At 52.8% G+C, this 135887-nt stretch overlaps 8 protein-coding genes and 2 long non-coding RNA genes across 49 annotated transcripts; 5 read left to right on the forward strand and 5 right to left on the reverse strand.

Annotated features, from left to right (window-relative positions):
- Nucleotides 1-6662: 6662 nt before the first annotated feature.
- Nucleotides 6663-14414, reverse strand: LOC110261531 (uncharacterized). Of its 3 annotated transcripts, none has more exons than XR_014810220.1 (5): nucleotides 14123-14414; nucleotides 13364-13520; nucleotides 12578-12809; nucleotides 11921-12117; nucleotides 6663-8895 (listed from the first exon to the last, which is right to left on the reverse strand). It is a non-coding gene; the product is annotated as an uncharacterized LOC110261531 (long non-coding RNA). The 3 variants fall into 3 exon arrangements; XR_002345744.2 differs by having other exon boundaries at nucleotides 14069-14414; XR_002345745.2 differs by lacking the exon at nucleotides 6663-8895 and having other exon boundaries at nucleotides 9703-12117.
- MYMX (myomixer, myoblast fusion factor) lies at nucleotides 12043-13341 on the forward strand. 2 transcript variants are annotated; one of them, XM_021098792.2, is made up of 2 exons: nucleotides 12043-12083; nucleotides 12519-13341. In XM_021098792.2, exon 2 carries the CDS (start codon nucleotides 12579-12581, stop codon nucleotides 12843-12845), a length of 267 nt encoding a protein of 88 aa, XP_020954451.1. In that variant the 5' UTR covers nucleotides 12043-12083; nucleotides 12519-12578; the 3' UTR covers nucleotides 12846-13341. The 2 variants fall into 2 exon arrangements, with proteins under 2 accessions (XP_020954451.1, XP_020954452.1); XM_021098793.2 differs by lacking the exon at nucleotides 12043-12083 and adding an exon at nucleotides 12162-12257 and having other exon boundaries at nucleotides 12519-13006.
- A 3086-nt stretch (nucleotides 14415-17500) lies between the features above and the next one.
- SLC29A1 (solute carrier family 29 member 1) lies at nucleotides 17501-30768 on the forward strand. Of its 28 annotated transcripts, none has more exons than XM_084968253.1 (14): nucleotides 17501-17716; nucleotides 20141-20250; nucleotides 21442-21524; nucleotides 23762-23843; nucleotides 23964-24187; nucleotides 24292-24431; nucleotides 24941-25075; nucleotides 25166-25263; nucleotides 25410-25488; nucleotides 26085-26209; nucleotides 26733-26844; nucleotides 27092-27177; nucleotides 28056-28255; nucleotides 28485-30768. In XM_084968253.1, exons 3-14 carry the CDS (start codon nucleotides 21496-21498, stop codon nucleotides 28594-28596), a joined length of 1422 nt encoding a protein of 473 aa, XP_084824379.1. In that variant the 5' UTR covers nucleotides 17501-17716; nucleotides 20141-20250; nucleotides 21442-21495; the 3' UTR covers nucleotides 28597-30768. The 28 variants fall into 28 exon arrangements, 20 of the variants coding, with proteins under 20 accessions (XP_084824379.1, XP_084824381.1, XP_084824391.1 ...); XM_084968255.1 differs by having other exon boundaries at nucleotides 26112-26209; XM_005666065.4 differs by lacking the exon at nucleotides 17501-17716 and adding an exon at nucleotides 17916-17969.
- A 2622-nt stretch (nucleotides 30769-33390) lies between these two features.
- Nucleotides 33391-46559, forward strand: HSP90AB1 (heat shock protein 90 alpha family class B member 1). 3 transcript variants are annotated; one of them, XM_005666063.3, is made up of 13 exons: nucleotides 33391-33705; nucleotides 37738-37812; nucleotides 41477-41623; nucleotides 41915-42121; nucleotides 42223-42382; nucleotides 42527-42660; nucleotides 42754-43062; nucleotides 43737-43902; nucleotides 44353-44543; nucleotides 44651-44798; nucleotides 44926-45194; nucleotides 45733-46066; nucleotides 46182-46557. In XM_005666063.3, exons 3-13 carry the CDS (start codon nucleotides 41477-41479, stop codon nucleotides 46289-46291), a joined length of 2175 nt encoding a protein of 724 aa, XP_005666120.1. In that variant the 5' UTR covers nucleotides 33391-33705; nucleotides 37738-37812; the 3' UTR covers nucleotides 46292-46557. The 3 variants fall into 3 exon arrangements, with proteins under 3 accessions (XP_005666120.1, XP_084822843.1, NP_001231362.1); XM_084966717.1 differs by lacking the exon at nucleotides 33391-33705 and having other exon boundaries at nucleotides 37737-37812; NM_001244433.1 differs by lacking the exons at nucleotides 33391-33705; nucleotides 37738-37812 and adding an exon at nucleotides 39852-40093 and having other exon boundaries at nucleotides 46182-46559.
- SLC35B2 (solute carrier family 35 member B2) lies at nucleotides 46479-50556 on the reverse strand. Its single transcript, XM_003128416.4, has 4 exons — nucleotides 50418-50556; nucleotides 49714-49907; nucleotides 49370-49524; nucleotides 46479-48694 (listed from the first exon to the last, which is right to left on the reverse strand). Exons 1-4 carry the CDS (start codon nucleotides 50426-50428, stop codon nucleotides 47756-47758), a joined length of 1299 nt encoding a protein of 432 aa, XP_003128464.1. The 5' UTR covers nucleotides 50429-50556; the 3' UTR covers nucleotides 46479-47755.
- A 779-nt stretch (nucleotides 50557-51335) lies between these two features.
- NFKBIE (NFKB inhibitor epsilon) lies at nucleotides 51336-59419 on the reverse strand. The gene is made up of 6 exons (XM_021100039.2): nucleotides 58832-59419; nucleotides 56332-56434; nucleotides 55389-55611; nucleotides 53754-53842; nucleotides 53349-53588; nucleotides 51336-52329 (listed from the first exon to the last, which is right to left on the reverse strand). Exons 1-6 carry the CDS (start codon nucleotides 59197-59199, stop codon nucleotides 52264-52266), a joined length of 1089 nt encoding a protein of 362 aa, XP_020955698.2. The 5' UTR covers nucleotides 59200-59419; the 3' UTR covers nucleotides 51336-52263.
- Nucleotides 59420-64125: 4706 nt separating this feature from the next.
- Nucleotides 64126-72398, forward strand: TMEM151B (transmembrane protein 151B). 2 transcript variants are annotated; one of them, XM_001929577.5, is made up of 3 exons: nucleotides 64126-64475; nucleotides 66570-67010; nucleotides 68358-72398. In XM_001929577.5, the coding sequence occupies exons 1-3, from the start codon at nucleotides 64347-64349 to the stop codon at nucleotides 69489-69491; spliced, it is 1704 nt and encodes a 567-aa protein (XP_001929612.1). In that variant the 5' UTR covers nucleotides 64126-64346; the 3' UTR covers nucleotides 69492-72398. The 2 variants fall into 2 exon arrangements, with proteins under 2 accessions (XP_001929612.1, XP_084824373.1); XM_084968247.1 differs by lacking the exon at nucleotides 64126-64475 and adding an exon at nucleotides 65000-65219.
- On the reverse strand, nucleotides 71702-95690 carry TCTE1 (t-complex-associated-testis-expressed 1). 5 transcript variants are annotated; one of them, XM_084968249.1, is made up of 7 exons: nucleotides 95591-95643; nucleotides 85750-86011; nucleotides 83763-84135; nucleotides 81881-82449; nucleotides 78303-78752; nucleotides 73111-73267; nucleotides 71702-73009 (listed from the first exon to the last, which is right to left on the reverse strand). In XM_084968249.1, the coding sequence occupies exons 3-7, from the start codon at nucleotides 84037-84039 to the stop codon at nucleotides 72906-72908; spliced, it is 1557 nt and encodes a 518-aa protein (XP_084824375.1). In that variant the 5' UTR covers nucleotides 84040-84135; nucleotides 85750-86011; nucleotides 95591-95643; the 3' UTR covers nucleotides 71702-72905. The 5 variants fall into 5 exon arrangements, with proteins under 5 accessions (XP_084824375.1, XP_084824376.1, XP_084824374.1 ...); XM_084968250.1 differs by having other exon boundaries at nucleotides 95315-95622; XM_084968248.1 differs by lacking the exon at nucleotides 85750-86011 and having other exon boundaries at nucleotides 95591-95690.
- A 1498-nt stretch (nucleotides 95691-97188) lies between these two features.
- Nucleotides 97189-109865, reverse strand: AARS2 (alanyl-tRNA synthetase 2, mitochondrial). Of its 3 annotated transcripts, none has more exons than XM_084968246.1 (22): nucleotides 109601-109865; nucleotides 108780-108971; nucleotides 108104-108249; nucleotides 107722-107889; nucleotides 106225-106369; nucleotides 104158-104303; nucleotides 103841-103949; nucleotides 103429-103467; nucleotides 103213-103320; nucleotides 102604-102737; nucleotides 102050-102194; nucleotides 101619-101791; nucleotides 101408-101521; nucleotides 101175-101315; nucleotides 100338-100475; nucleotides 100140-100249; nucleotides 99902-100010; nucleotides 99508-99630; nucleotides 99169-99279; nucleotides 98508-98591; nucleotides 98315-98425; nucleotides 97189-97891 (listed from the first exon to the last, which is right to left on the reverse strand). In XM_084968246.1, exons 10-22 carry the CDS (start codon nucleotides 102670-102672, stop codon nucleotides 97727-97729), a joined length of 1593 nt encoding a protein of 530 aa, XP_084824372.1. In that variant the 5' UTR covers nucleotides 102673-102737; nucleotides 103213-103320; nucleotides 103429-103467; nucleotides 103841-103949; nucleotides 104158-104303; nucleotides 106225-106369; nucleotides 107722-107889; nucleotides 108104-108249; nucleotides 108780-108971; nucleotides 109601-109865; the 3' UTR covers nucleotides 97189-97726. The 3 variants fall into 3 exon arrangements, with proteins under 3 accessions (XP_084824372.1, XP_001929628.3, XP_084824371.1); XM_001929593.6 differs by having other exon boundaries at nucleotides 103213-103324; XM_084968245.1 differs by having other exon boundaries at nucleotides 103213-103324; nucleotides 106225-107041; nucleotides 107580-107889.
- LOC146401561 (uncharacterized) lies at nucleotides 109599-116928 on the forward strand. Its single transcript, XR_014810221.1, has 3 exons — nucleotides 109599-110430; nucleotides 113823-115380; nucleotides 116022-116928. It is a non-coding gene; the product is annotated as an uncharacterized LOC146401561 (long non-coding RNA).
- The last annotated feature ends 18959 nt before the right edge of the window (nucleotides 116929-135887 follow it).

Consider the following 135887-nt stretch of genomic DNA (forward strand, 5'->3'; position numbering starts at 1 on the left):
TCTGAGCCACACCTGTGACCTATACCATGCTCATGGCAACGCGGGATCCTTAACCTAGTGATGGGGGCCAGAGATGGAACTCACATCCTCATGGATACTAGTTGGGTTTTGTTACCACTGAGCCACAACCAATGGGAACCCCATTTTCTTCACTTTTTCAAGAAAGATGATATATTACATACCTGGCTATAATTCCCTCCCATTTCCTGGACCATCATTCCCAGTCCCTCCTCCCTTAGAGGGAGCCAGTCTCCTGGAGTCCTATCTGTCTTTTCCATCTGTGTTTCTACTTTTACAAAATGGGCATATGTGGGTATAGCCGCAAAAATATATACTGCTCATGCGTTCCGCATTTTTACACAGTTGGTATAATTTGGCTTATATTCATTTGCCACTTGGTTTTATCATACTCAACATCATGTTTTCAAAACTTATTCGTACTGATACATGAGTGCATTTCTTTCTTTCTTTTTTTCTTTCTTTTTTTCTTTCTTTTTCTCCTTCTTTCTTTCTTCCTTCCTTCCTTCCTTCCTTCCTTCCTTCCTTCCTTCCTTCCTTTCTTTCTTTCTTTCTTTCTTTCTTTCTTTCTTTCTTTCTTTCTTTCTTTCTTTCTTTCTTTCTTTCTCTTTCTTTCTTTCTTTTGGCTGTGCCTAGGGCATGCAGTTCTAGAGCCAGGGATCGAACCTGTCCTACAGCAGCAACCCAAGCCACAGCAATGATGCCAGATCCTTAACCCACTGAGCCATCAGAGAACATCTTTTTTTTTTTTTTTTTTGTCTTTTTAGAGCCATACCAGTGGCATATGGAGGTTCCCAGGCTATGGGTCAAATTGGTACTACAGCCACCGGCATTCAGCACAGCTCACAGCAACGCTGGATCCTTAACCCCCTGAGTGAGGCCAGGGATTGACCTGCATCCTCATGGATACTAGTCAGGTTCATTAACCACTGAGCCATGATGGGTATTCCCTTTTTTCTTTTTTTAGTGCATTCATTTTTTCTGCTGAATAGTATTCTATATTGATTAAGTTCATGTTCTCCTGTTGGTACACAGTGAAGTTGTTTCTACTTGTTATTATAAAGACCACAAAGGGATGTTGTCACACACACACACACACACACACACACACACACACACACACACACCTCCCCCCACCCCACTCCCTGAGCACATCGGTGAGAACGCCCATGGAGTCACACCTAGAAGTAGAATTGTTAGGTTCCAAGGAAATGTGTGTTTCCAGCTTTACCAGATAATGGCCAAATTGCCCTCCAAAACAATGGTACCGAATTAACTCTCTGTCCAGTACTCCATGAATTTCTGCTTCCCAGGGTGTGAAAGGAGAGCTCTTTCTAGATAGTTTGCATTTCCACAAAGCTAGTGTGCGTAAGTCGCTTTTCACAGTCATGAGCCATTCATGTTTCCTCTTCAGGAAATGACCTGCCCACATCCATTGTTCAACTTTTCTGGTGTGTGTGTGACTTTTTCATACATATTTTAAAAGCACTTTATGGAGTTCCCATCGTGGCGCAGTGGTTAATGAATCCGACTAGGAACCATGAGGTTGCGGGTTCGATCCCTGCCCTTGCTCAGTGGGTAAACGATCTGGCGTTGCCGTGAGCTGTGGTTTAGGTTGCAGACGCGGCTCGGATCCTGCGTTGCTGTGGCTCTGGCATAGGCTGGCAGCTACAGCTCCGATTAGACCCCTAGCCTGGGAAACTCCATATGCCGCGGGAGCGGCCCAAGAAATAGCAAAAAGACAAAAAATAAAATAAAATAAAATAAATAAATAAATAAAAGCACTTTATGACTGATACTAAATCTTTTCCTGTTACGTGAACTGCAAATCTCTTCTCGGGAGTCTGTGGGGTCTGTATTTTCAATTTGCATTGTCTTATTTTTTTCTTTTTTGGGCCGTCCTCGTGACACATGGATATTCCCAGTCCAGGGATCAAATCCCAGCTAGAGCTGTGACCTACACCACAGCTATAGCAGTGCTGGATCCTTAATCCTTTGTGCCACAGCGGGAACTCCTATAGTTTTTTGTTAATGGAAAGTTTTTGAATTATTATTATAATTTTTTTTTTGTCTTTTTGTCTTTTTGCCTTTTCTAGGGCCACACCCGCGGCTTATGGAGGTTCCCAGGCTAGGGGTCTAATCAAAGCTGTTGCTGCCGGCCTATGCCACAGCCACAGCATTGCCAGATCCGAGGTGCAACTGCTGATGGCAACGCCGGATCCTTAACCCACTGAGCAAGGCCAGGGATCTAACCTGCAACTTCATGGTTCCTAGTCGGATTCGATAACCACTGCGCCACAATGGGACTTCCTTGAATTGTTATTGAAGCTGGGTGATTGATATTTGGGGGTTCATTATTCTTATTATTTATTTATTTACTAGTTTTTGGCTGCACCCAAGGCATGCGGAAATTCCAAGGCCAGGGATCGAACCTACACCACAGCAGCGACAATGCTAGATCTTTAATGAGGCACCAGGGAACACCCTTTAAACATTGAAGTGTAGTTGATTTACGATATTTCAGGTATAGAGCAAAAAGATTCATATATATATATTCTTTTTCAGATTCTTTTCCATTATAGATTATTACAAAATATTGAATATAGTTCCCTGTGCTATACAGTAGATCCTTATGGTTTGTTTTATATATAGTGGTGTGTATCTATTAATCCCAAATTCCTAATATATCCCTCCCTCCCCTCATCCCCTATGGTAACCATAAGTTTTTTTTTTTTTTTTTATGTATGTTAAGTCTATTTCTGTTTTGTAAATGAGTTCATTTGTATCATTTTTTTCAGACTCCACTGTAGGTGATATCATATAATATTTGTCTTTCTCTACCCAACTTACTTTACTTAGTGTGATAATCTCTAGGTCTATCAATGTTGCTGCAAATGGCATTATTTCATTCTTTTACAAGGCTGAGTAATATTCCATTTCATATATGTATATATATGAATGTGTATATATATACACTAATATTATATATAAGGATATATATATATGTATATATATACACATGCCACATCTTTATCCATTCATCTGTCAATGGACATAGGTTGCTTCCAAGTCTTAGTTATTGTAAATAGTGCTGCTATGAACACTGGAGTACATACATCTTTTCAAATAAGAATTTTCATCTCTTTCAGGAGTTCCCATCGTGGCGCAGTGGTTAACGAATCCGACTAGGAACCATGAGGTTGCGGGTTCGGTCCCTGCCCTTGCTCAGTGGGTTAACGATCCGGCGTTGCCGTGAGCTGTGGTGTAGGTTGCAGACGCAGCTCGGATCCCGCGTTGCTGTGGCTCTGGCGTAGGCCGGTGGCTACAGCTCCGATTCGACCCCTAGCCTGGGAACCTCCATATGCCGTGGGAGCGGCCCAAGAAATAGCAACAACAACAACAACAAAAAAGATAAAAAGACAAAAAGACAAAAAAAAAAAAAAAAGAATTTTCATCTTTTTCAGATATATGCCCGGGAGTTGGATTGCTGGCCATGCCCACATGGGAAAGTTCCTGGGCCAGGGATCAAACCCATCCCACACCAGTGAAAATGCTGGATCCTTAACCTGATGAGGCCCCAGAAAACTCCTATTTTTAGTTTTTTCTTTTTTCTTTGCTTTTTTTTTTTTTTTTTTTTTTTTTTGCTTTTTAGGGCCACACCCGCAACATATGGAAATTCTCAGGCTAGGAGTTGAATCAGAGCTGTAGCTGCCAGCCTACACCACAGTCACAGCAACGCAGGATCCAAGCCGTCTCTGTGGCCTGCACCCCAGCTCACGGCAACACGGGATCCCCGACCCACTGAGTGAGGCCAGGGATCCAACCCCCATCCTCGTGTATACTAGTCGGGTTTGTTAACCACTGAGCCACGAGAGGAACCCATATTTTTTAAGGAACCTCCACACTCTTTTCCATAGTGGCTGTACCAATTTACATTCTTACCAGCAGTGAAGGAGGGTTCCCTTTTCTCCACACCTTCTCCAGCGTTTGTTATTTGTAGACTTTTTCATCATGGCCATTCTGACCGATGTGAGATGATACCTCATTGTGCCTTTGATTTGTACTTCTCTCATAATTAGCAATGTCCAGCATATTTTCATGTACCTATGACCCACCTGCTATTTTCTCTACTTTGGTGTCATTTTGAAAATTACCCCAACAAAAAGTTTTGTAAAAATCTATAAAACAGGAATTCCTGTCATGGCACAGCAGAAACAAATCTGACTAAGAACCATGAGGTTGTGGGTTCAATCCCTGGCTTCACTTAGTGGGTTAAAGATCCGGAGTTGCCACGAGCTGTGGTGTAGATTGCAGCCGTGGTTCAGATCCTGTGTTGCTGTGGCTGTGGTATAGGCCGGCAGCTGTAGCTCTGATTAGACCCCTAGCCTGGGAATCTCCATATGTTGCAGGTGCAGCCCTAAAAAGAAAAAAAAAAAAAAATTATTAAACAGGTAATTCTCTACCTTTCCAAATTCCTAAAAATCAGCTCCTATATTTCATAGTTTTACTTTCCACTTTTGGGTCTCTAATGCCTCTGGAATTTTTTTTTTTGTGGTTGGTGTGCCAGAGGATCAAATATTATCTTTCTTCCATAGGTGGCCAATTGTCCCAGCTCTATTTCTGACCCTTCTCGTCTGACCAGAAATTTCTCCTCTGCCTCATATATCCGTGGGTATTGTTTCCAAGCTCTCTGTTCTGAGCTTTAGTCACTGTGTCTATTCTTGCCTTTTGCCAGTTTTAATCCCCATATGACCAGTATCTCTCAGGCCAGATTGGTCTCCTTGCTTCTTTTTTCTTTAGAATGACATGGCTATTCTTGACACTTCTTCCTTCCATATGCATTTTTATGATCAGCTTACCCAGTTCCAGAAAGGGAAAATACCCCACACTTTGGGGTTAATTGGAATGGCGTTGGATTTCCAGATTCATCTGGGGGAGAACTAATATCCTTATAACATGCCACTTCCACTTTCCTGACTACCTTGGCACATCTGTCCACATCCAAGATTTTCTTTTTTGGTCCCTAGGTAGAAATTTTGCTTGTGGTCTCCACGAGGGTCCTGCTCAGTCTTTGTTAGACATGCTCCCAGGGCCTACGGGGGTTTAGGGCTCTCCCCTCCCCCACACCAACCCCGCCCAGCGCCCAGCGGCGCATCCTTCCTCGGCCCCTCCCCCAGCCCCAGGGGCCACATCCTCCCCTCCCACCGTCCAGGGAGCAGCTGTCCTACTCCAACAGCTGAATGTTCCTGGGAGCCTCGCAGGAGTGGACAGGGCTCCCACCTCCCACCTTGGGGCCCCGTCAGCTGAGTCTGGGGAGAGGGACAGTTGTTTCAGTGGGGACAATGAGCTGCATTCTATTCAGGTCCCTCTCTGGGCCTCCCCTGGGCCTGGCCAGGGCAACTGTTCTGGTGGGTAGAGAAGGGCTCCACCTGTCAGCTCTACTTACGTACTCTTTCAGGCAACATCCAACTCCCTGACCCATTTTCTTTCTCGGCTTATTTATTTATTTATTTATTTATTTTTGTCTTTTGGCCATTTCTTGGGCTGCTCCTGCAGTATATGGAGGTTCCCATGCTAGGGGTCGAATCGGAGCTATAGCCACCGGCCTATGCCAGAGCCACAGCAACTCGGGATCCGAGCCGTGTCTGCCACCTACACCACAGCTCACAGCAACGCCAGATCCTTAACCCACTGAGCAAGGGCAGGGATCGAACCCGCAACCTCATGGTTCCTAGTCGGATTCGCTAACCACTGAGCCACGACAGGAACTCCTTTTTAGGCTTTTTAGGGCCGAATCTGAAACATATGGGGGTTCCCAGGCTAGGGGACGAATCGGAGCTGTAGCTGCCGGTCCACACCACAGCCACAGCAACAACAGATCCTTAACCCACTGAGCAAGGCCAGGGATCAAATCCGCATCCTCATGGATACTAGTTGAGCTCATTTCTGCTGAGCCACAACAGGAACTCCTCCTCACCCATTTTCTTCTTGTCTTACAAGCCTGCCTGGTTTATGCCCTCTGGCCCGATAGCCTGTTCACGAGTCTGTCATTGCCTGGAGTTGGTGTAAAAGAATGGCGGCTGTAGGTAAGGTTCCATCCTTCTCTAACCTCAGAGGAGCTGACATCCCCACAGTATTTTCTTAGTTGTTACCTCCAACTAAGGAACTGTCATGTTCAGTCCCACTCCAGTAGAACAGTGTCTACTGTTTCAGGCAGAGAGGTGCAGTGAAAGGTGACAGGGCTGAACTCCCAATTCCAGGCTAGAACCCGGCCCTCCCGCCAGCATGCCCTATACCTGGCTGGCCTCTGCACCTGCTCCCCTCAGCACTCCCTGCCCTGGATGGGGCATCCCTGGCCTCTTCAGAATCCTTGTCCAGGAATTAGCCCTCCCTCAGTTGGGAAGGGCTGCAGGCCAGTGCTGATCCTCCAGGGGTGATGACAGGCCACTGGAACATGGCAGAGACCAACCCGGGCCTCCAGGGCTTCTTCAGACTTTAAATGAGCCCCAGCATCCCCCAACGCCCCCGCCCAGTGGCTGTTCCCGAGCGTCGGGATGCCTCATGGCAGGTCTTCAAGGCCCATAGGGCTGGCCTCAGACATAGGGGCATTGGAGGAAAACCCCAAATGATGGAAGAAAGGAAACTCTTATTTATTTATTTATTTATTTTTCCACTGTACAGCCTGGGGACCAAGGTACACACACATGTAGACATACTTTTTCCTCCCATTGTTGTGTTGCGATGTGAGTATCCAGACATAGTTCTCAATGCTACACAGCAGGATCTCATTGTAAATCCATTCCAAGAGCAATAGTTTGCATCCGTTCACCCCAAGCTCCCACTCCCTCCCACTCCCTCCCTGAGCAGCCCCAGCGGGTCCCAGAGCCGGCATGCGGATCCAGATCCAGGTGACCATCAGTGACCCCTGTGCGGGTCAGAGCAGAGTGAGGGGCCAAGCAGTGGAGTGTTGACCCCTGGATGGAGACAACAAAAGGAGTGGGAGGAGCAGCCGAGTGTTTCCAGATCTCAGGAGAACCCATTACAGCTCTCCCCACTGCATCCTTAGTTTGCCCATCTGATTGTTTTGTTATTGTTGTTGTTTAAGGGCTCCATCTGTGGAATATGGAAGTTCCTGGGCTAGGGGTCGAATCTCAGAGCTGCAGCTGTCGTCCACACCAATGCTGGATCCCAGTCGAGCCCTATCTGCAACCTATGCAGCCAATGCCAGATCTTTAACCCCCTGAGTGAGGCCAGGGATCGAACCCGCAACCCCATGGTTCCTAGTCACATTCATTTCTGCTGTGCCACAATGGGAACTCCACTTTTTTTTTTTTTTTAATTGACTTTTTAAATTGTGAAACAGGAGGTTTGGCCAATTTCCTCCCCAACTAGCAGAAGGTAGGGGGCAGAGGTCAGGGCTGTGCAGACAGGCTCCATTACTAAATCAGGAACTAGAAGGAACTGCTCCCAGGGAGCTTTGTGGCCAGAAGGGATGGTTATCTTTCCAGGAAGGGCTGAGGAAATCCTTAGGTTTTCTGCCTTGGGGCAGGCCAGGATGGGGAGGGGGGAGGGGGGTTAATCTCAGGAGTGGGTAGGACAGAGTTTAAAATGGGCGTTAATCCCAGGAGAGGTAGAGGGGTAGAGAATAAACTCAAACCAGTTGCAGACCCTGGACACAGCCGCTGCCCCTCCTCCACCAATCTTCCCAACCCTCTGGGGTTTCCCATTGTTACCAGAGACCGCATCCTGTTTCCTTTACCTACCTCACTGCCCCAGGCCCCTGGAGCCCCTCACTGTTTACATGGGGGCAGGGGTGTTCCAGAAGTCTGTCCCTAGGCCCTGGATCCTAGGATCTCACAGCTGGAAGATCCTGCAGCGATGGAAACTGTACTTGAGGGGGGGGGTGCGGGGCAGACTTGCACCGAGGTTGCAACTGCACATCTGGGCCAGCACTTGGTGGGGCCTCCGTGCTTCCCTGAAGGATCCCAGAGGGAACCTGACTTTCCCTCCTTCAGGCTCCGCCTGGTCAGTTCCTCTCCTCCAGGCGCTCTCTCCAGATGAGTGTACTCTCTTCAGCTGAGTGTGGCCTGCGGTGCTCTCACATGCATCCTAGGAGTGCGTTTGGCTCCACGGAGCTCTGGGACAAGCAGGCTGGGGTTTGGATCCCATCACAGAAAGGTTTTTTTTTTGTTTGTTTTTTGTTTTTGTTTTTGTCTTTTTAGGGCCACACCTGTGGCATATGGAGGGTCCCAGGCTAGGGGGTCCAATCAGAGCTGTAGCTGCTGGCTTATGCCACAGCCACAGCAACACCAGATCTGAGCCTCAATTTCAACCTATACCACAGCTCATGGCAACACCAGATCCTTAACCCACTGATCGAGGCCCTGGGATCAAACCTGCATCCTCATGGATGCTAGTCAGATTTGTTTCCACTGAGCCACGAAGGGAACTCCCACAGAACTTTTTTTATTTCTTCTTACAATAAATGTTTATTGGAGTTCCCGTCATGGCTCAGTGGTTAATGAATCTGACTAGGAACCATGAGATCGTGGGTTTGATCCCTGGCCTCGCTCAGTGAGTTAAGGATCCTGCATTGCCTACAGCTGTGGTGTAGGTCACAGATGTGGCTCAGATCTGGTGTGGCTGTGGCTGTGACTGTGGCATAGGCCAGCGGCTATAGCTCTGATTAGACCCCTAGCCTGGGAGCCTCCATATGCCACGGGTGCAGCCCTAGAAAGACAAAAGGACAAAAAAATAAAAATAGGGAGTTCTCTGATGGCCTAGCGGGTTGAGGCTCCTGCGTTCTCACCGCTGTGGCTCTGGTTGCTGCTGTGCGGTGTAGGTTCAATCCCTGGCTCAGGAATTCCCACATACTGCCTGTGTGGCAAAAAAGAAAAAAAAAAAAAAAAACAAGAGAGAACCTGAAATAAACGTTGCAACTCTCAAAAAAAATAAATAAATAAATAAATAAATAAAAATAAAAAAATAAAATAAATGCTCATTGCCAAGGATGGGGGATACAGCAGCAAACGAAATAGACAGAAGTCCCTACTCTCATGGAGTTTACATTCTACTGAGAGTGGCAGATAATCAACAAGGTAAGGAAGGAATCTATATAGCCTGCCAGAAGGATTTGCCGAGGAGATAATGCAGAGGAGGGGCTGTAGAGAAGGCAGCAGGAGATGGGAGTGGAGAGAATGTTAGATAGAATGGATGGGTAATATCTGGGCAGACTGAAAGGAAGTGAGAGGTTGGAGCCATGTGGATGCCTAGAGAAAGAGCCCTGTAGGGAGGGGCAATAGCAGGTGCAAGGGCCCTGAGATAGAAACATGTCTGGCACAGTTAAGGAGCCGCAGGAGGCCACTGTGGCTAGAGCAGAGAGAGAGAGGCAAGGACTAGAAGTTGACTCAGGAAGCAAGCCAGGGGGAGGTCAGACACCCAGGGGCTTACAAGTCACAATTAAAGCCTTTGGCTTTAACTTTGCCTGAAAAGGGAGCCATTAGACCATTTGAGCAGGAAAAGGACAGGATCTGACTCATGTTTTTTTAGAATGATCATTTGGGCCACTGTGTGGAAAAGAGAAACAAGAACGCCAATTAAGAGGCTGCTACAATTCAGATGAAAGATGACATGTCAGATAAGGCTCGTGGGGGTGGCACTGGTGAGAAGTGGCGAGATGCTGAGTATTTTGAAAGCGGAGCCACCAGGATTTATTAACATGGGTCGTGAACTAGGAGTCGAAGAGAGGCCAAGAATAACTTCCAGGATTTTAGCCAGAGTAACTAGAAAGATGCAGTAGCTACTTGTAGAGATGGGAAAGCTTGAGGGAGAGGGCAGGTCTGGGGGTGGGCGTGGTGGGTGGAGACCAGGCCATTTCTCTGCTGTGGGATTCTGGGGAAGTTGCTTAACTTTTCAATGCTGGTTTCCTCATCTGTACAAAGATTATAACAGGCACTCCCCTGCAGAGCGGTGGCAAGAATTGAATGAGATCACCAGCTCTTAGGCATGATGCATGCAGGTAAATGCGTGCTCAGTGCACGTCCCATCCACTGCCCAGGGATGACAGTGACCATCACAGCTTCTTAGGAGGACATAGGAAGGAAAGGGAGACTCTACCTATGTCTGTATTCCAGCTCCTCTCCCCAACTTCCTCCAGGTAGAAAGAGGACAGACTTTTCGGACAAAATTGGAAGTTCTCTCTCCTCTGACAGGTTCCCTGGAGGATGGAGACAGACCCTGTTCACCTTGGAGACCTGCTGTGGACACCCCCTCCCAGAATGTGGCTGCTCCAGTTGGGCATCAAGAAACAATGGCCAGGAGTTCCCGTCGTGGCGCAGTGGTTAACGAATCTGACTAGGAACCATGAGGTTTTGGGTTCGATTCCCTGGCCTTGCTCAGTGGGTTAAGGATCCAGCATTGCCGGAAGCTGTGGTGTAGGTTGCAGATGCGGCTTGGATCCTGCATTGCTGTGGCTCTGGCGTAGGCCGGCGGCTACAGCTCTGATTGGACCCCTAGCCTGGGAACCTCCTTATGCCCTGGGAGCGGCCCTAGAAATGGCAAAAGAAAAAGACAAAAAAAAAAAAAAAGAAAGAAAGAAAGAAAAAGAAAAAGAAAAGACAAGGACCTGCAGAAAACAACTGCCTGCATAGATGAACCACCTACAAGGCTTAACTGCCCTTTGTCATGGGACTCGACGCCCCTACCCCTCCCTTGACCTTCCCCTCCTCCTTCTTTGTTTTGTTCCTGCCATGATCTCCATCCAGCCACAGATTCTTTATAAGCCCAGCATTTCCTCCAAGTCAGAACTGGTGCCATCGTGAGCTCAGCCCGTGCCCCTCTGATGCCTTAGTAAATCTCTTTTGCTTCACTAACTTGGCCTGCCTCGCGCGTTCCTCCCTCAGCAAATCCAACATCCTCGAGGTCTTTGATGGTTTTGGAGAGGGTGACGGAGCTAATAGCGGATGGTGGTGGGTTGACGATAGATTCTATTCCCATGACCTTATTACCAAACACTCTCCGGACCATTATCTCATCTCAGTCCAGCAAGGCAAAAATTACACCCATTTTATGAAATAGAAGAAAGAAGCATTTAAAAACAAAATAAAACAAACTCAGACCTTTTCTACCTAGCTAACTCATGGAACCGCATTTAATCTTGAGGGGAAAATATGGGAGAAGAGGGGCTTAACATGGGTCTCCCTCTTCCTGTCCCCGAGTGGGAATGCCACCCAGCTGTGTCCAACTGGGTCCTTCAGTGAGATGGGCTGTGACCCCACGCCTCTATCCCCAGGAGAGGGCCCATGGGTGCCTGCCCTGATCCTACTCTGTCTCAGCCACTCTGAGCACGCCCCGGGGGCTGCAGCCTTACTGCATCTGAGGTTTGGGTCAGTAGAGCTCATCACAGTCCCATTCCAGTTACTCCTCCCAGTTCCTCCTAGTTACTGAGGCATCGGACAAAGGCACCAGGAACCCAGAAGAATGAACGTGCCTCAGGTCACACCGTTAGAAAGTGCAGTCTGGAATTCCCGTCATGGTTCAGTTCCTACTAATCCGAGTAGGAACCATGAGGTTGCAGGTTCGATCCCTGGCCTTCCTCAGTGGGCTAAAGATCTGGGGTTGCCGTGAGCTGCAGAGTAGGTCGCAGACGCGGCTTGGATCCCACATTGCTGTGGCTGTGGTGTAGGCCAGCGGCTACAGTTCCGATTAGAGCCCCTAGCCTGGGAACCTCCATATGCCGAGGGAGCGGCCCAAGAAACGGCAAAAAGACACAAAAAAAAAAAAAAAGAAGAAGAAGAAGAAAGAAAGAAAGTGCAGTCTGGCTTCTGACTCTGAAGTCTGCACCCAGCAGGAGGAATTCCTGCATCACTTCTCCCAGCCCAGCTGCCCTGTCCCTTCCACATACCAGGTGCCAGAAAACAGCTGTCTCTGCCTTGTTCCCCCAGCCTCGGCAAGCTGTCCCGGGTGGGGCTGAGCTGGGTGGGGCAGCCCTGTGTAGTGTCCAGTGAGGCTGTGGCTCCTGCAGGCAAATTCAGCCAGACATTGATGCTGAGTGGCTGCTCGGACTGGTGAGAGCTGCTGCCCATCCGTGGGGGTGGGGACCTGGGAGGGTAGGAAGCCTCAGGTCTGGGGGGATCGAGATCCCTGAAAAGAAAACTTAGACCTGCCCAGGGAAGAACTCCTGCTGGACTGAGGCACAGGGGTTAGGGAACGCCAGGGGACTGAGTGTGCCTGAGGAGGGGGTGAGTAGAGGAGGGGAGGTTCGAGGGACAGTAGGAGACCCCTGGAGGCTGGGAATGGCGAGCTGCAGGTCCCAGCCCCCTCTTTACTCTTGCTTGGCTCCCTGTCTCCCTCTGTACTACAGTGAGAACCCTCCTGTCCCAGCCCCCCTTCCCAGAGGAAGGGCTCCAGGAAAGCAGAAATGACCTATGAATTGAGACCTGGGGGCAGGAGGGTGTAAACATAAGCAGGGGTGAAATCTGCCCAGCCTTTGTCTTGGCCAGGTGAGGAGGGAAGCAGGAAAGACAAGCCTAGAGTCTGGATCGCCTTGGCAGTCACTGACCATGCCCGCTCCGCTGCTCCCGCTGCTGCTGCGAACGCTGCTGGCCCGCCTGCTGCTGCCCGCTGCCCGCCTGGCCCGTCGGCACCTCCTGCCTCTGCTGCGCCGGCTGGCCCGCCGCCTGGGCTCCCAGGATATGCGAGAGGCTTTACTGGGCTGTCTGGTGTTCCTCCTCAGCCAGAGACACCCGCCAGATGATGCCGCTGCTGCCGGGGAGGCCTCCAGAGTGGCCCGCCTGGAGAGGAGGGAGAGGATAGTTTCTCAAAAATGAGGCTGCGAATCCCAGCAGTAGCTGTATTCATTGAAATGCTTTCTTTTGGAGTAAGACAGCCTTGGCCCCTTCACTGACCGCAGCCTGCCCAGTGGGCAGAAGACATGGTGGGGGCACTGAGCCTGAGAGGGGTCTAGCCCAGACGTGCCTCCTCTCTCCCAGCAGAAATTGTTGGAAGGATGCTCTCCGTATCTAGCCGAAAACCATCATTCTCCCTCCCTCCCTGCATTCTTCCCAAGTCCATTTCTAATCACCTCGGGCCTCTGGGGGAAGAACGGACTCTCCTCCGCCACCCTCCACCCCCAGGCTAACAGGAACATGAGACCCAATGAGGGCCATTGCTTAACCCAAGGACAGGCGATTTAGCTAATCCAGACTGTCTGTCTGTGAGTCAGGATTCACCTTAAAGTAATAAGACCTTTGTTCCTTAGAGAGTCAGTCCTGCCCTCAAAGTCCAGCATGCAGCAGGTGCTCAATAAATATTTGTTGCCTTGAATTCTTGGCATGCCTTTTCCTACCTATTCCATTGTCCCTCCCCATCCGCTTCGCCCGGAATTTCTCTTGTCTAACTTGAGTAGATGACACTGTGACCCAGCAGTCTGTGATCTGGCTGGTCAGTTCAAGGTAAGGAGGTAAAAGTCCTCGGGCGACGGAGGAGACTCTTGTCAACTGGTGCTGTGGAAAGAGGGAGATCTGCTTGCTGTGGGACCCTGAGGGCATCCACCCAGAGGGGCCCCTGAGGGGTGCTCTGCCCAGGAAGGGACTTGGGGGGTAGGGAGCTGGGTGCGGTGTGATCTGAAGAATTCACCTCCCCATTTCCCCTCCCCAGTGAGAGGCCCTGGGGCATCAAATAGGAGTTGTCAGAGGCATTTGCATGCCAGCCTCCGGATAATTTGCTTAACTTTCCCAGGCAATATTCCTCTCTCCCCATCCCAGAGAGTCCTGGGCTCTCAGTTCAAAGGGGGACAGTGAGGAGACTACAAGGCCCCTTTCAGGACCGTCATCCCGTCAGCATAGCCCTCAAAGGTTGGCCTTGGGGAAGAACCGAGACCAGGGCCCGGCGCCCCCAAGCTGGCCCCGCGGGGCTTTCCGCCAGACCCCCGCCTCCCTACCCCCCAGCGCCATCTGTTTCCACCCGGAGTCCACAGAAGCCAGCGCACGTGCTCGCCCGGCTCCGGAAGCTGGCCTCGGGGGGAGGGGCAGGGTGAAAGGGGTTCCAACACCTGGTGCCCTCCGGGGTCACAGGCGCCTTTATTTATTTATTTATTCAGCCGTACTCTGGGCCTCGCCTCCCGCTGGCCTCCTGGGGCGCTCCCCGCTACCGAGCAACGCCGGCGCTGATCGGAACCGAGCCGGCCGCGGGGCGCTGGGCGAGCGCCAGGATCGCCCGTTGCTGCTCCTTCATTGCCGGGGAAGGGGGGCAGAGACCGGTCAGACCCGGCGCGGGCTACGGTTTCTGGACAATGGCGACGGTCCCAGTCCTGAGATGAGGAGGCCAAACTGGGACTAGGGGCCGGCAGGCCCGGGAATTTCCGTCCCCGCTCGCCGACTCCGGATGCCCCTCCGAATGTCCCAGCAGGTGCGCGGGGAGCAGAGGCGGGGCGGCGGCCAGAGGAGTTGTCTACGCAGTTCCCCCGAGGGCGGGGCGGAGAGCGGTGTGGGCGGGGCGGAGAGCGGAGAGCGGGGTCCTTGTGGGATGGGGAAGTTAATGGAGTCCGTGGCATCTGCGGTTTCTGGCGGAGGAGATCCTTTCCTTGGACTTTGGAGGCCCTGCTTAGATGACTGCCCTATTTTAACCATATGCAGATGTCCCCAAGATCAGCGACCTCCCCACAGCAGAGGGTTGGGGCAGAGGTCTGAGAAAGACAGCTGAAAAACCAAGCCCAGACTGGTGAACAAAGAGTTGAGTCTTCCTGAACCCTGACTCCTGTACACATCCATAAGGAAAGTGAGGGACTTGAGGTGTCTGACTCTGAAAGGGCCAGATCCTACCTTTAGCTTATTTATTTATTTATTTATTTTGCTATTTTAGGGCCGCACCTGCAGCATATGGAAGTTCCCAGGCTAGGGGTGAATCCCAGCTGCAGCCACCAGCCTACCCGCAGCCACAGCAACATGGGATCGGAGCCGCGCCGCGTCTGCAACCTATGCCACAGCTCAGGGCAGTGCGGGATCCTTAACCCACTGAACGAGGCCAGGGGTCCAATCCACATCTTCATGGATATTAGTTGGGTTCTTTAGGCTGAGCCTCAACAAAAACTCCCTAATTGATGTTTTGTTCATGGGTTTTTTTGCATTAACTTTTGACTTTTAAAAAAATATTGCGTTAAAACATTATCTGAGAGTTCCCATAGTGCACAGTGGTTAACGAATCTGGCTAGGAACCATGAGGTTGCAGGTTCGATCCCCGGCCTTGCTCTGTGGGTTAAGGATCCGGCGTTGCTGTGAGCTGTGGTGTAGGTCGCAGACACAGCTCGAATCCTGAGTTGCTGTGGCTCTGGCGTAGGCCGACAGCTACAGCTCCGATTCGACCCCTAGCCTGGGAACCTGCGTATGCCGTGGGAGCGGCCCAAGAAATGGCAAAAAAACAACAAAAACATTATCTGAGGAGCTACCTCTGTGGCACAGCGGGTTAAGGGTCTGATTGCAGCTGGTCTGCTGCTGCAGGGGCGCTGGTTCCACTGCCAGCCTGGCACAGCTGATAAGGATCCAGTTTGTCACAGTTGCAGCTCGGTTTTGATCCCTGGCCTGGAAACTTCCATGTGCTGTGGGTGTGGCTGAAAAAGGGGGAGAAAAAAAAAACAACCCACAATCATTATCTGGATTCTGGAATATTTGGGTGCCCCCTTAAATTCTGCCCCCCAGGCAAGTTGCTTCTCTGGCTTCTACCTAGTCCCAGCCCTGCCACAAGGCAGTGGAGATAGTGTTGCAAACATGACTGAGAACATAGTCATGAGATGTGCTGGTGACAAACTGCAGAGCCAAGCAAACATACTTCCAGCAGACACAGATGGAGGCAGGGCTGGGGAGATAGGACTGTGGGTAAGGTGATGAGGCAGGCATGGGGCCTGGAAGGGGGAGGAGGGTGTCTGGGGCAAGCCACCGTCTCAAATAGGTGGGGGATAGGGTGGGGGGGGGTCCAGCTGGATCAGCCCTACACCTTACTCCTGTGCCAGGGACCTGGGCAGCCCAGGGAGGGAGGGAACCCTAAGACTAGGCAGAGTGACAAGGACTGGCTGAGCCTGGCGGGCTCTGAGGCTGTCCAGCAGAGGGCCCTGGCACTCAGCAACCATCTCTGCATAGGGAGTTGTCTCCAGAGGGGTGTGGGTGTTGGCTGGGGGCCCAGGCAGGGAGACTGCCAGTCAGGCTTCTGTCCAGCAATAACAGCCCTGGCTGTCGCTATCCAGTGAGCAGGCCAGGCCTCTGCGGGGGTGGGGAGAGGGACCAGCCTTCCGCTGTCTGGCCTGGGACCCTTGCCACTTCCCTCCAATTTCTTCCCACTTCCAGCCCCCTTTGCATACAACTGTCACCTCTGGCTACCAGCCATGGCGGATCTTGTTTGACCACTAAAGCCTGCCACCCCCGCAGACCCAGAGACAGGGGCCAAGCCAGAGGCCAAAGAAGGGCCAGGAGAGGACGAGAGAGAGGCTGGACAAACACAGGGTAGGAACGGGGGTGGCGGGTAGACCCAGACATGAAGCTGCCCTCAAGCCATGGGGCAATGCCTAGAAAAACACCACCCATACCCCTCTTCCTGCCCAATGTTTGGGTAAGGCTGGAGGATGATGGTCTGTTATGTCTCTGTGGGGCCAGGAGCCAGAAGGCTAGAAGCAGCCCTTCTGAGTATCTTGGAGCGAGTCCATTGATCAATCCGAAGTAGAAAATCTACCCTACCCTCAGGACCTGCTCTGTTCTCTGGGCAGAGAGCGTGACTCTGTCTTATTCCTGCCATGTAAAGGATGTCAACACTGCTAATGGTTAATCAGTGTCTGCGGCTTTTCCAGGGGACAGGTGTCAGGCTGGACTGGATTTTCTGTCCTCGGCACCTCTCTAGCCCCCCAGGACTGAGGACTGCTCTAGGGACTGTGACTCCTCTGTCCCTCAATTTTACTGACCAACAAAAGCGGAGGAAATCCTTCCTCTCCCTTGGAGGTCTAAGAAGGGACCGACCCACTTCTTCCTCTGCCAGGGAGGATGTGGGGCTCAGCAAGACTTCTGCCTCTGAGCATCAGGACCACAGCTTTCACTCCAGGATGTAGGCTGTTCCGGGCTTTTTCTCGTCCCATTCCCAGCTGTGCCTCAGCTTTTCCAAAGTTTTGGATTTAGGAAAGGGTGAATCACGAGGGGGCTGCAGGGCTGGGCCTCCCCCCATTCCCACCCCGGGCACACATCCTCAAGTCAAAGTTGTGGGACAAAGTGTCTGTAAGTGTTAAAGGTGGGAAAACCCAGGTCACACATCATACTGATTCTGTCGGAGGGATCCCACAGCGTTGGGGGGGGGGGGAGGCAGAGGAGCGCATAGTCTGAAATGAAAGTGGCACTGAAAAGCGAGGGGGCCGCTGGAAAGGCAGACGGGGCGGTGTTGAAGAGAGTCGTGTGGGAGAGGGCTTGCGGAGCGATAACCTCAGAGATGTCAACCTCTTAGAACATCTGGTATACGGAGGCCGGGGAGGGGTGCGTCAGGACCTGCCCGAGCAGTTAGTCGCCGGGAGAGTCGCGAGACAGCTGTGTAGGAGTTTGTGTAACCCCCGCGAGGAGGCCAGGGGTACCCACTGTGGGGCTGTACCCTCCAGCCCCACGGGCTCCACGATGGGGCAGGGTTCGGCGTGGCAGGGCCGCCAGCGGTCCTATTTGCAGAAAGACCTTAGAATGTGAGCCAGGCGTCGCTGGGGGGGGAGGGGGCACTGGGTCGCGAGGGAGGGTCTCACGGCGGTCGCAGCTGCCGAGCAGGGGGCGGGGCGGGGGCAGGCGGGGCGGGGCCGCGGCGGGCGCTGCGAGCGGACGCGGGCGGGGGACGCGCCGGGGCGGGACGAGCGGAGGGCGGGTTTGAATGTGCTCCGGCGGGCGCGGGAAGCTGCCAGGAGAGCGCGCCGACCTCCGCGCCGGAGGAATCCTTCCCCTCAGGTGCTGCCCTGGGTCTGGGGTTCGGGGGACTGCAGGGCGGTAGGGGCCGCTTGCCGCCTGCCACGAGGGCAGGGAGGCCGGACGTGGCAGCTGCGCAGCCGGGAGAGGGGACGCCGAGTAGGGCCCCGGCGCGGAGCCGCGGCGCACGTGGCGCGCCGGGGCCAGGACGCGCGGGCATCCTGCCGGGATCCTGGACCCGAGCCGGGGTGGGCGACCTGGCTCCCGGGCTTGAAGCCGGCTGTTGCCGAGCTGACCTCCGCAAGGGGCGGGCGAGTTGATGGTTAATCTCGATCAATCTTGTGGTTGGTACTGGGGAGGGGCCGCACCCGTTAACTGAGCTGGGTGCGGGGTGCGGGGTGTGGGGATGTGAGGCCACGCGAATGGAGGTGGAGGAGATGTCTCTTTAACCGCTGCTTTTTATTGGCTGAATTCGTGTCCCTGGCCTCCCCTTCCTGGGCGCGTCCTCATTTACTCTCAGAGAGAGGACCTTGCTTCACTCAGAGAAAGGACAAGGACATACCCCAGATTTTCTTCTCGGGGCGAAGGGGAGCATGGTGGTGGATGAGGAATGATCCCACCCCTGCTCCTCACCCATCTCGGGGCTGCCCCTTTCCCCATGCCTTCCAGTCCCCTCTAGACCCTCTGGCCTGTGCTCCTGCCCGGTGTGAGCTCTCCTTGCCAGGATGTGTGCGTGGTGGGTGAGCCTTACACTCAAGTCAGCCTGGAGATGACCTCGACCCCTAACCTTATTTTTACCTTCGCCTCCCAGTGTCCTGGGCTGGCTGGGAAGCAGCCTTTAATACCTCCCTCCCCACCCGGAAGGAGACAAGAGTAAGCTGCACATTGGGCTTGAATTCCAGCTCACCCATTTATTAGCTCTAATACTTTAGGCAAAGGACTTAACCTCTCTTGAACCTCAGCTGCTCGCATCTGTTCACTGGAGACAGACAGTTTTGTACCAGCTTATGGTGCTTGGGAGGGCAGCCAAGGGCAGGAGAGGGTATCTGCAGAAAGTGGCTGGCCCCACACGGGATCCAAGGAAGTGGTAAATCTGATGCTACCACAAGGGTGTCCATAGAAGTTGGGGCACATGAGAGGTGCTGGGAGCCCCCAGGTTGGGGAGGTGCTCAGTTGGGTGGCTGCTTTTTCAGCAGGCCAAGGCATGACTGGAGGGACACCAGATGCTCTGAGCTGGTATCAAATCCCCTTTGCTGCTGGGCAAAGGCAGACAAAAACAAAACACCTGGGCTGGCCAGCTGAACACCAGGATGTGGGCAGGGGGAGCTGTTGGCCCCTGGAATTGAATTGTGCCCGCGATTGGGGTGGAGGCAGCTGAGAAGAGAGCAGAGGTGTCCCTGGGGGCGAGGTCAGAAACAAATACGTCTCTGAGTCAAGACAGGTTTTACTGAGGAAGGGGAGACACTCTCTCCTCCACCCTAGATGCCCGTCTGCCTTGAAACCACTTGCTCTTGACTGCCAGGAACCTTGCTGGTGGGGGCGGAGGGTGGAGCCCAGGATGGGCTGAGGTGGGAAGCTGGGGGTTTCCCCTAACTGCTACCTAACAGAAAAGATGAGTCCCCAGTCTCTTCTGCCCATCCCCCAGCATAGAGCCTTCTCTCCCCCTGAACCTCTAGAAAATGTAAAAACTGTCGTTCACCGCAGTCCCAAGTGCCCAGAACAGTGCCTGGCTGGCGTGCTGAGATCCTCTAAATATTTGTCAGAGGAAGAATGAAACACGCCCTCAGCCTCCACCTGGAGGTGTGGTGTGTGCTCTGCTCCTCCCCTCCTGGTCCTATATCCCAGGTTGCAGAGAGAGAGACACGGGACAGACTGAGGAAGGCCTTTGGAGAGGCTGGAGTTTACCCAGGGAGGGGGAGAAAGGCCCACTGAGGTCCTTTCGTGGGGTCTCCAGGGCTGGCTGTTCCAGGCTGGGGCCCGGAGCACTGGCTGCACCTGTGAGCTGACCCACCCCCTCAGCTCCCCTGCTGGGACGGCTGGTGGTCTTATCTCCCAAGCTGCAGGGCTGGGTTTTTGTTTTTTTTTTTTGTCTCCCTGGTTGTGTTTGTGTGCGAGGCTTCTCAGAATGGGGCTGCTCCCTCCCACCTCGAGGCCTGGGGGGGTCTCTCCGGAAACACCCCGTGCCGCCTCCTTCATTCTGGATCCTCACCCAGGAGGAGCCCATGGACAAGGCCTGCTGCCTGAGCCTGAGCTAGGACCACCTCCCCCGGACCGCCCGGACCCCCTCCGCCCCGATCCTGCTGCTGGCGAGTCTGGGCGTCCGGTGAGTGCTGGTCTGGTCCAGGCGGGTGAGGAGGCCAGTCCTCAAGGGCAGACCTGGCTCCAGGGCTGGGCCCGCACGTGGGGGATGCGCCCGCACACGCCCGCCCGGCTTTCCATGCCATCCAAGGGAAAACTGTTTCCTCGGCTGGTGCCGGGGAGCCTCCCCCTGCCGAACACAGAGCAGAGGAGGGATATAGAAGGGGGAGGCTGGGCACCCGGGGACTCCGCCGCCGCCACCGTCAGGCAGCCTGTGCTCTCATCCCTCCTCTTCTGTCCAATTTCACTCTCAGAAAGGGGAAGAGGACAGGGGCCTGGGAGTGAGTCAGAGAGGAACTGAGGGGGGATGGGGTGACCCTGGGGCCAGGCCAGGACCAGGGGGTCGGGGGAAGGAACAGGCTAGACTCCAGGAGGCGCTGTGGCCCCACACCCATCTTCAAGTCTTTTCCTGGAAAACTGGCCAGGAACCAGGAAGCCTCGGGGCCATGGCTGGGAAGGATGGTAAGACGCCACCCGCAGAGAGGCTGGAGTCTGGGGTGCCTCCAGGAGGGGACCAGCTCTCCAGAGCCCACCCTAGCCGTGAGCCCAGGGGTGCTCTTTCTGGGAGGGCAGAGAGGTCGGACTTGCAGAGGGACCTGAGGAGGGAGGCCTCTCTGGCTCGGCTTGGGTCATGACCCTTGGGGCTGCTGCGGCTCCTGTGGATCTGTTGTTCTGTGTCCTCCCCCTCCCCCCCTCCCCCCGTTTTCTGTTTCCCTCCTGTGTCCCCTTCCACTGTCGTCACATCACTGTCCCTGACCCCTCTCCTCCTCTTCCTTGCCTGTGCCTGCTTCTCCCTCCCTCTCAACCCTACTTCCCCCTCCTTCCCTCCCGCTCTCCACCCTCCGGTTTCCCCTGCTTACAAACTGCTTCGCTGCTGGATAAAAATAGCAGTGGCAGCGGCCAGGCCAGGCCGGCAGCCAGGTAGCTCCGGAGCTGGAGTGGAGCAGGCAGGGGGGCCCAACGGGATGGGCCCGAGGGGTCAGATTGATCAGTCCTGAGAAGCAGGGCTGGGAGCAGGGGGGGCCTTCTGGATTCTTCGTTGGTCTGCCTGCTCTGTCTGCCCCCATCCCATCCCTCCCCAACACCCCTGGAGAGTCTGAAGAGGCCTCTGGGGAAGCAGGGCCAAAACAAGGCCTCACACTGTTTCTGCCCCCAGCAAGCACCAGAAGGAGGAAGCTCTCAGCCAGGCATAACCGAGAACGCCGTCACCATGACAACCAGTCACCAGCCTCAGGACAGGTACTGGGGGACCTGGGCTGGGAATCCAGGGGAGCGGCAATGGGTCTCCAGGGCTTTGGGTGCGGTGTCCTTTGGAATTTGGGGTTGCCTTGGCTGATGGGCCTTCCAGCCAGGTAGCTGTGAGTCAGGTCTGCGTCCAGGGTGGGGGCCCTGCGTGCTGAGGCTGGGTGCTGGCTGGGGTGTCTCTGGGAAGGCTCAGGAGTCGGGGCTGGGGGGGGTACGGCAGCCCCTCCCAGGCCAGTCAGTGTTTCCACTGCTGCTCTCCAGCGGCTTCCGGCTCCTCCCGCCACCATCGAGGGGGGACTTTTGGCAGCAGCCCTCCTTCCAGAGCACATCTGGCAGGGCTGCCCCTGGGGCCTCTGCCTGAGATGACCTTGGCCCAGCCTGGTCCTCGCTCTGACCTTCCTCTCACTTCCCCAACCCCAGAGCCTGAAAGTTCCCTCCAGTTAGACCCCAACCGTGATCATGCATGGGGTGTTTTGGAGGAAGAGGATTCGAGTTCTCCAGGAGTCTAGGCCCCCAGAAGGCCGATGAAGCCATGCCTGGCGTCCCCAACATCCTTCCTTTCCGGCCTCCCAATCCCACCACGTCGCCGCCACTCATCCTGTCTGCCCTGTGCCAAAGGCCACAGAGCGAGGCCACTTCTGGCTGTGGGGCCTTGGGCACTTCACTTGATCTCTCTGGGACTTTTTCCCTCCTGTAAAAGAGAGGCGAGGTGTATTCATATGGGAGGGAAATTTTTTTATTTTTAGGGCTGCAGGTGCTGCATATGGAAGTTCTCAGGCTAGGGGTTGAATCAGAGCTGCAGCTGCCAGCCTATGTCGCAGCTGCCACCGCAGCAACGCCAAATCCGAGCCACCTCTGCAACCTACACCACAGCTCAAAGCAACACTGGATCCTTAACCCGCTGAGCGGGGTCCAGGGATCAAACCCGTATCCTCATGGATACGAGTTGGGTACGTTTTCCACTGAGCCACAGTGGAACTCCTGGATGGGATGGAATCTAAGTACAGGCCCCAGGTCATTGGTTGGTTCCCTCCCTGGTGTCCTCCGTTCCCAGGCTGCCTGCCGCCCCATCCCCAGCACCCCCACTCTGGTGGCAGCTCTGCACCCCTCTCCCTTCCCCATCAGCCTTGTGGCTACTCACCCAGCCCCACTCTGGCCCTCCAGCCTGTGTGATCTCGGCTGGGAGTTTCTCCCTTCATCTGGGCCTCTGAATCAAGCCCTCACCCCTCTTCTTCAAGGTGGGGAATATGTGAGGGGGGGCCGGTGGGGGGACCGCGCTTGTCAGGGATCAGACCTACCCATTTGGGGTGCTCTCCCAGACCTCACGGTCTGTGGGGCCAGGTCCTGCGCCCTGGCCAGACCGTGCCCTGACTGCCTTGGGCTTGTCCCTGCCAGCTCTGTAAGGAACATGGTTGTGGGCTCCGGGGAGAGAGTGGCAGACAGACATGTCTGGAGACCATGTTGGGAAGGTCCAGGGCTGCCTGGGGGAAGCTGGAAGCTGTCTGATCCCAGACAGGCCCTGGGGAACAGGGCTTGGGGCAGTGCTCTCACCCAGGCTGGGTGGTGACTGTTTACACCCTGGGGCCCAGATGATGATGTCCAGTGGTCTGGCCGCCCCCCGCCCCCGGCCCGCCTATCTTCCATGGTGGGCCCTACAAAGCTGGTTCTGTCTGGACCAGGAGAAAACAGCTCCCTCACTTCCCAGCACCCTGCCTGCCTGCCTGCGTGTCCCACTAGGTCCAGAATGGTCTGGGAGTTTCCTGACCTCAGATCCTATTTGGAGAGCCACCCAGCCTGCCCAGCCAGCATAATCACTTCCAGCCTGCCCGGCAGGGGTGGAGGACACTTGTGTTTGCTTTCTCACTCATCCGCCCACCCCTCAGCCTTCGGCAGGATTTCCAAAACCACCTCCGGATGTGTGGGTCGCCCTGGTTCCCAAGCCTGCAGGGTCCCCCGAGTCTTCAGGGCTGAGAACCAAGGTCCTTAGGGCCATGCCCTTCGGTCCTGTGTCCCTGGTCCCCTTCCCCCTCGGGACTCCTCTGTGCCTTTCCTCCCATCCCAGGCCTCCTCCTCCTCCCTCTCCTCCACATACACCCCTAGGAGGCTGCATGCCCTGTGCTCTGGGACAGCTGAAGAGGACAGAAGATGGGACAGGGGGTGCCCCAGGTTTGATCTGGGAAGGAGGATGGGCTGGCGGGTCACCTGGTCCCATTTTTCTTTTCCATTCCCAGGTACAGAGCCGTCTGGCTCATCTTCTTCATGCTGGGGCTGGGGACGCTGCTGCCCTGGAATTTTTTCATGACAGCCACTGCGGTGAGACGGGAGGGCAGGCAGGGGCTCAGGGGCCCTGTCCACTGGGCACACAGGGCCTGGGTCTGAGCTTGCGGCCACAGGGAGAGAGGGTCCAACACTCCTCTCTGCCACCCTCAACAGTATTTCACAAACCGCCTGGACATGTCGCACAATGTATCCTTGGGCCCTGCTGAATTGAGCAAGGACGTCGAGCTCTTGGCCACCTCCGCAGCACCCTTGGCCACCTCCACCACACCCTCGACAGAGCGGAACTATCTCAGCGCCATTTTCAACAACGTCATGACCTTGTGTGCCATGCTGCCCCTGCTGCTGTTCACCTGCCTCAACTCCTTCCTGCATCAGAGGTGAGCCCCCCATCCCTCGCTGCCTCCTGCCCTCCCCCCACTGAGCCCCTGCCCTGTCTTCACCGCCCGTCTCTGCCACCGCCACTGTCACGGCCTCTCCGCAGGATCCCCCAGTCTGTTCGGATTCTGGGCAGCCTGGTGGCCATCCTGCTGGTGTTCCTGATCACTGCCATCCTGGTGAAAGTGTCCCTGGACCCTCTGCCCTTCTTTGTCATCACCATGATCAAGATCATGCTCATTAACTGTAAGCGGGGTGGGGAGAGCTTCCCATGTGCCCGCCCCCTGCCTTCAGACCCGCAGTGGGCATTCCTCCCCCAGGGGGTCAAGGTTCAGAGGCCCAAGTGCTCACGGACCAGGGCCGGGAGTGGGATGAAGAAAAGGGAGTAAAGGAGTTCCCGTTGTGGTGCAGCGGAAACAGATCCGACTAGGAACCATGAGGTTGCGGGTTCGATCCCTGGCCCCACGCAGTGGGTTAAGGATCTGGTGTTGCCGGGAGCTGTGGTGTAGGTCACAGACGCGGCTTGGATCTGGCGTTGCTGTGGCTGTGGTGTAGGCCGGCAGCTGTAGCTCTGATTATCCCCTAGCCTGGGAACCTCCGTATGCCACAGGTGTGGCCCAAAAAAAGACAAAAAAGAAAAAAAAAAAAGACTAGAAAAGGGAGTAAAGCAGGAATCATAGGGACCTGTTTTCCCAGGGCCCCCCCCCACCCATCCGGCTCCCCCCTCCCCTGCTGATGCCCACCCTGTCCCCCAGCGTTCGGTGCCATCCTGCAGGGCAGCCTGTTTGGCCTGGCCGGCCTCCTGCCCGCCAGCTACACAGCCCCCATCATGAGTGGCCAGGGCCTGGCAGGCTTCTTCGCCTCCGTGGCCATGATCTGCGCCATCGCCAGTAAGTCTTTCTGTCTGTCTGCCTGTTGCCCAGATTGTGGGGGAAGAAGGGGTGGGACCTGTCTCTGATCACTGATACCCTCTACCCCAGGTGGCTCGGAGCTTTCGGAAAGTGCCTTCGGCTATTTTATCACAGCCTGTGCGGTTATTATTTTGACCATCATCTGTTATCTGGGCCTGCCGCGGCTGGTGAGCGCCTGGAGAACGCTGGGGTTTGCGGTCTGGGGGTGGATCCAGGGCTCCAGACCCAGGGTATTCTGAGGCCTAAACCTGGGGGAGGTGAATTCTGGAGATTCCGAATCTGAATCCACCTCCCGGTCTCCCTCACTTGATAGGAATTTTACCGCTACTACCAGCAACTCAAGCTTGAAGGGCCTGGGGAGCAGGAGACCAAGCTGGACCTCATTACTAAAGGTCTGAAGAGCCTGAGGAAGCGGGGGGTGGGGGGTGGGGGGGAGCCTGAGCAGAGGGCAAGAATGAGCGCTGCTGGAGTCCCCATCGTGGCTCAGTGGTAACAAACCCGACTAGTATCCATGAGGATGCGGGTTTGATCCCTGGCCTCGCTCAGTGGGTTAAGGATCTGGTGTTGCCGTGCGTTGCCGTGTAGGTTGCAGATGAGTCTCAGACACACAGCGTTGCTGTGGCTGTGGTGTAGGCCGGCAGCTGCAGCCTCCGATGTAACCCCTAGCCTTAAAAAAAAAAACGAGCGCTGCTGAGATGCCAGAGACCAGAAGGCAGGAGCCAGGGATGGGGTGAGGGCTGGGATCGAGAGGACAGCCTGGGTGGCCTTGAATGCCTGAGGACATTGGGAAGCAGTTTCAGATTCTTGGACAAGGCGTAACCTGCCCAGAGGCTCCTGAGAGAGGTCAGGACCGGGATTCAGAGGAGGTCTGAACTGGCCGGGTGTGGCTGTGTGCTGGTCAAGGGGGTGTCTGCTCCCAACTAAGCCCAGCCCTTTGCGGGAGGATGTTTGTGCCATCTGTTGCCCTGTCCTTCCCCCCAACTTGAAGATCCTTCTACAACCTGTCCCCCGCCAGGAGAGGAGTCAAAAGCAGGCCAAGAGGAGCTCAGAGTTTCTGCCTCCAACTCTCAGCCCAGCAACAAAAGCCACTCTGTCCGTGCCATCCTCAGAAGTGTACGTGGCCCTTGGGGCATCCTGCCTTCTGCTCCTCCACCCTTTCTCTCTCTCTCTCTCTCTTTTTTTTTTTTTCATTCCTTCTTCCCCCGCTTCCCGAGCTACCTCCTAGCACTGTCTATCCCTTCCCTTTCTTTTTTTTTTTTTTGCTTTGTTTTTTTAGGGCCTCACCCATGGCACATGCAGGTTCCCAGGCTAGGGGTCAAATCGGAGCTGCAGCTGCTGCCTCTGCCACAGCTCATGGCAACGGCAGATCCCTAACCCACTGAGCAAGACCAGGGATCGAACCCATATCCTCATGGATACTAATTGGATTCATTTCCCCTGTGCCACAATGGGAACTCCCTATCCCCTCCCTTTCTGATTAAAGACTGGCCACTTGCCTGGATTCTTGCGTGCGTGCATGTGGGCACACACCTCTGTGTGTGCGTGCATCTTTCTGTCTGTCTTGGGGTGGGGAGTCTTGGTTCTTTAATGAGGCACAACCGCCATGAAGACACGGGCCTGGGTCCCTTTCCTCCAGATCTTAGTCCCGGCTCTCTCCGTCTGCTTCGTCTTCACGGTCACCATTGGGGTGTTTCCTGCCGTGGCTGCCGAGGTCAAGTCCAGCATTGCGGACACCACCAGCCCCTGGAGTGAGGACACCATGGGTTCCCAGGATGGGGCAGGAAAGGGGCTTGAGCAGGGCCGGGAGCCCAGGAGGAGGGGAGTCTGGACTGCTGCCTCCCCAGCCAGACCTTCCTGGTTCATTTGCCCTTCCCTGGGCTGGAAACATCTCCATTTTACAGCTGGGAAAACTGAGTCCCAGTGAGGGTCAGGGTTGCTGGATCCTGCCTCTCCTGGACCTGATAACCCTCCCCCAATCTCCTCTTCCTCTTCCAGATAACTACTTCATTCCTGTGTCCTGTTTCTTGACTTTCAACATCTTTGACTGGCTGGGCCGGAGCCTCACAGCCGTCACCATGTGGGTAAGTGCAGGAAAGGGGTACCAAGTCCCTGCGAGAGGGGAGTCAGCCTGAGGCCCAGAGAGGGAACCAAGAAAGTATGGTGGGAAGGGGGCCAAGACATATGGAGTTCCTGATGTGGCTCAGTAGGTTATATACCCAACTAGTATCCGTGAGGTTGCAGGTTCGATCCCTGGCCTCGCTCAGTGGGTTTAAGATCTGGTGTTGCCATGAGTTGCAGTGTAGGTCACAGATGCGGCTCAAATCTGGCGTGGCTGTGACTGTGGCATAGGCCAGCAGCTGCAGCTCCAATTCGACCCCTAGCCTGGGAATCTCCATATACCATGGATGTGACCCTAAAAAAAAAAAAAAAAAAAGACATGATCTATGTATAGTGAGGTGCACAGTGTAATGAATATATGTATACACACCAGTAAACAAACATCCCTGATAGTCACTGCCCAGGTCAAGAATAGATCATTCCCGGAGTTCCCATCGTGGTTCAGTGGTTAGTGAATCTGACCAGGAACAATGAGGTTGCGGGTTCGATCCCTGGCCTTGCTCAGTGGGTAAAGGATCTGGCATTGCCGTGAGCTGTGGTGTAGGTCACAGACGTGGCTCGGATCCCGCATTGCTGTGGCTGTGGCGTAGGCCGTTGGCTGCAGCTCCGATTGGACCCCTAGCCTGAAAACCTCTATATGCTGCAGGAGCGGCCCAAGAAATGGGAAAAAAAAAAAAAAGAGTAGAACATTCCCCAGCCCTCTAGAAGGTGCTACCAGGCCCTCTCCCCATCAGTCCTGCCAGGGTAACTGGATCCCAGGGGACCCCAGGTGGAGCCCTGGGGGCCTGGGTGTGCCCTTGGGCCAGCCCAGCCTGACTTGGGCACTGCCTGGTCCCTGCAGCCTGGGAAGGACAGCCTCTGGCTGCCGATCCTGGTCCTGGCCCGACTGGCCTTCGTGCCTCTGCTGCTGCTGTGTAATGTCCAGCCCCGCCACTACTTGCCCATGGTCTTTGACCACGACGCCTTGTACATCTTCTTCATGGCTGCCTTCGCCTTCTCCAACGGCTACCTCGCCAGTCTCTGCATGTGCTTCGGGCCCAAGTGAGTGGGGAATGTGGTGGCCTCTGGCAGGGTCTCGAGCTCTCGTGGGGGCTACTCCAAACAGGGAGAGAGGGCAGGAGATTCTGGTCCTGGAGCTGGGGGGGTGCTCTCAGGACCAGCGGGAGAGAGGCGGGATGGGTGGGTGAGCAGAGTTCGATCCTCTGGGGGGGACTGGGGTCGGGGGCGGGGGGGGTGCCCATCCTAAGGTGGCTCACCCTCCCTCCTTTAGGAAGGTGACGCCGGCCGAGGCAGAGACCGCTGGAGCCATCATGGCCTTCTTTCTGTCTCTGGGCTTGGCGCTGGGGGCCGTCTTCTCCTTCCTGTTCCGGGCGATCGTGTGACCATGGGTGGCTGGAAGGACGGCCGGCAAGGACAGCACCGGCCACCAGCTCCCACCCGCTTCTTCTTCAGGGACAGGCAGGGGTCATCTGGAGGTTTCCCTTCCAGCTGACTCCTGCTGCTTTCACACGGCCTGTGCTGGGCCTGGCACCCAGGTCCGGAGGAGTGAACCTCTGGATGGACGGTGGGGACATGGTGGGCCTGAGGGCCAGAGTCGAGGGAGGGGACACAGCCTCTGCATCTGCTTAAGTACCCCCAACACACACACATGGCTCTGACCCCTGCCTGAGCAGAGTGGCAGAGGCTCTGAGCCTTGCTCTGAGCCTTGGGGGGGGATGTGTCTGTGTGTCTATCTGCCTGTACCGGGGTGGCCAGGGGCCAGGACTCGTTGTTCTAAAGTCCGATCTGATATTTCCATCCGGCTTCTGGCCTCTTCCCCCTTCCTCTCCGTGTTCCTACCCATCATGAACCCTGTACAGTTGCCATTTATTTTGCTGCCTTTATATATATATATATACACACACACACACACACACACATACATACTCAAAACAGGTGCCTTCAGAGGCTCTCTGATTAAATAAACTTTTTTTTTTTTTTTACTCTCCATGGCTTCCGTCCTCCAGGCACAGGCTCCCCGTCCTCCATGCCCTGGAGAAACTAGAAGGATGGCAGCCTGAGTCTGGGGGGATGAGCATGACCCAGATGGGCCTTGGCCAGCGCTGGGCCTGGCTCCAAAGTGTGTGTGGGGGTCTGTCCTCTTAGCCCCGGAGGGACTACAGTGCCTCCTACTGGGGCCACTGAGGAGGGGCAGGCCCGGAGCCAGGACACCCAGACCGTTGGCCATTCTCCTTTGCTGTTTCATTCCTTTCATAAGCCTGGGGGTGGAGACAGTGCCCCATCTTTGTTTTGTCTTCACTGTCACCCCCTCCACTGTGTCCTCACCTCAAAGCCACCGGAGTGAGCACTCTAAAACTGGCCAGTCCCTTCCGCCCCCCCCCCCCAAACTCCAGGCTGCCCCACTCCCATCAGGAAAGTTCTGCTCTGCCTGGCACTCTGCCCTCACCCTGAAGCGCAGACTGCCTGGTGAACAAGGGGCTTATGTGTCCTCATTGAAGCTGGGCCCCCTCTTCCAAGACTTGCCTAGGGAGGTGTGGGGTGGTGGGGGCCATACCACTGGGTCCCTGTCTCAAAAATGACTCCCTGGAGTTCCTGTTAACAAACCTCAGTGGTTAACAAACCTGACTAGGATCCATGAGTATGCAGGTTTGATCCCTGGCCTTGCTCAGTGGGTTAAGGATCCAGCGTTGCTGTGAGCTGTGGGTAGGTCGCAGATGTGGCTCCCATCCCATGTGGCTGTGGTGTAGGCCTGTGGCTACAGCTACGATTCAACCCCTAACCTGGGAACTTCATATGCAGCAGGTGCAGCCCTAAAAAGACAAAAGACCCTCCCCCAAAAAAAATCCCTGATAGGAAATGGGACCAGAGTTCTGGGCCCCTGAACACCCCCCATCCCCACCACCCCCACTCTGTCCCTTGGCGTTTCCATCAGGGCTTTATTTCTCACAATTTAATTGAAGGCTTCAGGCTTCAATAAAGGCTGTTGGCACATTTTTAAAGGTCTTCAGTGCGCTCTGAGGTCCTGACAGGGGAATTAACTATATCTTCACATTGGGAACCAGAGTCTGGAGTCCACATATATGTCCCAGGGGTACCTGTCAACCTGGGATAGGTAATCTGAGGGCAGAAAACATGGTGTTCCTTTCTTATCAGGTTCAAAAGCCAGGGGGCGCCATCTCTGCTCCCTCCCAGTCCACCTTGATACCTCCATCCTACCCAAAGCCAAGAGTCCTATTGGGCTCTTCCCATTATGGCCCCTCAGGGACCCTGTGCTTCTTCCCTGGGTCCCTCCCCTACCTTCTGCCTGACCTTTCAGGAGTCAGGTCTCCAGCCCGGCCCACAGGTTGTCACAGGATAATCTGAAAACACGTTTAGTCACAGGCTGGTTTCTCTGGAGCATGCCAGGCATTTCCTGATCCTCCACCAGCAGCGGGCAGTTCACACTGCCCTCCCCCCACTGCACCTCAGAACTTCTGCAACTGGTTTATGCTCTTACCCCACTTACCAGTCATGTCTTTCAGGTTCCAATAAACATTCCCTTTGTTTTCACTCAAGCTACTAGTGCAGTCCCTGGATCCTGATGATACTCAGAAATGTTTGCTTCCAGAGTTCCCGTCGTGGCACAGAGGCAATGAATCTGACTAGGAACCATAAGGTTTTGGATTCAATCCCTGGCCTTACTCTAAGTGGCTGAAGGATCCGGCGTTGTCTTGAGCAGGGGTGTAGGTCACAGACGGCGGCTCAAAGCTGATGTGGCTGTGGCTGTGGTGGTGGCGGCTGTGGTGTACGCTGGCAGCTGCAGCTCCAAATCAACCTCTAGCCTGAGAACCTCCATATGTCAGGGGCGTGGCCCTAAAAGGCACACACAAAAAAGTTTTGCTTCCTTGCATCTGCTTGTCCCTCTGCACACAGGGGACTCCAGCTTTGTGCTAGCACTTATCTTCTCATTGCCTGTGCCCATGGGATAATGGATGGACGTTGAGTAGTTTTCTTTCAACTGCAGTATTGATTTGAAAGCCGAAAAGCATTGAGATTACAGTCACTTTTTTTTTTTTTTGTCTTTTGTCTTTTTGGTTGTTGTTGTTATTGTTGCTATTTCTTGGGCCGCTCCCGCGGCATATGGAGGTTCCCAGGCTAGGGGTTGAATCGGAGCTGTAGCCACCAGCCTACGCCAGAGCCACAGCAACTCGGGATCCGAGCCACGTCTGCAACCTACACCACAGCTCACGGCAACGCCGGATCGTTAACCCACTGAGCAAGGGCAGGGACCGAACCCGCAACCTCATGGTTCCTAGTCGGATTCGTTAACCACTGCGCCACGACGGGAACTCCTTTTTTTTTTTTTCTTGTCTTTTTCTTGAGCCGCTCGCATGGCATATGGAGGTTCCCAGGTTAGGGGTCTGATCGGAGCTGTAGCCGCCAGCCTACACCACAGCCACAGCAACGCGGGATCCAAGCCACGTCTGCAACCTACACCACAGCTCACGGTAACGCTGGATCCTTAACCCACTGAGCAAGGCCAGGGATTGAACCCGCAACCTCATGGTTCCTAGTCAGATTCGCTAACCGCTGCGCCATGACAGGAACTCCAACAGTCACTAATTTCTAAACTGAAATTGAGGAGAATTACTGGAGTATTTTTTCCAAAAGTTTGTCTAATGCAAATGGCAACAATTACGACTCATGACCTCTGTCTTCACCTGATAATGGGGAGTGGTGGTGGTTAGAGCAGCTCCCAGGCCTCTTGTCAGTGTAGCTGCAGTGATGGCGCCCGGTCACAAGTGGGCGCTCTGCAGACAGCACCGCCTGTTGGAAGGCCGAGCTCTGAGGCCTGGTCACCTTTTTCCTCAGCATTTTGCTTCTGCTCATGTGGGTAAGGGCTGAGCATGAATCAGCCAGGTGGTCCTCCTCCTGCCATGACTTGTGCTGTTCATCACCTTCCTTCCGTGTGACATTTCTGCCCCAGGAAGTGGTCTGTGTTTTTGGCCACTGTACTTTCTGGGGTGGCTGCCACTGCGACACAAACATTTTCCTCTTATTTAATCTTACATGGTGAATTGAAAAGTTGAGAGCTCCAGAAAGATTAGCAGTCATTCTTAAAAGTAACATGAAGCCTCAGGTGTAATTGTATTCTTTGGGGTGAGTATGGAGAGGGCAGTAGGCTAGGGGGGTGCTTGACAGGAAACCCCCGATTGTTGGGAAAATTATTCTCTGAATCTAGTGATTCAAGATGGTTGTGAGCAGAGAAGTGCAGAGTCACTTTAAAGAGATAGCCCTCTGGCTAGCAGACCTTGCCAGAAACCAAGGTCTTGACACATAGGAAGAGTGGCGGGCTGAGGGAGGGAGAGGCCAGGCTGGCAGTGAGGTCCATCTGGTTCCTGGGGCAAGTTGGCAGAGAGTGGAGATGGGCAGAGCCCATGTTTGCCTCACCACCCTTTCAGGGCTGATGTCCCAACTGAGTTTCCTCTAGCTCATCTGTACCTGAGCTCACATTCTGCGTGGGTCCCCTTTGAGGGCCTCTGTGCTCACTAGGCCCTGCACAACCTTGGCAGTCCTGGTGCTCCCTGCCAATAAGCCAGCTGGCGGTCTAGCTTCTGACAGCAAGGCAAGTGCTAAATGACTCAGCAGGACCCCGCAAAATCCCCTGCTTCTGCTCAGCACAGCTGCCTGTTCCATGGATTGGGAGTGGTTCCGATTCAGAGCTGAGGATTCCATCTTGGGCCTGCCAAGTGTATGACCTTGGACTAGTCACCCAACCTCTATGGCCCAGATCCTTGTTCTTTAAACCAGGTGACATAGGTGTGGACTTGCTGAGGATACTTAAGGGAGTCTGCGGGAGAGCCTGGGCACAGGAGCTGCGGACCCTAGACAGAGACGTGGTGCCGGTCATTAGGACAACATCAGCCACCCCCACCCCCATCTAAGCGGCTCTCTGCACCTCCCAGCATGCCGTTCGGCCCCCGCCCCCGAAGCTTCCAGAACTAAGCCTCAGTACCTTCACCCCAGCCAAGTGCGAACCACCACTTGGGTCCCTGCCTCGCGCGGGAGAGTGAGAACCGCAGGGCCTGGCGAGAGCGAGAGGAGCTGGGAGCCCCTGCTCAGCCCCGCCCGGCGGCGTCAGGGAACGGAAAGTGACGTCGCCCGTCTCCCGCGCGCCCCCTGGCGGCAGCGCGGCCACTAATCAAGTGGCTCTTTGTATCTGACCTCCGCCAGATGGGGGACCAGACCCTACCCGCCTTAATTCCAGGTGCCCTTGAACCAAGCACTTTCCTTCGCGGAGGCACTCGTCTGTAAAGCAGGGGTAATAATATTTGCTTTGCCTCCCTCTCCTGGTTGTGAAACTCCACTCAGTTAATGAATAACGTTCGCCTGCCGCTCTGCGCCCTCCTAATAATCCTACTGAGTGCTGACTACTGTGCCCCTCTACTCCAGAAAACTGAGGCTGAAAAGGTTAAAGGATGGAAAATAGTTTGTAAACTGCAAAGCACTGGGTAAGTAGAAGTCTCTGTTCGTCTGTGTGTCTGTCTCAGTCCCCATCTCCCCATCTGTGATACACACACACACACACACACACACACACACACACACACACACGCGCGAGTTTCCAGGTGGTGAAGGCATGCAAAGGTGCAAGGCCGCGTGGGATAGGGCGTAACACAGGCTTGGTGCCCCTCCTCCCTCGCCTCCAAACAGTCCAGAGAGGCATCTTTTTTCACAAGCTCCTAAGATCCTGAAGTCCCATGTCATCCTTCCCAGGTGAAACCAGCAAGGTCCTTCCTGTCTGAAAGTTCCTCACCCCCAGTAGCACTACCACAGCCTCGCCAGTTTCTTATCTGGTGCAGGTGGGCCAGGCAGGCACTGGGCCTAGTGAATGACCTAGAAATCCAGCCAGTTGAGATCTGCACGTTGAGCAGCAACTTGTGCCTGGGGCAGGACAGGTGGCAGGCAGAACAGTTAAGCAGGTCAGGGTTGTTTGTGGTGCCACCTGCCCTTGGCCCCTTTCCCTGCCCTGAATCAGTTTGGGTTGACATTTTACCTTCTTAGTCAAAGGAGGCCTGGAACACTGAACAACACCCAGGACATGAAGGGATGCCTGGTGGGCGTGATGGCAGGAGAAGGACAGATGTTTTTGGGCTGGGCTGATAATAGCAGGTAGGCAGGGTTCTGTCACAACCTTAGGCCCAAGATACTATACTCTTAGTCAAGACACTGATGTGGGTTTTTGTTTTTTGTTCTTGGCCATGGCATGCAGTGGCTTGATGTGAGATCGCAGTTCCCAGACCAGGCATCGAACCTGAGCCACAGAAGTGCAAGCACCAAGTCTAGACCACTAGGGAACTCCCTGATATGGATATTAAAGAACAGGTTACCAGGAGTTCCCGTTGTGGCACAGTGGAAATGAATCCGACTAGGAACCATGAGGTTGTGGGTTCCATCCCTGGCCTCACTCAGTGGGTTAATGATCCAGTGTTGCCGTGAGCTGTGGTGTAGGTTGCAGACGCAGCTCAGATGTGATGTTGCTGTGGCTGTGGTGTATGCCGGCAGCTATAGCTCCCATAGACCCCTAGCCTGGGAACCTCCATATGCCACAGGTGTGGCCCTAAAAAGACCAAAAAATTTTTTTTAATTAAAAAAAAAAAGAAAAGGCATACAGTGCCTCTTCCACCCCTGTGTGAGCCCCCCCGCTTCAGCCTCACCCTTCTGCAAGCTGTATCCCTGGGAGTTTTCAAGTGTTTTGTTTGTTTTACAGTGTTTTTTTCCCTACTTCATACAGCTGTACCCATGACATATGGAGATTCCCAGGCTAGGGGTTGAATCAGAGCTGCGGTTGCTGGCCTACACTACAGCCACAGCAATGCCAGATCCAAGTCACATCTCCGACCTACACTGCAGCTTGCAGCAACGCCGGATCTTTAACCCACTGAGCAAGGCCAGGGATCAAACCCATGTCCTCGTGGACACCACATTATGTTCTTAATCCACTGAGCCACAACAGGAAGTCCTCCGAGGTTTGCTTTTTTTTTTTTTTTTTTTTTTTGCTTTTTAGGGCTGCACCGTCAGCATATGAAAGTTCCCAGGCTAGGGGTCCAGTTGTAGCTACAGCTGCCAGTCTACACCACAGCCACAGCAACGGGGGATCTGAGCCGCGCCTGCAACCTATACCATAGCTCATGGCAATGTCAGATCCTTAACCCACTAATGCCAGGGATTGAACCCGCATCCTCATGGATCCTAGTCGGGTTCGTTAACTGCTGAGCCACCAAGGGAACTTTTTTTTAAGTGTTTTATTTTGTTTGTTTGTTTGGAACAACACAATTAACTGGCTTGATTTAATAGATTTAACATATTTAGCATATCCAACAACTAGATAATATATTTTTTCTCAAACATTCATGGAGCTTTTATAAATTTTTTGTTGTTGTTGTTGTTGTTGTTGTTGTTGTTGTTGTTGGTATTTCTTGGGCCGCTCCCTCGGCATATGGAGGTTCCCAGGCTAGGGGTCCAATTGGAGCTGTAGCCACCGGCCTACGCCAGAGCCACAGCAACGCGGGATCCGAGCCGCGTCTGCAACCTACACCACAGCTCACGGCAACGCCGGATCGTTAACCCACTGAGCAAGGGCAGGGACCGAACCCGCAACCTCATGGTTCCTAGTCGGATTCGTTAACCACTGCGCCACGACGGGAACTCCAGCTTTTATAAATATTAACCAATTCTAGGTTACAAACGAAGTCTCAGATACAAGAGATAAGTATCATACACACTATTGTATACCTACAACATAATGGAAGGATAATGAAGCAATTTAATATTTTAAACACTTTAAAATTGATCAACAAAGATACCATAAAAGGAACCCAAATCCTTAAAATGGAATTATAATAAAAATACTATATACTGAAACTTGGAGGGCAGCTAAAATTTTTCTTGACAAGAAATTTATGGCCTTAAATCCTTATGCCAGAAAAGGGAAAAGCTGAAATTTAACGTGCTGAGTGTTAAAGTTAAGAAAATAGAAAAAGATGGTGTTCCCACTGTGGCACAGCGTTAACCCATTGGTGTGTTTTTGGTGCCTTGGGTTTGATCCCTGGCCAGGCACAGTAGGTTAAAGGAGCCAGTGTTGCCATGGCTGTGGCATAGGTCACAGCTTGGATTCAGTCCCTGGCAAGGGAACTTCCATATGCTGAGGGTGTAGCCATGATGTGTGTGTGTGTGTGTGTGTGTGTGTGTGTGTGTGTAATGTCACAATTCCCCATCCCAATATGAAACTAGCCAAAGATAACATGTAAACAAATGAGCTGAGCATAGCTGTGTTTCAGTAAAACTTTGCAAACACAACTCAAAGTTCATATAATTTTCACCTGCCAAAAATATCTTTTGATTATTTTCAACCATTAAAGAGAGGAAAAAGTGGAGTTTCTGTTGTGGCTCAGCAGTAATGAACCCAACTAGTATCCATGAGGATGTAGGTTCCATCCCTGGCCTTGCTCAGTGGGTTAAGGATCTTGTGCTGCCTTGAGCTGCGGCATAAGTCACAGATGTGGCTTGTGTTTGGTGTTGCTGTGGCTGTGGTGTTGGCTGGCAGCTGCAGCTCCGATTCGACCCCTAGCCTAGGAACTTCCATACGCTGCAGGTTCAGCCCTAAAAAGCAAAAAAAAAAAAAAAAAAAAAAAAAAAAAAAAGGAAAAAAGGAAAAAGCATTCTACTTTTTTTTTTTTTTTTTTTTTTTTTGTCTTTTTGCCATTTCTTGGGCCGCTCCCAGGGCATATGGAGGTTCCCAGGCTAGGGGTCGAATCGGAGCTGTAGCCACAGGCCTACGCCAGAGCCACAGCAACGCAGGATCCGAGCCGCGTCTGCAACCTACACCACAGCTCACGGCAACGCCAGATCGTTAACCCACTGAGCAAGGGCACGGATCGAACCCGCAACCTCATGGTTCTTAGTCGGATTCGTTAACCACTGCGCCACGACGGGAACTCCGGAAAAAGCATTCTTATCCATTAGCCACATGAAAACAAATGCCCCCAGCTGCAGACTACAGTTTGTGAGTGCTGCTTCTTCTGGCCACTCTCCAACAGCAGGTTGGGCTGGGTCTTTGAAGCTTGGTTGGGAAAAGGGTATCTTAGGAACATAAAGGATTGCAAGTGATGCTGGGAATAGGCCTCTGGAGATCCAGGGGGTTTAAGCCATCTTTAATAGCCCTCAGTGGCTTCCCTCATCCTAAGTTAAAGTCAGAACTGCTTAGCATGGCATTGTGGCCCTCTGTGACCTGACCTGGGAATGTGGGGCCACTTTCAGTCCCTGCCTCCCTGAGGTTCCTCTCTCAGTGCTGTGCCTTTCCATGCTTTTCCTCTGCTGGGAGTAGACCTGTGCCCCCGGGCCTGGCTAGCCCCGAGCCCGCCCTCTTCCCCAGGCCGTGCTGGGAAACTGATGCGTCTCCCAGGCTTCACACTTGGTCTGCTGCAGCTCCCCCCAGTGGGCTGAGGGTGCCTTGTCCTGTTTATGCATCTCTGCTTCCCCAGGCAAAGCTCACAGTGGGGGCTGAGTGAGTGTCAAAGAGCTGGAGAAACCATCCTGGAAGACTCCCAGAAGAGAAGGTAGGATTTCTGTGCTGGTGTAAGAGATTTGAGATTTTTCCCATTAGAACCCCCCCTGAGGAGTTCTGGTCCTGACAGGAGTGATTCTTGCTCCACCCTGGGCTTGGGTCCTGGGAGGGGAACCCGTCCCCACACCGTTTCTGGAGCAGGGAGCAAGGGCGTTAGGGGAGCATAGGCTCCGAGGTGACCCACCCTGCGGTACTCCCTGAAGCCTTCCTCTCCCGGTTCCTAGAACGCACAGACTCACTTTTACCCCTTCAGGCGGCAGGGGACAGTGAGCTGTGAATGCTCTATGTGAACCAGAGAGCAGGTGTTTGATTAGCTAGGCCCCTTCTGCCCAGAGGGAGGGAGGGTGTGTTGGGGGACGATGCTCCCCGTTTCCATCTTGGAACAGAGCATCCTGGGGCGTTCCTAGCAGCAGCACTCAGGCCCCTTCCCACATTCCTTGAGTTCTCCCAGCCACCGGCTTCTTCTAGACCAGAAGAGCAGTGGAAGAGTAAGGAGAGATGAAATCATGAAATCGGGGTAGGGGTGGCACGGGTGATGAAGTCAGGAGTGTGGGGCAAGGAAAAGGAACGCGAGGGTCCTTTGTTCTTTGGAGTTCAACAGCTGGACAAAGAAGTGCTACAAGACTGCACACCAGGGCTGCCGAGGGAGGTCTGCGAGTCGGAGGTATCCCTCTCCCAAGCATTCCAGGGGCGGACAAAGTGGGCCACGAAGGGAGTTGAGGGAGTTGCTGGGCATCCACAAGGTCACGGCGCAGGGAGCGGTCATTCTCTCCCGGAGGGGCTGTGGGGCGGGTGAGCTCCAGAGATGAGGCCTTGGAAAGGCGAGGACAGCGTACCCGCCCCGAAGGCAAGCAAAAGCGGCAGGGCCAGGCGAGGCAGCTGGGCCGGCGCTTGGCTTGGGGGCTCCGGCGCCGCAGCAGCTGAAGGGGAACAACCTGGTTCTGCCCGCCAGGAGCGAGCAGCCCTTTGGCCAGCATGAAGGCGCTGGTGTCTTCATGCCACCTCCTAGAACCCCCGCCACCCAGCGGGGGTCCCTGGAGATCCTCCCCTCCCCAGACCTAGACAGTTGCAGGAGGGGAAAGAATTTTTGTAAAAAGAAAAGGAAACCAGATTGTATGTGCATGCCCCTGCGTGCGACACGCGTGGGCGGCTGCAGAGGCTGGGGAGGGTTTCTCAGGTAGCGACGCCACCCTCAGTCTCGGCTCCGAAGGCGGTTCTCGCAGAGCCGCCCCAATAACCCGTGTGCTGTGTGACTGACGGGGGAGAAAGGGGGGATCATCCCTGTTCCACCCCACCCTGGACGCAATGCTGAGCGAGCTGGGTCTGGCGGGTGGCGAAGAGGGTGCCGGGTGTAGTTGCCCGCCAGCAACATAGGATCGAAGTTGCCCACCTCTCCCGGAGATTCAAGCATAACGTTGGAGAGGCGGAGCCGCCGCAGAGGCACAGCCCAGTCCGCAGAAAAAGGGGTGGAGCCCCAAGGGAAGAGGGCGGGGCGGGGCGGGACAGGACCGTAGAGGCGGATCTGGAAACTGCTGGAAGATCGCAGCACCGCCACTGTCGCTCCTTCCGCCGCTTGCAGACAAAGAGTGCCCTCCACACCCGAGCCGGCGACCTTCTAGCAGCGGAAGCCACGCCCCGCAGCGAGACGCTGGCACTGCCCATTGTCCCCTGGGAGTGCCAGGGTTCGCGGGCTGCCCAAAGTTCGGCTTCAAATTCCCCAGTGTCCCCGGAAAGGACCCTTTCCCCTTATTGGGCAGTAGGAATGTGTAAGGAAGATTGTAGCAGGGAGGGAGCATAGGTGGGAGTAGTTGGTCCCCTTTCAGGTGTTCCTCTGGGATTCTTTGGTGTGGAGGCACCTGCTCTACAGGTTTTTACTGAGGTCAGCGGGGATTCTGTTCCCTAGAGCCACGGCATTTGTCCTATGAGTATACCCAACATCTAGCTCTGGTGGTGTCCTGTCTTCAGGACGCGGAGATGGGACTAAGAAAAAGTCTACACATGCGCGCCCTTGCTCTTCACCGCCCCCTCCCCTATTTTGGACCATGACGTAAAGGTGGGCGGGCAGCGGCAGGTGCGGGGCTGACAGACAGCCTCCTTTAAGGCGGAGGGATCTGGGGGCGGGCAGCGAAGGTGTGCTTCGCCTTATATAAAGCGACTGGGGTCTCACAGCCGTTCTCTTGAGTCACCCCCCGCGCAGCCTTGTTCTGGCGTGAGAGCCGGAGGCAGTCCTTCCCCGCTCAGCTTTGTGGTGTTTGTGATCCTTATCCTTTAAGGTAAGGTTGCACTCTTAAGGCATTTCTGGTTAAATTTCAGGTTGCTTTCGTCCATTCTGTCCTTTCTGAGACCCAAGTTTTTGTCGTGCTGGGGCGGTTTGCTGGACAACGCTCCCAATTTTTTTAGAGGGTGGGTGGAAGGGAGCTCTCGAGTTTAGCTTTTCCTTCCATGCTTGGTGTCGGGCCTTCTAGGCGGCTGTTAGGCCTGGGCGAGTGGGGCTGGGGGACTGGGCGGCTACACGTGGTAGCCGCGCCGGCCCGGGACGCTGCCATGTTTGCCCCTCTACTTCCGGACGCGACTACGGGGCGCCAGAGGGTGGGCAAGGTTGGTGGGTGTGCGGGCCCGGTGTGACTCAGCACAGCATGGTTCTGGGTAGGTTTTGCCATCTCTTTTATAGAAGGGAGTTTTTCTAGTCCTTAGTGTGAGGGTTTGCGGCAAAGGATGCTTTGGAGCTCCAGTGGCCCATCGTGCTTCCTGCTTCGAGCTCATTCCTGCAGTCAGGGTGGAGGGGTAGCGGAGGAGGCAGGCTTGAGAATTTATGGGAGCATTTCTTCGTCGTCCTCTTTTCTCCCCGTTGGCTGGAATTGTTCTGGAAGGTTCTGGAACTCGGCGCCCCGCCCTGGTGCCCGGATGCTGAGGCGAAGGGAGGCTGCGCGGTGGCGCCCCCTCCTCGCGTGGTCCTGGCCGACGCATGTCCGGCATCGACGAGCGTCGGCCCCGCGGACTACGCCACCATCTTAGTTGTATTTGGTTTGGTCCTGTACCTCAGTCACGTGTGCTACAGGGACAGAGTGGAGCCTTTTGCTTTATCGGTTCTTTGTCTTAATGGCATCCCAAGTGGGTATCCCACGATTCTCTCGCGTTAGCCTCCCTTACCACGTGAGGTAGCAATTTCACATCTTCCTGGAGGTGAAGGGAGAGCAGTTTCAAATGATAGCCCCTTTAAGGTAAAACTGGTCTGTTTGGGGGGGGGGCTCCCTCCCCTCCACCAGAAATGGTAGAACCGTAGTTACTAATTTGTACATTTGAATATGTATGTAGGTCTTCTGCTTATTCACATTTAAGAAACCGGGGTTGGGCGAGGTACTCTGCATGCCTAAGAGATTACCAGGTGATGAGAGGCTGCTGATCCGTGGATGGATCGCCTAACATCCTAACAAAATGCTTAAGAGACCTTAAGGCATTTTGGGGGCTGTATTAGCAGCCCCCCCCCCCCCGCCCCGCCCCTCTTATTCTCAGACTGAGGGCGCAGCCTGAAGTCTTTAAAGGAAAGGTCTTGCATCTCAGTACTCGGTTCAGAACAACTTGAACTGAACCTCTTAGTGTCTTTATTGTAATTGGGGTGAACTTGAGTCCAAAGTTCTTCATCTCTCTTATTTTAGATGCCTGAGGAAGTGCACCATGGCGAGGAGGAAGTGGAGACTTTTGCCTTCCAGGCAGAAATCGCCCAGCTCATGTCTCTCATCATCAATACCTTTTATTCCAACAAGGAGATTTTTCTTCGGGAGTTGATCAGTAATGCTTCTGATGTGAGTTCCCTGAGCGTCTTCATTGGCATTTGTTTGTTTCTCGAGTACTTCAAAGAAGGAGAGGGGTGATTGGGCATTTTGTGGGTTTTATTTTTGAAGGGAATATAAACTTCAATTCTAAAAAGGTTTTGCCTTGCTTTATGTGGATAGATGGCGTACTCTAACTGGATGTACGTCTCAAGCTTCAAATGAAAGGGGTTATCAGAAATGAGGTTATCTGGGAGTAGGAAAAAACTTTTTCTATTGGATGAGGTGGAAGCAGAATTGTAAAACTGCAATTTGTATTTTCAGGCCTTGGACAAGATTCGCTATGAGAGCCTGACAGACCCTTCCAAATTGGACAGTGGTAAAGAGCTGAAAATTGACATCATCCCCAACCCCCAGGAGCGCACCCTGACTCTGGTAGACACAGGCATTGGCATGACCAAAGCTGATCTCATAAATAATTTGGGAACCATTGCCAAGTCTGGTACTAAAGCATTTATGGAGGCTCTTCAGGTATGTGGTATTTCAGCTAGGCATGCACCATTCATATTCATTGATGTTTAGTTTGCTGTTTCTTCAAAACTTGTGTTTGACTTTTTAAAACTTTTTGGTAGGCTGGTGCAGACATCTCCATGATTGGACAGTTTGGTGTTGGCTTCTATTCTGCCTACCTGGTGGCAGAGAAAGTGGTTGTGATCACAAAGCACAATGATGATGAACAGTATGCCTGGGAGTCTTCTGCTGGGGGCTCCTTCACAGTTCGTGCTGACCATGGTAGGCTGATTTTCCTGTTGGGTGTCGGGGATAGAATTCTGAGGGAACAGTGGTAAAGATCTTGAGCATTCTAATGGTGAGACATTGGTCTTTGTTGTTCAGCACTTAGTTTTCTTTTTCACTCCGTTTTGATTGACTTTCTAGGTGAGCCCATTGGCCGAGGTACCAAGGTCATTCTGCATCTTAAGGAGGACCAGACAGAATACTTAGAAGAGAGACGGGTGAAAGAGGTGGTAAAGAAGCACTCACAGTTCATAGGTTATCCCATCACACTTTATGTGAGTATGAACTGGTAACTCAATTGTCTGCTGCAGGAGACACTTGGTTTTTTATTTTCTGTAGTCTGAAATTTTCATCTTTGATACTTGCAGCTGGAGAAGGAACGTGAGAAAGAAATCAGTGATGATGAGGCAGAGGAAGAGAAAGGTGATAAAGAGGAGGAAGATAAAGATGATGAGGAGAAGCCCAAGATTGAAGATGTGGGCTCAGATGAGGAGGATGATAGTGGCAAAGATAAGAAAAAGAAGACAAAAAAGATCAAGGAGAAGTATATTGATCAGGAAGAACTGAACAAGACCAAGCCCATCTGGACCAGGAACCCTGATGACATCACCCAGGAGGAATATGGAGAGTTCTACAAAAGCCTGACCAATGACTGGGAAGATCACCTGGCAGTCAAGGTAAGAAGCCTTGTTTGTTGGCGCAATAGGAAGAGTTGGTAATGGGCAAGTGGCACTTGCCCAACTGATTGGGAACTGGGAATGCCATGAGTTCACCTACTGATGGACCCTTCCAGGGCAGGGGAATGACATCTCCAGGGACTTCACTGTGTCTCTGGCAGCTTTGCCCATCTAGCATTCTGAATTGGCTATTTCCTCGTTAACACAAGGATTATGTACAGGTTGCACTATGTTGGATTCATTTAGGGCATTATTAGGGCTTCTCAACAGCTACCATAGAGTCTAGTCTATTCCTGGTGCTTAAGGGGGAAGGTCTTTTTTTCCAAATAGTTTTTTTTTTTTTTAAATAACTTAATTTTTTTGTTTTTTAAGGGCCGCACCCACGGCATATGGAGGTTCCCAGCCTAGGAGTCTAATCAGAGCTACAGCTGCCAGCCTACACCACAGCAACCCTAGATCCAAGCCACATCTGTGACCTATACCACAGCTCATGGCAACCCTCGGTCCTCGACCCACTGAGCAAGGCCAGGGATTGAACATGCGACCTTAGGGTTTCCTCATCAAATTCATTTCCGCTGCGCCACGACGGGAACTCCCCAAATAGTTTAATTTGGTGTTGGGACAAAAGCCACTCTTAAAATACACAGTTGGCTTATCTTGGATTTCTCTCACAGCACTTCTCTGTAGAAGGTCAGTTGGAATTCAGAGCATTGCTGTTCATCCCCCGTCGGGCTCCTTTTGACCTCTTTGAGAACAAAAAGAAAAAGAACAACATCAAACTTTACGTTCGCCGTGTGTTCATCATGGACAGCTGCGATGAGCTGATACCAGAGTACCTCAGTGAGTACCTTCTCTGCCTAATGTAGTTGGTCTCAGCTTTCTCAAAGGAACTGAAGCCTTGATTTTTTTTTTTTTTTTTTTTTTTTTTTCTTCTGGGCCACACCTGCAGGATATGGAGAGGTTCCCAGGCTAGGGGTCAAATCAGAGCTATAACTGCTAGCCCACACCACAGCCATAGTAACGCAGGGTCCGAGCTGAGTCTGCGACCTACACCACAGCTTACAGTAACGCCAGATCCTTAACCAACTGAGCGAGGCCAGCGATTGAACCTGCAACCTCATGGTTCCTAGTCAGATTCATTTCCACTGCGCCATGATGGGGAACTCTGATGAAGCCTTTGTTCTGAAGCTAAGGGTCCTCTGCCGTGTAACTGGTGCAGCTGGATGGCGGTGTATACTTTTTTGTTTTTGTAGGGGGGGTGTCTAACTGAGCATCCATGTTTGATTTCAGACTTCATCCGCGGTGTGGTTGACTCTGAAGACCTTCCCCTGAACATCTCCCGAGAAATGCTCCAGCAGAGCAAGATTTTGAAGGTCATTCGTAAAAACATTGTTAAGAAGTGCCTGGAGCTCTTCTCTGAGCTGGCAGAAGACAAGGAGAACTACAAGAAATTCTACGAGGCTTTCTCAAAAAATCTAAAGGTAAGCAGACAGCAAATGCTTGCTTTTTTAATGATGAAGATGGCTGTTTTTCATTCATGTAGGGGATAATTATTTTCTAGTAAGACTTTCCCTTTCCACCCTTAAAGCTTGGAATCCATGAGGACTCCACTAATCGGCGGCGCCTTTCTGAGCTGCTGCGCTACCATACCTCCCAGTCTGGCGATGAGATGACTTCTCTCTCAGAGTACGTCTCACGCATGAAGGAGACCCAGAAGTCCATCTACTATATCACTGGTGAGTGGAACGTAGGGCCTGACCACAAAGCCTCTCAGGTGTTAGGAGAAGGGGAGGACACAGGGATACCTGGGAGCTGGCTGGCTGGGGCATTCTGATCCTTGAGTCACATTTAATAATCCTATAGGTGAGAGCAAGGAGCAGGTTGCCAACTCTGCGTTTGTGGAGCGTGTGCGGAAGCGGGGTTTCGAGGTGGTGTACATGACAGAGCCCATCGACGAGTACTGTGTGCAACAGCTCAAGGAGTTTGATGGGAAGAGCCTGGTCTCAGTTACCAAGGAGGGCCTGGAGCTGCCTGAGGATGAGGAGGAGAAGAAAAAGATGGAGGAGAGCAAGGCCAAGTTTGAGAACCTCTGCAAACTCATGAAAGAGATCTTGGATAAGAAAGTAGAGAAGGTAAGCAGTGAACGGAGTAGTAAGTGCTTTCAGGGCTTTGCCCTCAGTTTCTGGTTGCTACACGATTAGTGGTTTGGCGCAGCCTTATTTGTTTAGAGCCATCCTATTTTATTCTCTTAACTGGGCAGATTTTTTTTTTCCCTCTCTTCAGGCCCCGCCCACAGCATACAAAAGTTCCCAGGCTAGGGGTCAAATAAGAGCTACAGCTGCTGGCCTATGCCACAGCAACTTTGGATCCAAGCCATGTCTGCGACCTACACCGCAGCTCACAGCAACACCAGATCCTTTCACCCACTGAGCAAGGCCAGGGTTTGAACCCAAATCCTCATGGACACCAGTCGAGTTTGTTCCCGCTGGTCCACAATGGGAACTTTTATTTTTGTTTTTTGTGTTCTTTTACTGGGAAAGTTTGTCATTGCTCTAAGACTTGGCAAAGATGAGGCTTTATTTTCCCAAGGATAGAACTTCAAAATACCGTTTTTTGCCTTGAGGTAGTTTTGATTTAAGGTAAACCAAAGATTTTTGTGGTTGTCCACAGGTGACCATCTCCAACAGGCTTGTGTCTTCACCCTGTTGCATTGTGACCAGCACCTATGGCTGGACAGCCAACATGGAGCGCATCATGAAAGCTCAGGCACTTCGGGACAACTCGACCATGGGCTACATGATGGCCAAAAAGCACCTGGAGATCAACCCTGACCACCCCATTGTGGAGACGCTGCGACAGAAGGCAGAGGCGGACAAGAATGACAAGGCTGTCAAGGACCTAGTGGTGCTGCTGTTTGAAACGGCACTGCTGTCTTCTGGCTTCTCGCTGGAAGATCCCCAGACCCATTCCAACCGCATCTACCGCATGATCAAGCTTGGCCTGGGTAAGTACCCTTGCGCAGTAGGTGTGGCGAGGAGTTGGAGAATTAGCCTGGTGGACACAGATTTGATGCTTTTGGGGCCAGATCTCAAGTGGCATTCTTTCTTCCCTCTTTCTAGGCATTGATGAGGACGAAGTGACAGCAGAGGAGCCCAGTGCTGCTGTTCCTGATGAGATCCCCCCGCTCGAGGGTGATGAGGATGCATCTCGCATGGAAGAAGTAGATTAGGAGTTGCTACCTGCAAACTTTGTTCCCTCTGTATAGTGTCCCCATTGGCTCCCCTGGCAGCAGCCCCCAGTGGCCCTAGCCCACCTGGTCTCCTCTGCTGATGTCTAGTGGTTTTATTTGTTTTTCTGTCTAAGGCAGGCTACAGGGGCCGCAAGCCCTAATAACCCTTCCCACATTTGACACTGGGTTTGGGTGTCGTGTACTGTGCTCGTTTATTTTGTTCTGAGATTAAAGTATGCAAAATAAAGAAGATGCAGTTTTATACAGTTCTGCGCTCTCGTAAGTATATACAACACTGCTTTTGGAGTTTCCCTGGCTTCTCACTCCCTAGTCTTGAGTACAGTCACATGGTACATGGGGGACATGGTTACTGCTAACTATGTGACAAGCGGTAGTTTTGAGCTGCCATCTGTACAACACTCAGTCCCCTTCCTAAAGGATATATAGATGGCCTTCCACTCACAACAATTTTTTGACTTTACTATGGTAGCATGAAAGCACACATGCAGTAGAAATTTTTTTTTTAAGGCTGCACCCCACAGCATGTGGAGGTTCCCAGGCTAGGGGGTCTAATCAGAGCTACACACATTGGCCTTTGCCACAGCCACCCCAGATCCATTGAGCGAGGCCAGGGATTGAGTCTGCAACCTCATGGTTCTTAGTCAGATTCTTTTCCACTGCACCATGATGGGAACTCAGGAGAAACTACTTTTCAGCTTTGATCTTTTCCTGGGCTGACAGTATGGCTAGCTACGAGAGGCGCAAGGGTAAGGTAGCTTGTGAGTTTTCAGGTGGGCTAGCCTAAGCTGTGATGTTTGGTGTATTTAAACACATTTTCAATTTCTGATGGGTTTATTAGACATAACCCCACCTTAAGTGGAAGGTCAACCGAAACACAGGACTAAAGCCTGTTGCAGCAATTTAATTTAATAAAATAAAATTATAAGAGCAAAAGTTACATTTCCGAAGTACCAAAACCTGCAACAGGCTCAAGGAGAGCCTAGGGATCCAGGAGCACAGAGGGAGGAGGTGGTGCTGGGCAGGACAGCCAAGCCCCTCCCACGGCACAGCACCTTCCACTTCCTCTCCTGGGAAAATGGCATGTGGAGCCTGTGCCGCGCTTGTGCTTCTCTCACCAGAGATGAAGTGCAGGTCTCTTGAGTCTGAGAGGGTAGATATTCACGGTAGGGGCCAATGGTGGGAGGGGATCTGTTAAGTGCTGCTTCCTCACAAGCCACACCTCCCCCCTCACCTTCACCTGGGGACTGCCAGAATGCTGCCCTCTAGAGGAAGGGGTGCCTAAGGCAAAGGGGAAGGCTGCCTGCCTCGGGGCTCCCTGCCCCCAATGCTGGTTTGTAATACTGAGAAACCTGCACTTTGCCCTGGAGCCAGCCACCTCCGAGAAGTTACAGTAGGAGAGGAAACTGGTACAGTGGGTCCTATTCACTTCATCCTTCAGGTCCCTCACACCTTCTGCACAGACGACTCAACAGGCACAGCCTTCTTTCCCCGCTGCTTTAGACGGCCCCGGGCATAGACTCGGAGCAGGAGGGCAGCAAAGACCACAGCCACCCCCAGGCCCCCCACCACAGTGATAGTGTGGCCATAGAGGAGGCAGGAGAGGAGGATGGCAAAGGCCTGGCGGAGGGTCATGATGATGGTGAAGACGGCAGCCCCAAACTGCCCAATGGTATAGAAGATGAAGAGCTGGCCACATGCGGAGCAGATGGACAACAGCAGAGTGTGCGCAGCAAACTCGCTGTGCCGGCCCATGAAGCGGACCCCCTCCAGGAGGGCCCCCTGCTCTAGCAGGGAGCCCACTGTGAAGAGGCAGGAGAAGAAGTTGACCCCAAACATCATCTGCACCGATGACATCTTATACGCGAACAGGGCATCCTGCCAGTTGGAGGTGAAGCTGTCAAAGGCAATGTATCCAGCCAACAGGATGAGGCCTGAGAGTGTGGTGGCCGGGGAGCTGTGGGGCTCCGGTCCGCTGGACAGCAGAAACATGCTAACCCCGATGGAGATAAGGCCAGCTGTCAGATACTCCCAGTGCTCATAGCTGCGCCGAGACACCAACTTTCCCATCAGCATGACAGGGATCACCTTGGAGGCCTTGGCCAGCACCTGCGTGGGGAAGCTGACAAACTTGAGAGCTTCATATTGGCACCAGCTGCTGAGCACATTTGACAGGCTGGCAAAGGAGTACCGGTACATGGGTGCCCCATGCCGGGGCTGCTTGCATAAGATGCAGTAGAAGCCAGCCACAATCAGTGCCAGGACGCGGTTCATTAGCACCAGGAACTGTGAGTCTGAGAAGCGCTCACCTGGCGACGTGGCCGTGGCCCCGTAGCTGCGGGTCATCACTCTTTCCTGCAGCACTCCCCAAGTAAGATAAGACACCTGGAAGGGGAAATAAGCAAGAGAAGGGAAAGATGGGCCGAAAAGCACCCCAACGACCTCTTCCTTCCTCAGGATGATGTCGAAAATGATGAAGAGAACAGAATACACATGTGGATTCCTCTGCGGTAACTAGCAATTTCTTCTCCCCTCCAAAACCTGGATTCATCTTGCAGGGAATCAAGTGTGTGTAAAACACAAGAACCAATGCTTTAGGACTGACCAGACCTGCTTTGTCCCCACAGCAGGGTATGTTAGAGCGGACTCCATCCCAGTATTTTCCTATTTTCAACCAATTCAGGGAGGCAAGACTTCTTAAAGCCTGCACACCTGTTCCACGTGGTATACATGGTGGAACCAGGAGTGCCCACCCCAAGACGCTGTAAGGTCAGCATCTCAGCCTACTCCTCACATGGCAGCAGTGGGAGGAGTCTGAATGGTCTCCCCAAACTTTTATCACTGGGTTTACAGTGTATGAGACACATCACCGCAAGGGGAAGGGCGAAATCACAGAAAAGAGGGCCAGAAAAAAGAAGAAAGAAAAGGTGGCTTTTCCTCCAATCACCTCCAAGAAGAAGGAGTGCCTCTGGGAGGAAGTGGACACGAAAGCTTTGGCTCCACAGAGTCCCTGCCCGCCGGGGCCCAATCTAGGAAGAGCAGAAGAGTCTGCCTACCTACCTGGAGCCCCGAGGCACAGAAGAGCAGCTTCAGGGCCTGCCAAGTGGGACTGGTCTCTGCTGGCTCTGACCGGGGAGCCAGGGGAACCTCGTCCGTGGCCTTAGGCTCATTGCCAAACACACAAGTTTTCACGAGGGGAAAGCACAGACCCCTGCCTGGAGGAAGCACACAAAGTCAAACCCTAATTTTCTCCCCAGCACCTCATCTTCCCCAAAGCCGCCAGCCCGCCCTGCTGTCCAGCCTCCTGGCCACCCTGCCTCCCTTGCCAAGCCACATCCCCTTTGCACGGCTGGCCAACACTCGTAATACAAACGAACACACTTACCCACCCTTTCCCCACACACCTGTCTCTAGGTAGTTCTTCCGCCTGAAGTACTGCACCAGCAGATAGCCAGGTACCATAAAGCTCGCATAGCCAGCCGCATTCACCAAAAAGCGGAAGAACCATAGCTGGGTCCACGGCTCTGGAGGGGCTTCGGGGTTCTCCCCACCTGCCCCCGCGGAGGGGAGCGCAGCCAGCACCAGCACTGCCCACCACCTGCGAGGGCCGCCGAGAGAAGGGTCAGGGTGCAGAGCTCCTCGTCCTCTGGACCCTCCAGAGGGAGGACACTGGAGAAGGTCCCGGAGTCTCTCCTCCCCGCCCCCCTCAGCTGTAGCCCAGGGCGGACAAAGAGCCTCTCACTCTCCTGGGGGAGCCAGCGCGGGCCGGGCAAGGCTCCCTCCGTCCCCGAGAGCGGACCCGCCCCTCCCGCCACACAGGTCCCCTCTGTTCCTTCCAGCGCCCGCCGGCGGCTCGGGGCAGAGGCGGCGCCCCTCGACCCCGCCCTCCAGGTTCTTGGAGCGCCACGGTGCCCGGGCTTCCCCGCCTGACACCCCCCGGGCCCCAAGAAGCACGCCACGCCGCGCCCCGACCCATGACGGCTCCTTCCCGGCCGCGCTCGGCCAGCCTCCCACCCCGCAGCTCGGACCCCAGTCGGCCCCCCGCACAGAGGAGCGGCGGTCACGTGGCGCGGTCACGTGGGCTCGCCGCTCCCCCCCAGCCCCTCACCTGGCATCCATGGTCCGGGCCTCGTGGGGCGGAGGGGGGCCGGGGATTGCGGGTCCCCGGGCCGCGCGCTCCCTCCGCTCCAGCGGCGCCTCCAGGAGCAGCAGGCGAGCCGCCGGCTAGCGGAAGTGCAGCGCTCTTCCCGCCTCCCTCCCGGGGGCCGCCCCTCCGCCCCCGGCCGCGACCACGCAGCGCCTCGGGCCGCCGCCGGGCCACAGCGCCCCCGCGCGGCCCGGAGGGAGACCCGGCTCAGCGCGAGGGGGCCAGGCTGCCCCTGCGCGGGGCGCGCTTCACCTCGATGTCTGCTCCTGCTTGGTCATCGCTCTTAGGTCTCCCCGGTGGCCCGGAAGGCATGGTGACCACCAACATCATAGGGACGGGGATATTAAGTACATCCCAAGCACATCCCCTTAGGTCAACCATTTTCCCGTTTTCTGGCAGGAAGATGTCTCCTTTTTGCGAGGGGGACAGGCAGTTCTGTCCTCCCAGCCACATGACCTTTGAGGCTCTGCAAGACCTGGCCCCCAGTCGACCTCGCCCACTCACCCACCCGCTGCAGAGCCCCACTGGCATACTCTCAGTACCTCTGATTCACCAAAGGTCTTGTGGAAAGCTCTCCCCCGATCCCTTACTCATCCTTTGTGCCAGTTGAGATGACATGATCACCCCAGACCACCTGAAGTATGGCCCTCCAACCGCTCCATTGTTCTCCCTCCTACTACTCTTTTCCTTCCAAATGCAACTTGTAATTACGTATTTATTTGGATGTTTATGATTTGGGGGGGGGCAGCACCTGTAGTGTGTGGAACCTGCACCACAGCAGTGACAATGCCAGATCCTTAACCTGCTGCAGCCCACGGGTGCTCCCTGGATGTCTATGATTTCATTGGCTGTCCCACTCACCAGGCTATAGTCCGTAAGTGGCCAGAAACGGTGTTGGTTTATTCCCCCATAGTCTTCATCCCAGCATAGGCCTGACCTCATAGGCCCCTCAAACACATGTGGAATGAGAGAAAAAACACACAAGGCCACAGCTCTTTGCGTCACCCCCCCCCATCCACAGGCTGGCCTTTCTCTCCAGGCTCCCCCAGGGCTGTGGGGAGGTCTCCCATTGGCATCTTCTCACTCCTCTTTGTCTTCCTCCATCCCTCTGCCTTGCCACAGAAAGGACAAGGGTCTGTGTTGGATGGAGGGGCCCGAGAACCCTTGGCCTCCCTCCCCTCCCCAGCCAGGCCTGTCCTGCTCAAGTGACAATTTCCCTCTCTGCCTCCACCACAAGGTCACAGGGAAGGCCTTTCTCAAAATCCCCAATGCACACAGACAAGCACGTGCCACAGAACAACTTGGGGGCTCGGGGCGGGGCGGGGGGGACTTTTTAAAAGTTTCTGCTGTTTTAGTGTCATGGTATTGAAATTTCCCCCTCCCTCGAAGGCTCGGTTCAGGGCCTTTTGTGTGAACTCGGCAGTGAGATGGACCACCTTAGGGCCCTGCTCACTCACAGTTCAGGATCTCTCCCTAGTCAGGAGAGTTCACGTTGTCCAAATGGATGGCCACTTCAGGATGGCCCCATGTGGGTGGAGGCAAGAGCCTCCACCATCCTCGACAGAGGTGATCAGGCTTCGCTCAGGCTGCCTGGGGCTTTAGGGGTCCTTCCAATTCACCCAGAAGCTCTTCCTTCCAGACTGGCTCTTCCTTGCGATCCCTCCTCTCAGCTGGGGACTGTGCTGGCCTCAGCAGTCCCCAGGACACCGGAAGGACGCATGGTCTGGGCCCAAACTGCAGCAGCTGTGGCTCCAGCTTCCAGAGGGGAAGAGGTGGAGCGTCCGGGGCCCCAGAACCTGTCCTGGCTTCAGTCGGCACACAGCAGTGGCTTCCCGGAGATCTTCAGGTCATCAAAGGGCAAAAGGGCAAAGGGCTGAGGGAGAGGAGGGAGAAAAGCAAGATCAGGACCTGTGGACGAAGGCAGCAGTCGGGGAGGGAGCTGGGCTGCCTATCAGGCCCTTTCCTCCCCCACAAGCGACAGTTCCAAGACATCAGGGAACAAATCTTCCTACTAATGCCCAGAATACTGGCCCCTCAGGGCTACACAGAGCCATGAGGTCTCAGGCAAGCCCTTACTCTCTAAGATAATGCCAGATATCAGATCTAAGAAGCACATAGGAGGTGATCCAGCCTATGGGCCTGTTTTTTTGTGTTTTTTTTGGGGGGGGTGTTGGGAAAAGCTACAAAACATTTTGAATATTTTTTCAATCGGAACATTTAAAATAGGAAAGATGGTATCGAAAAATCTAGGTTTCATCGCTCTTTAAAAATTCCAAGACTGGGAGTTCCCATCATGGCTCAGCACAAATGAATCTGACCAGTATCCAGGAGGACTTGGGTTCGATCCCTGGCCTTGCTCAGTGGGTGAAGGATCCAGTGTTGCCATGGGCTGTGGTGTAGGTTGCAGACCCGGCTTGGATCCCACATGGCTGTGGCTGTGGCCGGCAGCTGCAGCTCCAAATTGACCCCTAGCCTGGAAGCCTCCATATGCTGCACTTGCAGCCCTAAAAAGACTCCCCCCCAAAAATATTCAAGACTTGAAACACTAGGCCCATATTGCTCCTCTGCAAATATGTGCTGAGCGAAGCTCAGACATACACGGTCCAGTCTTCCCCAGGCCCCACCACCGGGCTGTCTTTGATACCAGTGTGCTTTGCTGATCTGCTGTAGCTGCATGGCTCCTGTAGGAGTCCAAGTCTGGGCCCCTGATCCTGACCAAATGAGAACACAGGCTGAGAGAGGGACAGAGAGAGGTCCTGCAGTGGGTGAGTGGCAGAGTCGTGGATCACACCCCGGGATTCTAACTCCTTGGCCCTTTCAGCTATCACAGCGCTGGTCTCTGCTAGGGATGTGGGAGGCCCTGGACAGCAGGGCTGAGTGTCCGCCTCTTACATCCTCAGCCAGGTCCTGGGGAGTCTCATCCTCCACGTTCCGCAGCAGGGAGTCGGCACCGGCCTGGCACAGGGTGGATGAGATGCTGCTGAGGCCCCGGCCGGCTGCGAGGTGCAGGGGCGTGCACCCATTGAGCATGCGGGCGTCCACCCGGGCCCCAGCCTGGAGCAGGAACTGCACCAGACCACGCTCCTGGGTCTCCACGGCCAGGTGCAGCGCTGTCTTCCCGCTTGTGCCCTCCTGGGTGGGGGAAGAAGGATGTCAGCCTAGGCCCTCAAGAAGAAGAAGCATGCCAAGCCGGAGCCCAGGCCCTGGCTAAGGAGAGGAGCGCCACCCCTTCTGACCACTGGCCAGGGGCCTGGGGGCTGGACCTGGGCCGGGCAGTGCCCTGATTGGCCGGCTCACCTGTGCATCAATGTCAGCTCCGTTCTGAAGCAGCAGTTCCATGAGGGGCCGGTTCCTCTGCAGGGTGGCGATGTGGAGACAGGCCAGACCTGGGATGGGGAGCAAGGGCGGGGGCTGCATCCACCAGCTCTCTCTCTCTCCCTCTATTTAGGGACCTCCCTTACCCCTCAGCCCCAAGGGACGCCCTGCCCATTGAGTGCCTCTGATCACAGGACTGTTAAAACACAAACCCAAAAACCCCCTCAAAAATCTGGGGGGGAAAGGAACTCAAAGTTTCCACCTTTTCAGAGTCATGTTATTGAAACTTTCACGCTTCAGGAGTCAGGTTGCTGAGTGGCACTCCTCCCGCCAATACACACACACGCTCCCCCCACCCCAAACCCTACCTGCCTTCAAGCCTCATCAAAAGCCACCTTCTTCAGAGCTGTCTGGGTCCTCAGGCCTCCAGCCCCTCTGCGGGGGCCACTTCCTCCCGTGAGCTGCCCTAGCAGTTTTGCACCCTCTTTTCTAGCCTGGGCCCATCTCCACTTAGAGAACTAGATTCAAATTCACATCCCTCACCTCTTTCACATCTCTGCTCAAATGTCCCTGCTCCCTGAGATTTTCCCTGACCACCCTGTTCCAAAACCACATCAACGCCCACCACCGCCCCCGCCCCCCCCCCGCACTCCAGTCCCCTCACTCGGCTCTGTTGTCCCCTCAGCACTGACTGCCTGTTAACCTCCTAGAGAACTCACTTCTTTTTTTTTGGAGGGAGGTCTTTTTAGGGCCGCATCTGCAGCATATGGAAGTGCCCAGGCCAGACATCAAATCAGAGCTGTAGCTGCTTGCCTACACCACAGCCACAGCAACGCGGGATCCGAGCCACATCTTCAACTACACCACAGCTCACGGCAACGCCGGATCCATAACCCACTAAGCAAGGCCAGGGATCAAACCCACAACGTCATGGGTACTAGTCAGGTTCTTAACCCACTGAGCCATGGCAGGAACTCCAAAGAACTCACTTCTTATGTTTATTGTTTGCCTCAGGCATTCTCTGTTTTGCTCACAGATGTAAGCCATCTTCCGCAGCAGTGCCTGGTACATAGAAGACCTTTAATACACCTTTGTTGAATGGATTATTGAGTTCATCTAATCTCTATTAAACTAAATATATCTTTTTTTTTTTTTGGTCTTTTTAGGGCTGCACCTGCGGCATATGGAGGTTCCCAGGCTAGAATTCCAATTGGAACTGTGGCTGACAGCCTATGCCACAGCCACAGCAATGGGGGATCAGAGCCGCATCTGCGACCTACACCACAGCTCACAGCAATGCTGGATCCTTAACCCACTGAGCGAGGCCAGGGATTGAACCCGCAACCTCATGGTTCCCAGTCGGATTTGTTTCCACTGCACCACGACGGGAACTCCTAAACTGAATATATCTTGAGGGAAAGTTAAAGTCTCTGCTTAGCACCCGGCAGTTTCTCAATAAATTCTAAATCAAATTTGTTCATTCATTCATTCATTCAGCAAAAGTGTTCTGAGTACCCATGCACTTAGAATGGCAGGTGTGTCAGTGGACAAGCTGTGACCCTCTCTTCCCTGTCTCCTGTCCCTTCCTCCTCCCACTGGCCCCGAGGCTGCCCGTACCTTGCCAGTTTTGCAGCTGGAGGTCCAGGGAGTGTGGTGGTCCTCTGCCTGGCTCTGGCCGCCCCTCCAGCAGGCAGCGGGCACAAGCCAGGTGCTGGCGCTGGCAGGCCACATGCAGGGCCGTGTCACCGTGCCGGTCCTGTAGCACCCGGCTGGCTCCCTTCAGCACCAGGGCCTGAACGGCGCCTGGCTGGTCCAGATGTACAGCCAGATGGAGTGCTGTCTGTAGACACAAAGAGAGGGTCACAGGGCCTCTGCAGCATGCTCCCACCTCTGGGGACATGCTAGCGTGGGCACAGGAATTGCCAGCGGCCAGCACCTTCTTCGAAGACTGCTTATAAAGGCTATGGCCCTGGTGTTTCAACGAAACGCCACCAAGCCCTTCCTTCTGTTACCCCGCCCCCACCAGGTTCTTGGGACCCTAATTGTGGGGGCAGAGTGAGGAAAGTGGCCCCTTGCTCTTCTTGTGGGTCACCTTAGCCCTGGAGAAAGGAGAGGGGGCAGGGTCTAGCTTCTCAACCTCTGGGGGGACCTCTGTCATCCTAGGTGACGGGCGGCGGGGGGGGGAGGGAGACAGAAGCAGCAGGTAGTCTTCACTGGGCACACTCCTCCTCGACTGCTTGATGCTGATGTCACCTCCTGTCCTAAGCCTTCGCTAGCCGCTTCCCACAGACATCGGATCCCCCAGCAGCTGCTATGTGTCTCCATCACAACCCTTGTCGCCAGGCTGTTTAATTAGGTATGGACACGAGTCCCCTAGCCCAGGCTCGAGCATCTTCTGGGCAGGAGCTGTTTTTGACTTATCTTTGTATCTTCAGCTTTGAGCCCCAGATATGGCATATGGTTGCCCTGAGGGAGCAGCCTAAGGATGCTGTGTGGCTGCTGGGATGGCAGCCAGGGCAGACATGGGCATCTGAGCTCACAGCCCACCCTCTCCACCCACCTGGTAAAGGTTGTTCTGAATGTCCAGGACCTCCTGAGGCAGCATAGCCAGGCAACAGAGCAGCACAGCTGGGGAGTCGTGGATCACCGCCAGGTGGACCAGCCTGGAAGGCAGGGGCAAGATTTGGGGTCAGGGCCCAGGCCAGAGAGGTCCCGGGGTTGGGGTCCTGGGGTTGGGAGGAACACATCAACGTGTAAGTTGCCACCCGGAGAGTGGGTGCAGGAAGTGAGAGTTTGGACCAGGAAGTGAGGGGTTGGTGCGGGGAGCCAAGATCCTGGGGGTGGGAGCTTCAAGTTCCCAACAGTGGCCTTCGGGAGCGCCCTGGCTGAGTTGATTGCGGGCAGGGTGCTGACAAGACAAGGGCCTTCCTGTCCAGCCTGCCCACGCTCCGCTCCCCTCTGGCCCCTGGGCCCTGCCAGGCAGCTGCAGCTCAAAGCCAAACTGAAAGCCGCTGGGGTAGCACAGAGGTGGTTTCCAGGGCTGGGCTCCCCACCTCCACCCCCCCTGCGATGGGGAGGACAGAGAGGGCAGGGGTGGGATCACCCCCACCCCCGCCCGTCACCTCACAAACTCCATGTTACACATTCGGAGAGAGAAGAGACAGAAGCGCATGGAAGAGAAGCCAGGAGGCCATGAGCATCGCCCACAGGGCGGCCAGAGGGCCCCCCTCCAGACAGCAGGGGCTGGGCGGGGCCGGACCCGCCCCCCACCCCCCCTTCCAGTGTTCACCTCCGAGGTCTGTGCAGGGCAGAAAATGTGTGTGGCTAGGGGGATCAAGAGCTTTAACCTGGGGGGTGGGCAGCGGGGAGGGGAAGTTCCAGCCCTGGGGTTTCCCCACATCAGGTGGGGGAAAATGAAAGCGGGTCCAGGCAGGGACAGCTGCCTCGGGGGGGGGGGGGGGGGGGCAATTGCCAGGGGGTAGCTGGGCTGAAGGGCCCGTCCAGGCTGGGGAGGGGGCTGCTCAGGCAGGAGGGTGGGGTGGGGAGGGGCGGGGGGCGCCTTTGGTGGCCGGCGAGGCCCAGGAGAGAGTGACGGAGGGAGGGAGGAGCCGCGCTGGAAATCCCCTCGGCCAGGGCCGGCTCTCTGGTCACATTCCTGCAGCCACCTCCCTCTCTCCCTCGGTGTCCCCTCCTCCCACTTCCTCTTCCCATTTCCATACATCCCACGGCCCAGACACCTCCGGAGGGAAGAAAGGGCCCCCTCCTAGCAGGGAACCCCCTGGGGAGTCTTGACACCTACATCCCCCCCTTCCTCCTCTTCCTTCCCCCCCCAGGTCTAGACACCACACCTGTCTCTCTAACTAGAAGTGGTAAAGGCTGGGGCTGAGAGGCTAACAAAGGAGGCCAGGCTCAGAAGTCCCCACTCCTTGGGTCAAAGGTCATCCTTAGGTATTCCTCGGGGAGTGTGCACAATCTGAGTGGTACAAAAAGGCCCCGGGAGTCACCCACCAGGTTCAGAAACTATCTTTGTCAAAGGCCACCCAGGACCCTTGCATCTTCCAAAAAAAGCAGGTCGAGACAGATATCTCCTGCCTCCTCTTATCCCCCTTAGAGGATGTTGGTTCCAGCATCCCAGATCTGGGACCCCAGTCCCCCCGCCACCCTCTTTCCCATCTCCAAATCCCAGGTACCCCCCTCTCGGGTGGGTCAGCAAGGCCAGCGTTTTTTCGTCTTCCTGAAGGGCAGATCCTCAACTGGCCAGCCCCTCCCACACAGCTGCCAATTACTTCCACTGCCCCCTCAGCCCCATCTCCACCAAGCTCCACCTGGCCCCCCCCCAGGGGGGGAGGGGAGGAAGGATACAGCCAGAGGGTCACACAGGACTGTGAGGGGGACTTGCAGGGCTCAGGAGGTGGAGAGTGCCAGTAAGGCTGACTCGAGCCCTCACTTCCCCTTTCTCAGCAGAGAAGGAAGTTAACTGGGGCAGCCAGCCGCTTGTCTGTCTGCAGGCGCGAGTGCCCCAGCCTGGCTCACCTCCTCCTCAGGGCGAGCCCCAGCACTGCACCCTGGCAGTGCCCCCAACCCCAGCTTCCTGGAGCCACTGGCAACCTGTAGCTGGCCCCTCTTGTTCCCTGAGACAGGGCATTCCGAGGTCAGAGGCCGGGAGTCCCAGAGCAAACTAGGATGCCCTGTCCCCCAGAGAGGAAAAAAACAAAACAAAACAAAACAGGGCTGGCCAGGGGAATTTTCCCTTCCTAGGGGTGGGTTACTGGTAGATTTCCAAGATGCTAGCCGGGGTTCCAGGTGCCTGGTAAGGGCCCTGCCAAAAGGTGGGGCTGACAGATGATGCCAGGTCCTCTGGATTAGGCTTGGCTAGAACTCAAAAAAAATGGGTTTAGAGTTAAGTTTGGAAGAGAGTGTGGGGACTGCCCCTTCCAGAGCTGGTGCCTTGAAGGATCCTCACAGAGGGGGTGCTCGGCCTGTTGCAGGTCCTGGGGAGGCCCCCAGCCGGCATCGGGAGGGAAGAAGGGGTCCTCTCGCAGCCTGGCCCCCATACTCACGTGTCTCCGTCCTCAGAGATGTAAGTGAGTGCTTCCAACTGCTGAGGGCTCAGCGCCCTCGCGGCGGGAAGGGGCGAGTCCGGGACTGGGTCCTCGGTCTTGGGGTCTCCAAACAAGGGCAGGGGCTCAGTGAGCGACGAGGAGCCGTAGGTGGAGTCAGCCCGCTCCCCGTCTGTGTCTTCCTTCTCCTGTGACTTCTCGGCTGTTCCCGGAGGATGGGTCCAGGGCTGGGGCCCCCGGCCATCTGAGGGCCCAGAGCCTGGGGCCGGGGTGGGCTCAGGCAGGGAGCGCAGGGAGCGCAGAGACTCGATGCCCGAGTCATACTGGCTCTCATCCGTCTCGTCCGGCCCCTTCCGAGCCTCAGACATCCCCGCGGCGCCGGCCCGCCGGGGCCCAGTCCGAGCAGGATCCGACTCTGCGCTGCCTTTCCGGGCTGCAGGTCCGCGTTGTAAAGCGGGTGCTGGATCCGGACTAGATTCCTTCCTAGGTTGCGGGGGTCCGAGGGGTCGGCGGGAAGCGCAGACGAGGCTCGGGGCGCCGGCGGGGTCCTCGGCAGCAGCTACTCAGGGCAGCTGGGCAGCCCAGTCTGACTCACTCGCTCGCCCCGCCTTCAGGCCCCGCCCCAGGCCCCGCCCCCGAAGCCGCTGTGCTTCCGGACCAAGGCCCCGCCCTTCGGAATCCCCCTTACCCCGCCCTCTGCGCTGGCTCCGAATCAGGGGTTCCCCGGTCCTGACTCACTCTTGCGTTAATTCAACCACTCACTCATTCATTCATTCATCCAACATTCCAACCATCCATTCATTCACACTGTTCCCCTTCTTTCTTCATTCCATTCATTAATTCCATGATTCTTCCCCCCTCCTCTTCTTTCCATTTCTTCATTCATTTTTTTCCATTCATTCACTTATTCATTCGTTGGTTTTTAAAGGACGATTTATTAATCATCTGCACAAGCTGGGTGTCTTGTGGGGAGCGCATCTGGTGATTGGGGCGAGGAAACTTTGCAATCTATCTCCGCCCATTGCTCTCAATTTCTCTTGCTTTTCTTTTCTTTTCAATTTATATGATTTTTATTTTTTCCATTATACTTGATCTCTTGCTTTCCCAGGAGACAAAGGGGACACCCCCAACTTTTTTTTTTTTTTTTGTCTTTTTAGGGTCGCACCGGTGACATATGGAAGTTCCCGGTCGAATCAAAGCTGCAACCGCTAGCCTGCGCCCCAGCCACAGCAATGCGGCATCCTTAACCCAGGAATCAAATCTGCATCCCATGGATACTAGTTAGATTCGTTTCCGATGCGCCACGATGGGAACTCCGACACCTGCATCTTTAAAGGAGTTCTCCCTTTGGGTCCTGGATAGAGGGTCTCCTGTGTCAAATTCTGGAATCAAACAAAATTGGACAGGAGGATGAGTTTTTTTGAAGATGGATTTTCCTCGGGAAGACGGTTGTCTAAAGCAGAGTGGTCACTCCACACAGGCATGAAACACTGTCTTTGGGCAGTGACAACATCTGGTTAGGGAAGTTTAGTTCCTCATAGTGGGGCCAGAATGGGGAGGCCCCAGACATGCTGGGCTGCACTCTGCTGAGGTCCCCTTGGCAGCCCCAGCCCCAAAGCCAGCACCTCTTTCCCCCTTCCCTGTCTCTACTTCCCTGGGCCTAGGAAGTCTGTGGGCAAACCCCACCCACACAGTGAACCCCAAGTCAGTACCCCACGATTTACCCCCTACCCCAATGCCAACAATGCCCTTAGAAGGTCATCTCCAAGAAAGCATCTCCGTCTTCCATCTCTGGCATTGGGGGAAGGAAGTTGGGATATGCATAGGCAGCTACTAACCAGCTTCCCTACCACTCTCCCCATGAAATCTCATTTGATTCATCCATTTGTTAAACATACATGGAGCTTCTCCTACATGTCTGATATTGTCCTCTCTGTTGGAAGCAAAACCAAGTATCATGGTAACAGCAATAACCAACAACTCCCCTCCTGTCCCCAACAAAAAAGGTGCCATGGTTACAGCCTTCAAAAAGCCCCCCGGTGGTTACAGTGCGGAGGGATTGTGCTAAGAAAGGAGTGAGAACTGGATGCTGGAGGGGCATAGTGTGGGGCCATACCCAGTGGAGTGAGGGAAAGGGGAGGTTTCCTTTGAACGGGATGGGACGGGAAGAGGGCTGTGGAGAAGTACCTAGACTCTGTTTGGGGGAGGGGGAGAGGTGTGTGGAGAGAGAACGGAGGCGGAAGGGCAGATGGACGGAGATGACCCACTGATTTCCATGCCCACTGATGACCAGAGTGGGGAGGATGAGCATGAGGCAGCAAGGAGCCTTGAGGGGAAAGCCCAAGGAAATTAAGGCATCTCCTTCCCTTAGAGTCAATGTGATTTCAGACATTCTCAACTTCCTCTCTCATCCTCAAAGGGTGAAGCAAAAGTACAGTCCCTGACCACTCCAGACCCTGACCACTTGGGTTGGAGAGTTCCTATTGTGGCTCAGCGGGTTAAGAACCCAACATAGTGTCCCTGAGGATGCGGGTTTGATTGTCGGCCTTGCTCAGTGGGTTAAGGATCTGGCGTTGCCGTGAGCTGTAGTGTAGGTCGCAGACATGGCTCGGATCCAGATCCGAATCCAAATCCAGCATTGCTGTGGTGGTGGCGTAGGTTGGCAGCTGCAGCTCTGATTGAACCCCTAGCCTGGGAACTTCCACATGCCTCGCGTGAGGCCCTAAAATAACAACAACAACAAAAACAGTAATTATTATAATAGAGTTGGGAAGCTGAGGTGAGTTAACTTACCCAAGGTCAAACAGTCCAAAAGGGTAAAGCTGTATTTTCCTGTTCCTAATCCAAAGTTTTAAAAATGTTTTCAGTGAAACTTTCTTTCCTTTATGAAAGTCTTAGAGGTTGGAAGCACCTGAGCCCTATGCAAGGACAAAGAACTCAGGAGTGATCGCCTCTCTTATTCATACAGAAGCTGATTTTAAGGAAAAACCTACTTCAATCCAGTCCAGGGTCTGGCTCTAAACCATAGCAAGTGTGTGGAAGCCCCTTTTCTGTCCACATGAGGGCGGCATTGAGTCAGCAAGGGCTTCCAGCACCTAGCCTGGACTCAGACAGGAAGCCCTTGTGGGAACAATTTGGAATGGGGACAGGGACCCTGGAAGTGTCATCTGGAAGGATAACCTGGGGTCTTTGACTCAGGTCACAGCGTGGTCAGGGTGCTGACTTCACTCCCTCAGTCCCAGTCTTCTCAGAGACTGGGCCCCTCTGGTCCTCCTCTCTCTGCTTTCTGGTTCCCTTTGTCATGCTTCCACTCACCACCTCTGCCTACCCCTGCCAGGCCCATCTTCAGGAAACAGGCCCAGTTGCCATGGCGACCAGATGGTCAGCATTCTCCTTTCACAGGCCCCTCCCTTCACCCCTCTTTTCTCTGGGCTTTGGTGGGGGGGGGTGAGGCGGTAATGTGTATGTATGGAGAGAGGTGAGGGGGTCTTTAGCTCTTGGGAACTCTGGGGTTGGCCCAAAGGAGCTGGACCAGCTCTCTTCCAAAGCCCCCTGAAGTGGGGGCAGGAGGCAGTGGGGCTGGAGAAGAGAAGGAAGATTAGAACAACTAAATGGGGAATGTGAAGATCCTATGTGGGTTAGAAAAGGACAGGGTTAGGACCTCTGCTCTCTGCCTGCAGTGAGGACTGAACTAAGTGGAATGAACTGAAACCAGAAGAAGAGAATTTGGAGTTAGTGGTGAGGCAGGAGTTCCCAAAAATCACTGGGGGGAGAGCGACATTGGAATGAGCAACCACGTGAGGTTCTTCCAGGGGGAGAGGAAGAACCATACCTTTTGGGATCATGCCTTTCCTCTGTTTGGACATCAAGGATGGATTCACTGACCTTGGGAGGATCAGGCAGGCTGGAGAGTTCATAAGTGCCAGGCAGACCAAGAGCCTCCATCACCTTGCCTTGAAAGGGAAGAGTAGGAAAATGGAGGCAGGACCAGGAGTCGGGGGGATGTGGGGTGTGGGGATGGAAGCAGAGACTCTTCTGCCCCAGATGAGGGTCAGGACCATAAGCAGATCAGTGTGATTTTGGATAGGAAAGATCTGGATTCTAGGACCACTGTGTGAATACTAGCAGGTGACCTTGAGCAGGCCACTCACACTCCCCGTCTTGGTTCCTTGTGGGTAAATGGGGAGTCGCTACATGTCGAAGACACACATGACATGCAATAGGATTCCACAGTGACTGCACACACAGATTGATCAAGTGTAGCCTTTATCCTTTTCTATCATAAGACTGGTTTCCATGTCCTCCTTTCCCATTTGACTTTATGCTCCTTGAGGATAGGAAACTGTATTTTGCATTTTTGAACAGGGCACACAGTAGGTACCCACTACTTATTTGTTAAATGGATGCATTCAGAAGTGAATGAATGAATGGCAGGGCAGGGAAAAACCCTGTGGCCTGAAGGGACATGTGACCTGCAGTTACTCAGCCTGGTCTGTGGTCTCTGACTTTGCCTTCTATACCCACAGAAGAAAGTCAGAGCCTTAGAGATGGTCCAACTTTCTCACCGCACAGATGAGGAGACAAAGGCTCAGAGGGGGGAAGGCACTTGCCCAAGGTCACACAGCTAATGACAGAGCCAGAATTAAGAATTTGGACACAGGTGTCCTGATCTCCAGTCTAGGGCAATGTACACACTACATTGCTTCTCTGGGGCTGTTCTTCTAGGGTAGAAGATGGTTCAGTGAAGGCTGATTTAAATGCCCTCTCTTCTGCCCTCTGTTAGTCCTTTCTCCTATCTAGCTCTGATCATTTCCCTTTCACCCTATTCCTTCCCTGTTCAGCTGGGTCTGGCGTCTGAAGTCTGGCACCTGCCTTAACCCTTTACCATCCACCTGGGAATAAGGATTCTCCTTAGGGTTCCAAGGCTTAACTTCCTTTCCACATCCTCTGCCATGGGAACTTGTGGGAACGAAAGATGGAGAGCGATGTTGGCTGAACCTTTGGCGCCCCCTCCGCGGAGAATGGATGGAGAGGAGTTTCGGCTCAGATCTTCCTAGGATCGCGGGGGGTGCATGTGGATAAGGGGTGCGGGGAGCCCCTGTTGCTTTTCTCCTTCGGGGTGTCTCTGTGGTAGGCTTGGGGAAGGCGGAGTTTGGGGGGCCGGGGGCGGGGCTCCTGCGCTGGGAGGAAGGGCGGGGCGCGCTGGCTCCAGCTCTGCTCAGACAAAAGGCGGCGGCGGGAGCGGGCGGGAGGCGGAGCGGCGCCGCGAGGGCCTCAAGGTGACACCCGCCCCCGGCCCCGGCCCCCCCAGCCCGGCCCCCCAGCCCGCCTCCCCAGCCCCATTCCCTAGCCCCCTTACCCGTGGTGCCCTTTCCAGGCCCCCTCCCCCCGGCGGGGGGTGGGGAGCAGCGAGGGCCCCGCCCCCTCCCGCCCCCTCCCCAGGGCCCGCGCAGGATGCCCGCGGCCCCCGGCAGCCCCCCGGGAGGCCCTGAGCTCGACGCACCCCCTCTACGCCATGTCCCCCCCTGGCTCGGCCGCGGGAGAGAGCGGCGGCGGCGGCGGCGGCGGCGGTGGCGGCCCCGGGGTCCCGGAAGATCCCACGGCGGCGGCGGCGGCGGCGGACGAGGGCCCCGCCCGAGAGGAGGTGAGAGTCGGCGGCGCCCCTTCCCCGGGCGCGGCCGCAGCCTGGCCCCCATCCCCCGCCGCGCGCGGCCCCCGCCGGTTCCGCCGCAGCGCGGCCGGCGCCCCGCACCCCGAACCGGCCGCCGCAGCCGCAGTCCCGCGCCGCTGCCCCCACCCGGCAGCCGGAGCTGTCCGCGGTGGCGGGGAAGGGGCCGCGCCGGGGGCGGGGCTCGGGGGTCCCAGGCAGGGGGAGGGGCATAGGGGCGGAGCCTCGCGGACCCTGGCAGGTGGGGGGTGGGGATGGTGGCCGGGATCCAATCTCGCGGAGAGGGATGCTATCGTGAAGGCCGGGAAGGGTGACTTGAAGGGGCTGCGGAGACAGGAGAGCACCTGCCAGGTCCATGGGAGAAATAGTGGTGTCACCTGAGGTGGGATCCTAAGAAGGTCAAATGCATGCAGAGGCGATGCCCCCTGGGGTCACTGGGCGTGTGTGCGGGGTTATGCACCTCTCTCTCCCAATGCCCATGCAGCGCCCCCCCCCCCGGGGGGGGGGCTCTGAGCCCAGGAATCCTTCCGCGTGTAGCGACTGAGCACAATCCTAGTTGGGGGTCCTACTTCTGCACTTGGAGACAAAGAGCCGGAGGAAAGTGCCAGGGGTTCCCCATCTTCCACGCACACTCGTGCACCCTGCACTAGGGCAGAAGCACACAGACAGGGACGGGCCTGCAGGCAGGGCCCCTTCTCACCGGGACAGGCACATGCTCAGGTGAGCACACGAAGGTACACAAATCCCTTCCGCCCCCAGGACAAGGCTCTCTGAAAGGCACAGGTACCCTCGTCTTGTCTACATATACTGCGTACTGTTTCCTAGCCCACCTACCTATCTAACTTACAGATCTTTCCTGGGATTTCATACCAGATCCAGGGCCCACTGCCTGTTAAGGTGCCCTTCCCCTCCTCCCTCTTCTCCCTCCCTCCACTAGCCTCCAGGTCCCGCCTGGGGAGTTGAAGGACTAAGTCAGGATCTCAGCAGGAGGGTGTGTGGAGGGGGTTCCTAAAGCTAGAGAGTGGGGGGAGAAGAGGGAAAGCCCAGGACGCCACCAGAAATCCGACTCAGTGCTGGTCGCTGAGTGGCTGTGGGTGCCAGCACCCAGGATGCAAAGAGAATGAAGCCCGGCCTTCAGGAGCACCCAGTCTAGTGGAGGAGCCAGGCGTGTAAACAACTCAGCGGGGCAAGCGTGGGGCAGAAGTGCTAAGCGCTTTAACAGGCCCCCTACCAAAATTGCGTTCTCTTAGCAAATGCCTGGGCTGCAGCTTCCTGTCTCCCTATCCCTGTCCCTCATCCCTTCTCCCCAGCCACGGGTCCTGGATATTTCCACCTGGACCATCTTCTGCTCAAGGACACAAGCCCCTGCCTCCCATCTTAGAACAGGGGAAGGATGTTAGGGTTCAGGAGGGAGACTCGCAGGGGAATTGGGGTCCAGGGTGTGGGGAAAGAGGGCTTGGGCTTTCCTGGGAGGTGTGAAGCCACTTGTCAGAGACGGGGTGGGTGGGTCAGGGAAAGTGGCTCCTCCTGGGTTCTGGAAGAAGGGAGGGCCCTGCCTGTTAAGTGAGAAGGTGATGTCACGGGCCCCTCCCTCCATTCCTGGAATGCCTGGAAGGGGTCCGGGTCGGGGACCTGCCGTCGCTGATGCCTGTCTGTCCTCCCTGTCTTTCCTATCCACACCTCCTCCCGTTTCATTGCCCATCTTTGTGTCTGTCTTTGGACGCTGTTTCTCTGGGTGCCATCCTATCCATCTGTGTCTCTTCTGCCACCTGGGCCTCCTCCTTCCATCTCTGGCTGTGATCCCTCTGCCTCCTGGGGCGTCCCTCTCTGTACTTCCGTATACTGGCACCCCCCCTTTCCTGTCCTCATGGCTCACTCTGGGTCACTTTGGTGTTTATCTCTGGTCCTGGCCTCCCATCTCGGCCTGACCTCTTCTCTCCACATCCTCGTCTGTCTGCCCATCATCTCTGGTGCTGCATCTTTGGTGCTGCATCCATCTCTGTGCTGGGTCCTGCCACTCCGTCTCACCCCCCCAACTCATCTCGGCCCTTTCCCTGCCCATTCGAGCAGCAGCGTCCCATCCAGCCCTCTTTCACCAAGTCCCTCTGCCGTGAGTCCCACTGGAAGTGCCTGCTGCTCTCGCTGCTCATGTACGGCTGCCTGGGGGCCGTGGCCTGGTGCCACGTCACCACGGTGACCCGCCTCACCTTCAGCAGCGCCTACCAGGGCAACAGCCTCATGTACCACGACAGCCCCTGCTCCAACGGCTATGTCTACATCCCCTTGGCCTTCCTGCTCATGCTGTACGCTGTCTACCTGGTGGAGTGCTGGCACTGCCAAGCCCGCCATGAGCTGCAGCACCGAGTGGACGTGAGCAGCGTGCGGGAGCGCGTGGGCCGCATGCAGCAGGCCACGCCCTGTATCTGGTGGAAGGCCATCAGCTACCACTACGTCCGCCGCACCCGCCAGGTCACCCGGTACCGCAACGGAGACGCCTACACCACCACCCAGGTGAGGAGCTGGAGGGGAGCACAGGCCAGTCCAGGTGGCGGGGGGTGGGGAGGAGAAGAGCCGGTGTGGGGACCCTGCCTGAATGTCCTCAGGGGGGAGCACGGGCAGCAGGGCTCCCCGCTGAGGGCACTGTGACAGGAGGGCATAATGACCACCATAATAATAACAGCAAACACTAGCAGCCAGGCTCTGTTCTAAGTCCTCTATAAATATCCAATCATTTTCTTAACCCTCATGACAACCCTATGAGGTAGGTAACTATTATCCCCATTTTACAGAAGAGGAAACTGAGGCTTGGAGAGGTTTAAGTAACTTGTCCAAAGTCAAACAGCTCGTGTGTGGTGGAGCTGGGATTTGAGTCCAGGCAGTGTGGCTCCAGGGTCTGCACGGTTTAGTGCTTACCGGCTGGAGATGTTTCACACGCATGGCCTCACAGGTACGCTCTCACCTGTCTAGTGAGGTGACTGCTACCAAGGCTTCTTTCACAGGTAGAGACCTAAGCTCAGAAACTTGCCCAAGTTCTGCAGCTTCTAAATGGTAGCACTAGACTCCAACCTAGGGCCCGTGATCCCAAATCCAAGCACCTAGAGGTAGTGGTCAGTTGACAGAAAGGTGGAGATGGGCATGGAGCGCCTAGAGGGGGGACTCCGCGGACCCGCAGGATCAGGCATATTATAGCCCTGGACGACGAGGATTTTTCCAGATGAGGGCGCCTCTCAGTACTGGGCTGAGGAAACAAAGCCTGGGGCCTGTGAGGATAAAGAAGGAGCATGGGTGCTAGCCAAGGAGGGAGTGGGAAACTAGAGACAAAGGGAGCGCCTCTGGGTGGTGGTGGTGGGGGTAATGAAAAACACACTTGTGGAAGGGAAGCTGGGCAGGCTGTCTGCAGCGATGGGAGGGCAAAAGGGGACAAGGGAGGCGGTGGCAGAAGAGTCGGGCAAGCCGGAGAGCCAGTTCAGAGCCTGGGCCTAACCCCCTTAAAATAAGAAGGCTGAGGAGTTCTTTTGTGCCGCTGCTGTGGCGCGGGTTCGGTCCCTGGTCCGGGAATTTCCGGATGCCACGGGCACGGCCAAAAAGTGAGAGAGGAAGAGAGGGAGCGAGCAAGAGGGAGCCGCGAGAGCGAGCGCGTGGAGGCAGGGATGGGTCCTAGACGCGCCCTCATCCTAACTCACTGATGAAGCTGAGCGCCTCGGTGTCTCTAAAAACCCCATGATAAGCTCCTACCCAGCTCCAACCAGGGGCTAAACCAGGAGAGGCTGAGGGTCCGACCGGGCGCCAAGAGCAGCGACTGGGCGGACGAGAGTCTGCGGACAGAAGTGACTCCCGCCGCCTTCCCCGGCGCCGCAGGTCTACCATGAGCGCGTCAACACGCACGTGGCTGAGGCCGAGTTCGACTACGCGCGCTGCGGCGTCCGTGATGTGTCCAAGGCGCTGGTCGGGCTGGAGGGCGCGCCGGCCACGCGGCTGCGCTTCACCAAGTGCTTCAGCTTCGCCAGCGTGGAGGCCGAGAACGCGTACCTGTGCCAGCGCGCGCGCTTCTTCGCCGAGAACGAGGGCCTGGACGACTACATGGAGGCGCGCGAGGGCATGCACCTCAAGAACGTGGATTTCCGCGAGTTCATGGTGGCCTTCCCCGACCCGGCCAGGCCGCCCTGGTACGCCTGCTCGTCGGCCTTCTGGGCCGCGGCGCTGCTCACGCTGTCGTGGCCGCTGCGCGTGCTGGCCGAGTACCGCACGGCCTACGCGCACTACCACGTGGAGAAGCTCTTCGGCCTGGAGGGCCCGGGTTCCGCCGGCGGCAGCGCGGGCGGCGGCCTCAGCCCCAGCGATGAGCTGCTGCCCCCGCTCACGCATCGCCTGCCGCGGGTCAACACGGTGGACAGCACCGAGCTCGAGTGGCACATCCGCTCCAACCAGCAGCTGGTGCCCAGCTACTCGGAGGCGGTGCTCATGGACCTGGCCGGGATGAGCGCGCGCTGCGGCGGGGGCGCGGCGGGCGGCTACGCGCCCACGTGCCGCTACGGCGGGGTGGGCGGCCCGGGCGCCGCGGGCTTGGCCGCGTACCGGCGCAGCTGCGAGCACTGCCAGCGCGCCGTCAGCAGCTCGTCCATCTTCTCGCGCAGCGCCTTGAGCATCTGCGCCAGCCCGCGGGCCGGCCCGGGGCCGGGCGGCGGACCGGGCTGCGGGGGCAGCCGCTTCTCGCTCGGCCGCCTCTACGGCTCCCGGCGCAGCTGCCTGTGGCGCAGCCGGAGCGGGAGCGTCAACGAGGCGAGCTGCCCCACCGAGCAGACGCGGCTCTCGAGCCAGGCCAGCATGGGGGACGACGAGGACGACGACGACGAAGAGGAGGCCGGGCCGCCGCCGCCCTATCATGACGCCCTCTACTTCCCGGTGCTCATCGTGCACCGGCAGGAGGGGTGTCTGGGCCACAGCCACCGGCCGCTGCACCGCCATGGCTCCTGCGTAGAGACCTCACTGTGACCCCGGCTCCCTGGACCGGCCCGCCGGCCTCCTCCCCGCCCCTCGCCCGACGGTGCTCCCTGCGTGTAGCAGGTGGAGTCACGCTGGTGGTGGCCAGGGCTGTGCTGGGCACGGCGGGGGTGGGGTGAGGGGAGGTGAGGGGGAGCGGGACAGACCCCCGATGGGGCCGACCCTCCCCCTCCCTGTACATAAAGAGACAGCTGGGGGGAGGGGTGGGCCGCTCCGAGAGAACCCCGCCCCCCCCCCCGCCGAGCCGTCTCTAACAGCCCCGCCCCCGAGTCCCTAGGGAGACCACCTCCCCTTCCTACACGCACACTCGAGTTTTCCCGTCCCGTCTTTCAACGGATCCTCTGACTGTTAGGTGGCGACTGTGCTGAGGGCTCCGCGTTGGGCCGGGTCTCCAGGGAGAGGCCCTCGCGGTGCAGCTGGGGCGGTTTCGAGGCGGGTCGAGGGGAAGGGCAACTGGGGTTTTCCTTCCTCCGCGGCCTGGCCCCACTGGGGCCTCTCTCTACCGGGGCGGGGGGGCCGTGGTTTGGAGAACAGCAAGGCTAGCTTCCAACCAAGCTAATGAATTCAGTGGGTCTGAGGCCGCGGCCGGGTGTCGGCCGCGACGCTCCACCTCAAAGCCGGGGGAACGGCTGCTCTTCTCTTCTTGGCGCTGGCCCCGGAGATGAGATGAGATCGGGATTTCCTTTCTGCCACTCCTTCCGCTGTTGGCTGTTGTTTATCTCACTGGCCCCGGGAGGCTGGGTCCCGGGGTGGGGCTGGGGGGACTGTGCTCACCTGCAGACGTCACCTCCCTTCTCACCTGTTCCCTGGCTCTGAAGAGCTGCTGGCAAGGGCGCGGCGGGGAGGCAAACTGTGGAGGGCAGTGCACCTCAGTCCTTTAAACTGCAGTCTCCTCAAGTGGGTTCTGGGAGGGCACTCCCTTCAGAGAGGGTGGGATACCACCCAGGTGGCATTCCTTCAAGCAGGCCAAGGTGGGGGGAGTGGGACACAGGCCTGGGTGACAAGGGGAATTCTGGAAGCAGGTGGGAGTCGAAGAGGAGAGGGCAGTGAAAAGAGCCCCCTAGAGGTGAGGGTGTCAGTGGGGTGGCCCTTGCCTCCCCTGCACCTGCGGGGAGGAGTGGAGAGTGAGTCCCCATGCAGAGCCTCTGCAGGGCCAAGGATTTTGTCACCAGCCCCAGCTGGAGAAAGACTCAATTCCAGCAGCAGGGCCAGAGGCAGGAGTTGTTGAAATCTTGCTCAACTCCCCTGTCCTGCCCTAGCTTGTGAGCTGAAGCCCTGCTGTGTGTCCCAGGGTCTTCAAAGGGGCATCCTGCCATCGCCCCAGGACGCTGGCCCCACGTCCTGTTCCCTCCCCACTCCTAGCCTGATGTGCTTCCGTGTGCATGTCTGTGTACAACCCCCCTGCCCTCCCCACTCCCCTGGCTAAAGTTTTCCCAGCCGATTTATCGCCCAGGGATTGAGCTCACATTTCCAGCTGGAGAGGATAACCCTGGGGCCTCGAGGCTGCTCACCCTGCTGCTTCTCCCCGTGCCTGAGCCATCAGAGCTCTCCTTCCCCCTCCTTCAGCCTCTGCCTTCATCCTCCAGCCTGGCCAGGCCTGCAGCCCCGAGGGCGTGGCCTCCACCTATGCAACATCTCCTCTGGCTCCCCTTCCCTCTTTCCTTGGGGGACTGGGCGGGGCACAGACTGTGGGCACACCCTGGCCCCGGGCCCATCCAGGTTGAGCTTAACTCTCACATGGAGATGGCTGAGTGGGAAGGGAGAGGAGGCCGGAGGAGGGGAGGCGTGGGCAGGAGGGAAGAGCTGCCTGCTAGGTCTCCCTGGGCAGCAGTGCCCACCTACCTTGCAGCACTGGACCCAGAGTCTGTGCTCCTCGGGGGCCTGGCGGTTGGAGCGTGCCTCTTTCCTGTGAATGGACATCTGCAAGGTGCAGGTGGTAAGCTGTGGCCTGAGGCCCCAGTTCTTGGCCAGTTGGCAACCTGATGTCATGCTCTTGTGTGGGGCAGCCTGGCCACCTCATGGCTCCCAGAAAGGAGACACTCAGCTCCTCCTGAGATGGACCCCAAGCTCGGAGGAGGAGAGGGAAGGGGAGGCGCTGTTATTATTTTTGCCTGTATTGACCATTTCTGCCTAGGTCTTCTCACACAGACAGCCTCACCTCCCACACATGCACAGATGTAGAGAGAAACCAGTTCTTTGGGTTTTTTTTTTCCCTTGGTAGCTTTATTGATTGCCAGGGAAAATGAAAACCAGAAAATTAATCTCTAAAATTAAACTTTACACTGAATGTTCTTGTTTCTCGAATTAGAACCTCTGCTAGCAGCTGTGGCTATGTACACTCACACACACCCTCACACCTACACGTTTGCACTCCGGAACTGTCAGAGGGTGTCAGGCACAGACCCGAGGTTGCCCAGACAGGCACACACGTGCAGTGGCTCCCAAGCCCCCTCTGGTGCTCTGCTCAGCATCTGCCTATTGGCAGGAGTCCCTGGAAAGCAGGCATCCTGAGGCTGTGGTTGCAGCCTGTGACCCATTCTCTGGACACAAGGGGCTGGAGGTTCTGGGTCCCTCAGCCCAGGGACGATGGGGCATGGGGTTCAGCCTGAATCCATCAGTCACGTCCTCTCGTGGCCTCATGTGTAGATGTGACTCCCATGGGTGTGGCCCCAGGGTGGGCAGCCACAGAGTGATGGGGCCTCATGGAGGGTGCTTAGAAGGTTCCATGTGGCCTGGGGACAAGGGCTTGTGGGGTGGGCTGGGCCGGGCCTGGCTGGGGAGAAGACAGGTCTCTGTCAATTGGGTGCATCACACTGTGGCCTTTCTGTCGTGGATTTCCAAGCGCAAAGATTGTATAAATCAAACTGGTGGATAATAAAGTTGCGGATGACTCACTGACTTCCCTTCCCAGTGTGGCGCCTCTCTTGCCATCTCCCCCTCCTGTGAGCAGCTCTCTGGGGAGATGGCTAGGTCTAATTCCCTCCTGACACCTCTGTTTCCTCCGCCCAAGTTGGGCAGGTGGATTAGGGGTCGGCAAGGCCTGTAAAACTAGATGATTTTAGCAGAGTCAAATAATAGGGAGGTGGCATCTGCAGGGGTGAGGGTGGAAGAGCCAGGCAAAACTCTGCTGGAGCCAGAGGCGGGGGGCGGAGAGGGAGAGAGAGAGAGTGTGTTTGCAGATCAAGAGGTCAAAGATCCATTTGGTACAGAGAAAGATGGTGGGGACAGGGGTCAGGGAGGTGGGTGGGTCCCTATCCCTTAGGGTCTGCTTTGCCTCCCTGTTCCCGAAAGAAGTCAGTCATTTCAGTGGGTCCATCATACCCTCTCCCTGGGTACCAGGGCTAAGTCCCACTTCCTACCCCTATCCCAGGCCCCTTCTCACATCCTTATCTGCACAACTCTTGATCACTCCTCCTGAGGACAGTCTTGGTGTCCCCTCCCCCTCCCCGTGGACCAGTATGACACTCTGCTGCAAGGTGTGGGGGCGGGGCATGAAATGAGGGAAGGGGCTGGGGCAGTGACCCAGGTCTGGTCGCTGCCCCATCCCTGTCCCCATCTTATCCTGCAGGGTTCTCAGGGCCCTTGGCAGTGATTGGTGACATGAAGTGGCTGGGATTCAGGGCCTGCTGGCGGGCTGCTTCTCTGTTGGCACAGAGGGCCTGGCTGATGAGATACTCGCTCTCCTGGGCAATATCTGACAGGCGCAAATCAAACTCCAGGAGGGTCTTGTTGTCTGACATGCCTTCCAGGAGCTGCTTCCCACCATCCTGGGTCAGGAATACAAGGGAAAGGGTCACTTTCCATCACTTATACACATATACATATTTGTATATAGATGTGACTGAAACAACAGTTTCACAAAACAATACCTGACCTGGTTGTACAGCACTGACATTTTTGTTCTTTTTTAAAATTTTTTGCTTTTTAGGGCTGCACCCATAGCATACAGAGGTTCGCAGGCTAGGGGTCAAATCAGTGTAGCTGTTGGCCTATGCCATAGCCACGGCAACGCAAGCTCTGAGCCACGTCTGTGACCTACACCACAGCTCACAGCAACACCGCATCCTTAACCCACTGAGCAAGGCCAGGGATCGGACCTGTGACCTCATCAATGCTAGTCAGATTCATTTCCACTGAGCCATGATAGGAACTCTGAGACTTGGTCAAGAAAATTTGAGAGACTGTCTATTGGAAAAGACCCAGGCTTTCAATCTATCCTGGGTTTGAATGATAGCTCTGCCACTTTCTACTGATTGGATGCTCTCAGTCAACTCACTAACTTCTCTGAGACTCAATTTTCCATCCATAAAGTAGGGTTAAGAACATACATTTTGGAGTTCCCATTGTGGTGCAGTGGAAACGAATTTGACTAGGACCCATGAGGTGCGGGTTCGATCCCTGGCCTCACTCAGTGGGTTAAGGATCTGTCATTGCTGTGAGCTGTGGTGTAGGTTGCAGACATGGCACAGATCCGGCATTACTGTGGCTCTGGCATAGGTCGGTGGCTATAGCTCCGACTGGACCCCTAGCCTGGGAACCTCCATATGCCATGGGTGTGGCCCTACAAAAAAAGACAAAATACAAAAAAAAAAGAAAAAAGAATATACATTTTAAGAGATCCTAAATGATACAGTAGAACATTTAGACTTGATATTTTCAGGACATTACATCAGAAAAAAAAAAAAAAGCACAATATATATTCTTTTCAAGTACACATGGAACATTCTCCAGAATTAACCACATACTAGGGCATAAAACAAGCCTCAACAAATTTAAGAGTACAGAAATTATTTCCAGCATCTTTTCTAAACACGATGGCATGAAACTAGAAATCAACCACAGAAGAAGAAGTGAGAGGAAAAAAAAAGACTACATGGAGACTAAACGACATGCTACTAAAAAAACCCAACGGATCAATGATGAAATCAAAGAGGAAATTAAAGAAATACCTTAGGTGAATAACAATGAAAACACAACCAGGAGTTCCCATCGTGGCGCAGTGGAAATGAATCTGACTAGGAACTTCCATATTCCATAGACGCAGCCCTAAAAAAAAAAAAAAAAAAAAAAAAAAAAGCCATACTATCCAAAGGATTCTACAGGTTTAAGTGACCCCTATCAAATTACTCATGGCATTTTTCACAGAATTAGAACAAATAATTCTAAAATTTACATGGAACCATAAAAGATCTAAAATTTCCAAAGGAATCCTGAAGGAAAAGAACAAAGCAGGAGTAATTCTCCCAGATTTCAGACAATAATAGAGGGAGCCCAGAAATGAACCCATACAACTACAGTCAATTAGTCTTTGACAAAGGAGGCAAAATGTACAATAGGGAAAAAAGCCAGCCTCTTCAGCAAGTGGTATTGGGAAAGCTGGACAGCTGCATGGAAATCAGTGAAGCTAGAATACAACTTCATGCCATACACAAAAATAAACTCAAAACAGTTTAAAGACTTAAAGATAAGACATGATTCCATAAAACTCCTAGAAGAGAACACAGGCAAAACATTTGCTGACATAAATCCTACCAGTGTTTTCTCAGGTCAGTCTCCCAAGGCAATAGAAATAAAAGCAAAAATAAACAAACAGGGAGTTCTTGCTTGGTGCAGCAGGAAAACATCCAATTAGTAACTATGAGGTTTCAGGTTTGATCCCTGGCCTTGGTCAGTGGGTTAAGGATTTGGCGTTGCCGTGAGCTGTGGTGTAGGATGACAGCTGTAGCTCCAATTAGACCCCTAGCCTGGGAACCTCCATATGCTGCAGGTGCGGCCCTAAAAGACAAAATAAATAAATAAATAAACAAACAGGACTAATCACAGTTATAAGCTTTTTTGTTGTTGTTGTTGTTGTTGTTGTTGTTGTTGTTGTTGTTGCTATTTCTTGGGCCGCTCCCGCGGCATATGGAGGTTCCCAGGCTAGGGGTTGAATCGGAGCTGTAGCCACCGGCCTACGCCAGAGCCACAGCAACGCGGGATCCAAGCCACGTCTGCAACCTACACCACAGCTCACGGCAACGCCGGATCGTTAACCCACTGAGCAAGGGCAGGGACCGAACCCGCAACCTCATGGTTCCTAGTCGGATTCGTTAACCACTGCGCCACGACGGGAACTCCAGTTATAAGCTTTTGCACAGCCAAGGAAACCATAAACAAAATGAAAAAAACCAACCTATGGGACTTCCCGTTGTGGCTCTGCAGTTGACAAGCCTGACTAGTATCCATGAGGATGTGGGTTCGATCCCTGGCCTTGCTCAGTGGGTTAACGATCTGGCATTGCCGTGAGCTGTGGTATAGGTCGCAGACTCGGCTTGGATCCCAAGTTGCTGTTGCAGTGGCTGTGGTATAGGCCGGCAGCTGCAGCTCCGATTTGACCCCTAGCCTGGGAACTTCCATAAGCTGCAGGTGCAGCCCTAATAAGACAAACAAACAAACAAACAAAACCAAAAAACACAAAAAATCCAACAAAACAACCTATAGACTGGGAGAAAATATTTGCAAACCATAGGACTAATAAGGGCTTAATTTCCAAAATATACAAATAGCTCATGAAACGCAATAAAGAAATATAAACAACCCCATCAAAAAAATGGGTAGAAGACTTAGACATTTCTCTAACGAAGACATCCAGATGGCCAATGGGCACATGAAAAGATGCTCAACATTGCTAATTATTACACAAATGCAAATCAAAACTACAATGAGGTATCACCTCACACAGGCTAGAATGGTCATCATTGAAAAGTCTACAAGTAGGAGCTCCTGTTGTGGCTCAGTAGTTAATAAACCCGAGTAGCATCCATGAGGACGTGGGTTCAATCCCAGGCCTTGCTCAGTGGGTTAAGGATCTGACGCTGCCGTGAGCTGTGGTGTAGGCTACAGGCAGGGCTTGGATCCTGTGTTGCTGTGGCTGTGGTGTAGGCTACAGGCAGGGCTTGGATCCTGTGTTGCTGTGGCTGTAGTGTAGGCTACAGGCAGGGCTTGGATCCTGTGTTGCTGTGGCTGTGGTGTAGGCCGGTGGATGCAGTTCTGATGTGACCCCCTAGCCTGGGAACCTCCTGTGGGTGAGGCCCTAAAAAGACAAAATCCAAAAAAAAAAAAAAAAAAAAAAAAGGTCTACAAGTAACAAATGCTGGCGAGGGTATGGAAAAATGGGGGAACCCTAATACACTGTTGGTGGGGAACAGAAGTAAATTGCTACAGCCACTGTGGAAAGTGGTATGGAGCTTCCTCAAAAAACTGAAAATAGGGTCACCATATGATCCAGCAGTCCCACTCTTGGGCGTATATCTAGAGAAAACTCTAATTCAAAAAGATACATGCACCCCTACCTTCAGAGCAGAACTATTTACAATAGCCAATTCATGGAGGCAACCCTAATGTCCATGGACGGATGAAGAGATAAAGATGATGGAATATTACTCGGCCATAAAAAGAATGAAATAATGCTATTCGCAGCAACATGGATGGACCTAGAGTGAAGTAAGTGAAATAAGTCAGATAGAGAAAGACAAATACCGTATGACATCACTTATATGTAGCATCTGAAATTCGACACAAATGCATTGAGCACATACAGGTGAACAAAGCTGCCAAGATGCAGCACAGGACAGACTGAGCTCATGGTCATGGTTGGATCAATCCTGACATGAGCTCTCCCTGCCACATTGAGATGATTCTTACTGAAAAAGAGCAGACTGTTGTTCCTAAGCCAAAAGAGGAGGTTGTACAGAAGAAAAAAGGTACCCCAGAAGAAACTGAAGAAACAAAAACTTATGGCCTGGGAATACATTTTGAAAAAATAAATGCAAATAAGACACAAATGAACATATCTATGAGACAGAAACAGATTCACAGACATAGAGAACAGATTTGTGGTTGCCAAGGGGGAGAGAATGGGGGATGGAAAGATTGAGAGTTTGGCATTAGCAGGTGCAAAGTATTATATATAGGATGCAGCAAGTTCCTATGCTATAGCACAGGGAACTATATCTGATATCCTGTGATTGAAAAGAGCATGAGATTATGAAAAATAATATATATATATGCAAATATATACATATATCTGAATCACTTTGCTGTACAGCAGAATTTAACACAACATTGTAAATCAACTATACTTAAATAAAATTTTTTAAAAATACACATTTTACTAGATAACCGTGAGGGTTAAAGAAAACAAGTGGGAGTTCCCCTTCGTGGCTCAGCAGTTAACCAAACCGAATAGGATCCATGAGGATTCGGTTTCCATCCCTGGCCTCGTTCAGTGGATTAAGGATCGGGCATTGCCGTGAGCTGTGGTGTAGGCTGGCAGCTACAGCTCCGATTTGACCCCTAGCCTGGGAACCTCCATATGCCGCATGTGCGGCCCTAAAAAGCAAACAAACAAACAAACAAACAAAAAGCAAAAAAAAAAAAAAAAAAAAAGAAGAAAAACGAATGGATATTGGGTGCCTAGCATAGCTGAGAACCCTGAGTAACAGTAACAAGCAGCAATTACTGAGGACCTAGCCAGTGCCTGCCTGAATAACTGCTTTACAAGTAGAATTCCTTTAATCCTCCCAGTAACAACACTTAGAAGTAGATGCTGTTATTACTCCCATTTCACAGATGAGGAAATGGAGGCCCCCAAGGGTCCACTAAGTTAACCAAGCGCTAAAGGGCAGAGCTGGGGTGAGAACCAGGTAAAGGCTGTGATCCAACAATTACCCCGCAGGTGCCGGGCGGCGGTTGGATTCCACACCCGCCTCCCAAGGCCGCAGGGCCTCCCCGCCGCCCTGCCTGCCCCAACGCCCGGCTCACCAGTCCAATGTGGTTGCCGGTCAGGTTGATGCTGGTGAGCGTGGTGTTGATGGAAAGCACCTGGGAGAGGAGCGAGGCGGTGGGCTCGGACAGCTCGTTGCCCCCGAGGTGCAGTGTGGTGAGGCACTTGTTGGTCTGCAAGGCGTGGGCGAGCGCCTGGCCGCCCTCGTCTTCGATGCAGTTGAGGCGCAGGTTGAGGGAGAGGAGGTTGGTGTTGTGCGCCAGCGCGTGAGCCAGAGACTGGGCGCCGGGCGCGCGCACCTGGTTATTGGCAAGGCTGAGCACGCGCAGGCGGCTGTGGCTCAACAGCTTGGCGGCGGCGCGCGCACCCCGGTCTCCAATGAGGTTGTGCGACAGGTCCAGCTCCTCAAGGGCCGGGTGGTCCAGGAGGCTTCGAATCAGGATGCGTGCCTTGTCGTCGTCCACCTTGCTTCGGGTCAGCCTGAAGACCTGGAGAGGGTGGACAGGACCCGGCAGCCAGGTAGAGGAGGGAGCCCCAGGGAGGCCTGAGGTTCTGCTCACCTGCTCTTGGCCACCTGGCTGGCTCTTGGGCGGCAGGCCTACCCAGCATGACAGAGTGGTGCAGAATGGGTGGCAGGTAATAGGGGGAAAGACTACCTCTGATTTAGAAATGACTGTGTGCTGGGTATGCCAGAACATCACCCAGCCGCTATCTACAACCTTCAGCATCCCAGGGAGGCAGAACAAGCGGTCTCCACTTTACAGTAGAAAAGGGAGGCTTTGAGGAGTTCCCATTGTGGCACAGTGGTTAACGAATCCGACTAGGAACCATGAGGTTTCGGGTTCGGTCTCTGGCCTTGCTCAGCAGATTAAGGATCCAGCGTTGCTGTGAACTGTGGTGTAGGCTGCAGACATGGCTCGGATCCTGCGTTGCTGTGGCCCTGGCGTAGGCCGGTGGCTACAGCTCCGATTCAACCCCTAGCCTGGGAACCTCCATATGCCGTGGGAGCGGCCCTAGAAAAGGCAAAAAGACAAAAAAAAAAAAAAAAAAAAAAAAAAAGACAAAGAAAAGGGAGGCTTTGAGCAGATACATCATTTGCCCATAGTCACACAATGATTAAGCTGCAGAAGCAGGGGTTTGTTTGTTTGTTTTTCTTTTTTGCTGCTTTAGGGCTGCACCCACAGCGTATGGAGGATCTCAGGCTATGGGTCAAACTGGAGCCAGAGCCAATGGCCTACAGCACAGCCACAGCGATGCCACATCTGAGCTGCATCTGAGACCTGCACCGCAGCTTGCAGCAACACCAGATCCTTAACCCATGGGGCAAGACCAGGGATGGAACCCGCATCCTCATGGACACTATGTCGGGTTCTTAACCTGCTGAGCCACAACAGGAACTCCAGAGGCAGGTTTTGAATTCAGGTCTATTTGATGCCCAGCCCCTGGCTGCACCCTCCTTAGCCGGCTAAGCTCCACCATGGCAGGAAGAGGAACGCTTTGAAGGAGAGTGCCAGGGTAAAAACCAGGGAGAAAGTGGGAAGGTCCAGAAACAGGAAATGGATGGGATGAAGAAAAAAGATAAAAGAAAGGGGGTGGGACTAGCATTACGATTATTGGAGGTGGGACCCCTGTACCTTTCCTCATCACTGGCTTGTCCTGCTGCTCCCTCTGCCTTGAGAACCTGAGTGGTTGGCCCCTCCACTCTCTCCCCATCCTTCAATTCTCTTCTCTCTCTACCTCTCTCTTAGCTTAGAATCTTTTTGTCCTTCCTGTCACTTCATGGCATCGATCTGGCAAAGCTCCAACCCTAGATCAACCCCTCTCTTATTTTCTGCATGTCTGGGCTCAGGCACCTGACATGTGACAATATCACATGACAGGACTGGCTAGAATCGCCAGAAGCACCAATAGGCCTGTGATGCCAACTCAACCCTGTTTATCTGGACGACATATTCTCTTAAAATCTATGAGGACAATGATGATTTCAACTTCCAGCCCCTCACGGCAGGGGGCCACCCTACAGCTTCCTTTCCGTAGGTGAGTCTCCTCCTGTCTCCCCAGCCATTGAATAGGACCCTTCCTTTTCCTAATCCCAAGTATAAGTCCATTGCTACCCCCAACATCCACTCTTCCCTCTGCCCGGAGCCAACCATCCTCCTTAGTCCTAGATCCCATCCCTTCTGCCTTCTCGGGAATCTTCCTTGGTCAACAAACCTATGCCTCTCTCCTGTTCTCAACCCCTTTCATGCATTTACGTGGAGCTTTTGTTTATTTTAAACACATGCAAGTTTCTTTTTTCTTTCCTTTTTTTGCTTTTTTAGGGCCGCTCCTGAGGCAACATGGAGGTTCCCAAGCTATGGGTCGAGTTGGAGCTACAGCTGCTGGCCTACGCCACAGTCACAGCAACACGGGATCTGGCCCACATCTGCAACCTACACCACAGCTCATGGCAACACTGCCCATTGAGCAAGGCCACGGATTGAACCCGAAACCTCATGGCTACTAGTCAGATTTGTTACCACTGAGCCACAATGGGAACTCCTAAACACATGCAAATTTCCTCTTAAGAAAATCCAAACCCCTCATCTTTCTCCCCCTTCAGCTTTTGAACAGCTTTTGATGATGGTCATCCCTCGATTCCTTCTCTCTCCATAAACCACTACCATCTGGCCTCTGCTGCTGACCCTCCACTGACATAACTCCCCCTCAGTGACCACCATGTTTGGAAATCTGGTCCTCACCTCCATCCCACCCATTGCTGCTCACCCCTCTTCTTCTTCTTTTTTTTTTTTTTGTCATTTTAGGGCTGCACCCTCAGCATATGGAGGTTCCTAGCCTGGGAACCTCAGGGTCGAATCAGAGCTGCAGCTACTGGCCTACACCACAGCCACAACAACATGGGATCTGAGCTGCACCTGCAACCTACACCACAACTCATGGCAACGCCAGAGGCTTAACCCACTGAGCGAGGCCAGGGATTGAACCCATGTCCTCATGGATATTAGTTGGGTTCGTTAACCACTGAGCCATGACAGGAACTCCATCACCCCACTTCTTAAAACATATTCCTCCCTTGGCTCTGTGACAAAACGCCATGTCCTCCTTTTCTTCCTCCTCTGATTTCTTGGCAGGCACTCCCTCTTCCAAGCAGAATATCTGGGACATACTAATACTAAAAAAAAATTTGTTGTGTATCTAAAATTCAAATTTAACTGGATGTCTTGTGTTTTTATTTGGTAAATCTGGCAACCCTATTCCAGTTGCAATCTTACATTTATATGATCGCTGATTAGTGCCTTTTATCTGTACCAGACTGTTAGCTGGCGAACACAAATGGTATAATTGTGCTGACTGTTGAATCTTCAGCACCTAGGACAGGGCCTGGAGTGCAGATGTGCGATGGATGAATAAATAGTTGGTGAACCAGCAAGGCAATGCTTTGCGCATCTCTGCATCCCCAGGACCTGGCTTGGTGCAGGGTGCACAAAAGGAGGCTTGGTCAATGAGTGAGAAGGAAATAGAAGGAAGATGGGGATGGAAGAGGAGGAAGGAAGGGGAGAAGGAGTCAGAGAGATGCTGGAATGGGAGGTGGAGGGACACTGGGGACAGGTGGTACCTTGAGGGTGTGGCACGCCTTGATGGTAGCCGCCAAGGAGTGACAGTCACGGTAGGTGAAGAGGAACAGGTTCCACTCGAAGTTCATGCCACAGTCCTTGACACCGTACACTAGGTCCAGCTCCTCCAGATGGTCCAGGCCAGCCACCAGGTCCCTCAGCTGGTAGTGGTCCATGGCGGGCTCCTCCATCTCTCCCTCACTGCCAGAGTCTGACTGATCCCCGCCATGGGGCGGGGACGGGAGCTGCACGGGTGGAAGGAACTGGTCCACCCGGATGGTGCGGACATAGTTCCTGCAGAGCGGCAGCAGGCTGAGGATCACCTCGGGGTCCGTGGTGCTGGGGATGAAGTGCTTCAGCAGGTTCTCCAGGTGCAGCTCAAAGAACATGCGCTTCCAGCTGCCGCCGTGCTCGTCCACGTGGCACACGGGCCAGCGCTGCATGCAGCAGCGGCGCCAGTAGTTCTCGTCGTCAATAAGGTTGGCAGTCACAGCCAGTGGCAGGTCAGGGGGCAGGTGGCTCAGGACCTTCTTCTGATGCTCTGGGAGCAGCTGCTTCAGGATAGGGTTGTCTTTGGGAACAGAAGCAGGGAAAGTAGGACTCACAGTGTGGGGGATGCTGCACATGGTGCCCTGGCCTGGGCCTGTCTGGATACCTGGACCTGTCTTCAGGGAGCCTTAGCCTAAGAGGGGAGGCAGCCTTTACTCTCATGGGAGCTCCGTCTGAGGGAGATACTGCCCCTAACTCTGGGGTGTTCCTGTTTGAAGGGGGACATCTTAGCATCTGGTCTCAGGGAACTCCCAGTCTGAGGCAGAATCACAGGTCCACCCCTCAGTTATTCCTTAATCTGGTAGAGGAGACAATCCTTGACTCAGAAGCTCCCAATTTGATTTGACTCATTCATTATAAAACAAACAAGGTTTTCTTTGTCTTTTTAGGGCTGCATCCACGGCATACAGGAAGACTCCCAAACAAGTTTTTTTGAGCACCCACTATGTACCACAAGCTTCTCTAGGTGCTGAGGATACACAAGTGAGCAAAACAGGAGTTCCTGTCGTGGTGCAGCGGAAACGAATCCAACTAGGAACCATGAGGTTGTATGTTTGATCCCTGGCCTCCCTCAGTGGGTTAAGGATCCGATCCAATGTTACCCTGAGCTGTGGTGTAGGTTGCAGATGCGGCTCAGATCTGATGTTGCTGTGGCTCTGGTGTAGACCGGCGGCAACAGCTCTGATTAGAACCCTAGCCTGGGAACCTCCATATGCCATGGGTGCAGCCCTAGAAGGATAAAAGACAAAAAAAAAAAAAAAAGAGTGAACCAAACAGAGGAAGCCACTCCATCTTATGGACAGAGGCAGACAGTAAACGAGTCACATGAATGTACTATAGGTCTGGTGGTGAGAGATGCTGTAAGCAAAATGATGGCTCTGTCCTCAGAGAGCTTTCTACCCAGTAGGAGAGGCTGGCAACTGATCTTTGAGAGCGATGAACAGAGGCTAGAGTACAGAACAAACCCAGAACCTAAGGATGCTGTGGAAGACTCCAAGAAAGTGGAGGATGGTCAACCAGGGAGGGCTTTCTGGAGGAGGAGGTAGATATGGTTCGGGCTGGGCTTTGTCAGGGAGAGTGGGAAAGGTGAGGAGGGGCCAGAGACATGGAGGGCATGGTGTGTGTGTGTTGGGGGCTGCTGGAAGGGGACAGGAGGAGAAGCTGTCCTGGTCTCCAGGGCGGGGGGAAGGGAAGTGTTGAGTGGGAATGAGGACGCTGCGTGGGAGAGCAAGGGCTGCCTGAGGACCCAGCTGTGAGGCCTCGCCGGCGGCAGTCCAGCCTACCCTACCCCACTCCTGGCCTTCTCTCTTTCACCCCAGGCAGGACCAGACTCACTCTGAAAGTTCTTGACAATGTGCTGAATGCAGAGCTCTGTGAGAAGGGGCACGATGGCCAGTGACCATTCGGTATCCTCAGCGATAATCCTGCGCATCCGATGTACACCAGCCCCAGAACTCGGGCCCTTGGGCTTCACCGGGGGTGCGATGGTTGGGGGCTTTGAGGGCTGTGGGCCTGTGCTTGAAGCTTGGCCGGTGGTGGAGGATCGGTCCTGGGTGGAGGTTGAGGACCGGCTGGGGATGGACAATGAGGGTGTTGTCTGGGTTTCCTGCATGCTGGGGACTGGCAACACAGGGACAGGTGGTCCCTTGGTGATGGCCTTGTGACCGGGAGTTTCTCAGACAGGCTGGTCCTTGATGCTGGTGGGAACCTGGAGCAGGAGGAGTTGGGTTGTTACTTTGGAGGCATTTACCAAGAGATGTAGTACAAGGTGGTTCTTAAGGATCAGTCTCCGGATTAGAGTAGATCCAAGTATAAATCCCACTAGCTGGGTGGCCTTGGGCCAGTTGCTGAAACTTGTTGAGTTTCAGATGCCTCCTCTGTGAAGTAAGGACAACAGTTACTGATAAGATGATTGGGAGGAATGAATAAAATAATGCATCCATAGAGGCATAATATATACTGTGACACATGAGATTATAGCAAGCAGCAGCCCCAGAGTTTAGACAATAATAGTGACACGGCAATTACAAGAAACTGCTGGAGTTCCTGTCATGGCTCAGTGGTTAACGAATCTGACTAGGAACCTTGAGGTTGCAGGTTCGATCCCTGGCCTTGCTCAGTGGGTTAGGCATCCGGCGTTGCTGTGAGCTGTGGTGTAGGTTGAAGATGCACCTCAGATCCTGTGTTGCTGTGGCTGTGGTGTAGGCCAGCGGCTACAGCTCCGATTTGACCCCTAGCCTGGGAACCTCCATATGCCACAGGAGCGGCCCAAGAAATATCAAAAAGACAAAAAAAAAACCAACAAAAAACAGAAACTGCTGTATGCTGGACACTCTTTTTAGTTTTTTTTTTTATGCATATCAGCTCATTTGATGCTCATAAAAGCCTTTTTGAGATAGGCACTCATATTAGTCCCATTTTTCTGATGTGAAAGTGAAGTACAGAGAGGTTAATTACTTGTCCAATGTCACACAGCTTGTAAATAACAAGGATGGATTTAAACTCAGTCTATCAAGTTTGGCCAAGTGACCCAAGTATGAAAAAGAACTATTTAGTTCAAAACCCTCCCTACACCAAGTATTTTATAGAACTGCGACTGCCTGACCAGGAGGAAGGGATTGAGAACAGCACTGGACAATAGATGTATAACAGATGCCAAAACTCAAGCCACATATACTATTTAAAAATGCCTTTGAAAAAAAAAGGCGGGAGTTCCCATTGTGGCTCAGCAGAGCCGAATCCGACCAGGGTCCATGAGGTTGTGGGTTTGATCCCTGGCCTTGATTATTGGGTTAAGGATCCGGTGTTGCCATGAGCTGTGGTGTAGGTTGCAGTCTTGGCTTGGATCTGACATTGCTGTGGCCGTGGTATAGGCCGGTGGCTACAGCTCTTAATTCAACCCCTAGCCTGGGAACTTCCACATGCTGTGGGTGCGGCCCTAAAAAAAGCAAAAAAAAAAAGGTCTTTGGAATTTCCACTGTGGTTCAACGTTAACAAACCCAACTAGTATCCTTGAGGAAGCAGGTTTGATCCTTGTCCTCTCTCAGGAGCTGTGAGCTGTGGTGTAGGTCACAGATGATGCTTGAATCTGGCATTGCTGTGGCTGTGGCATAGAGCAGCAGCTGCAGCTCTGATTTGATTCCTAGCCTGGGAACTTCCATATGCCGTCGGTGCGGCCTTAAAAAAAAGGAAAAAAAAATGTCTTGTACATACATTTAAAAAGTAGAGAAAACAAGTGAATTTTATATTTAATCCAATATGTCCAAAATATCATTTACATATGTAATCAACATAAAAATTATTAATGAAATATTATACATACATATATTTTAATACTAAGGCTTCAGAATCTGATGGCTAGTGGCTACTGCTTCGGGCAGTGCAGGCGAGAGGGGAAGGAGAGTGGGAACTGGATGCATGCCTTGTCCGGGGTGCCAGCACCTTCTCTTCCCTCTGAGGGCTCCAGCTCAGCCCCTCCCTTCAGTTTCCCCATCCTGGGCTTCCTTCTTCTCCCAGCCTACGGGCATTCCAGTCAGCAGCAGGAAGACAAGGCGTGGGAGGCAGAGAGGCAGCTAAATATGGGGCTGAAGACAGAAGACAGAGGATGTATCGGGGCTGCCCTCACACCTCCATCTGGTCGTTCCTGCTCCCTTGCTGCAAGTGTCCCTGCCCTGTCCCTGACTGCAGGCGGAGCAGGGCCTGCTTGGCCCGGCACGCAGCTCCTACTCTGGGTTTGCTCCCTGACACATGAACCGTAGTGGCCGGTGGGAAGGAACACTCTGAACCAGCAAAGGTGTCCTTGGCAGATGGAGGGGACCAGATGGTGCTCCCCAGTCCTCCAAGCACCTCAAGGAGGAAGAGCCTGGCTCTGTGTGTGTGTGTGTGTGTGTGTCTGTGCATGTGTCTGTGTGGGGAGGGGGAAGGGAGAAAGGAAGAGAGACAGGCTTGAGGGAGCAGTGTAAGGAAGATATTTATGTATTTGTGACACACTTATGCAAATCAAATGCAAATTGACAAACAGACTGTGTCCAGAATTGTGGGATAACCAGCTGGTGCTTTTTGACTAATGGTCCCTCAGAGGGTGTGGCTGGGACGGGGTGCTGCTTAGAGGCACCCAATGACTTTGCATTTCTGGCTTTGCCAGTGACTTGCTCTGTGACCTTGGCCAAGTTACTTAGCCTATCTGAGCATCAGTTTCCTTAACTGTAAAAGGGGATAACGGTATCTTTCTAGGTAGACTGTTGTGAAGATTCCCCTGATATAATACCTGAATCACATAGACAATATTTGACGAGAGGTATGAGGATGATGACCACACTCTGAGGGACAGGGGTCTCAGGCTGGGGAGGGAAAGCCCTGGAGACCTGCTTCATCTTTCTTTCTTTTTTTTTTTTAGGGCTGCATCCACAGTGTATGGAAGTTTCCAGGCTAGGGGTTTAATCAGAGCTATAGCTGCTGGCCTACACCAGAGACATAGTAACGCCAGATCCAAGCTGCATCTGCGACCTACACCACAGCTCAGGACCACACTGGATCCTTAACCCACTAAGCAGAACCAGGGATCGAACCTGCATCCTCATGAATCCTAGTCAGGCTCATTACTGCTGAGCCACAATGGGAACTCCCTGGAGACCTGCTTCTTGACTGCTGACTTGAGATGGTGCCTTTGAGAGAGGCTCTGCTCTGCCTCCAGGAAACACATGAAGGGCAAGGTGGCCAGGGTGGAGTTTGGGTTTGGGTAGAAGGACGAGGGGCCTGGCAGTCTGGGCAAGAGGAGACAGAAAGAGATAACAGGCCAGCCCTGCTCCTTCCTGCTCTGCATCTGGATGCCTGGGGCTCCCTCCCTAATATATTCCACAGTTCCCCTTGATCCCAGATGCATCCTGGACACCCTGTGGGCTACAACGGAGAAGCAGGACCCAGCCTGGCTGAGGGAGCCCTGGGGTACTGCTGGGTGTGGCCCTGGGACCGGCTCTCCAGGCATTTCTCACCAGGCTGCTGGGCCTCCCTGTACCGGTTGGCGGCCCCTTCTCTTTCCAGGAGGCCACGTGTTGGGAAAGCCCACCTGAGGTCTGGAATGGGTGGCCCTGCTGTCATTGCCTAATGCCTCAACTGCCTTAGGACCAGCACCTCTTCCCGAGGTCTGGTCCTAACCACTCCTGCTGCTGTCTGGCGCCTGGGGCCACCTCCAGGCAGGACACTGCAGGACCAGCCCCAGGGCTTGTCCAGGGCCCTGAGCCACCCCCTCAGAGGAAAGGGCCAGAACGTCCCTCCAGGTGCTCCTGGGCCTGGCTGATATGAAAATGAGCCCCTACTGTCCTGCCACGTTTACAGAGATCTCCATACCACGAGGTCTGAGGTCATTATGACATGTGGAAGTTCCTGGGCCAGGGGTCAAACCTGCACAGTTACCGCAGTGACAATGCCAGACCCTTAAACCATTGTGCCACAGGAGAACTCCCCTGATGTCATTTTTTAAGGCAAATACTGAAAACATTGACCTCATAATAAGGTCAGAGTTGATAGTTTTCACTAATCACTTCTTGATTTTTTAAAAAATCGGCATTACAAAAATTGTAAGCAAACTGTTACCAAACAGAGGATTCTTCCAAGGATTTTAGTTCCAAATGTTTTTTAAAAAAAAAATATTTAAGGAGTTCCCGTTGTGGCTCAGTGGTTAACGTATCCAACTAGGAACCATGGGGTTGCGGGTTCGATCCCTGGCCTCGCCCAGTGGGTTAAGGATCCGGCTTTGCTGTGAGTTGTGGTGTAGATCGCAGACATGGCTCAGATCTGGCATTGCTGTGGCTCTGGCAAAGTCTGGCAACTACAGCTCTGATTAGACCCCTAGCCTGGGAACCTTCATTATGCTGTGGGTGAGGCCCTAGAAAATACCAAAAAAAAAAAAAAAAAAAAAATTAAAAGGACCAATCAAGTATAAAACAAAGCCTGTTTCATAGGCTAATAACCAAGGTGAACTCCTTGTCTCCTAGTTATTAATGTTACAAAGATGGGATCAAGTTGTGGGCCTGACCCCTGCCCTTCTCAACTACTGCATGGCCACTATTCCACTCTCCTCCTGCCTCTGGACCACTGTCCAAGTCTCCAGGCTGCTCTGACTCGGCCCTCCTCTCAGGGTTTAGCCCTGGCCACCTTGCCTTCCTCCTTCCTGCTGATGGGCTGCAGCTTTCTCATCTCTGAACTCCGGACTCAGCCACTGACCTACCTCCTGCTCCAGAAGACTCAGTCTGCCCTTGACGTGAATTCAGTACACCCCCCCACGCCCGCCCCACCAAGCCACTCCTCCTGGCTCCCCCTCGGCCAGGGGTGTCAGGAGCCATCCAGGTGCCTGTACCCAGATGCTGGGGAGTCATCTCTCTCCTTCAGGGCCCCACATCTGGTTACTGTTGTTTCCCCTCTGTTCTGCCTCCCACCCCAGTGGCCACTCCTCTCCCTTCCTGTGGTGGCCTTAGCCCAGGGCCTCATCGTCCACTTGGATTGTGGCTGCAGCTGCCCAGCCTGCCCACAGCCTCTGCATAAGCCCACAGCTCACCGGGTGCAGCCCAGCTTCCTCCACTCGGTGACGCAATGCTCTGTTTGAACAGGCCCCCCCTCTGCATCTGGAACATGGCAGGCTAGTTCACGCTCCCCAGCCTTTGCTCAAGCTAGTCCTTCAACCTGGAATGCCTTTCCCATGGTCTCAGCCAGGGAGGTGGACCACCATCGGTCTTTTGAGCCTGAGCTCAAGCACCATTTTCCCTCTGGAGCCTTTTAGCTTCTGTTCCCCACCCTCCCTTTGTCAGAGCCCCCAGTGCCTGTGTCACCTCAGTGATCTGACACCGCCCTCTCCCCACACCCACATGAGACTCTGGGGTCCTCCAGGTGCGGGGACTGTTTCTCACTCATTTTTATCTCTAGTCGCTCACCCAGTGTCAGGTCTGCTGGGGAGGCAGCTGGTGTGTGGGGGCTGCCCCACCTCCCTCTGATCACAGATTCTGGCCAATAGGAGTGCCCTGTATTGGTCAGAGTGATTGGTCCAGGAGTGCACGTGATGGGAGCCAATCATCGTCCTTCTTGGGATTTGTCCAAGTGGAGGTAGAAACAAGGACACATGTCCTTGAAGGATACGGATCCCCTGCTGCTGGAAGCTGTTCCCTTCTGTCTGCAGTAGGAGGAAATGCCTCCTTGTGGAGACCAGAAATGGGGGTTGGACAGAAAGCACCAGGCACCTTTGATCCCCAGTTCTCATCCTGGAGGTCCTCTGAGGGCCTATTTTTCTTCCTTCCTTTCTTTCAGCTGCGCCTGTGGCATGTGAAACATCCCAGGCCAGAGACTGATGATCCCACGCCTCGGCAGCAACCTGAGCCACAGCAGTGACAACGCTGGATCCCTAGCCTGCTGCACCAAGAAAACTCCCTTTCTCCAGTTCTGAGACCTAACTGGACAGCCTTCAGACAAACCCCTTTTGCTGAAGCTAAGAGTTGTGTTTCTGCCCCTTTGGGACCAAAGGGTCCTGACCATTTGAGTAGGTGCATCATTTGATGAATGAAATGACAGGGAAAATCCTAAATCAGTAGATGAACCAGTTTAATGAGAAGGGCGGGAGGCTGCCAGGCTATCTGTCACATACCCAGCCTGACGTCTAATTCTGGTGGCCCATTCCTCTCCCACCTTCCAGAGCCTCCCACCTGTCCAGCCACAGGACGGTATCAGCAATACCATCTGCTCCGCACTTAACAAATATAAGCTTCTCTCGGAATGCTCTTCTCACTGGGAGTCTTACCACCATTCTACACAGAAGGCAGGGCAGGCTTCTCAGGGCCCTCCTATGGCTGAAGAAACCAAAGACCTGACCGGAAAACAACTGGCCCCTGAATATGTGGGAAGGCGGGGGCTGGGGGCTTGGCTGCCTCTAACCACAGTGCCCTGCTCTTCCACGGTCACTTTCCCACCCTCCGTAGGAGAGAAGAGAGCATCTTCTTGCTCCCTGGGAAACAGAGGTTCTATTTTCATGCAGAGTGGACTTGGCAGGCTGGGTGAGCAGCCAGGTCCTTGGCACTCTACTGTGGGCATTCCAGGCCCCTGACATAAGGCCTTCATCCCTGTTACCTTAAATTAAAATGCATTTCCAGAAAATAGTTTCAAATGATGCAACAGACAAGGGCTTAATCGCTAGGATACACAAGCAACTTATACAATTCAACAGCAAAAAAGCCAGTCACCCAATGGGAAAATGGGCAAAAGACCTGAATAGACTGTTCTCCAAGGAAGATATACAGATGGCCAACAAGCACATGAAAAAATGCTCAACATCTCTGATTATAAGAGAAATGCAAATCGAAACTACCATGAGATACCACCTCACACCAGTCAGAATGGCCATCATTAATAAGTCCACAAATAACAAGTGCTGGAGGTGGTGTGGAGAAAAAGGAACCCTCCTACACTGCTGGTGGGAATGTAAGCTGGTACAACCACTACAGAGAATAGTTTGGAGATACCTTAGAAATCTATACACAGAACTACCATATAACCCAGCAATCCCCCTCTTGGGCATACATCTGGACAAAATTTCCTTGAAAAAGACACATGCACCCACATGTTCATTGCAGCACTATTCACAATAGCCAAGAGCTGGAAACAACCCAAATGTCCATCGACAGATGATTGGATTAGGAAGATGTGGTGTATATACATAATGGAATACTACTCAGCCGTAAAAAAGAACGACATAATGCCATTTACAGCAACATGGATGGAACTAGAGACTCTCATACTGAGTGAAATAAGTTAGAAAGACAAAGACAAATACCATATGATATCACTTATAACTGGAATCTAATATACAGCACAAATGAACATTTCCACAGAAAAGAAAATCATGAACTTGGAGAATAGACTTGTGGCTGCCCCGGGGGGAGAGGGAGGGAGTGGGAGGGATCTGGAGCATGGGGTTATCGGATGCAAACTATTGCTCTTGGAATGGATTTACAATGAGACCCTGCTGTGTAGCATTGAGAACTATGTCTAGATACTTATATTGCAACAGAACAAAGGGAGGAAAAAAAAATGTACACATGTAAGTATAACTTGGTCCCCATGCTGTACAGCAGGGAAAACAAAATGCATTTCCTCCCTAACAAAATGAAATACATATATATATATGTGTGTGTATACACACACACACACACACACATTTTGCTTTTTAGGGCACCTGCAGCATATGGAAGTTTCCAGGCTAGGGGGTCAAATTGGAGCTGTAGCTGCCAGGCTACACCACAGCCACAGCAATGTCAGATCTGAGCTGCAACTGTGACCTATGTCACAGCTTTCAGCAAGACTGGATCCTTCCTTAATCCACTGAGTGGGGCCAAGGATCAAACCCGCATCCTCATGGATACTAGTCGGGTTCATAACCTGCTGAGCCACAACAGGAACTCCCAAATAAAATGAAATCTTAATAGTCCATACATCCGTGTGGATGCACCAGTATGTTAAACTTGAACTGCTTTTAAAAAATGCATTTCATCATTTTTGGTCAAACAAAACTATAGTAAACAGGTCCTGCTGTACAGTATAGGGAACTATATCCAGTCTCCTGGGATAGACCATGATGGAAAATAATGTAAAAAAAAAAAAGAGTACACACACACACACAGAAGGGGCAGGGGGAGAATGAAGAACTGGGAGTTCCCTTGTGGAAATGGAGATATATATATACATCTCCAAGCCACTTTGCTGTACAGCAGCAATTGGCACATTGTAAATCAACTATAATAAAAAAATTATGAACTATACACTGATGTTAATGTAGCAAACTTTAAAAAAGTATAGAAGTCACACAATATATTATTCTGACAGTTTAAGTTAGAGAGTGAGGTGTGGGTATCAGTCATCCACACCTCAGTCTGAATGAGTTTTAGGTCCAAAAGCAAAGTTGGGAAGGGGGCAAGGAGAAGGCTCTGCTGAGTGGGGGGAGATGGGGAGAAGGCAGGACTGGGGGAACTCCATGCACTTCACGGAGCAGCCTTGGTCTGGCCTGGCCACTGCCAGTCTGCAGTTGGGGGTGGTTCCAGGGGGCACTATCTTCCCTGGAAGATCGTGGATGGATAGACACCCATTAACTAGGCCCCCAGACAGTTCCTGAAGTGGCAGAGTGATTACCTTCCTTTCTGGAGCCTTCTGTCCCTGGGGAGCCTATAGTGCTGTCGGAGAATCCCCAAGTTTACAGGCTGGAAACACGTTCAAGACTCTGTCACTCTCTGGGGCAGGAATCCTCTTTGATGTTCCAGATGTTGGTGCTACTGAGAGTGAGTGGCTCTTGTGCCACCACCTGTGTCCCCATCTAAAGGCACACCCTGCCCTTGGATGGGGAAAGTGGGGACAACCCAGCAACCTTGCATTTCCTGATGCCTAGGGCCTCATATGCTATGTCTACCTAACCAGCCCAGGACCACAATCCCTGAGGAAAGGGCAATCCTCCGGTCTCCAGGTCCCCACCCTGTGTCCTCAGGACCAGGGTCCAGGGTCCTGAAGTCACATTGAGTCCACAACTCAAAAGGGTTAGGGGTTAGGGTCTGCTCTCTACATGTCCAAGCACAGGCAACAGAAAGTGATGAGACGCCCCAGTTTGACCAGAGTTGTCCTCATTTTTAATGTGTTGGGTGGACAAGTGTTCTGGGAACAAGCTCCCTGCCTATATATAGCTCCGATTTGTTGTGTACTAGGCCCCCGATAGTGCATGCATAGCAGCTAGCTTGGAACTTACACTGCTTGAGGTCAAATCTCCACTCTGCCCCCAGCATCTGGGAGCCCTTGAGCAAGTTAGTCAACCCCTCTAACCTCCACCACTTTATCTGTAACATGGGGATGGTAATTAACAGTACCCACTTCATGAGATTATTCAGAGGATTAAAGGAATGAATGTACGTGGGACATTCCATGTAGTGCTGGGCCGAGGGCACTGTGTGTTAGAGACATGTTAGATGCGTTAGATATTATGATGAAGATGTTAGATGCATAAACCCATGTTAAGTTTATGAAATCTTCACATTACAGAAATTTTTTTTTTTTCCTTTTAGGGTTGCACCTGTGGCATATGGAAGTTCTCAGGCTAGGGGTCGAATTGGAGCTGCAGCCATTGACCTAGACCATAGCCACAGCAATGCTAGATCTGAGCTGCATCTGTGACCTACACTGCAGCTTGTGGCAATGCTGGATCCTTAACCCACCGAGCGAGGCCGGGTAGTGAACTAGAATCCCCATGGATACTAGTCAGGTTTGTAGCCTGCTGAGCCATGACGGGAACTCCCCTTTACTGAGGATTATATATATTTTTTCCCCCACACTGGTGGCGCGCAGAAGTTCCCAAGCCAGGGGTTGAAGTGACATGCAATGACAATGACAGATCCTTAACCACTAGGCCACCAGGGAACTCCTATTATTGTTATTATAACACTAATGATTCCCAATTCACATGCAGAAAATAAAAGTCTTAGAGAATTTAAATAGTTTGCTAAGCATCATACAGCTAGTAAGTGAAGAAGCTGAGCTTTGAGCTGATATCTAATCAAAGCTCTCCCTTACTTCCCTGCACAAAAGCATAGACAAATCATGAGGTGTAGGGATTGCTTCCTAAACTGCCCCAGACTCAAGTCGACCACAGCGCTTTCCCAATGGGCCTTCCACTCTCTCCAGCACGGAGCCTGGGGTTATCCCCATTGGTGCTGCCCTAGATAACCCAGGCTCCCTTGTTCCCTAGACCACTTCCAGGCATAGGGTCCTTCTGCAGATTATCACCTGTATCCTTCAGCTTTTGAGGCCCCATGAGATACCGCAGAGCTGTGCTCTCCTGCCTCATGCTGGTCCTTCCACGCTCCTCCCAGACCCAGGATTCAGTACTGGACTCTCCAGCATATTCCTTCCTCTCCACAAGGTCTCAGACCCTCTCCATCCTTCTCAAATTCCCAGTTAAACCCCATCGCTTTGGGCGGTGGCTCTCCCACCTGCCCAAATGGGAAAGTTGAAGATGCTTGGGGAGGGGGCACCCTCTCTTCCTACTCATCATATCCCTGGTCCTTACCTTCCTTCCTCTGAACTGAGAGGCAGAAGTGCCTGGCCCTCCTTAGGCCCTTGAGCACCTCTGAAGCTCTGGACACCCCCTCTGTGCTGGCTGGGCTTTGATGGGCCCCTATGCTGACCTCACTTCGATGGCATTTCCTCTGCCTGCTCTGTGATTCTCCGAGAGTCCCTGAGTTTTTGTCTACACTGCCCCTGATGCCTTTCATGCCTACTATCAGATCCTACCTCAGGCCAAGTCACTGCCACGTTCCCACTTGGGAGTTCCCAGTTTGTGGAATCACAAAAGAGAAGCAAAAAAGTTTCTCTGATGGAGCTCTGGCCCAGCATCTTTGGCCTGTGAAACAGTCTGCACATTTATCACAACACCCCTGGGCCTGGCTCTCCTGCCAACTGCCCACTTAGGTCTGTGGTCTTCAAGAGGATTCCAGTGAAGTCGCTCCCCACCCTCAGTCCAGCCTTTGGCTCAGACACCCCAGCAGAGAAGCTGAGCCAGCCCCTCCCACAAATCACCTAGGATGAAGAGGCCCTAGCTTCTTCTGGGTAACCAAGGGAAACCAGCTTTCAGAGGTGGGGGTAGGTGCAGAAGCCTCTGGACCTGCAGGAGGAACTGCAGCCCGCAGAAGCAAGAAATGGGGGGCAGCTTTTTTGTGAAGACTGGGATCCTCGGGGCTTGGGACTGTTCCCCACTACGACCTACCCTTGCTCCACTTTTCCCTCCCTCCATCCCATGGGGTTCCCCTGAGCCTGACCCGCACACTCTGGGCTAGTTTGCAGTGGTTGTAGCGGGACAGGAGGGATGGACCTGCCTCAAAAGTTTGGGGGGGAGCGGTCATCCTGTAGGTACAGGGTACAGCTCTTCCTTGCTTTTAGAAACGTGGAGCCACGGCTGCGCCGCCTGTCGGCTGAGGACGCTGGAGGGGCTCCGGCGCCCCGAGGGCAGGAGTGGGGGCAGGGAGGACTCAGGCCCTAGCTATGCGAGGCCAGGATCGAGCATTCTTTCTCTCAGAAGCCTCTGAGCACCTCCGAAGCTCTGGACACCCCCTCTGTGCTGGCTGGCCGCCTCAATAAGCCCGGTTACTTGCCTTCCCTTCCCGCAGGTCCCTGCGCAGCTGGTGCCGGTCGTTAGGGACGCCTCGCGTCGCTAGGAGGCGGTCCGAGGACAGGTCCCCCCTCCCCCACCCCGTGGGCTGGTCTCTGCGCGGGCGGGGTTGCTGGTCCTTTTAAAAGACTATCGCCTTGAGGGCTCACTGAAAGAAAGTTTCAGTCCAAGGAGCCATCAGCCGGCAGTGGGAACTCTGGCCGTGGGGCACGCTTTATGCATCTGGGGACACATTTAGGAACAGGAGGGCTTTCCCGAGGGAAGGTGTGGAGTGGGGGATGGAGGCAGGACTCCTGCCAGCTCCCGGGGCTCTTCCTTGTGTGAACTTCTTGTGTGGAAATGGGGATTGGGGGTGATGAGTAGGAAGATGGTCCAGGAAAGGCATCAGCAGTCAGTCTCTTCTGGAAGATGAGGAGGAGGGGCACCTACAGGACTTCCTGAACTTCCCCCAGGCCCGGCGGGTCAGCGTGGCTCAATGGCACCAGAGAGTAAGGTCCCAGACCTCCACATGCTCCCAGTCACAACCCTAAGCCTGATGTGATATGTGGTGCCCCGAGGGCAGGAACCACCACACTCCAGGGAGCTGGCTAGTGAGAAAAGGAAATTGTCCTTCAAGAGTGGAAAGGCCACCAGAGGGTGGGGTTTCACCTGGAGGCAGAGCTTAGCTTTCATTTCGGCTCTGCTGATGAGTACTATCTGGTCACCCTGGACCAGCTCAGAGCTTAGAAGCTTGTTAACTCATCAGTAAAAGAGGGGAACCCCAATTCCTCACCTTCATATCCACCTGGAAAGGGCCAGGCCTCTGACGAGCATCCTTGAACAGTGGCCACTGCAGCAGTTGCCAAGACCCTGAGGCAAAGCTTTGCAACTCCTCCGGTCGCAGGCAGCCAAGGGCCAGGGGTTGGGGTCCTTTTCAAGCCCTCACCAGTGATTTACCAACAAATCACTGGTGCCTCTCAGTTGGAATGAGAAATCATGCAGGACAAGATGGCAACAGGACCTGGTCTGCTCTAATGATTCTGACTAAATGGCGCTGGAATTTTGTAGCCAGGGAGCAAGATTGGAGATGGGTCCTTCAAGGTCCCTTCCTTCATCTGGCCACAGAGATGGAGCTCCAGCAGCTGGCTTGGTCCTGGATGGATTCATCTTGCTGGGGAAGGAGGGCCGCGCTCCATCCCTCAGCTTCCTCCTGCTCAGAGCTGCCAGTTTCAGCTTCAGCTTTAGCTCAGGTTTGGGGCAGGCACTGTGCAACTTGTTTTCAAAGAGTAGGCTTCAACTCCACTCCCTTCTAACCCCAAGAGCTGCCACCTGCCTGCTCACTTCCCCCCAGGGCCTCTGCCCTTGCTCTTTCCTCACATGTCCCCACGGCTCACACCCTCCTCCAGATGCTCCTGACCCCTACCCCCAGCCCCAGCCCGGCTGTCTCCACAGACCTCATCCCCGACACCCTCTCCTATCTCTTCATTGCCGTTTCCCCACTGGAACTAAGTTCCGGAGGGGCAAGAGGCTCTGTCTGGTTCTCACATTCTCAGCAACTGACCAGTACCTGCTGGCTCATTTTATCAACAAATCACCAGGGTCTTCGTTAAAACAAGAAGTCACTGTTAATAAAATAATTGACATCAGAGAAGATCTGCCCACTGTCACGACTGTCACGTAATGGTTCTGAATCCTGGTAGTTGAGGAGGCCTTGGTGGGTGTCCCGAGTGGGCTGGCACAGAGGACCTGTGTGAGCACTTGTGGAGATGGCCTTTCAGTCCAGTGTCAGGGGTCAGACTGGTGACAGGGGACCCATTCCAGGCTGCTAGGAGGGGAAGGTTCCTGCCGGAGTCTCCTATCCTCTGTGAAGTACTTTTGAATAAACAGTCACAGCCAAGGCGACCCATGTCTTCATATTCACCTAGTGGATGGGTGTGTCCCCAGGCCCACTACTCCCAGCGCACACCTTCTGTGTTTGTGCAAGGCCTGGACCAGGGCTGTCTTCTTCAGCTCAGTGGCTTGGCCTCCAGGCTCTGGCCTTCTGCTTCTGCCTCCGGGGAGGTCCTGCAGCTCCTTCAGGGCTCCAGGCACTGGCCTGTCTGCTGTCCCTGGTCTGTGGGGGCCCCTGGGCAAGCCTGGCTCAGAGCTGGTTGAGCGCATAGGCTCGGGCTGCACTGAGGGCAGCCTCCAGATCGGCAGTGCTTCCGGTGCCCTGGGCCACCACCCGAGAGCCCCAGGCCTTGCCCCCCATGTGGCTGCACACAGCCAGTGCCCAGGCCTCTGCTGTGAAGGCTGGCGTGGCGCTCTGGGGACAGAAACAGAAGGGGCAGCAATGCACAGCAGCCCTCCCTGCTCCCATCCACTCACTGTGCCCTTGAAGGGGAATTCCAGTGACTAGAACCCCTTCCCAGCAGGGCGCACGATGGGGGGAACTGGGTGAGGAGACCGGAGAGGGATGGGCTGGGAACATCTGGAGGTTGATGAACGGCTGCTACTTATTTTCAAGAAATGTGCAGCCTGGAGGTGGGGTGGTGGGAATTAGGGAATCTCATGGTGCCGCCTCTGGGGGGGGTGACCTGGGGACAAGGAGGGGGCTCTATCCCCACCTGGGGGTAACCTCAGAGATCCCTTCTACCCAGCTGTGGCCCCCTCATCTGGGAGGAATAAAAGGCGTGGAATCAGAGAGCTGGAGCAGGAGCTGAGCGAGTGGGGGCCTCCCTTTCCTCACCTGGGCCACCTGACAGGCACACAGCACCTGCCCCAGAGGCTGAGGGCTGAGTAGCAGCACAGACGTGCTGGGCGCCTGCTTACATAGCTGCCGGACCACCTTCACCAGCATCTGCGCAAGGGAGGACAGAAGGTGACCTCTGGCTTCCTCCCTGTCAGGGCTCTCCCCTCCCCATCCCAACCCCAACACTGACCGAGAGGGACTCAGCAGAAACCGTGTCCACAATCAGGGGCCCCTCCGAGTGCCGCTGTAGCAACTCCTGGGTTTTCAGTACAGCCTGCGGGGCGGGAAGGACAGCACAGGGGTGGGGCTGGGAGGCAACAGGCCCCCACGGCTCAACAAAGCCCTGGTCTAGAGACCCCCTCCCATGCCCCCTGCCCCCAGCAAAGGTCTTCAGCTAGGTGCCAGGGGTTCTGCCGAGAATGGCCTACTTCTTTGGGGTTCCCTGCGTGTCCTTCCTCTTCTCCCTTACCTCCTCCCTGTCATCATAGATCCTGGTCCCTACAAATAGGTCGTTGAAGGTGAAAGGACAAGGGCTGGAGCACAGATGGATGAGAGGGGCGGAGGGAGGAGGATTCACAGTCAAGGAGCAATTAGGGCTGAATGGCACAATCAAGTCAGCTGGCTTCCTGGAGGGGGAGCCTGAGCAGACTCAGGAGCTGGGGGAGAGACCCAGTTTGGCAGAGAGAAGTGAGGGAATGGCCCGATGATGCCCAGCTGGCAGGAGAGGGAGAAGCAGCACCCCCCACCCCATGCCAGGCCTTGAGGCTTCTTGGCATGTGTGCTGGCGTCTCTGACCCTTGCCAGGTGGGCCAGGTATCTGGTCCCCCGGGAGCAGCGCAACTTCCTCATACCTGCCCCATTTCCAGCTTCCGGATGGCGGTGTTGGCACGCCGCTGCAGCGCCTTCAGTGTGGCCTGAAGCTCCCGCCGCTGCCACTGGGGCATGACAGAGGTGTCCACGGCCTGTGGTCAGAAGCAGTACATCAACCCTTGGCCTGCCTGAGCCACGGGCTATAAGCCAGGGACCAGCAAGGCCAGAGAAGAGACCACCCTCCACATCCCACCCCACAAACATCTGGCCCAGCTGGAGTCTAATGGGAACGCTGGAGAGAGAGGGGCAGGGTCCAGAGAGGCCAAAGGAACAGGGCCAGGAGAGGGAGGGGACAGCTCCATGGCGGGGGTGTCCCTCACGTCTGTGAGTCGTCCCATGTCCTTGGACAGCCGCTGCGCCTCCACCACATCCCGGCTGCCCCGACTCAGCCGCTCCGCAGCCGCTTCTACCTCCTGGGCCAGGCTCTGGCCCACCTCTCGGGCCTGCAGGGAGGGACCAGGGTGGTCAGAGCATCTTGGTTTAGTTTCACTCCCAAAGGCAGGGGCTCTCAGCTCACTGCTGGGCCGGGCCAAATTCAAAGCATTTAACAACCAGGACCCGCCAGGGCACCAAATAATCACAGCAGATGCCAGCTGCTGGCAGCTGGTACGGCTGTATGGGTGCACAAGTATGAACAGTGGTTCTGCTGTTGGGCACCCGGCAACCTGAGCACATCAGTGGTGCCCTCTGCCCCCCACTCCCTGGAGCGCTCACCTGCCGGGCCTGCTCCCCAGTGATGGCCAGCAGGCGGGTGGTGCCCTTGGCGAGCTGGCGCTCCCCGACGATGACCAGGTCCCCTATAGCCCCTGTGCGCAGCAGGTGCCTATGGGCAGGGGGAGGGAAGATGGGAGAGAAAAGAGCAGCCTGAGCTACAAACCAGGGGCCAGTGGCTCCAAAGACCAGGGAAGGGTGAGGGTCCAGGGCCCCAGGCCAGGAGAGAGAAACGACTCACGTTCCACAGCAAAGCTCCACAGAGGTCTGCAGTGCAGCTTGGGAGGCTGGCTCCAGCGCATGGGCCACAGGCACCCCCACAGACACCACCCGCACGGGGTCAGGGTACACCTGCCGGTGAGAGGGGGTGGGTCTGTTAACTGGCCTGCAGCGGGGAGTGGGGGGGGGTGATCTCCACCAAGGCACTCCCCCAACTTACCTCATCCAGCGAGCGCAGCCCAGGGACGTGGGTGGTGCGTGCCAGGGCCACCTCCTCCATGTACACGGCCTCATCCCGCCCCACAGCCTCCTGCACAGTGTCCTCCACAGCCTGGAGCTGCTTTGGGGTCAGTGGAGCCTGGAGGGGTTGGGGGGAGATAAACAGACTGACAGGCAGTCAGCGCCATGCCTAGAAATGAAGCATTAAAAGCAGCTGATGTTCACTGAACGATAGCCAGGTTCTAGAACAGTGGCTAGGACATAACATGTATTCAGTAAATATCTGTAGAGCAGACAATTCTTTTCCTTAGAAAAGCTACCCGGGGGGCTGGGTCTACTGCGAGCTGCAGGCCTTTCACTAGGCGCTGAAAGTTGAAGAAGAAACAGAAAATGGAGGCTCTGTGTTCAGGGAACTTACAACCAGGGGAGCCAGTGGAAGGGAAACACAGGATGGGGGAGTCACAGGAGCGCGGTGTCTTCAGGGGAGCGGGATTTAGTCAGTGAGTACTTCCTGGAGGATTTGAGCCAGACATACAAAGAGACACGGCGGCGGCAGAGAAGGGAGAGGGCAGCTCAGCTTGAGCAAGAATGGCCTGGGTTAACAGCAGGGACGAGGAAGCTAGATGGTTGGAGGTGAAGGGAGGGCGCCAGACACTGTCCAGCCTGACCCTTGATGGCCCGGAGGAGCCTGATGGGAAGAACTGCCCAAGGTCCCCCAGTGACCAAGCGAGAGGGAGCCCAGGCCCTCTTGGTGGCCAAACTCCCTGCAGCCCCCGTCACCTCCACCAGACCCTCTAAGCCCAGGGCCTCACTGGCTGCCTCTCCATGCCCTGCTCACCTGCGTGGCCACGTCGAAGCGCAGCCTCTCGGGACTGAGGTGGGAGCCTCGCTGCTCTGTGCTGGGGCCCAGGGCCTTCCGCAGCGCCCAGTTTAGCAGGTGGGCGGCTGTGTGCTTCTCCATACAGCTCAAACGCCAGGCCTAAAACACTTCTATCACCATGGGCCTGGGTGCAGGTGGGGGTGGGGAGAGAGGGCTGCAGGACATTGAGAACAGGATGTGGGGGTCCTCACCTCATCCACATGCAGCTGCACCCGGTCCCCCACCTTCAGGCACTCAGGGGCCACCACCTCATGCAGGATGAAGCCTCCGCAGACCTGAGCCTGGGCCACTGGGAACAGCACATCCTGGGGAAGGGCGAGGCCCGAGGCCCTTAGCGCTTAGAGCCTCTCCCTCTGGCCCAGCTCTGCTTCCTGCAGGGGCCGGTGGTGGGGGGGTGCTCACCTGCTGTTCCACCCGCACCAGGTAGCCTCGGTCAGAAGCCTGACCCCCTTGCTCAGCGTAGAAGTTGGTTCTGTCCAAGAGGAGGCCATAGCGCTGGCCTTCCCCCGTGGTGGCCACGGCCCTTCCATCCTCTGCATACAGTTGGAGCACCCGGGCCTCACAGGTGCTGAACTCTGCAGGGACCGAGAGTAGCTATCAGTGCGAGGACAGGGTCTGGGATGTGGGAAGTGGGATGTGGGTTCGTGCCTTCCTTGAAGCAGGCAGGCATGGGACTTGGGGGTACTTCTAGCCAGGGGCCCTTGCAACCCCTGGTGGCCACCCCACGGAGTGCACCCCACAGCTGCTAGCAGGTCTCTGCGGTCTTCTGTCCCTCCCAATCTCCAATCTCGGGCAGGCCAGCCTGTGGCCACTGCCTTAGGCCAGGCTCTTACCGTAACCCCCACTGGGTCGCAGGGAGTAGCTGTACTTGGGACTGTCATCAGTTGGGGGCACCCCTCGGCGCTGCAGCTCCCCCAGTGCGTGGACATCGAGCCGCAGCCCCTGTTCCTGAACCGGCTCGGCCTGCTGTGCCCGGTGCTGCAGGACAGGTGTGTGAGGAAAGGGTGCATGGACAGGGCGACAGGACTTGAGTCTCCGTAGAGTCCTGCTACTGCCACACAGCTTAAGACCCTGTGCCCCCTACGGCATAAACTAGAGGCCCCAGGCTGGCTGCTGAACCACTCTTTGTGTGGGCCTGAGGACCAGGCCTCCCTCACCCACGGCTGCCCCCGAGGCGCCCTCCCTGGGACGCCTGCTGGCCTCTCCTGCTGCTGTCTGGCCCACCGCACTAGCGTTCCTCTCCTCGGGCTGCGGGTGGGGCCCAAGTGAGGGGAAAGACCTTCTCTCGGCCTGTTTCCTTCAGGAGCTGCAGCCACTGGGCCTCCACAGCTGGGAGGAAGTGGATGTGTCCCACCAGAATCCTGGGCGGGGGTGTCCCCACCTCTACCTGGGCCTCCTCCTGGGCCAGCCGCGCCAGCCCTGCAGAGTCCAGCTGCACCCCTTTCTCCTCCAGCATCAGCTCCACCAGGTCCAGGGGGAGCCCCAGATTCCCAGACAGTGACAAGGACCAGGCCACTTCGGCTTTGAGGAAGGAAGACAAGAAGTGTTGCGGGGCGGGGGGGCAGGGGCAGAACAGAGGGAGGGGGCAGAAGTAAGGGCCAGGGCTTTTTTAACCACACAGAAGCCGCGGGAGCCAAGCACAAGTCCAGTGCCCCCTCCCCATACCAGGCAGGCCCAGGAGAGGGGCCACCTCAGGCTTCCGGATCCACAACCAGAGTTGGGGGTAGCCCGGGGCCCCTCCTTGGCACATGGCATTTCAGAGAGGGGGAAAAGCTCATTCTTGGTATGGAGCCAGTCTTGGAAAGGAGACCAGAGGCAGGGCCAGCAGGGCAGCGGGGAAGTGAGGAAAAGCAAGGTGGCGGTCCCGCCAGAGGCCTGGGTGTTGGAAAGCGAGCATGGGGGTGGGGGAGGGCACGTAGGGGAGGAGGGGGTATCTAAGGCCTGGCCTGGCTGCCTAAGGGTGGGTCCTGGTTTTCCGGGCCAGGTGCCCGCTCACCAGGGAATACATCGGAAGGCCCCAGGCGCTTCAGGGTCCGCTCGATGATCCGCCGACCCCGCTGCAGGGAGGCCAGGAAGGCCGCTTCGTCCTCAGACACCAGGCTGACTATCTGAAGGGGGCAGGGCAGGACTGGAGCTGGGCCTCCTGGTAGGGAGAGCCTCCCTCTCCCACTCTCTCTTGCCAACCCCTCCCTCCCCCACCTGAACCCAGTACCTGGGCTGAGTTCTTGTGCAGTTCTGGATAAGCACCTCCCTAGGGGCAGAGAAGAGGGCTAAGGAGGTGTCAGCAGCAACCAGTCCCCTCTGCACCTTACCCTAAGCCTTCCTGAGGACCCCTGCCTTGGAGGCTCAGAGGGGCTGATGGATAAGGGAGGGATCTGAATGGGGAATGAGTTTCAGCGGCGGGTAACACAGGCAGAACAGGGTCCTGAGGTCAAAGGCTCAGCAGCCTGGGCAAAGAGGCCTCCTGAAGGCTCCCTGCCTGTTATAAGCCATTCCAGCCTTCTCAGCCCACTGGGAGGACACTGGGCTGGATGTTTAGGATGGGAAGCCCAGGATGGGACACTGTGCGAGCTCGACGACAGGCTCCTGAGGGCCCCAGGAGAGCAAGGAAGCTCTGTCTTTACCAGCGTCTCCACCACTACAGGCACCAGGCTGCCCAGGAAGCCAGGCGGGGCCCGCAGCACCTCTGTAGAGAACCGCACGGCTCGACGGAGGATCCGACGAACTATCAGCCTAGAGGGAGGGGTTCAGGCATAGACATGAGCCCCCAGCAGGCCCTGGTCAGCAGGGAAGGGAGCGGGGAGGATAAGGTCCAGAGAGTGCTCCCACCCCAGTGTCCCCTCCCTTCCCCTCTTCCTGCCATCTCAACCCAACCAGCTCTTGTCACCCTCCGTCCTCTCCCCCTTGATCCTCCAGCAGCCCCAGCCCCTTCCAGACTCACGGGGCTCCTGACATCCCAGGGGAGACACCATCGGCGATGCAGATGCTGAGTGTACGGATGTGATCAGCCACCACACGGTACGCCGTGTCTATGTGCCCCTCGTCTGCCGCCCCAACCCGGCCTGAGTAAGGGGGTGCCCCGCAACCCTGGGCAGGAGAGACGCAGCTGCTGACCTGGCCCAGGCGGGATGCGCTCCATCACCCCTAGAGCATCTGCCCTCACCCCCAAAGCTGACTGCACTGGGAATGGCCTGGCTGGAGAAGCTTTGAAAGTGATGGGGAGCCAGTCCCTGCCTCCTGGGGCCCACATTCAGCACTGACGTGACCACAGCTGTGATCATTTACTGAATTTCCATTATCAGGACCAGGTGGGTGCTTGAATGACACGGTGTCTAATCCCTGACATGTCCTGTTCTGGGAGGTGTTACTATCCTGGCTTTACGGAGGGAAGCGAGGCTCGGAGGAGCCAAGTTCCACAAGGGCACACAAGTCAGGGGCAGACGGGAGGTTTGAACTAGGCCGTCCCATCCAGGTGCTCTCCACTCCCCACCCACCTCCACAGCCTTTCTGTAAGGGAAACACAGGGTAAGCTGTAAATACATTAACCTGGGCTCCAAAGCAGAGGTGTGATCCAGCCAGCTCCAAACCTGTTCATTCCCCCGCAATGAACAGTCCTGCCATTCATCGCACTGCTCAAGCCCAAAACTTCTGAGCTGGCCTTGACTTTCTTTCCCCTCCCCATCCAATCCATTGGTGAGGCCTCTGGCATCTACCTCCATGAGATCTCTCAAATTAATCTACTCTTCTCCACTTCCACCGCGACCAGACCAGCCTGAGTCATGCCCTACTGTCTCTCCCAGACTATGAAAGAGCCTCCCAAATGGCTTCTCAGCTTCTACTCTTGTCTCCCTCAGCCCATCCTCCACCCAGCAACAGGAGTGGCCTTTTAAAAAGTGTCAATCAGATTGTGGCCCTCCCGCTTGGAGCCCATCACACCACACTTGGGAAAAAAGACCCACTCTGGACTCCCAAGGCCCCACAAGACATGACTTCTGCCTCCCTCCCTGTGGGAGAGTGTCTGCAGAACTGGCCACAATCCTTCCCTTCCCCATATGCAGGCTGCTTTGCCATGTGACTTTACAGGCGCTTCCCATCAAGGGATAGAATTTATTTCTCCATCCCTTGAAGCTGGGCAAGGCTCGTGACTTGCTTTGGTCAACAGGATGTGGTGAAAATGACACTATGCTGAGCCCAGGCCTCTAGAGGCTGTGTGCGCCTCTGCTTTCCTTCTTGGAAGCCTGCCAAGCCAGTCTGCTGGAAGAGAGACATAAGACCCCGTCACCCCCATTGTCCCAAACTGACAGCCAGCCAGCTTCCAAGCAGCTGACCACAGGTGTAGGACTCAGCTCACAGAGGACCAGCTGAGTCCAGCCTGCGATCCTAGCCCACAGCCTCATATGCTACATAAATGGTTGTTATTTTAAGCCACGACATGTTACGTGGTTCATTATACAGCGTAGGTGAACCTACACATGCTCCAAATGTCTCAGGGCCTTGGTACTCGCTCTCCCCTCTGCCTGGAATGAGTTTCCTATGGCTGATTCCTCTTCTTTCAGGTTTCAACTCAGAGATCGTCTCCTTGGTGAGCCTTCCCCGAACATTTCATCTAAGACGCTTCTACGCCCCCATCTCCCACCAATTACTGTCACCCAGGTTGACCGCTTATTCACAATCTGTAAACCGCTATCTTGTTTTTTAATACGTTTACTTATTATCTATTTCCTAGGCTAGAATGTAATCTCCGTAACCTCTTCTCTATTTACTGCTATATCTTCTGAACCAAGCAAAAAGATTTAACACAATGCAGGCACTCGACAGTTTTGAATATGTGAAGGCAAGAAGGAATTAGGAGCAACACCAAGTAATAAACATGAATCAGAGCCTCACGTTTGACACCCTCGTATCCTTGGCTGGTCACTGTCTCCATGCTCTTGAGTTTTCAACAAGGATGGAAAGCACCGGTTATGGCAGGTCAGAGGGGCTTCTAGAAGGGAAGAAGTGGGCTCACCTGGTGTATGGCGTTCAGCAGTGGGGAAAAGAGATCGGTGTCATAGGTGGAGTGTTTGCCTTGCAGCACAGCCACCAGCCTCTCCAGGCCCATTCCTGTGTCCACGTGCCGCTGGGGCAAGGGCTGCAGGCTTCCATCTGCTTCTCTGGCCAGGAAAGGTGTGCAAGGTGAGTCCTCCGCCCCGGACTACACACGAGGCAAGTGCTCAAGTGGAGTAAAGGGATGAGGAGGGGTCGATAGTGGGAGGAACCAGAGAGAAGTATCATCCTCTGCCCCCCACCCCCAAAGGCAGAAATGATGATGGCCTCGGGTCCTGTCCTTTCTCATAATGGGTGATCACCACCCTCACGCTTTGCTTGGGCCTTTGCCTGGACCCAGACACCCCCTTTCTGGGACAGAATTCTTTGCCTCACAAAAAGACATATCAAGGCTGGAAGAAAATCTTATAGATCATCAAGTCAACTCCATCATGATAAGAGAGCATATTCCGGACAGCAGCAGTGACTAGTTTCAACTGTCATGAGCAAAGAGGAGGATTAAATCTAGTTACTAATTGCAAAGTGTTTAGAAATGTGTCCGGCACATTGTAAGCACTATTTATTTAAATGTTGGTTTTTGGGAGTTCCTGTCGTGGCGCAGTGGTTAACGAATCCGACTAGGAACCATGAGGTTGCGGGTTCGGTCCCTGCCCTTGCTCAGTGGGTTAACGATCCGGCGTTGCCGTGAGCTGTGGTGTAGGTTGCAGACGCGGCTCGGATCCCGCTTTGCTGTGGCTCTGGCGTAGGCTGGTGGCTACAGCTCCGATTCAACCCCTAGCCTGGGAGCCTCCATATGCCGTGGGAGCGGCCGAAGAAATAGCAACAACAACAACAACAAAAAAAAAGACAAAAAAAAAAAAAAAAAAGTTGGTTTTTTATAAAGTATGGGAATTCCTATTGTGGCTCTGCAGGTTATGAACTGGACTAATATCCCTGAGGGTTCCATCCCTGGCCTCACTCAGTGGGTTAAGGATCTGGCATTGCCATGAACTGTGGGTGTAGGTCAGATCCCGAGTTGCTGTGGCTGTGACATAGGCTGGCAGCTGAAGCTCTGATTCTACCCCTAGCCTGGGAACTTCCATATGCCACAGGTGTGGCCCTAAAAAAGCAAAAAGGCGGGGGGGAGTTCCCGTGGTTGCTCAGTGGTTATCTAATCCAACTAGGAACCATGAGGTTTCGGGTTTGATCTCTGGCCTCACTTGGTCAAGGATCCAGTGTTGCCGTGAGCTGTGGTGTAGGTTGCAGATGCGGCTCGGATCCTGCATTGCTGTGGCTGTGGTGTAGGCCAGCGGCTACAGCTCTGATTAGACCCCTAGCCTGGGAATCTCCATATGCAGCAGGTATGGCCCTGGAAAAGACCAAAAAAAAAAAAAAAAAAAAAAAAAAGATAAAAGTCTCCTGACTACCGGCCTTTTCACTTCCAGCCAGGGATTTCCCTCCTGCCCTAGTACCCCTTTACCTGTTGTGCTGCATGAAAACCAGATTCCAAAGCTCCACAAGCTGGGGGGCTCCCACCCCACCAGCCAGGTCATAGTGGATCTCTGTACAGGGTCCACAAGGGCCAGTATCCCCCATCTCCCAGAAGTTTTCTTGTGGTCCGAAGGAGAGCACACGGCTGGCAGGCACCCTGGGAAGAGAGCCAGGCAGGTAGCAGGGGAGACAAAAGCAGAAGCTGGGTCCCCCTCTGTTGAGGGAGCCCTTCCATCAAGCTCAGAAGGAGGAGGAAAGGGGCTGACCCTATGGTATTGGGATATACTGAGACTCTGAGGACCAGCCCTGGTAGTCTCTATTTTTCAGTCTTCTTGTTCTCCAGGAGTGGATGGAAGTGGGGGTGGACTCACCCTAAGTTGAGCCAGATGTCCCTGCTCTCCAGGTCTGCACCCAACCCAGCCTTGGGGTCACCACCAAAGTAGGAGACCCAGAGCCTGTCCTCAGGAATCCCATAGACCTGAGTCAGCAGTTCCCAGGCCATGCTGCAAGCCTCCTCCTGTGGTAGAAATCCATATGGAAGAGAAAGATGGGTGAGAAGAAGGCGCCGCAGAAGTGTCCATCAAGCCACATGAGTTCAGGCCTTGGCTCGAGACAAAACCATTTCCATTGTCCACCTTGTTTCCAGAACAAGCCATGGCCATTTCTGAGTTTGTTCCTGCATTGAAAGCTTCATTCCTTTTCTGAATCCTACGTTCTTCCAAGTTCCACCTTCTCCATGAAATTCTCTCTCTACCCTAGCCTGGGAATATTTTTAACTCTTGCACTTTAGTGTTACTCTCTAACCACTTAGTCAAACAATAATTATCAACCAACCATTAGGCGGGAGGCATAGTTCTGGCCCTCAAGGAGTTTACAACCCAATTAGAGAAGTGAGACCCATTCCTATTATAAAAGTTCATTTAGCCTCTGTGTCTGGTATGAGGCCCTGCCAAAGCAGACCCAAGGAGTGGAGACAGGATTAACTTTGACCCCTCTCTTGGTTGACGAGTGACCTTTTCCTAACTCCAGGGCCTCCTGGAGACTCACCTTAAAATATTCACCCCCAAAGGCCCAATTGCCAAGCATCTCAAAGAAGGTGTGATGGGAAAGATCTTGGCCCACATCCTCCAGGTCGTTGTGGCGTCCTCCAGCCCTCACACATTTCTGGCTGTTGGCCACACGTCGGAAGCCTGCCATCTCGCTTCGTGGATCCACAGTGCCCAGGAAGATTGGCTTGAACTGGAAACACATGTAGAGGGAGAGAGAGATATATCCTTGGCCCTCAGTAGAAGGGAAAGATGGGGAGTGGGGACAGAGATGGCAGTTCAGACTGAAGGCTGACTGCATCGCTGAGAGTACAATGTAGTCTTGGCCAAAGGGGCAACTTGGGAGCGTGGGGGCACCCATCTCTGGTAAATAAATCACGAAACAGACACTTTCTGCTAGTAAAATAGGCAAGGTAACAGGAGACGTGTTGGTGGCGGGAAACAGGGCAAGTCTAGGGACGATAAGTGGTGTTCAAAGTCAAAAGCCTTAAAGAAGAAAGACTAACAAATAGCATGTGCTCAACGTTTATTTTAATGAACCGGTTATCTTTAAAGAACTAGTAAATAAAGCCAGACTTCCCCCGCCAGTCTGCCTCCATGGGACTCCACACCCGCTGTTCCTGAACCTAAAACTCGATCTCCAAAGCTGCCGGGTCCAGGCCACCCTAAGCCCTAATTAGCGCCCCAATCTCTTAGCCTAACCACGCACAACCGGCTTTCCCCCCAGCTCCCCCAAAGCTAAGAGCTCCGCCCTTCGCTTCCTTTGCCCAATCCCGAAGAACCCCACAAACTCCGCCCCGGTCAGTGTGGCTCAGCTCCTACCTGGTTCATGCCCGCGTTGACGAAGAGCAAAGTGGGGTCGCCGCGGGGCCGCACCGAAGCGGACGGCACCAGGCGGTGGCCATGGCGGTCTCGAAAGAAGCTCAGGAAGGCGTCTCGCACGGCCGCGGCCTGGGTTGGAGGGGCCTCGGATGAGAGCGCCCGAAAGCAGAGGCCCTGCCATGGAGGCGACCTTCGAATGGCCCGCCGAATTCGCCCAGCTGCAGCTGCCACCGACGCCGCCATCTTAACTCGGGGCAGCGACTTCACGGAGTCAAAGGGCACCGCCGGGATAGAAGGTGGCGTGAGAAGGAGGCCAGGCATTTTCTACAGCGGCCCCTGGCGACAGGAGGACTCAAGGCAGCCTCCGCCTCCCGGTGGAGGTAATATAGGGAAGGAGGCTTCTTCTGCAGGAGTTCAAGTAGCCCAAGCGGCCTGGCACATAGTAGCCCCTTAATTCATTTGGCATTCAGCAAATATTCATTAAGAGCCTACTGTGTGCTAGGTATTGTTTTAGATGCTGAAGGTACATTGTAACAAAATTGACCAGAATCCCTGCCCTTCAGAAATCTATATTGTAGCAGTAATTGTGTTTATTAATTTTGCAAGATTACAAATGGAGTTGCAGTGAACAAGCATGAATTCAGCTCTGTGTGGTGTGTGTGTGTGTGTGTGTGTGTGTGTGTGTGTGTGTGTGTATGTGTATGTGTTTCCCCGGGTGAGGTGAGAGGCAGAGATGTCCAAGGGAGGTGATATCAGCATTCATTCAAGTCATTCGGAATTTCCTTGTGTCTCGGTGGAAACGAATCAGACTAGTAACCATGATGTTTCAGGTTCGATCCCTGGCCTCGCTCAGTGGGTTAAGGATCCAGCGTTGCTGTGAGCTGTGGTGTAGGTCACAGACGAGGCTCAGATCCCGACTTGCTGTGGCTGTGGTGTAGGCCAATAGCTACAGCTCTGATTCAATTCGGACCTCCATAAGCTGCAAGTGTGGCCCTAAAAAGCAAAAAAAAAAAAAAAAAAAAAAAAAAAAGCAAAAAAAAAGAAAGAGTCATTCGACAAATATTTATTGAATACCTACTATGTGTCAGGCACTGTGTGGGCAATTTCCTTTGCCCTTGGCATTGGAAATGGCCATTTTGTTCGTAGGGACTGAAGCAGGTCCTTTGGAGCAGGAGTCGAGCTGATGAGACACAGAAGCCAAGCAGCATCTGTTCCATTATTAATTGCTTAATAACATTTGGTCTTTTAATTTGCTTGGGGATTAGAGAGAATCCTGGTTGTCAGGTCTAGAGGAAGCCGTTGGCTGATAGCTGCTGAGATTTCTCTCTCTCTAAGCCTCCCAATGCCCTTGAGTTTTGTGTGTTTTGCTTTAGCTAAGAGATACCTGTTCCACCTTCCCTTCTGTCTCTCTCCATGGTGTCTGCTGTGACCTTGAGGCCAACAAGGGCCCTTGTGGGCGGAGCTGGGGTCTTCTTGGGACTTCTCATGATATCCTCTGCTCTTCGTTTGGAAAATTAAGCAGATAGAGAAGAGAATTTGCCAACGTTAAAGCCCAAAAGGGGGCAGTTCCTGTCGTGGCTCAGCGGTAATGAACCTGACTGTATCCAGGAGGACGAAGATTCGATCCCTGGCCTTGCTTAGTGGGTTAAGGATCTGGCATTGCTGTGAGCTGTTGTGTAGGTCACAGATGCAGCAGTTGTAGCTCTGATTCGACCCCTAGCCTGGAATCTTCCTCATGCTGTGGGTGTGGCCCTAAAAAGACCAAAAAAACCCCCGGAGTTCCTGTCATGGCTCAGTGGTTAATGAATCCGACTAGGAACCATGAGGTTGCGGGTTCGATCCTTGGCCTTGCTCAGTGGGTAAAGGATCCGGCCTTGCCGTGAGCTGTGGTGTAGGTTGCAGACGCGGCTTGCATCCTGTGTTGCTGTGTCTCTGGTGTAGGCTGGTGGCTTCGGCTCGGCTCCCATTAGACCCCTAGCCTGGGAACCTCCATATGCCTCGGGAGCGGCCCTAGAAAAGACAGAAAGACAAAAATAAATAAATAAATAAAATAAAATAAAATAAAATAAGATCCAAAATACCCCCCAAACAAAAAAACAAGCCCAATAGGGGTAGCAGAGCTGAAGTCAGTGCCATCCAAGGCCTCAACCATTCAGGTGGGCTTTTTTGGCCACCATTCTTTGTGAGCTATGTTATTTAGGGATTTTGAAACACAGTTTCCCTGGTAAATGTGTAGTCTTTTTTTGGACTTGAGTTTCTATAGTGATAGTGAATTCTCAACTTTGTATTCTGACAGAGCCTATAGCTTCGATCCCATGATCCTCTGTTTCTTCCCTTGTCCCTATAGATTTTTTTTTTTTAATTTTTTGTCTTTTGTCGTTTTAGGGCCACACCTGCGGCCTATGGACGTTCCCAGGCTGGGGGTCTACTCGGAGCTGTAGCTGCCGGCCTACACCACAGCCACAGCAACATAGGGTCTGAGAGGCGTCTGCAACCTACACCAGAGCTCATGGCAACGCTGGATCCTTAACCCACTGAGCGAGGCTAGGGATCACACCCACAATCTCATGGTTACTAGTCAGGTTCGTTAACCACTGAGCCATGATGGGAACTCCTGTCCCTGTTCATTAAAGGTGTTGTTTTGAACGTGTGTTTTGCCTTTATTGGTTTTTCCAGTATTTTTGGAACAGGAACCTAAAGCCAGATGGGGATTTCTGTGAGGTTCATGATCTTGAAACAAGACTGTGAAATTCTTCCCCAAACTGAGATGGAAGTGTTTTGCTAGAGAAATCTTGCTGGTGTCTCTACCCAGTACCAATGTCAGTATTTTTTTTTCTTCCTTCAGATTTTCCCCAAAAAGTCTTTGCATTATAGTAGGGACTCCATGTTTTTAGACCATTGTGGATCTAGTGTGGAACCATAGATCTTTTTTTTTTTGTCCCCAAAGAGCTTTAGTGAAATATAGTTCATGTACTATACAATTTACCCACTTAAAGAGTACAGTTCAGGGGGAGTTCCCCTCGTGGCTCAGTGGAAACATCTGACTAGTATCCAGGAGGACGCAGATTTGATCCCTGGCCTCACTCAGTGGGTTAAGGATCTGTGGCTGTGGTATAGGCCAGTGGCTACAGCTCTGATTCAACCCCTAGCCTGGGAACCTCCATGTGCCACAAGTGTGGCCCTAAAAAGAAAAATAAATAAAGAAAAATAAAGAGTACAATTCAAATGGCTTTTAGTACTTTCACAGAGTCGTTATCTGAACAACTTTTAGAATATTTAGGTGACTTTCAGAGTTCCCATCGTGGCTCAGTGGTTAACGAATCCAACTAGGAACCATGAGGTTGTGGGTTCGATCCCTGGCCTTGTTCAGTGGGTTAAGGATCCGGCATTGCTGTGAGCTGTGGTGTAGGTCGCAGACCCAGCTTGGACCCTGCGTTGCTGTGGCTCTGGTGTAGGCCAGTGGCTACAGCTCCGATTCGACCCCTAGCCTGGGAACCTCCATGTGCCATGGGAGCAGCCCTAGAAATGGCAAAAAAAAAGAAAAAAGAAAAAAGAATATTTAGATCACTTTCATCACCTCCAAAAGAAACCCCACACCTTTTAACTATCAACCCCTAAATCCCCCAGCCGTCCCAGCCCTAGGCAATCACTAATGACTTTTGTCTCTAAAGATTTGCCTCTTCGGAACATTTCATACAAATGGAATCACACAATATATGATCCTTTGTGACTGGCTTCTTTCACTTTGCATAATGTTTTCACAGCTCATCCATGTTTTAGTATGTATCATGGATTCTTAGAAATGTGTCTTTTGAGTTGTTTTCTGTTTGAAGAATGGTCCCCCCCATCTTGTTATTTTGTAAAAGTTTTTTGACTGTTCAGAGAGTGTGAAAAAGTTCTTGGGTCAGGAATTGAGTCTGTGCCACAGCAGCAACCTGAGCCACAACAGTGACAATGCTGGATCCTTAACCCACTGAGCCACCACTCTAGTCTCTTTTTAGTATTTCCCAGTGAAGCCAAGTGGTTCTTCTAAGTATTGGGATGTGTTTATTCTTTTTTTTTTTTTTTTTTAAAGGACTGCACCTGCGGTATATGGAAGTTCCCAGGCTAAGGGTCCAAGGAGCTATAGCTGCTGGCCTACACCACAGCTACAGCAATGCCAGATCTACCTATGCCACAGCTCATGGCAACACCGGATTCTTAACCCACTGAGTGAGGTCAGGGATCAAACCTGCATCCTCATGGATACTAGTCGTGTTCATTACCGCTGAACCACAACAGGAACTCGGGGACGTATTTATTCTGATTTGCCACTCTCATCTGATGAGGAAGTTAAATTTAAGGTCTGCAGTTTCCCATAATAGATAAATATGGAGAGAACTAACCACTTTGGGAAGTTACTGACCTGGGAACTTCTCTCAGGAGTTCTCATCCACTGTCTTATTATTCATAGGAATTTCTTTCTTTCTTTTTTCTTTGCTTTTTTGGCCGTACCCACAGCATGTGGAAGTTCCCAGGCCAGGGATCAAACCTGTGACCTGAGCTGCTGCAGTGACAACCCCTGATCCTTAACCCGATGAGCCACGAAAGAATTTCATTTGGGGGTTTAGAATGCAAATGAGGCCTGTTTCCTGGGAGCCATTTAGCTAGGTTTGGGTGCTGCCTTCCCTGCGGCTGGGATTGCCCTTATATTGCCGTCTTATTTATCTGGGTAAGCCCAAAGTGCCCTTTTTCTGAGCCCTCTCTTTCCACCTTGTTCATATGAAGCAATGCCCTTACTCTGGGAATGGAAATTGTCCTTCCTGATGACCCCATTGACTCTGAGAGCAGGAACTCGAGGTTAGTGATGCATTTTGTCCTCGACCACCGGTCAGAGGAGACACGAGGGGATTTTCACCCTTACTAAGCATAAGGAACTCAGCTTTGGGAACTTCCGCTTGTAAATCAAAAAGGCTGTTTTTTAGTGGTTAGGTTAAAAGTTCAACCTATAAGAGGTGAACATATATATATATATATGTATTTACTTATGGCTTTGCCTTATCTGGATTGTAAAAGCAACGCCTGTCAAACATTAATATGCATTGGGACCTCCTGGGAGCTTGTTAAAAATGCACTCTGATTTGGTAGTTCTGGGGTGAGGTTGAAATTCTGTATTTCTAGATTTCTAGCAGGCGCCTGGTGCTGTTGCTGTCCCTTGTGACAAAGGTGTGGTAGAGGACGTGTGGGAGAATCGCGAGACAGATTTTGCTTGGGACCTGGCCCCACGGCTAAAGTGCTGGGAGGACCTCCACTTTCTCCCGGAGAGGGTGGGTGGAGCTGGGAGCTCCTTGTGCGCATGCGTGCTCGCTCCCCCTCTCCCCACCTGGAGTCTTAGCCAGAGAGGAGATTGCGTCTGCCTGTTGCTAAGAGACGCGGAGGTGGAGGAGTCCAGCGGCGGGGGAGGAGAACAGCTCCTGGCGCTCTCCAGGACCCATCCCGGGCTGGGGGCGCAGATGGTGGGCCTGGAAGGTTGTGATCCTCCTGGGATCGGGAATTCAAGGACTAGTGGACCCTCCAGGGTTGCAATGCTCAGTTTTATCCTTATGCATTTTTTTTTTTTTTTGTCTTTTTGTCTTTTGTTGTTGTTGTTGCTATTTCTTGGGCCGCCCCCGAGGCCTATGGAGGTTCCCAGGCTAGGGGTTGAATCGGAGCTGTAGCCACCGGCCTACGCCAGAGCCACAGCAAAGCGGGATCCGAGCCGCGTCTGCAACCTACACCACAGCTCACGGCAACGCCGGACCGTTAACCCACTGAGCAAGGGCAGGGACCGAACCCGCAACCTCATGGTTCCTAGTTGGATTCGTTAACCACTGCGCCACGACGGGAACTCCCCTTATGCATTTTTAAATGGTTACATTTCAAGTGGTTATGTAAGTACAATTTTGCCTCTTGGCCGGCAAAATCTGAAATACAGACTGGCCGTTTGAAAAAAGTTTGCCAACCCCTGTATTATAGGTTTAAAAAGATTTTTTTCCCCTTAAATCACATGATAAAATGCAAATGTAGATGTCGACCAAACAAAATATATGGCTTTATCATTAGCAGGCAAACATCTTTGCAGCCACTATCCAGGATGTGAAATGGAACTTTGCAGCCACCCCAGGAGCCCTCCATGGACTCTGCCCCCACCCCAACCCCAACCACCTTCCTCCTCCCTAAGGAGACCACATACATAGTCATCACTACATGTTCTGTCACCCAAATATACGTCTTTAGATGTATAGTCTTTTCTTTTTCTTTTCTAGGACTGCACCTGTGGCATATGGAGGTTCCCAGGCTAAGGGTCTAATCGGACCTGTAGCTGCTGGCCTACCCCACAGCCACAGCAACGTGGGATCTGAGCCACATCTGCCACCTACACCACAGCTCACGGCTACAGCAGATCCTTAACCCACTGAGCCAGGCCGGGGATGGAACCTGCAATCTCATGGTTCCTGGTCGGATTTGTTAACCACTGTGCCATGACAGGAACTCCTTAGGTTCCCTTTTAATTCCCTTCTTTTTCTTACAGTGTGTCTTTTGTAGAGCCAGGAACAGAGAGCCAGCCTGTTGTTGTGTGATCTGTAGAGTTTTCCACTGTCTAAATTTTTGCTGACTGCATATTCAGCAACATTCAACTCGTATTCAACATGTTCCTCTGTCTTCTCTATTTCATGGGAATTAGCACCTGGATCTAGATACTGATCAGACACAGGTTTGGTTACCTGTGGCCAGAATCTGATGGTAGTGAGCCCTTTCACCAGAGGGCACATTGGCATCTGTTTGTCTTTCTATAATCTGATCAGCCACTGGTATATAAGGCCTATATCTGTTAATTTATAGGAGTTACAACATGGTGATATTCTAATTCTGTCATCTCTTTTCATTTATCAGTTGGAATCTTTCTCTAAAGAGATGCTTCCCCTAATTTATTATTTGTTCACCAGTGATATTGTTCATGGAGAAAAGCAGGATAAATGCTCAATTTTTCCCCCCTTTGTTGTTAACATTTAAGATCCTGAATTTGTTTCTTATCAGTTTTCAAAGGTGATCTCATTATATTTTTCAGTATCATTGTAAACTCATGTTTCTTTGCAGTATATTTGGTGGTTTCAATTCATTGTTTCAATTTGGTGATTTCAATTCATCAGTTACTCTGGCTCATTGTGTACATTCCTCTCTCTTTGTTTGTCTGCACCTCCGACCCGAGGAAGTTCCCAGGGCAGGGACAAAACCTGCACCAGAGCTGTAACCAGAGCCACAGCAGTGACAATACCGGGTCCTTAACCCACTGAGCCAGGAGGGAACTCTTCATTTTGTACTTTTCAAAATGAGCAAGAAACTCATTTTGTATATTTTTTTTTTGTCCTTTTTTTTTTTTTTTTTTTTTTTTTTTTTGCCTTTTCTAGGGCCGCACCTGTGGCATATGGAGTTTCCCAGGCTAGGGGTCTAGTCGGAGCTACAGCTGCTGGCCCACACCACAGCCACAGCAACAGAGGATCTGAGCCGAATCTTCGACCTACACCACAGCTCATGGCAACGCCAGATCCTTAATCCACTGAGCGAGGCCAGGGATCGAACCTGCAACCTCATGGTTCCTAGTCGGATTCATTAACAACTGAGCCACGACGGGAACTCCTTTTTTGTACCTTTCTTAACCCAGACTTGGAATCAGTCATTTCCAAAAGTCCTGGTTACTTTTAGGAGTTACCACTGTGACACAACAGGATTGCCGGTGTCTCTGCAGCACCACTGATGCGGGAAGGATGTTACCTGAATCTGGGTTCTTGTTCACGCAGTCCAAGAATGAACTCCGTGAACATACAGGCAGCAGCAAGCAAAGTCTTTTTTGTTTCTTTAAGGGCCTCATCCACAGTATATGGAAGTTCCCAGGCTAGGGGTCAAATCAGAGCTGTAGCTGCCTGCCTACACCACAGCCACAGCAATGTCAGATCTGAGCTGCATCTTCAACCTACACCACAGCTCATGGCAACGTCGGATCCTTAACCCACTGAGTGAGGCCAGGGATCAAACCTGCGTCCTCATGGATCCTAGTTGGGTTCATTAACCCCTGAGCCACGACGGGAACTCCATCAAAGTGTTTATTAAAGGAAAGCAAATAGCTCTCAGGGATGCTGGAAGGGGAGAGAAGAGCCCCCTCTTCCTATTTTCCAATAGGGGTTTATATCCCTTAAAGATGGGGGTGGGGGTACAAACGTGGGGTCCAGAAAGATGCGGTTTTCTCCCATTGGCCTTGCTCAATTACCTATATCAGTCCTTATCCAATAGGGGTTTTAGGGGTGGAAATGTCCTCTAGGTCTCATGGTTTCTTTGCCCTTTTCTTCTGGTAAACTGAGTCACAGGGGATTAAGGATTAATGTCCATCTGGGCGTAGGTACACTCCCTATAGTAAACAAGGCCTGTGGAGATGTTACTCCCTGGAGCCCTTAAGCCACAAATGTAAATCAATAGACATGTCAAAGAAGGCAACGAAGCCCACGCTCCTACCCTAACTACCTGAGTTAATATTCTGCCTCACCACGATGCAGGTTCAATACCTGGCCTGGCACAGTGGGTTAAAAGATCTGGCATTACTGCATCTTTAGCATAAGTCATAACTGGGGCTGGGATCTGATCCCTGGCCTGGGAACTCCATATGTCCTGGGGCGGCCAAAAAAAAAAAAAAAAAAAAAAAAAGGGTCCTGGTTACTTTTAGTGAGACATGATAATTCCAAACTACAAACCGGGTCCTGGGGATGCTCATTGCTACTGGGTTGGTGATGTTTCTAGGTTTTTATAGAGGACAGAGTTAGGGAGAGTATGTATTTAGGATAAAATATTTCATTAGAGGGTTTTAAGCAGAGGAGCAATATGATCTGATGTACAGTTTTGAAAGATCCTTCCACTGGAAGAGAAGAAGTGATGGACAGGAGTGCAGCGGTAGAAATAAGTGGTTGGATTCAGGCTATATGTGGAAATAGATAATGTAATCTCCATACATAGCCTGAAAAAAGCACATATGTATATATGCATTTATATATGTATACACACGCATGCACACACACATGCATATATATGTAGCTGATGGGTGGGACGCAGGGAAAAGACTTCTAAGTTTCAGACCTGAAACTAGGTAGGTGGTGTTGCCATTCACTGACATGGGAGAGCCTGGGGAAGAAGCAGGTCTGTGGAAAGGAAATCGAGTTTACTTTGGCCATGTTAAGTTTAAGTTTAGACATCCAGGAGTTCCCGTTGTGGCGCAGCAGAAATGAATCTGACTAGGAACCATGAGGTTTTGGGTTTGATCCCTGGCCTCGCTCAGTGGGTTAAGGATCCGGCATTGCTGTGAGCTGTGGTGTAGGTCGCAGATGTGGCTCGCATCTGGCATTGCTGTGGCTGTGGTATAGGCCAGCAGCAATAGCTCCGATTTGACCTCTAGCCTGGGAATCTCCATGTGTCGCGGGTACGGCTCTAAAAAAGAAAAAAAAAAAAAAAAGTCTGGAGCACAGAGGCAAGATAAGGGCTGTAGCTACAAACTGGGGAGTCACCAGTACATGGGTGGTCCTGGATGAGGTAAGATCCCTTAGTGGAAGAGCAGGATGGAGAATAGGGGAGGAGGGTCATGTCTTAACCTGTATTCTGGGGAGTTGGGAGAGGAGAGCTCTTCAGCAAGCCTGAGATAACAGTGGGGGTCAGGAGGAAAACTGGAAAGACTGGTCACACCAAAGCCTCTAGAAGAGATGATGAAGTTTGAAATAGGAGGGAGCGGCCAGTTGTATCAAGTGCTGCCTCATCTGAGCAAGATGAGAGCAGAAAGAAGTTCCCTGGTGACTTTGTGGTTAAGGACTCAGCCTCATCAGTGCCGTGGTTTGTTGTCACTGCTGTAGCTTGGGTTCACTGGCTAGTGAGCCCAGAAACTTGGCAAAAACTTGGCTCAGGATCGCAGCGCTTGCCTCGTTCTCACCTAGCCCTATGCTCCCCATAGGGCCAAGCAGGGTCTGGGCTGCCTCTGGCTCCGTGGGCACTGCTGCTAGGCTGGTGGTGTCCACAGATGGAAATCAAATCCAAACGTGTTCTCCTTTGCGGAGAAGGCTGATTTGGCATGAAAAGGCTTTGTCTGCACTGGCCCAACTTCCCAACCGTAGCCAGCTGGGGGGGGGGACCCACATAGGGCCTATCTCCGAAACGGCACCCAACTCGCTTCAGGGAGCTTCATTCTGCAAAGGGAAACTGTGCTCGGGAAACAAACCTCAGCCCCAAAGCGTCTTGGCTCAGGATCGCAGCGCTTGCCTAGTTCTCACCTAGCCCTAGGCTCCCCATAGGGCCAAGGAGGGTCTGGGCTGCCTCTGGCTCCGTGGGCCCTGCTGCTTGGCTGGTGGTGTCCGCAGCTGGAAAAGAACTGCAAAAGTGTTCTCCTTGGCAGTGAACGCTGATTTGGCATGGAAAGACCTTGTTTCACTGGCCCTAGCAACCCCCCCATAGCCAGCTAGGGAGGGACCCACCTGGAGCCCAGCCACGAAACGGCACAAAACGTGCTTCTAGGAGCTGCATTCTGCAAAGGGAAACTGTGCTCGGGGAACAAACCTCAGCCCCAATGCATCTTGGCTCAGGATCGCAGGGCTTGCCTAGTTCTCACCTAGCCCTAGGCTCCCCATAGGGCCAAGGAGGGTCTGGGCTGCCTCTGGCTCCGTGGGCACTGCTGCTTGGCTGGTGGTCTTCGCAGCTTTAATCCAACTCCAAACGTCTTCTCCTTCGCGGAGATGGCTGATTTGGCCTGTGAAAGCCCTGTGTGCACTGGCCCTAGCAACCCACCATTAGGCAGCTAGGGAGGGACCCACCTAGGGCCTATCTCCGAAACGGCACCAAACGTGCTTCTAGAAGCTGCATTCTGCAAAGGGAAACTGTGCTCGGGGAACATACCTCAGCCCCAATGTTGTTGGCTCAGGGTCCCAGCGCTCGCCTAGTTCTCCCCTAGCCCTATGCTCCCCATAAGGCCAAGGAGGTTCTGGGCTGCCTCTGTCTCCGTGGGCACTGCTGCTTGGCTGGTGGTCTCCGCAGCTGGAAGCCAACTCCAAACGTCTTCTCCTATGCGGAGAAGGCTGACTTGGCCTGAGGAAGCCCTGCGTGCCCTGGCCCTATCAACCTACCCATAGCCAGCTAGGGAAGGGACCCACCTAGGGCCTATCTCTGTTACGGCACAGGACGTGCTTCTAAGATCTAGCTTCTGAAAGGGAACTTGTGCTCCAGAAACTTGGCAAAAAAAAAAAAAAAAAAAAAAAAAAAGAGCAGAGACTAAACAGTGGATTGGGTAAAGTGCGAGAAATTCCTGTGGGAAGGTGGGAAGAAAAGCCCAGTTGAGCTGAGAGAGGAGAGGTGAGAAGGTGGAGACGGAAAATATAGGCAACTTGAGGGAATTGCAGGAAAAGAGAAGCAGAGAAAAAAGTAAAGTCTAGAAGTGGCTATGAGCTCTAGGGAGCATATTTGTTTCTTAAGAACAGCAACATTTGCGTTCCCGTCATGGCTCAGAGGAAAGGAAACTGACTAGGATCCTTGAGGACGAAGGTTCTATCCCTGGCCTCGCTCAGTGGGTTAAGGAGCGGGTGTTGCCATGAGCTGTGGTGTAGGTCACAGATGCGGCTTGGATCTCATATTGCTGAGGATGTGGTGTAGGCCAGTGCCTACAGCTCCAATTCGACCCCTATTCTGGGAACCTCCATATGCTGTGGGTGTAGCCGTAAAAAGACCCCCCCCCCCAAAAAAAAAAGAGTTCCCGTCATGGCGCAGTGGTTAACGAATCCGACTAGGAACCATGAGGTTGCGGGTTCGGTCCCTGCCCTTGCTCAGTGGGTTAACGGTCCGGCGTTGCCGTGAGCTGTGGTGTAGGTTGCAGACGCGGCTCGGATCCCGCGTTGCTGTGGCTCTGGCGTAGGCCGGTGCTACAGCTCCGATTCAACCCCTGGCCTGGGAACCTCCATATGCCGCAGGAGCGGCCCAAGAAATAGCAACAACAACAAACAACAAACGACAAAAAAAAAAAGTATAAGAACAACAACATTAATGCTCATTTCTATGCAACCTGGTACAAAGAAGAAACTGACAAAGCAAGAGAATGAGAGGCAGTAGCCACGTTTTTAAGTGCTTCAAGAGCTTGAAAAATTCAGTACAAAGTGGAGGGATAGGCCATAGCCATGAGCAAGTACACTCCCTCCATTACAGGAAGAGGAGGCGATCCTGATACAAATGCAATAGGTCAGTGGATCTAGGGCTCTGAATGCAAGGGAAATCTCTTCCTTATATCTGTTTTCTTAATGAATATGTAGTGTGGTGAAGAGGTGAAATTGCTATCTTTTTTTTTTTTTTTTTTTGCTATTTCTTGGGCCACTCCCACAGCATATGGAGGTTCCCAGGCTAGGGGTCGAATTGGAGCTGTAGCCACCGGCCTACGCCAGAGCCACAGCAATGCAGGATCCGAGCCAGGTCTGTGACCCACACCACAGCTCACGGCAATGCTGGATCCTTTACCTACTGAGCAAGGGCAGGGACCAAACTCCCAACTGCATGACTCCCAGTTGGATTCGTTAACCACTGCGCCACGACTGGAACTCCGAAATTGCTATCTTGAAAGAGAGAAAGAAGATTTACTAGGGATGTGCGGTAGGATTATCTGGCAGCGTGGGCTGCTCCTGTCAGATTTAAGGTCTTCGATTTCAACTGAGACTGATCAGCACAATGGGATTTTCTCCACTGATGTTTAGCTGCTCAGGTGCGAGCTCAGAGCAGATGGAAAATTGGGTGTAATTAGGCCTGGGGTTCTGCCATCTGAGTGTGATGGAAGGAGGGGGCAGGCATGAGTAAGGGCCTTTGCACTTTGCAGGGAAATGGTTGAAGTCCTGAATCATGGCCAGTATTTGAGTTCTAAACTATCTGCAAAGGCCTCATCTCATCTAGTAGCCTTAGTCTCAAGTCTTTATTTATTTATTTTTTTCAATTTTGTTTAAGGGTTGCACATATGGCATGTGAAAGTTCCCAGGATAGGGGTAGAAACAGAGCTATAGCTGCTGGCCTATACCACAGCTGCAGCAACACAGGATCCGAGCCTCGTCTACGACCTACACCACAGTTCACAGCAGTTCGGGATCCTTAATCCACTGAGAGGTGCCAGGGATCGAGCTCGCATCCTCATGGATACTAGTCGGGTTCATTTCCACTGAGCCACAACAGAAACTCCCAGTCTCAAATCTTAAAACACAAACCTTAAAAACATAATGATTGTAATAACCTGTAATTGAAGAGAATGTAAAAAAAGAATATATGTATGTATTTTTATATATGTACAACTGAATCACTTTATTGTATACCTGAAACTAAAATGGCATTGTAAATCAACTATATTTCAATAACAAAAAAATATAATGATATGTGTGTGGCTCCTCCCTTCTTTCTTCCCTCCTTTGGAAGCTTTGTGGGGGTTTTTCTTTGTCTTTTTTTTTGGTCGGGGGGGCATATGGAGTTTCCCAGGCTAGGGGTCAGATCAGAGCTGCAGTTGCCAGCCTACACCACAGCCACAGCAATGTGGGATCTAAGCTGAGTGAGTCTTGAACCTTCACCACAGCTCATGGCAACGCCAGGTCCTTAACCCAATGAGTGAGGCCAGGGATTGAACCTGCATCCTCATGGATACTAGTCAAATTCATTTCCCCTTAGCTGTGATGGGAATTCTGGAAGCTTTGTTTTTTAAGGTGGAGCAAAGAGGCTAGGAAATTTTTAGGCTGTAATATTTTATTTTTTTGCTTTTCAGGGCCACATCTGAGGCATATGGAAGTTCCCAGGCTGGGGGTCAAATAGGAGCTACAGCTGCCAGGCTTCACTACAGCCACAGCAAATCGGGATCCAAGCCGCATCTGCGACCTACACCACAGCAAATGACAACACCAGATTCTTAACCCACTGAGCGAGGTCAGGGATCAAACCCAAAACCTCATGGTTCCTAGTTGGATTTGTTTCTGCTGCACCACTATGGGAACTCTGCCTATAACATTTTAAAATTATGTTAAGAGGTAACATAATTTTAGCAAGAGAAAAATTCTTTCATTAGAAACAATAGAGGCCAGAAGACAATGGAAAGATGTCTTTAAGGAGCTGAAAGGAAAAAAAGTCTGTCAGCACAGAATTCCATATCCAGCATAAATGTCTTTTAAGGATAAAGACAGGGAGTTCCCATCGTGGCTCAGTGGCTAATGAATCCGACTAGGAACCATGAGGTTGCGGGTTCCATTCCTGGCCTTGCTCAGTGGGTTAAGGATCCAGTGTTGCCGTGAGCTGTGGTGTAGGTTGCAGATGCAACTTGGATCCTGGGTTGCTTCGGCTCTGGTGTAGGCTGGCAGCTACAGCTCTGATTTAAGCCCTAGCCTGGGAACCTCCATATGCCGAGGGAGTGGCCACAGAATTGGCAAAAAGACAAAAAAAAAAAAAAAAAGAAAAGAATAAAGACAAAACATAGTTTCCTGGAGGCACATCGGGTTAAGGATCTGGGGTTGCCGCTGTAGCAGCTTGGGCCACTGCTGCAGTGCTGATTCAGTTCCTGGCCTGGGGACTTCCATATGCCATTGGGGTGGCCAAAAAAAAAAAAAAGACAAAAATAGAATTTTCAGATAAAATTAAAAGAGCTTAGGAGTTCCCGTCGTGGCTCAGCAGTTAATGAACCCGACTAGCATCTATGAGGACACGGGTTTGATCTCTGCCTTCACTCAGTGGGTTAAGGATCTGTCATTGCTATGAGCTGTGGTGTAGGTTGCAGATGTGGCTCAGATCTCAAGTTGCTATGGCTCTGGCATAGGCCAATGACTACAGTTCCGATTGGATCCCTAGCCTGGGAACCTCCATATGCCGTGGGTGGGACCCTAAAAGCCAAAAAAGCCAAAAACAAAAACAACAACAAAAAAAAACAAACAAAAAAACCCCCGAAAAACAAAACACTCAAAGAGTTTATTGTCAGGCTGAAGGGAAGGACTATCAGACAGAAAGGGGAGTCTTTAGGTGAATGGACAACACTGGGAATGGTGATTCTGGGTAAATCTAAAAGGCTATCTCTTTTCCTCTATTTATTTAAAACATATTTAACTGTTTAAAGCAAAAGAATTTTGCAATTGCAGAGTTTTTTTTGTTTTTTTTTTTTGTTTTTTGTTTTTTTGTCTTTTTAGGGCTGCACCCGAGGCATACAGAAGTTCCCAGGCTAGGGGTCTAATTGGAGCTGTGGCTGCTGGCCTACACCACAGCCACAGCAACACAGGATCCTTAACCCACTGAGTGAGGCCAGGGATTGAACCTGAAACCTTATGGTTCCTAGTTGGATTCGTTTCTGCGTGCCACAGAGGGAACTCCCACTCTAGGTAAATTCTGAAAAGTTAAGGATACATGTTGCAGTGCCTAGAACAGTGGTTCTTCAAGTGTGGTGCAAAGACTTTGGGGGCTCCCAAAATGCATTCAGGAGGTCCTCCCTTTCCCAGCTCCATATGTTTGTAAGGCTGTATTTTCTTCATATATGACAACCCAAACAACATGTCACAGCAGATTGAATGCAGAAGTAAATTTGAGAATCCATCTGTCTTATTAAGCCACACATGAAAAAGAGTTGCAAAAATGTGAATCAGTCCCTCTCTTCTCACCCTTTTTTGGAAAATATATTTTTAGAAAAATATGTTGTTTAGGCTAACGTGATAATTTCATGTTTATTTCAATTAAAAATAAATATCTAAAATTTTTAGTTTAATTTCATTTATCTACCTACCTGCCTAGCTATTTTTCCTACAGAAAAGCTCTTTGGGATTTTCCCACTGTGGCTCAGCAGAAACGAACCCAACTAGCATCCATGAGAACGCAGGTTTGCTCAGTGGGTTAAGGATCTGGTGTTGTCATGAGCTGTGGTGTAGGTTGCAGATGTGGCTCGGATCTGGTGTTGCTGTGGCTGTGGTATAGGCTGGCAACTCCAACTCCAATTGGAACCCTAGCCTGGGAACCTCCATATGCCATGGGTGCAGCCCTAAAAAGACCAAAAAAAAAAAAAAAAAAAAAAAGAGAAAAACAAACAAAAAAAACCCAGCAACTAAACACGCAAGAGGAATTTTTTTTTGTCTTTTTGCCTTTTCTAGGGCCCCTTCCTGTGGCATATGGAGGTTCCCAGGCTAGGAGTTGAATCGGAGCTGTAGCCACCGGCCTACACCAGAGCCACAGCAACACGGGCGGGATCCGAGTCGCGTCTGCAACGTACACCACAGCTCACGGCAACGCCGGATTGTTAACCCACTGAGCAAGGGCAGGGACCGAACCCGCAATCTCATGGTTCCTAGTCGGATTCGTTAACTACTGCGCCACGACGGGAACTCCAGGAATTATTTTTGATAATAGAAGTAAAAATGTGAAAAATGCTAAAAAGAAAAAAAAAAAAACCCTAAACAAATACAGAGCCTAGTTGATGATATGTGTACTGAATTATTTAGGGGTAAAGTCTCCTGATATTTGTACCTTATTTTGAAATTCACCAAAAATAGGATAGATTGGATTGATGGATGGGATAGATGTGTAATGAGGCAAATACAGGAAAATGTTAACAACTGTAGAATCTAGGTGGTGTGTTGATCAGTGCTTCCTGTACAATTCTTTCAAATTTTCGTTTAAATTTTTTGTTTTGTTTTGTTTTCTTTTTAGGGCCACCCACAGCACATGGAAGTTCCCAAGGTAGGGGTTCAACTGGAGCTACAGCTGCTGGCCACAGCCACAGCCACAGCCACAGCAATGTGGGATCCGAGCAGCATCTGCAACCTACACCACAGCTTGAGGCAATGCTGGATCCTTAACCCACTGAGCAGGGCCAGGGATGGAACCCGAGTCCTCGTAGATACCAGTCAGGTTCCTGACCTGCTGAGCCACACCTGAAACTCCCTGAAATTTTTGTAATAAATCATTCTTGGCAACCAAATTTTCTTGGAGAAGTTTTGCTCTGAAGGACTGAGATTCCTTTAGAGAATGTGGGACATGGAGGGCTGAAAAGCCCCCTCCAGGAACGCAGAGGCCTCAGAGCGAAACGGTATAGAACAGTTGTCCTGGAATCAGGACCCTGGAGGTATGTATGTTGGGGTAAGAGAAGGAAAGAGTAAAAAGATCTATGGGACCAGGTATGCAGAGTGGGAGAGAGGGAGGGCAATTCTAATTGGCATCTACCTTTGAATGTCCATCTGGACACAGATTACATATATTACTGGTTTTCCTGTTGTTTTAGAGACTTTAAAGCTATGGAGAGTGAAGATAACCGGGTGAGCTAGCAAAAGTCTTTTGGCTACTTGGGCAGGATTTCCAGATGACATGGTAGCACCAGGGCTCAGGGTTTGTGTCTCAGGATTGCAAATCCAGAAACTAAAATAGCTGAGTGCCTGGGTGTGCCCAGGTCATGCTAGCCTACTTCACAGGTGATTGCTACACACACCAGAACAGAGGAGATGTGGAATTGCCAAGGGGATCAGAAGCTTGGGGCTGATAGTCATTGCATTCTCTCTCCTGTGCATGAGAAACAAATACCTTCAGAAGCCTCCTTGGGAGTTCCCGTCTCGGCTGAGCGGTTAACGAATCCGACTAGTATCCATGAAGATGCAGGTTTGATCCCTGGCTTTGCTCAGTGCGTTAAGGATTCGGCTTTGCTGTGAGCTGCAGTGCAGGTCGAAGATGCTGCTCAGAGCCCACGCTGCTGTGGCTGTGGTGTAGGCTGGTGTCTATAGCTCCAATTTAACCCCTAGCCTGGGAACTTCCATATGCCACAGGTGCAGCCCTGAAAAAAAAAAAAAAAAAGAAGAAGAAGCCTCCTTGGTTTGCAGAACAAGGTAGCAAGGGGAGTGAGATGATGATGGCTTAGTGGTGACGTCCCTGACTTACGGTGGCCAGATGCATGCCTGCAAATTCACTGCAATGTTCACCTGGGCTGGACTTAACATACTCTCCCCGGGACAGAGTTGGAGACACACTCTTTTTCATACATATATGGCTTTTATACATAAACACATTTACACTCTTTTATGCACATATATATATTTATATATTTATGGCTTTTTAGGGCCACACCCACAGCATATGGAAATTCCCAGGCTAGAGTTCCAGGTGGAACTGCAGCTGTGGGCCTACACCACAGCCACAGCGACACAGAATCCTTAACCCACTGAGCAAAGCCAGAGATCGAACCCTCATCCTCATGGATACTAGTCAGGTTTGTTAACTGCTGCGGCACACTCTCATATTCTTGACCCTTGGTCTTCTCCTTTCTGGACTCCATGCTTGTTCTGTTAACATTTTTTTTTCTTCATATGACACAATGAATTATTCTGTGACATTTTAAGTCAGTTGTTCCATGGATATTTTCCATGACTTCTTCTTCTTTTTTTTTTTTTATATTCAGCCGCACCCATGGCGTAAGGAAGAAGTTCCTGAGCCACAGTTTCGACCTATGCCACAGTTTCAGCAACATCAGATCTTTGATCCACTATGCCAGGCTGGGGAATCAAACCTGTCGCTGCAGAGACAATATCAGATTCTTAACCTGTTGTGCTACAACCGGAACTCCTCCATGACTTCTTTCGTTTTTTTTTGTTTTTTTTTTTTTTTTTGCTTTTTAGGGCTGCACCTGCAGCATATGGAAGTTCCCAGGCTAGGGGTAGAATCAGAGCTACAGCTGCTGGCCTACACCACAGCCACAACAACTTGGGATTTGAGATGCATCTTCGACCTACACCACAGCTCATGGCAACGCCAGACTCTTAACCCACTAAGCAAGACCAGGGATTGAACATGCATCCTCATGGATACTAGTTGGATTATTTCCCACTAAGTCACAGTGGGAACTCCCCTCCTTGTCTTTTTTTTGTCCCTTTCTTTTAGGACCGCACCTGCAGCATATGGAGTTTCCCAGGCTAGGGGTCAAATCAGAGCTACAGCTGCCAGCCTACACCACAGCCACAGCCACAGCAACGCAGTACCCAACCTGCGTCTGTGACCTACACCACAGCTCAAGGCAACATTGGATCCTTAACCCACTGAGCAAGGCCAGGAATTTTACCTATATCTAATGGATGCTAGCCAGATTCATTAACCGCTGGGCCATGATGGGAACTCCCCTCCTTGCCTTCTTAACTACACCTTACATGCCACCTGTAGCAGAAGGCAGAGGTACATAAAATAACCCATGGTTGGGGGGTGGGAGGCGCTAAGAAAGTAGAATAGATGATTGTAGAGATAAAGGGCCAGTTGAGCACCCAGACTATTTAAGTCAGAACTTTTCAGATTCTGCTTGGAGATAGATATATATATATATATATATATATATATATATATATATATATATATTTTTTTTTTTTGGCTGCACCCACAGCATATAGAAGTTCCCAGGCCAGGGATCAAACCTGAACCATAGCAGTGACCTGAGCCACTGCAGTGACAATGCCAGATCCTTAGCTAGCTGAGCCACAAGGAAACTCCCTCAGCAGTGCTTTGACTAGCCATCAGTGTTTGCTGTGGAAAGTGTGGGCAGTGTTCCTAGGGGCTGCACAATTAAGAATCCATTCTCAGAGTTCCCTTCATGGCTCAGCGGGTAACAAACTGGACTAGGATCCATGAGGATGCAGGTTTGATCGCTGGCCTCACTCAGTGGGTTAAGGATCTGGCATTGCCGTGAGCTGTGGTGTAGGTCTCAGGGGCAGCTCAGATCCCACATTGCTGTGGTTGAGGCATAGGCCAGCAGCTGTAGCTCCAATTCGACCCCTAGCCTGGGAACCTCCATATGCTGCAAGTGCGTCCCTAAAAAAAGAATCCATTCTCAAGCCAGGCCTCTGTTGATGGGCACTTGGTTTGCTTCCATGTCTTGACTATAGTAAATAGTGCTGCTATAAACATTGGGTGCATTTATCTTTTCAAATTAGCGTTCTTGTCTTTTAGAAGATGTGGTATATATGCAATGTAGTATTACTCAGCCGTAAAAAAATGAAATACTGCCATTTGCAGCAACATGGATGGACCTAGAGCATGTTAAAATAAGTGAAATAAGTCAAAGACAAATATTATATGATATCATTTTTATGTGGAATCTAAAAAATAATACAAATGCGTCTATATAGAAAACAGAAGCAGACTCACAGACATTCAAAAAAACTTATGGTTACCGAAAGGGAAAGGGGGTGGGGGAGAGAGAAATTAGGAACATGGGATGAACAGATACAAACTACTGTACAAAAAACAGATAAGCAACAAGGATTCACTGTGTACCACAGGGAACTATATGCAATATCTTTAATATCTTGTAGTAACCTACAATGGATAATAATCTGAAAAAAATATATAATTGCATCACTTTGCTGTACACCCGAAACTAACACAATATTGTAAATCAACTATACTTCATTTTAAAAAACAAAGAGGAGATGTTCCCATTGTGGCTCAGCAGTAATGAAACCAACTAGTATCTGTGAGGACACCAGTTTGATCCCTGGTCTCTCTTAGTGGGTTAAGGATCCAGTGTTGCTGTAGCGGTGGGGAGGCAACTGCAGCCTCCAATTCGACCCTTAGCCTAGAAACTTCCATATGCCAAGGATGAGGCCCTCAAAATAAATAAATACATACATAAATAAATAAAAAGAAAAAGAAAAAAACAAAGAGGCGTTTCCATTGTGGCTCAGTGGTAACAAACCCGACTAGTATCCAGGAGGATGTAGGTTTGATCCCTGGCCTCACTCAGTGGGTTGGGATCTGGTGTGGCCCTGAGCTGTGGTGTAGGCTGCAGATGAGGCTCAGATCTGGTGTTGCTGTCCTGTGGTGCAGGCCGGCAGCTGCAGCTTGGATTTGACCCCTATCCTGGGAACCTCCATATGCCACAGGTGTGGCCCTAAAGAGCAAAAACAAATACATTAGAAAAATAAAAAATAAATAAATTTTATTATCAAAGTTGACAAGGGCCAGGAGTTCCCATGTAGTGTTTTTTCCTTCCTTGAGAAAGTCTGGAAGGAAGAAATTCTGTATACTATGAAAAGTTCTCCAAAAGGGAAAAGAATACTGTGAATGTATGCCTCTATGGTGTACAGAGGATGGAAAAAGAACACAAACCCATATTTTATTTATTTATTTATTTATTTATTTATTTATTTATTTTTATTTTTGCTTTTTAGGGCTACACCCACAGCATACGGAGGTTCCCAGGCTAGGGGTCTAATCAGAGCTGTAACTGCCGGCCTACACCACAGCCACAGCAATGCCAGATCTGAGCCGTGTCTGCAACCTATACCACAGCTCATGGCAACGCCAGATCCTTAACCCACTGAGCAAGGCCGGGGATCGAACCCGAAACCTCATGGTTCTTAGTCGGATTCGTCTCTGCTGCGCCATGACAGGAACTCCCACAGAGCCATATTTGCTCTCAGATTTGTAGGATCTGGAAGGGGTGTATAAGAGAGAGCATCGGCTTCTGCCAGGAGCAGGTGGAGGTAGGGCCTAGCCTGATGGGGGACATGGTGGGAGGGAGGCTTTCTTTGTACACCTTTTTAGAGTTTTGGATTTTGCAAGCTATGTAAAGGCATTTCCTAGTCAAAAAGAAAGAAATAAAAAGGAAAAAGGAAGAAGATAGAGTAACACGAGACAATGTCTTCCAATTCCTTGGAACACATCAAAATGGGAAATTTTTAAGACTTTGGCATTCTCTGATTAATCATAATTTCAATTTCAAAGACCAGCACTGTATTCTGAGAGTCAGGGACTCCATGTCTTAATAAATGTTGCACATGTGTGTTTGCCTTCAAGGTGCATTACTTTGTTATTGGTTTTACTTCTATTTTTTTTTTTTTGTATTTTGTATATTCCACAGATAGGTTTCTCATCAGCCCTTCTTTCTTTCTTTCTTTCTTCTTTTTTTTTTTTAATGGCTGCACCTGTGGCATATGGAAATTCCCAGGCTAGGGGTCCAGTCGGAGCTGCAGCTGCTGGCCTACACCACAGCCACAGCAATGCCAGACCCCAGCTGCATCTGTGACCTACACCACAGGCTGCAGCAATGCCCGATCTTTAACCTACTGAGCGAGGCCAGAGATGGAACCTGCATCCTCACGGACACTATGTCAGGTTCTTAAGCTACTGAGCCACAGCAGGAACTCCCCTTCTTCTTCTTTCACAAAGACATTTGGGCAGACGCCTGCCTATATGTGGGATTTGGAGGTTCAGAAGAGCGTTGTCTTCTAGAACACATACTGCAAAGGCTGGTGTCCTATGACGGCTGTGGCTCCTGGCAATCAAATCAGCTCTCTTGCCAGAGCATCTGAATTCTCCGTGGCGTCCTTCTTTCTTGTCATTTGAGCTTTCAGGAAGGGAGATAGGCACTCTGACTTTGATCTAGAGAGTGATGGGAAGCCCTCTCCACAATAAGTATTTAATACATTAGAACACAGATTTCCATTATCTCTTCCTGAAATGGGGCCACTGTCTGTCTGCAAGGATGTCTGGAGAGTAGAAAAGTAAACAGAGAATTCGGAATCCTAACATTAATGCAATTTGCATTTGCTATCAGCTTACGGTCCTTGTCGCTGAGATGCCATTAAAGATGCATGCAGGATGTGAGCGAGATAAAACATACCCAAATCCAACTCCACTTCACATTGACACTCAATTTCTCTGGGCCTCTGGCTTCTAGCAGCTTTAGCCATCTGGGACACAGCCTGGAGCCTGGGAGTGAGGGATGAGGGCTTCTGAGCGGCGAAAGTTGCGGTCATAAAGCTCAAAAGGCTCAATTCAAAGGAAGGTCTTTGCCACACTCACTCAGCCTGTGGAATTAGTAACTTATTTTATATTAATAATGATAGTTCTTCCTGGGAGTTCCCATCGTGGCGCAGTGGAAACAAATCCAACCTGGAACCATGAGGTTTTGGGTTCAATCCCTGCCTTCGCTCGGTGGGTTAAAGATCTAGGGTTGCCGTGAGCTGTGGTGTGGGTCACAGATGTACCTCGGATCTGGTGTTGCTGTGGCTGTGGCGTAGGCCAGCAGCAACAGCTCCAATTGGACCCCTAGCCTTGGAACCTCCATATGCCGTGGGTGTGGCCCTAAAAAGACAAAAAAGACAAAAAAAAAAATGATAGTTCTTCCTTATTGGGCACTTACTGTATGCCAGGTAACATGCTTTATATGTAATAATTTATTTAATTTCCATAACAAACCCATAAAGTAAGTCACTATTATTCCCATTTTACAGATGAAGAAACAGAGACGTTCAGTGACTTGTTTAAGGTAACCCAGACTGTGAGTGGTAGTGCAGAAATTAAAAAAAAAAATTATTTGATGGAAATGCTGTAAAATTTTGTTGTGATGATTGTCATACACCTATAAATGTAATAAAATTCATTAAGTAATTTAAAAAAAGAAAAATGATCATTTATTTATTTATGTTCCTTTTCAGGGCCACACCTGCAGCATATGGAAGTTCCCAGGCTAGGGGTCAAATGGGAGTTGTAGCCGCTGGCCTACACCACAGCCACGGCAACGCAGGATCAGAGCCACATCTGTGACCTACAGCACAGCTCACGGAAATGCCGGATCCTTAACCCACTGAGCGAGGCCAGGGATGGACTCTGCATCCTCATGAATACGAGCTGGTTCGTTACCAACGAGCCACGATGGGATCTCCCCACAATTTTATTTTTTAATTTTAAAATTTGTTTTTATTTTCTTATGGCCTCACTGTTGGCGTATGGAAGTTCCCAGGCCAGGGGTCAAATCCAAGGTACAGCTGAGGCCTATGCCACAGCAACACCAGATCCAAACTGCATCTGTGCCTTACACCGCAGCTTGCAGCAACATTGGATCCTAAGCCACTTAACTTGGCTGGGGATCCTTACAGAGACATGGCGAGTTCTTAACCAGCTGAGCCACAACAGGAACTCCTAGAGTAGGAATTTTAACCCACATGACCTGGTTCCAGGGCCTCTCTTATTAACCATCTCTGCTCCCTTTCCATCTGAGTGTGTGTGTATGTGTTTAGCACATATAATTCTAAATGCTGTAATATTTGGTTTTCCAACCCTCTGCAGATTAGAAAGTGGGCCACTAGAAACAGGCATGTGAATAACATCAGGAGACAAACTGGTGGCCTGATGGTGACTGAGGAGAGAGAACGAATAACCTCAAGCAGTCTGGTCCTTGCTAAGAGTTGTTAGCACATTTGAGCTGCCCTTGCAGGAACCACCAAAATGCAGTTTAGTAGCAGGATTCAATTTATAAAGATGACTGTGGCAGACACTTTAAGCTCTCCCTAATGTTCAATTTCCCCTTCTCTCTCTTAGTAATAGAATCCCCAGCTTTTCCCCTGAACCATGCAGCTGGGGCGGGGGCTGTTAGGTGGGGCCATGCAGCCCTCGTGCTGGGAATAGAAATGAGATGCTGTGGGTCATACAAGCGTTGCCAAGACTCGGCCTCTGTCCACTGGGGCTGAATAGAAACGCGGAGACAGAATTTTGGGTGAAGGAGAAAAAAAAAACAGCTTTTATTGCTTTGCCAGGACAAGGAGGCCACAGCAGGCTAATGCCTCGAAGACTGTGCCTCCTTTTGGGGAGAAATCTCAGGGAGTTTTATGGTCTAAAAGGAGAAAAACAGGGTTTCAGATAAGAATCAGGATTGGGACAGACGTGCCTTCTTATTCTTTGGGGGAGTCTTAGTCGTCAAAGCTGGCTCCAGGGGATCTCATCATGATCCTTGGGGTGGTCTTTTGGATTATTGCTGAGAATAATAGTATTTGCTGAAAGGGTACACACACACACACACACACACACACACACACACACACACACACACATCTTTTTAAAGCCTCACCCGTGGCATATGGAGGTTCCCAGGCTAGGGGTTGAGTTGGGCCTGTAGCCACTGGCCTACACCCCAGCTCAGAGCAACGCCAGATCCTCAACCTACTGAGCGAGGCCAGGGGTCAAACCTGCGTCCTCATGAATACTAGTCAGATTCCTCTCTGCTGAGCCATGACAGGAACTTCTGAAAGGGCATATTGATTACAGATTAGAACAAATTAGGAAAATTCCTAAAAAACTTCAGATGCGGAGTTCCCGTCGTGAAACAGTGGTTAATGAATCCGACTAGGAACCATGAGGTTGCAGGTTCGATCCCTGGCCCTGCTCAGAGGGTTAAAGATCCGGCGTTGCCGTGAGGTGTAGGTTGCAGACACGGCTCGGATCTAGCGCTGCTGTGGCTCTGGTGGAGGCCAGTGGCTACAGCTCCGATTAGACCCCTAGCCTGGGAACTCCATATGCCGCGAGAGTGGCCCAATAAATGGCAAAAAGACAAAAACAAAAACCAAAAAACAAAAAACTTCAGATGCTAATAATCCTTAACCCACAGGCAATTGGCTCAGGGATATTTGATCTTCAGCTTACAGGTGATTGTGATTAGGGTGCCGTCAAATGAGGGAGAAGCACGAGGAAGGGCTCCAAAGGCTTCACTTTTAAAGTATTCACTTCTTTCGGAGTTCCCGTCGTGGTGCAGTCATTAACGAATCTGACTAGGAACCATGAGGTTGTGAGTTCGATCCCTGGTCTTGCTCAGTGGGTTAAGGATCTGGCGTTGCTGTGACCTGTGGTGTAGGTTGAAGACACAGCTCAGATTCCACGTTGCTGTGGCTGTGGTGTAGGCCGGCGGCTACAGCTCCGATTCGACCCCTAGCCTGAGAACCTCCATATGCCGCTGGTGTGGCCCTAGAAAAAAGATTAAAATTTTTAAAAATTTTTTTCTATTAGAGCTGATTTTACAAAGTTCTGTCAATTTCTGTACATTTATGTATATATTCCATATATATATATATATATTCTTTTTTCTCACATTATCCTCCATAACATTCCATCACAAGTGACTGGATATAGTTCCCTGTGCTAGACAGCAGGATCTCATTGCATATTAAAGCATTCAATTTCTTTCTTTCTTTTTTTTTTTTTTTTCTGGTCTTTTGTCTTTTTAGGGCTGCACTGGCAGCATATGGAGTTTCCAAGGCTAGGGGTCCAATTGGAGCTGTTGCTGCTGGCCTACACCACAGCCACAGCAACACAGGATCTGAGCGGAGTCTGCAACCCACACCACAGCTCACGGCAACACTGGATCCTTAACCCACTGAGCAAGGCCAGGGACCGAACCTGAAACCTTGTGGGTTCTTAACCAGATTCCTTTCCACTGCACCATGATGGGAACTCCTAAAACATTCATTTC

Source organism: Sus scrofa, chromosome 7, assembly GCF_054392235.1.
Source record: "Sus scrofa isolate SSC_HxYL_T2T_F1_AM1 chromosome 7, Sscrofa_HxYL_maternal_Yorkshire_Landrace_v2.0, whole genome shotgun sequence".
NCBI lineage: Eukaryota > Metazoa > Chordata > Mammalia > Artiodactyla > Suidae > Sus > Sus scrofa.

What these genes read in the sequence shown, in the direction of transcription:
- MYMX (XM_021098792.2), top strand. Translation starts at nt 12,579, where the DNA reads ATGCCCGCTCCGCTGCTCCCGCTGCTGCTGCGAACGCTGCTGGCCCGC.
- SLC29A1 (XM_005666064.4), top strand. An exon ending in CAAGATCATGCTCATTAACT is followed by an intron (nt 24,432 to 24,940) that starts GTAAGCGGGGTG and finishes CCTGTCCCCCAG; the next exon opens with CGTTCGGTGCCATCCTGCAG. An exon ending in CATGATCTGCGCCATCGCCA is followed by an intron (nt 25,076 to 25,165) that starts GTAAGTCTTTCT and finishes CCTCTACCCCAG; the next exon opens with GTGGCTCGGAGCTTTCGGAA.
- HSP90AB1 (XM_005666063.3), top strand. Translation starts at nt 41,477, where the DNA reads ATGCCTGAGGAAGTGCACCATGGCGAGGAGGAAGTGGAGACTTTTGCC. An exon ending in AAGATCACCTGGCAGTCAAG is followed by an intron (nt 43,063 to 43,736) that starts GTAAGAAGCCTT and finishes TTTCTCTCACAG; the next exon opens with CACTTCTCTGTAGAAGGTCA. An exon ending in CTTTCTCAAAAAATCTAAAG is followed by an intron (nt 44,544 to 44,650) that starts GTAAGCAGACAG and finishes CCACCCTTAAAG; the next exon opens with CTTGGAATCCATGAGGACTC.
- SLC35B2 (XM_003128416.4), bottom strand. An exon ending in GAAGAACTACCTAGAGACAG is followed by an intron (nt 49,525 to 49,713) that starts GTGTGTGGGGAA and finishes TGCTTCCTCCAG; the next exon opens with GCAGGGGTCTGTGCTTTCCC. An exon ending in TCTGTGCCTCGGGGCTCCAG is followed by an intron (nt 48,695 to 49,369) that starts GTAGGTAGGCAG and finishes TTCCCCTTCCAG; the next exon opens with GTGTCTTATCTTACTTGGGG.
- NFKBIE (XM_021100039.2), bottom strand. Translation starts at nt 59,199, where the DNA reads ATGTCTGAGGCTCGGAAGGGGCCGGACGAGACGGATGAGAGCCAGTAT. An exon ending in CCAGCTGCAAAACTGGCAAG is followed by an intron (nt 53,843 to 55,388) that starts GTACGGGCAGCC and finishes TCCCCATCCCAG; the next exon opens with GTCTGGCCTGTCTCCACATC. An exon ending in CCCAGGACCTGGCTGAGGAT is followed by an intron (nt 52,330 to 53,348) that starts GTAAGAGGCGGA and finishes CCTCTCCCTCAG; the next exon opens with CCCTTTGCCCTTTTGCCCTT.
- TMEM151B (XM_001929577.5), top strand. Translation starts at nt 64,347, where the DNA reads ATGTCCCCCCCTGGCTCGGCCGCGGGAGAGAGCGGCGGCGGCGGCGGC. An exon ending in AGGGCCCCGCCCGAGAGGAG is followed by an intron (nt 64,476 to 66,569) that starts GTGAGAGTCGGC and finishes CCATTCGAGCAG; the next exon opens with CAGCGTCCCATCCAGCCCTC. An exon ending in ACGCCTACACCACCACCCAG is followed by an intron (nt 67,011 to 68,357) that starts GTGAGGAGCTGG and finishes CCGGCGCCGCAG; the next exon opens with GTCTACCATGAGCGCGTCAA.
- TCTE1 (XM_084968248.1), bottom strand. Translation starts at nt 84,039, where the DNA reads ATGCAGGAAACCCAGACAACACCCTCATTGTCCATCCCCAGCCGGTCC. An exon ending in CATTGTCAAGAACTTTCAGA is followed by an intron (nt 82,450 to 83,762) that starts GTGAGTCTGGTC and finishes CTGTTCCCAAAG; the next exon opens with ACAACCCTATCCTGAAGCAG. An exon ending in CCGGCAACCACATTGGACTG is followed by an intron (nt 73,268 to 78,302) that starts GTGAGCCGGGCG and finishes TTCCTGACCCAG; the next exon opens with GATGGTGGGAAGCAGCTCCT.
- AARS2 (XM_001929593.6), bottom strand. Translation starts at nt 109,843, where the DNA reads ATGGCGGCGTCGGTGGCAGCTGCAGCTGGGCGAATTCGGCGGGCCATT. An exon ending in GCTTCGACGTGGCCACGCAG is followed by an intron (nt 100,476 to 101,174) that starts GTGAGCAGGGCA and finishes CAACCCCTCCAG; the next exon opens with GCTCCACTGACCCCAAAGCA. An exon ending in TTTCTGCTGAGTCCCTCTCG is followed by an intron (nt 98,426 to 98,507) that starts GTCAGTGTTGGG and finishes TCCCTTGCGCAG; the next exon opens with ATGCTGGTGAAGGTGGTCCG.